This window comes from Amblyraja radiata, chromosome 6 (assembly GCF_010909765.2).
Source record: "Amblyraja radiata isolate CabotCenter1 chromosome 6, sAmbRad1.1.pri, whole genome shotgun sequence".
NCBI classification, from domain to species: domain Eukaryota; kingdom Metazoa; phylum Chordata; class Chondrichthyes; order Rajiformes; family Rajidae; genus Amblyraja; species Amblyraja radiata.
The window spans coordinates 97,408,424-97,534,658 of NC_045961.1; the positions used below are offsets into that span (position 1 = coordinate 97,408,424).

Consider the following 126,235-nt stretch of genomic DNA (forward strand, 5'->3'; position numbering starts at 1 on the left):
GACAGACTCCTACGATGGCCGTATAGAATTGGACCATCATTGCCTGTGGCAGATTGTGCTTCCTCAGCTGCCACAGGAAGTACATCCTCTGTTGTGCCTTTTTGACTGTGGAGTCAATGGTAGCCCCCCATTTAAGGTCCTTGGAGATGATGGTTCCAAGGAACTTAAAAGACTCCACAGATGTGACTGCGGTGTTGTTGATGGTGAGTGGGGGGGAGGGAAGGGGGAGCTCTCCTAAGGTCTACTATCAATTCCACCGTCTTAAGAGCATTGAGCTCCAGGTTATTGTGATGGCACCAGGACACCAGCTGTGACACTTTCTGACTAGGCAGATTCCTCCCTATCCTGGATCAATCCAATCAGGGTTGTGTCGTCCGCAAACTTGAAAAGCTTGACAGAGGAGTCTGTGGAGGTGCAGTCATTGGTGTAGAGAGAGTAAAGGAGAGAAGAGAGTACGGAGCCTTATGGGGTGCTCCTATGCTGAGGGTCTGCGGGTCCTAGATGTGCTTTCCCAGCCTCACATGCATGCTGTCAGGAATTTGGTGATCTACTGACGGATTTAGGCTCAGTCATCTTGGAGTTTGGTGTGTAGTAGCTCTGGCACAATGGTGTTGAATGCAGAGCTAAAATCAACAAACAAAATCCTTGTATAGGTCCCCTGGCAGTCTAGATGCTGGAGGAGTCATCCACAAAAACTCATGTCAGGCTGTTATTCATTGACTGCAGCTCGTTAGTTAATACCATCATCCCCTCCAAGCTGGTTATCAATCTCTCAGATCTGGGTCTCTGTGCATCCCTCTGCAATTGGATCCTAGATTTCCTCATCCATAAACCCCAGTCTGTCCGTATTGGTGGAAATGTGTCATCCTCGATAACAATCAGCATGGGAGCACCTCAAGGCTGTGTGCTCAGCCCGCTGCTTGGAGGTTGCAGGTGGTTGCCGGAGGTTGCAGGTAGTGGAAGCAGGTAGGGAGACTGACAAAAACCTCCGGGAACTTCTGGGAGCCGCACGGAAACCTTGGATGGGGCACAAAGTCTCCAGAGGTTTCCGTTCAGGTTTCCTAAGTGGGACAGGGGCATAACACATACATACACACAAGATGAGACTTTTAATAAGTAATATAGATATAGGTAGATATATATAGATGGGCCAAATGCAGGTAGGTGAGACTAGTATATATCAGCACCTTGGTTAGCATAGGCAAATTGAGCTGAAGAGCCTGTTTCCATGCTGTCGGTATGCTCCCCCTTCACGACATGATTGTGATGAGAAGGGAATTAAAAAAAAAAAGTATCCTGACCAATGTTTTTTTTCCAGCAATCAGCATCACTTAAACAGAATCAAAAAATGAAACTTAGCTGGTCAAGAAGCATGTGAGGACAGAGAATCCAGACACGGATCTTTCCCCAATTCTTCTTATTTTGTATCAGATACCAGCATTTACAGTTTTATTTATTTTCCTGTTCTGAGGACAGGACACTGACCCGCAACCTCAACTGGTTTCTCTTTCCACAGATGCTGCTGGACAGGTTGGATTGTTGCTGCATTTCTGTTTCAGATTCCAACATCTGCAGTTTCATTTGTTCTCCGTCACTTAAACAGTGTATCTGGCAATTATTTTTCTTGTGGTAAATGGTTGCTTCGTTCAAATTAGTTACTCTATTTATTATAACTGAAATTACAAGAAAATACTTTGGAATGTCCTTGAAATACTATACCACTGGAATGTCTGTGTTTTGCACCAAAATGTTTCTTTGTCAAGTAACTTATTTATTTCTGGAAGGTAGATAAAAATGCTGGAGGAACTCAGGGAGGCAGCATCTATGGGGCGAAGGAATAGGTGACGTTTCGGGTCGAGACCCTTCTTCAGACTTCGCTCCACTAGATGCTGCCTCACCCGCTGAGTTTCTCCAGCATTTTTATCTACCTTCGATTTTTTCCAGCATCCGCAGTTCCTTCTTAAAATATTTATTTCTGGAAATGGCCTTGCTTTTTTAACAAGTGGTTGCAGATCTTTTTTTTTTTTGCATTGTAGCTGCAGACGTTATTGCACCAGAGGGCGGCAGAGTGACAGAAATAACATTCTCAGTACAATCTCTTGGTAGCTACAAGCAAGGCCATCAGATGGCAGTGTGCATCCGTCGTTTTGCAGCGGAGAAGGTGAACCGGACATTGAACAAACAGAGAACGTTTCCTGAAAAACAGAGAAGGTTTCCAAACGGTACTGAATGTAACTTTTTTTGTTTGTTTGCGTGTTACTGAGTCGCGATTACATTGTTGCAACTTGTGTGCAACGCTGCATTCATTACTGCGGCAGAGTCTCTCTTCCTGATGGACTTTCTGGGCGTGTGTATTGTGTACTCGTAGGGCCGCACGCCTCCTGTGTGTCCACTATAGGATCTTTGGACAGGAGGGGGTAGGTTGAAGCAAAACCTGCTGGTCTGATAGACAGGAGCTCGGAGCAGTCAGGGAACGATGACAATGGGAAGGAAAAGGTTTTAGGCCAATGAAGGGTTGGAGGCTTTCTGCTGGCCATTTTTCTTAGTAGTAGTAGAAGTAGCTCTTTCTTCCCTAAAACCCTTTCTGGCTTAAGTCCTCCTTCCACCACCTCCAGTTTAAATTCCATTTGGAATATTTTGGAGGACCAAGAAACCAAGAACAAGACTAGAGTACTAACTTCCCCCTTATTGAGATCTGCCCCATTGCAGGAAGGTGGTGGAGACTTTTGAAACGGTGCAGATGAGGTTTACCCTGCGTGGATTGAGGAATCAGGGGTACCAGCTAGAGGAGAGGTTGTACAAACTTGGATTGCTTTCTCTAAAATGCTCGATGGAGCTTCAGGGGAGACCTGATAGAAGTGTATAAAATGATATAGAACTTTTTATTTCCAGGTTGGAAATGTCACAAACAGGAGGTCAAATGTAAGGGGAAAATATACAATTAATTGCATGATTCATAACACCATTGATGTACAGGGGGATATTGGGGTCCAAGTCCATAACTCTGTGAAAGTGGCAACACAAGTAGATAGAGTGGCAAAGAAGGCATATGGTATGTTTGCCTTGATGGTAGACACAAAATGCTGAAGTAACTGGAGTAAATGCTGAGTATAGAAGTTGGGATGTAATGTTAAAATTGTACAAGGCATTGGTGAGGTCAATTCTGGAGCATGGGGTACAATTTTGGTCGCCAAATCATAGGAAAGATGTCAACAAAATAGAGAGTACAGAGGAGATTTACTAGAATGTTGCCTGGGTTTCAGCAACTAAGTTACAGAGAAAGGTTGAACAAGTTAGGTCTTTATTCTTTGGAGCGCATATGGTAAAGGGGGGACTTGATAGAGATCTTTAAAATTATGAGAGGGATAGACAGAGTTGACGTGGATAAGCTTTTCCCACTGAGAGTAGGGAAGATTCAAACGAGAGAACATGATTTGAGAATTAAGGGACAAAAGTTTAGGGGTAGCATGAGGGGGAACTTCTTTACTCAGAGAGTGGTAGCTGTGTGGAATGAGCTTCCAGTGGAAGTGGTGGAGGCAGGTTCGATTTTATCATTTAAAAATAAATTGGATAGGTATATGGACGGGAAAGGAATGGAGGGTTATGGTCTGAGTGCAGGTAGATGGGACTAGGTGAGAGTAAGTGTTCAGCACGGACTAGAAGGGCCGAGATGGCCTGTTTCCGTGCTGTAATTGTTATATGGTTATATGGTAACTCAGTGGAACAGGCAGCATCTCTGGAGAGAAGGAACGGGCGATGCCTTGGGTTGAGACCATTCTTCAGACTGATTTCATTCATTGGTTGGGACATTGCGTACACTGTAAGAGTTAGGGAATCATGATGCAGCTTTATAGGACTTTGCTTAGGTGTGTTTGGAGTATTGCATGCAGTTCCAGCTAACCATTACAGGAAGGATGTGGCTGGGGGCTTTGGAACAGGTGCAGAGGAGGTTCACCAGAATTCTGCCTGGATTTTGGGGGTGTTAGCTACAAGGAAAGTAGTTTTGAGTATAGAAGTTGGGAGGTCATGTTGCAGTTGTATAAGACATTAGTGAGACCGCATTTAGAATATTGTGTTCAGTTCTGGGCACCATCTTATAATAATAATAATAATAATAATAATAATATATTTTATTGTCATTGCACATAAGTGCAACGAGATTTGTTATGCAGCTTCCATCCGATGTCATAACTTAAATAACTAATAAAATTTAGATGTAGATACCCCGAGAACATGGTTTGTAAAAAGAACATTACAACAGTAAAATAGTCAAAACAGTTCAACAGACTAAAGTGCAGATGTGTCTGTGCGACGTGACCATCCGAGGGAGACAGTCCAGGGGGGGCGGGGGGCACTCAGCAGGGCCGGTTCAGAGCCGCTATAGCTCTGGGAATGAAGCTGTTCCTGAGTCCTGATTGGCATTTCCTGAGGAAAGATTGAAAGGGTTCAGAGAAGATTTGCAAGGATGTTGCCAGGACTAGAGGCTCTGAGCTGTAGGGAGAGGTTGAGTAGGCTGGGTCTCTATTCGTTGGAGCGCAGGAGGGCGCTGGGTGATCTTATAGAGGTGTATAAAATCATGAGAGGAATAGATCGGGTAGATGCACAGAGTCTCTTGCCCAGAGTAGGGGAATTGAGGACATAGGTTCAAGGTGAAGGGGAAAAGATTTGATAGGTATCTGAGGGGTAACTTTTTCACACAAAGGGTGGTGGGTGTATGGAACAAGCTGCCAGATGAGGTAGTTGAGGCTGGGACTATCCCAACGTTTTAGAAACAGTTAGACATGGATGGATAGGACAGGTTTGGAGGGATATGGACCAAGGTGCATGGATAGGACCGGTTTGGAGGGATATGGACCCAGCGCAGGCAGGTTGGACTAGTGTAGCTGGGACATATTGGCTGGTGTTGGCAAGTTGGGCCAAAGGGCCTGTTTCCACACTGTATCACTATTTGACTCTATGAAAGGCTGGAGAAACTTGAATTGTTTTCTTTAGAACGTTGGAGGTTGTGAGGGGACCAGATAGAAGTCTGGTTCCCTCACATAAATCAGATCATAAGTCATAGGAGCAGTATTAGGCCATTTGGCCCATCAAGTCTACTTCGCCATTTAATCATGGCTGATCTATCTCTACCTCCTGCGTTCTCCCCATAACCTTTGACACCCAAAATTATGAAAGACATAGGTAGAATAGACAGTCAGAACCTCTTCACCAAGGTGGAACTATCAACGTCTAGAGTGCATAGCTTTTGAGATGAGAGGGTCAAAATTTAATGGAGAAGTGTGGGGTGGAGTTGTGGGTGCCTGGAACTTGCTGCTAGGAGGCAGATATGATTGTGGCATTTCAGAGGATTTTAGATAGTCACATGCATATTCAGGGGAATAGAGGAATATGGATCACATACTAGCAGATGAGAGTAGGTTACTGGCATCATGTTTGGCACAGACATTGCGGGCCAAAAGGCCTGTTCAATGCACATTAGATTGCACTTAATATTGATATTGATCAACAAACCTGCTTCATATGGTAGTGGTGGTGGGACCCTTGAACGTGAATGTAGAAGATATGATTAATACATTTACAGATGACATGAACATTTATGGTAATGTGGATAACGTGGAAGATTGTTTAAGGCTACGGCAGCATATAGATTAGATGGAAACGTAGATGATGTCTTGGTGGATGCAATTCAATCCCGACAGATACGGGCTGATGCATTTTGGAAGGCTATTAAGGGTAGGACATTACAGTTAACGGTAAGGTGCTAAGGAATGTTGATGAACAGAGAGACCTTGGGTTTAAGTCCATAGTTCCCTGAAAGTGGCAACATGGAAATATATGCATGGAATTTAAAAGTTAGGATATAATATGGCAAGTTTACAAAATATTGGTTAGAGTGCACTTGGAGTTTTTTGGCGCAGTTTTAGTCACCACACTATGAGAAGAATGTGGTTGAACTGGAGAGAGTGCAAGAGAGATATAAATGACTGTTGCCTCAATTGCCTTACTTATGCGGCGGGATTGGATAGGATGGCCTGCTTTCTCCAGAGCAATGAAATGCCTCAATAGACAACAGATAATAGGTGCAGGAGTAGGCCATTTGGTCCTTCGAGCCAGCACTGCCATTCAATGTGATCATGGCTGACCATCCACAATCTGTACCCCGTTCCTGCCTTCTCCCCATATCCCCTGATTCCGTCCGCGAAGAGCCCTATCTAGCTCTCTCTTGAAAGTATCCAGAGAACCGGCCTCCACCGTCTTCATAGGCAGAGAATTCCGCAGACTCACAACTTTCTGTGTGAAAAAGTGTTTCCTCATCTCCGTTCTGAATGCCTTATCCCTTATTCTTAAACTATGGCCCCTGGTTCTGGACTCCCCAAGATCGGGAACATGTTTCCTGCCTCTAGCGTGTCCAAACCCTTAATAACCTTATATGTTTCAATAAGATATCCTCTCATCCTTCTAAATTCCAGAGTATACAAGCCCAGTTGCTCCATTCTCTCAGTATATGACATTCTCGCCATCCCGGGAATTAACCTTGTGAACCTACGCTGCCCTCCCTCCCTGTAATTTTATATACCTAATAGAGGTATATCAGATAATAAAAGGTATAGACAGGATAGATAGATTTTTTTCCTCATAGTAAGGTTATTAGAGACAAGAGGGCAGTGGTTTAAGGTGAGATGAAGAAGCCTTAAAGCGGATTTGAAGGGGTACGTTTTTTTAACAGAGTGTTAGATATCTGGAAAGAGTTGCCAGAAGAGTTGGTGGAATGAGACACAATCACTAAACTTAACAGATATTTAAACAGACACTTAAACAGGCACAGCATTGAATCATGTGGAGGTACACAAAAAAGCTGGAGAAACTCAGCGGGTGCAGCAGCATCTATGGAGCGAAGGAAATAGGCAACGTTTCGGGCCGAAATCCTTCTTCAGACTGATGGGTGGTGGTGGGGGGGCGGGGAGAAGAAAGGAAAAGCGAGGAGGAGCCCGAAGGCTGGGGGATGGGAGGAGACAGCAGGAGGGCTGAGGAAGGGGAGGAGACAGCAAGGACTAACAAAATTGGGAGAATTCAATGTTCATGCCCCCAGGATGCAGACTCCCCAAGCGGAATATGAGGTGCTGTTCCTCCAATTTCCGGTGTTGCTCGCTCTGGCCGTGGAGGAGACCCAGGACAGAGAGGTCGGATACGGAGTGGGAGGGGGAGTCGAAGTGCTGAGCCACCGGGAGGTCAGGTTGGTTATTGCGGACCGAGCGGAGGTGTTCGGCGAAACGATCGCCCAGCCTCCGCTTGGTCTCACCGATATAGATCTGCTGACATCTAGAGCAGCGGATGCAATAGATGAGGTTGGAGCAGATGCAGGAGATCCAACTACCATTGAATCATGTGATACTGATGTGAGCAAATGCGTTTAGAATTGACGTGCAAATAGATTGACATGGACGTGATGGGCAGAAGGGCCTGTTTCTGTGCTGTTTGACTCGGTTCAGAAATCCTGATGGGGTTGGCTCACCAGGTGCTGATACCAACGCTCCCTTTCACACACCAGGGCCCTGATCACAATAGACCCTAATTGTCTTAATTGGAAGGCATTCATAAACCAGTGATGACTGCGGCACGCTCATTCGGAGTGAATAAACTTGGTCTTGAACATGTTCCAGTTCACTGACTTAAGGCCATCTTGAAGTAGTCCCTCAGACAACTGCTGTATTGCTATCTTCGACCTGTACCTGTAAACTGGTAGGTGAAGCAACGACTGATGGTCAGAGTGGCTGAAATTAAGACAAGGGATGGAGGGAAAGGTATACTTGATGTTGGTCTTGAGCATTTACATCCTTTATGAGGCAGGAGACATGCTGGTGGTATTTTGGAGAGTTTATGCCCTGTCCCACTGTACGAGTTCATTCAAGAGCTCTCCCGAGTTTAAAAAAAAATCAAACTCGTGGTAAGCACGTAGAATGAACGTAGCGGGTACGTCGGAGCTCGGGAAAGTCCCTTAGAGGCTCGTAACGCTAACGGCAGGTAGTCGGGAAACGCGGTAAGCTCAGGAAGACGCGTGAATATTTCTCAACATGTTGAAAAATGTCCACGAGAGCCCCGAGTACCTACGAGCGGCCATTACCGTAAATCCCCGAGTTCGAATCAGGGGAAACTCTTGAATTACCTCGTACAGTGGGACAGGGCTTTTTGTTTCTGAAGTTTGCTTGATTGAAGTCACTAGCAATAATGAATAGGTCATCAGAGTTTGCTGTCCCAAGAAAGATCCTGACCAAGTATAATTCATTCAGTGCCATCTTGCCATTGGGATGATATGCACACAGTCAACAAGATTGTACTGATGAATTCCTTCGATAGAAACAAAAGAGACATATTTAGGTTAATTGTTGTCATGTGTACAATTTTGCATGATATCCAAACAGATCAGATATACTAAATACAATCAAGTCAAACTCAAGTACAATAGATAAAGTAAGTTTGAATATAATTCACAGCATTGTAATGAATCGGTTCCACAGACAAAGGTCCACAATGTGGTAGAGGTGAATTTGACTGTACCCCAGCTTATGGAAGGACTGTTCAGAAGCCTGATAACAAAGGGGCAGAAGCTGTTCCTTGAGTCCGATGCTGCCACCTTCAAGCTTCTATACCTTCTGCCAGATGGGAGCAGGGAGAAGAAGGAAAGATCAGGGTGGGACGTCTTTCATTAAGTTGGGTGCTTTTTCGAGGAAGCGTGAGGGTAGATGAAGTCAACGGTGGGATGTCTGGTTTGTGTGGTGGACTGGGCTATATCTACAACTCTCTGTAATATCTTGCGGTCGAGGGCAGAGATGTTTGATGCAATCCGACAGTATGCTTTCTATGGTGCACCTGTAGGCGTTTATAAGTATAATAATTGGAGACATGCCCCATTTCCTCAGGAAGTAGAGATGTTGGTGTGCATTATCTTGGTTGGTCCACAGATCATTGGTTATATTAATGCAAAAAAAAAATCCTTGCATTATCATCTGCAAACTTACTAATCATGCTTTTTACATTCTCATGCAAATCATTGATGTAGATGACTAACAGCAATTTACCCAGCATCGATCCTTGAGGCACACCATTAGTCACAGGGCTCCAGTCTGAAAAGCAATCTTCTCCCTCCTTCCTTCCTGGCTAATACTTAAACTAGATCTTGCAGCACCATTTTGAGAAAGTGATGGGATATTCCCTGCACCAATATTTTTCCCTTCATCACAATCACAGACTATTTGGTCACTAATACATTGTTGATTTTGGGAGCTTGCTGTGCATATATTCAATGCTGTGTTTCCTTCAGAGTGACTGCACTTCATAGGTTGTTCGTTAGCTGTAGGATGCTTCGCCACAACTGAAAATGAACTTCAGATGCAGTGCATAAATCCAAATAATTTTATATCTGCATAAATGATTTCATAGCAAAAGGATTTGAGTATAGGAGGTTCTACTGCAGTTGTACAGGGTCTTGGTGAGACCACACCTGGAGTATTGTGTACAGTTTTGGTCTCCTAATCTGAGGAAGGACATTCTTGCCATAGAGGGAGTACAGAGAAGGTTCAGCAGACTGATTCCTGGGATGTCAGGACTTTCATATGAAGAAAGACTGGATAGACTCGGCTTGTACTCGCTAGAATTTAGAAGATTGAGGGGGGATCTTATAGAAACTTACAAAATTCTTAAGGGGTTGGACAGGCTAGATGCAGGAAGATTGTTCCCGATGTTGGGGAAGTCCAGAACAAGGGGTCACAGTTTAAGGATAAAGAGGAAATCTTTTAGGACCGAGATGAGAAAAACATTTTTCACACAGAGAGTGGTGAATCTCTGGAATTCTCTGCCACAGACGGTAGTTGAGGCCAGTTCATTGGCTATATTTAAGAGGGAGTTAGATGTGGCCCTTGTGGCTAAAGGGATCAGGGGGTATGGAGAGAAGGCAGGTACAGGATACTGAGTTGGATGATTAGCCATGATCATATTGAATGGCGGTGCAGGCTCGAAGGGCCGAATGGCCTACTCCTGCACCTATTTTCTATGTTTCTATGCTCCCATTAATCCTTCATCTGGATTACCTAATTTACAATTTATCTCTATGGCAACTTTGGCCTCACCTGATCGGAGATTTTCTCTTTACCCTGTCCCACATTTTCAACTTAAAACCAACTTGTTTACTTTCCATTTCTGACGAAGAGCTTTTGACCCAGAATGTTAACTCTGTTTCTGTAGATGCCCCATCTACACTAGTCCCACCTGCCTGCGTTTGGTTCATATCCCCCTAGACCTATCCTATCCATGTACCTATCTAAATGTTTTTTAAATATTGTGATGGTACCTGCCTCAACTACCTCCTCCGGCAGCTCATTCCATACACCTACCACCATTTGTGTATAAAAAAAAAGTTGTCCCTCGGGTTCCTATCAAACCTCTCCCCGCCCTCCCTCACCTTAAACCTATGTCCTCTGGTTCTCTATTCCACTACTCTGTGTAAAAGACTGTGCATTTATCCTATCTGATTGTGTATACCTCTGTAAGATCGCCCCTCACCCTCCTGTGCTCCAAGGAATAAAATCCTAGCCTACTCAACCTCTCCCTATATCTCAGGCCCTCGAGACCTGGTAACATCCTCGTAAATCTTTTCTGCACCTTTTCAGCCCAACAATATCTTTCTCATAACAGGGTGACCAAAACTGAAGACAATACTCTCAATATGGCCTCACCAAAACTCTGACTGATGAATGCCTTCTTGACCAATGTATCTACTTGTGACGCTACTGTTAAAGAACTGTGTTTGTACCCTCCTGGATCCCTCAGTTCTACAACACTCCCCAGAGCCCAGTCATTCACTGTGGAGGTCTTGCCCTGGTTTGGCTCCCCAAAAATGCAATGCCTTGCACTTCCCTGTATTAAACTCCATTAATAATTCCTCAGCCCAGAGTCAAATTCCTGCTGGGATTTTTGACAATCATCTGTGCTATCTACAATACTACCCACGTTAATGTCATCTGCAAACATCCTGTAAAATTAATACAAAATATCGACAGAAAATGTCAGTGTTGGATTGAAGTAGGTTTCTCTAATTTGCACCATGGAACTTCATCCCACATCTGGTGCTGTCAGTGTGGAGTTTGCATGTTCTCCGACTGTGTGGTTTTTCTCTGGGTGGTCCGATTTTCTCCCACATCCCAAAGACGTGGGGGTTTGTAGGTTAATTGGCCTCTGTAAATTGCTCGAGTGTGTAGGGAATGGATGAGAATATGGGATAACATAGAACTAGTGTGAACGGGTGATTGATGGGCAGCATGGACTCAATGGGCTGAAGGGACTGTCTCCATGCGACATCCCTCTAAAACTCTAACTCTAAGAACAAGTTAGTTTATAGATACAGCGTGGAAATAGGCCCTTTGGCCCTGTGGAAGAAATTAACTTGGAGGGAAATTAAAGGAAAATGAAAAGCAGAGACTTTGCAGATTTGCTTCGAGATTTTATTGCATGATATCATGGAGAGATCGCTGCAGTGCCCACCGGTTCTCTGACTTCACAGCAGAATTAGCCGACTGTTATACTGTGCAGTAAACAACTTTTGTTTGTTGTTCGATTCAGATATACAAAAATATACTATCTCCTACAATTATTCCATTAGTCACAACATACTTTTTGCTTATGTAAATCTTATTCACCAACAGATGGGTAATACAAGTCAAATACAATACACGGGCATCTTGACATTATTCTATCTCACCGTTTAGGCGGACTGCACCACCATCCCCTCTCCAAGCCAATCATAAGCCCCCCCATTTACAGAAACTATGTTGCTAGCAGTAGGGGGCGCGGGTGGTCTACTCTAACTCCTCACAGAAGGGAAACCAAGCTTTGTTTCATGTTTACATTTACCATCCATCCTTCAACACATTCCCAGACAAGAGGTAATACGCCTAATCTTACTTTGCCGATTCCCACAAACCTCTTCTGCACCTGGGTCAAGCGAGAGCTGCCAATTGTCACATCCAAAACACCCTTTCGTTACCTTATTCAATTCCAATGAAAATTAAGTAAGGAAGGATATTAATTCTTCCACAGGCCCACCAAGTCTACGCCGACCAATGATCACCCATTCACAATAGATCTATCCTACATGTTGGGGACAATTTACAGAGGCCAATTAACCTACAAACCTGCGCCAGAGAACCCGGAGCAAGCACACACGGCTACGGGGAGAACGTGCAAACTCCGTCCAGATAGCACCCATAGTCAGAATCAAACCCTGGTCCCTCGCGCTGTAAGGCAGGCAGCAACTCTACCGTTGTGCCACTGTGCCACCCAAGTTATATAGCTCTGTATAACAGGGCACTTCTGAGGCAATATTTCATGTTGTTTTTCTGTTATCGCTCTCTTTCACTTTTATGGGAAATTAACAAAGAGCATTGTTACATTTGTGAAGTTTTTGTGGTCTGAACATCTGATGTTTGAAGACATTGACCTAAATGCTAAAGCTGCAAACGTAGATTCTGAGAAAGGATCACTGCATTCATTTCTACTTTCTGCAGATGCTGCGTAACTGGCCGAGTTCTCTCATCTTTTCTGTTTTTAACCTGAAATATGAACTCTGTTTCTCTCTCTACAGATGCTGCCCAAACCTCTAAGTGTTTACATTTTTGTGCTTTTGTTTCAGATTTCCAACATCTGGACTATTTAACTTTTTTGGTGTCCGGTTACAGTAACTTTTATATATAACACTCTACTCGTAACATTATAGTTTCTCTGTTCAAACTGCATACTTTCAGAGGTTAACCTTCAAAAAGCACCATTCAATATTTATAAACAAGTGTGGGAGAAAAACTCACGGATCTCGATGGTTAAAATGTCTTTTCTTTGGTACACAACAAATCAGAGATAATTCCAGCAGCATTTCTGGCAATAAGCGGTTGGCTTGAAATATGAACCCCATTTTCCTCTCCTCAGATGTGGCCTGACCTGCTGAGTATTTCCAGAATTTCCTCTTTTCACTCATGCAGCCATTTTGGTCGGCCCTGTGAACTTGCCGGTGATTTCTGTTGCAATTGTCTTGCCGAATTTTCAATGCAGAGTCTCGATTTACGTAGATGTCGTTCAGAGCAGGTTGGGATCAAGCTGGCCTTGTTTTACTGCAACAAGCTCCGAGGACAGCCAAAAGTAGACTATCAATGTTGTATTGTTAAAGCGAAATTATGTTTCCAGGTTTGTTGTAGCATGTTGCATCATCCTCCCTTGTGGAATACTGTCATAATTATTCCCAGTGGAATGGGTCTCTCAGCAATAAGAATGGGATGACTGACTGCCTGACTGAACATGAACACAACATTAAAATTTCCCCCTGGTTGCATGCACACTCTTGCAAGACCATATACACTGGATCAAAGAAGATTTATGCCCCGTCCCACTTAGGAAACCTGAACGGAAACCTCTGGAGACTTTGCGCCCCACCCAAGGTGCGGTTCCCGGAGGTTTTTGTCAGTCTCCCTAATGGTCCAAAGTGGTTTCCGCTTCTTCTATGTTCCGGCGATTGTCTCAAAAAATTCAAAACCGGCCACGACTTAAAAATAGGTTGCCATTTTAAAAATCGGTAAAATCAGGTACCTGCAACCTCCGGCAACCACCTGCAACCTCTGGCAACCACCTTCAACTAGCATCGCAACCGGCTTCGACTAAAAAATTACCGATTTTAAAAACGGCAACCTATTTCAGGTCACGGCCTGTTTTGAATTTTTTTGCGGATAGTTGCCGGGGAGTCGCCTTCACGGTTGTGAGGAGTTCCCGCATTCTGGGAACTAGTCGCGGCCTCATTATGGTCGCCACGAATTTTTCAACATGTTGAAAAATTAGCGGCGACTAGATTGAAACCGCCTTGGAGAGTAGCGAGAATTCTCGTGCCGTAGGTGGGTCGCCAGGAGGTCCTAATGATTTGCCAGGAGGTCGAAGGTTCTCAGTGGTTATCGTAGGTTGTAGCCGGTGCGGACCGGTGAATTTTATTGGCTCATTGGGGAAAAAAAAACGTAAGCAGTAGTTTTCAGAACCAAGGATAACCGACCGGTAATGTTTAAATGTCCGCCGAGCTTCACAGCCGTGTATCTCTGGCTTCTTAAAAGTTGTCTCCACTCCTTCTCCCCCATTCTCCCCCCTCCTCTCTTTTAAAGGACTTACCGTACACTGTGCTTTAACCATCTTAATTACAGCGCAAACCTTCCTGTTCATCGCGGTGTGTGTCTGTTTCACCTTGGCTTTGCACCATGTTAATTTTTTAGACAACGCTCCTCCCGCTTGTCCTGTCCCCTGCCTGCATAACGGGCTGGTGAAGGAAGCAATGTGTTTGTGTGTGTGTGTTCCACTCTGACAGTCGCCGTTCCAGTTGCCGGTTGTTCAGGCGACTGCCGGCAACTTGACAGTCGCTGGCAGTCCGCTGAAAAATCACCCAAATGGGACAGGCCCATTATTAGCCTCTTTTTAAAGGGCCTGTCCCACTTAGACGACTTTTTAGGCAAGTGCAGGAGACTCTGCGTTCGTCTCATGATCGTCACATGGTCGCCACATGTTCGCTGGCGGTCTCAGGTGAGTCTCCTTCATGGTGGCGATGAGTTCCCGCATTCTGGAAACTAGTCGCGGCTCAGTATGGTTGCCACAAATTTTTCAACATGTCCCGGTTTTTCAGCGAGTGCCGTGAACTTGACAGTTGCCTGCAGTCCGTTAAAAAGTCGACCAAGTGGGACAGGCCCTTTAGTTGTTCGAAAGTTCTCAAGTGATAGGAGCAGAATTTGACCATTTGGCCCATCATGTCTACTCCGCCATTCTATCATGGCTGATCTGTCTTTCCATCTTAACCCCATTCTCCTGCCTTCTCCCCATAACCCCTGACAAACGTGATAATCAAGAATCTATCTATCGCTGCCTTAAAAGTGTCCATTGACTTGGCCTCCACAGCCTTCTGCGGCAATGAATTCCACAGACTCACCACCCTCTGACTAAAGAAATTCCTCCTCATCTCCTTCCTAAAGGAACGGCCTTTAATTCTGAGGCTCTGACCTCTGAATATGACTCTCCCACCAGTGTAGAATACAAAGTGTTCGTCAACTCTTTCTCCTTCATCAAAATGACTAAATGGCATTGTACAAAAGCAGTTTGCATGTTATAAATCGTTATCCTGTACGCATTGACAGATGTATTTTTAATAGTGTTGCAATGGAACATAGAACACTACAGCACAGAAACAGGCCCTTCAGCCCACAATGTCCGTGCTGACCTTGTTAAACTAATCTCTTCCTGTACGTGACGCTTGGCTCTCCAGTCCCTGTATATCCATGTGCCTATCTAAAAGCCCCTTAAATGCCCCTATTATATTTGCCTCTCACCCTAATAAAAAGAGACTGAAAAATAAATGAAGAATTTTAAAATCAAAATTGCAGCATAACCAGTAGAGAAATTAGTACAAGAATTTCGTATTACAATTATGAGGTCAAATTTTACTCCCAAGCCACTTTTATGAATTAAATGCACAACGGATTTCATAGAGATAACTATATTGTGATGGATATTTTTTAGTTTAGTTTAGAGAAACAGCGTGGATGCAGGCCCTTCGGCCCACTGTGTCCATGCCGACCACCGATCCCCGTATTCTAGCACTATCCTACACAGTAGGGACAATTTTACAATTTTACCGAAGCTAACTAACCTACAAACCTGTACGTCTTTGGAATGTGGTTGGAAACCAGAGCACCTGAGAAAACCCACAAGGCCACGGGGAGAACGTAAAAACCCCGTGCAGGCAGCACCCGTCGTCAGGATCGAACCCGGGTCTCTGATGCTGCAAGGCAGCAATTCTACCGCTGCACCACCGTGCCACCCATCCATTAATGGCATGTGAATAGAGGATGCTGCTTAGTTGCGCATTCACAATTAGTAAAGAGGGTTGGTTAATGGAGAGTTTTGCAAATGTTAGAGGTGCAGAACATCATCTGAAAGCTGAACAGTCATAAATCCTACTGGTAGTATGCTTATATCATTGTTGTCAGTGAAGGTAGACACAAAATGCTGGAGTAACTCAGCGGGTCAGGCAGCATCTCTAGACTCCCTAGATCTAGGTCCTAGACTCCCCCACTAGTGGAAACGCACTCTCCACATCCACTCTATCCAAGCCTTTCACTATTCGGTAAGTTTCAATGAGGTCTCTCCCCTCATCCTTCTAAACTCATGCGAGTCTATGTAGACAACGTCCACAGCCTTGCCCTCACAGTTTCTTGTTTACTTCTTCAAAAAACAAGCAAAAGTTATTAATCAACGATAATGAGACCCGAGAAAAGATTCCTTGTGATTGCCATTTTCATAACCTGCCATTCAAGAGGGAGATGCCGAGAACTTAATTCCCGGTAATTAGTGTAAACAATTGATTCTGAGAATCCAGCTATAATAAACATGGTTTATTACTGATTATATGCCTTGTTATCACCTTCCCCTCAGCTAACAATGCATCTGCTTCTTGCATATGGCGGTCACAGCCTAAACTTGTAGGTCAGCTTGTTCTATTTGATCTTGTTTGTGCACGTCGGGTTGATTGCATTAGTCGAAACTGGGTGAACCACATGAAGGTTTCCGGAAGTGGCGGCACTGTTGACAGCTGCGGCTCGCCTGCAGTCCGTCTGTTTGTACTTTTGTTGTTGTTTTCATTTGTCTTGTTTTAGTTAAATTTTAGTTTATTAGGTTGTGTATATGTGTGGGGGGGGGTCGGGTGAAACATGTTCCTTCGGGGGAATGCGACTCTTTTTGTCATATCCCCCTTCTCAGCCTCCGTCAGCGTTGAGGCCTAATGGCGGAGCTGGCGGCCTCCAACTGCGACCGACCTTGAGGCTCCGGAGGCAGAGCCAGCCAGGACTTACCAATACGAGGCTGGCCGAATTCGGAGCTGTGGCGGCGATCCGGTGGCGATGGCCCGGCTTTGGGGCTGAGGTGGCGTCGACCTGAATTCGGGGCTCGGCCGCGGCCCAGTGGACGACATTGTCGTGAGCTCGCAGGTCACAGGTTGGTGACCTGTTCTCCGGAGCTCCCGCAACTACAGCTGCGTCCGCTGGACTGGAGGGCGGCATCTTCGGCAGCTTTGACCACCCCGGGCCACGGAGCTTGAACCGGCCCGTTCGCGGAGCTCGGTTGAGCCACGGGACTTACTTACCGTCACCCGGCGGGGTCACAACAACGGAAGCCTGGATCGCCTCAGCGCAGAGGGAGAACAAGGAGGGAAGAGACAGAGACTTTAAGACTTTTGCCTCCATCACAGTGAGGAGCTGCCTGGTGAACTCACTGTGGTGGATGTTAATTTGTGTTTATTGTATGTTTCGTTATTTATTATTATATGTATGACTGCAGGCAATGAAATTTTGTTCAGACCGAAAGGTCTGAATGACAATAAAGGAATCCAATCCAATCCAAGGTTGCAATCTCCCATCCCAACAATGTATCATTCTACATTTCCTTGATCATCGTCTCCTTTGACCTGTGTTTTCACACCTTATCTATATGCCACCCTATCCCCTGACTGTCAGTCTGAAAAAGGGTCTCGACCCGAAACATCACCCATTCCTTCTCTCCAAAAAAATGCTCCCTGTCCTGATGAGTTATTCCAGCATTTTGTGTATATCTTTGGTGTAAACCAGCATCTGCAGTTCCTTCCCACACAATATTAAACCTGGATTCAAATAATCCCACATTGCACATACATTGAGACTCACTGTTCTTGATCCAGATAGCTCCACTAACACAATTCTGTGTTTGGTGAATTAATTCATAAGGGTGAGAGATGGGATTGTTGGAACGCAGTCGCCTCTGGTCACAAGTGATGAGGCATGCAGCATGATGCCTGATCTCGATCTCACCTCCTCACACATTAGAACAATTCAGAAGTGTCAGCCTAGATTTTGTCGTGAATTCCTCGAATGAACCCTTATCTTGCATCTTTCTCCGAGTTACACATATACTAACTCCTGCAGAAATGTGGTGATGCTGTGAAGACTCCTCACTGGGAGTAAAACACAAAGTGCTGGAGTTACTCAGCAGGTCAGGCAGCATCCGTGGAGGGAATGGATAATGTGAGTCTGAAGAAGAGTCCCAATCTGAAACGTTGCCTATCCATTCCCTCCCTAGATACCACCTGACACGCTGAGTTACTCCAGAACTTTGTGTTTTACTCCCGGTAAGGTAGTTTTTACAGCATCATCAAATTTCTACAGAGGTTACTTTAGTTTAGTTAGTGTATGGGTAACTCAGAAAGATGAGAGATAAGGGTTCATTCAAGGATTTCATGACAAAATCTAGGCTAACACTTCTGAAATTCTCTATCATGTTAGGAACTAGTGGAATCAAGGGATATGGGGAGAAGGCAGGCACGGGTTATTGATTGGGGACGATCAGCCATGATCACAATGAATGGCGGTGCTGACTTGAGGGGCCAAATGGCCTCCTCCTGCACATATTTTCTATGATTCTATGTTTCTATGTGAGGAGGCGAGATTGAGATAAGCATTATACTGCATGACTCACCACTTGCCATAGAGGGAGTACAGAGAATGTTCACCAGACTGATTCCTGGGATGGCAGGACTTTCATATGAAGAAAGACTGGATAGACTCGGCTTGTACTCGCTAGAATTTAGAAGATTGAGGGGGGATCTTATAGAAACTTACAAAATTCTTAAGGGGTTGGACAGGCTGGATGCAGGAAGATTGTTCCCGATGTTGGGGAAGTCCAGAACAAGGGGTCACAGTTTAAGGATAAGGGGAAAATCTTTTAGGACCGAGATGAGAAAAACATTTTTCACGCGGAGAGTGGTGAATCTGTGGCATTCTCTGCCACAGAAGGTAGTTGAGGCCAGTTCATTGGCTATATTTAAGAGGGAGTTAGATGTGGCCCTTGTGGCTAAAGGGATCAGGGGGTATGGAGAGAAGGCAGGTACAGGATACTGAGTTGGATGATCAGCCATGATCATATTGAATGGTGGTGCAGGCTCGAAGGGCCGAATGGCCTACTGCACCTAATTTCTATGTTTCTATGTTTCTATGTGAGATTCCACCATCTGCAGTTCCTTGAGGAGTAGATGTTGCCTCTTGCCGTTTACTCCCTGCTGACAGTCTTGCCCAGGGAATTACACAGATACAGTCTAATTAATCTCTTATTTCCTTGATTCCAGTTTTTCTGGTCAATATAATTTTGTTTTATGTCAAATTTCTCCCTGTCATTTCGCAAAAATTAAAATCTGAGTTTGAGAAACTCATGGAAATCTCAAGTGACCAGCCACCCTGAGCACGTCCAACCAAGATGGAAGATGTTTACCAGATTAACAATACTGGGCCACACAGTGGCACACCCGTAGAGTTGCTGCCTTACAGCGCCAGAGACCTGGGTTCGATCCTGACTAAGGGTGCTGTCTTTACGGAGTTTGTATATTCTTCCTGTGATGGTGTGGGTTTCCTCACACACTCCAAAGACGTACAGGTTTGTAGGATTATTGGCTTTAAATTGTCCTGAGCGTGTAGCTTAGAACTAGCGTATGGGTGATCACTGGTCGGCGTGGACTTGGTGGGCTGAAGGGCCTGTTTCCACACTGTATCTCTAAACTAAACTAAAAATACTACCCTTACAAAATGCCCTACCTTGAATACTTCCTGACAATGTCGTATTATAGTAGAACTATAACAAATTATAGAATAAATATTTATGGAAGGGAAGAAGGCCCATCTACCTTGGCTGAAAAAGAATGAAAAAAATGATCCCATTTTTCTAGTCAGTATGAGACTTGCAGGTTATAGCAATTGGAAACATAGAAACATAGAAAATAGGTGCAGGAGGAGGCCATTCGGCCCTTCAAGCCAGCACCTCCATTCATTGTGATCATGGCTGATCGTCCCCAATAATTAACCCGTGCCTGCCTTCTCCCCATATCCCTTGATTCCACTAGCCCCTAGAGCTCTATCTAACTCTCTCTTAAATCCATCCGGTGATTTGGTCTCCACTGCCCTCTGTGGCAGGGAATTCCACAAATTCACAACTCTCTGGGTGAAAACTTTTTTTTTCTCACCTCAGTCTTAAAAGGCCTCCCCTTTATTCTAAGAGCCTCCCCTTTATTCTAAGAATAAAAAAATAAAAAATAAATAAAAATTGATCTGTTTTTTTTATTAGTGCTTATCCATGGCGTCTCAACTACCACTTCAAAGAAGGGTCTCGACCCGAAACGTCACCCATTCCTTCTCTCCAGAGATGTTGCTTGCCCAGAGTTACTCCAGCTTTTTGTGTCTATCTTCGGTTGACACCAGCCGCTGCAGTTCCTTCCTGTACCAAATAAAAACTCTAATGGTTCAATTATTTTTTTACACGCAGTCCAATAAAGTATTGCCAAACCCAAACACATCCTCGATTAGCAAACTACAAAAATAATCTAATGAGCCCGCATGTAAGAGGCGCCATGTTTTGACGCCATTTTCAAACTCCATTCTGCGTTCTAGTTCTTATGAGCGGTGCCCGTTCCAAGCCAGCTCCAGGCTGCTGCAGGCCTCCAGGCATCGCCTTCCTTGGACGCGACATCCCTCTCCTCGCCCGTCCACCTTTGTGCCCTGGGGGCACCTCCCGTAGCCGACCTTGAGGGAGCGGTAGTCCAGACCCTGGTTTCCTCTCCTACCTGCCTTGATCCTCCCGGTGATAGACACAAATAGCTGGAGCAACTCAATTGGTCAGATAGAAACTCTGGAGAAAAGGAATAGGTGACATTTCGGGTCGAGACCCTTGTTCAGACTGGGGAAGTGGGAGGAACTGAAGGAGACATTGTTAGTAGGAGGAGGAGAGTGTTAGTTGAGGGAAATTGGCTGGTTCTGCAATCTGAAGAAGGGACTCGACCTGAAACGTCACCTACTCCTTTTCTTCAGAGATGCTGCCTGACCTGCTGAGTTTCTCCAGCTTTTTTGTGTCTATCTTCGGTTAAAATCAGCATCTGCAGTTCCCTACACATGGTCATTGGGGGACGAGTTGGGGGCGGCTCGGCGACATCCCCCCTGTCTGCCGCGGTCCACCTTACGTTCTGCCGCGGTCCACCTTGCGTTCGGCCGCAGGGAACGAGCACGGGTCGACTCGGTATATTTCTCCTCCAGACCACGGTTCGCCGGGTCTTGCGTTCGTCTGCAGTTCTCCCCTCCAGACCGCGATCCTGGCGGCTCAGCGGCTCTCCCCCTTCAGTCACCCTTCACCCTTGACTCAAGGACGAGTCGCACCCTGGCCACTCCTTCTCCCCTCTGGAAATACGTATAGAAGTGAGAGAATGCACACCTCCAGATTCAGGGACAGTTTCTTCACAGCGATTATCCGGCCACTGCACCATCCTATCAACAACTAGAGAGCAGTCCTGAACTACTATCTACCTCTTTGGTGACCCTCGGACTATCTTTGATCGGACGTTACTAGCTTTATCTTGCACTAAACCTTATTCACGTTATTCCCTTTATCATGTGTCTGTACACTGTGGACGGCTCAATTGTAATCATGTGTTGTCTTTCCGCTGACTGGTTAGCACGCAGCAAAAGCTTTTCACTGTACCTCGGTACACGTGACAATAAACTAAACTCAAACACAAAGATAATGTGAATCGGGCAATCAGTGTCCAATATTCGTATTTCCCGACATTTGTCTGTTAACTTCCAAGGATAACATTAACCTGACAAATGCATCATAAAACTAGCTGTGCAAATGCATGGGAGGTAAAGCTGGTATAATTATAATCAGATTTGAAGGCATGGACTGCCCAGACCTCTTGTTCGATTTGAGGAGATAGAACAAAGCACGTGGGTTCTGATAAAGCATGAACTAACCATGGTCTAATTGCACGTCAGAATTATGCTGAAGAGGCTGAACAACCCAACCTGCCATCACATCGCATCGAGCTAAATGTTAACGCATATTACTTCCTTAAAAGCCGATCATTTTGCACTGCCTGCTTTTTGTGCTTCTCTCTTTGATCGTGTGGGTGTTGATCTAGCTGGGGCTTGCTGTACAAGGTGTTGCTAAACATCCCCTTTTATTAAACGGTTGGAAGAAATTGTTTCAAAGTGTTGAGCTACAAATCACTAACCCGCGATCCGAGATTAGTTCCCCTCAGTGGAAAGTCCCATTTCCTACCGTTCATCTATCAACATAAAATTTCATATGCACAAAACCTCTCCCGTTATTGTACCATTTTTCACTCTCTAATTCTAGTGATTGTAACCGCATTGCCTGAATTTCAAAGAAAGAATGCTTTACGCTCCTCTGCTGACAGCTGTCTTGGTGTAACTGATGTATGTACAGCTCCACTTGCATAGATACATATGCATTAGCTGTGTAGGCATCTCTCGGTGGCGGGGAGCGAAAACCCTGGCCCTTGGATATCTGCAATTGGATGAAATTATCGTGTTGAAAAATGCCACAATAAATGGTGGGCCTGCAGTCCTGTAAAAATATTAAAGTTTGTCTCGTTCTGGAAATAAGCAAGAAGGCAGCCTGCCTCTCACCACATAAATCCACCTGTGACAGTGCATAGAGCTGAGGATTATCAGTTGACTGCTTTTAGATTTCATGTTGAGGTATGCAGATAGAATTATTATATTTCTCAGACTGTATACCTTGTTGCAATAAAACGCTGTGTTGTGGATAATTTTCCCATTTTGTAGAAGTGTTGCAGGGAATGACCGGCCCCATCTTTCGATAGCAGTAGAAAATGACCTCCCTGCTTTCTGTGGCGTTATCTCTTATACGTGTGGCTCAATTGGTATCTCTGACCCAGCAACCTGTGGGTTTATGTCCCACTCCTTGGGTTCCTGAGTCTTCTCTCCCGAGGAGGTATTGAGGCAGGTACTATAACATATTATTCACATTATTGCCTTTATCTCTTCTTCTCACGTATGGCGTGCACAGCCTAAAGTTGTAGGACGACTTTCTAGTTCTATTTTAAAGTTGTTCTATTTTATTGTGCCCGCTGGGTTGATTGCAATCCTCGAAACAGGGCGGACCACGTGAATGTTGCAATCTCGCACCCTATTGCCTTTATCATGTATGTGTACACTGTGGATGACTGGACTGTAACCATGTATTGTCTTTCCGCTGACTGGTTAGCACGCAACAAAAAGCTTTTCACTGTACCTCGTTACACATGTCAATAAACTAAACTCAACTCAACTAAACTCAAGTCAACAGCATTTAAAAGTCTGGGCCTGCGGAAGGGTCTCGACCCGAAATGCCGCCTTTTCCTTTTTTTCCAGAGATGCTGCCTGACCCACTGAGTTACTCCGGCATTTTGTGTCTATCTCCAGCATTGAAAAGATGCCTGGACCGATACATGGATAGGAAATGTTTAGGATATATGGGCTAAAAGCGGGGAAATGGGACAAGCTGAGATGGGGCATCATTGTCCTTATGGACAAGTTGGGCCGATGGGTCCGTTTCCATGCTGTATGCCTCTAAGACTTCTTCTTCTCCTTGCGTATGGCGTGCACTGCCTATAGTTGTAGGACTACTTGTTCTATTTGATTGTGAACGCCAGGTTGATTGCATTCGTCGAAACAGGGAAGGTTGCAATCTTCCGCCCCTCTAAGACTCTGTGACTTCAGTTCTAAGATTTGATACCAACAATCTGGAGGGAGGGTTGCACCGTCAGAGTTGCAGTCTTTCGTGTTGGACGTGGAAAGGATGGTTCCACCAGTGGGAGAGTCTAGGACCTGAGGGCACAGCTTCAGAATAAAAGGACGTACCTTCAAAACGAGGAGGAATTTCTGTAGCCAGAGGGTGGTGAATATGTGGAATTCATTGTGACAGTCGGCCCTGGAGGCCAAGTCATTATACTTTAAAGACCGAGATTGATAGATCGTTTCTTGATTAGGAAGGGCGTCAAAGATTATGGGAAGAAGGCAATTTAGACCATAGTGCAGTGCAGCACAAGAACAGGTCTTTGGCCCACAATGTCAGTGCTGGACATGATACCAAGATCATCTCTTATCTGCCTGTGCATTATCTTATAGAAACTTACAAAATTCTTAAGGGGTTGGACAGGCTAGATGCAGGAAGATTGTTCCCGATGTTGGGGAAGTCCAGAACAAGGGGTCACAGCTTAAGGATAAGGGGGAAATCTTTTAGTACCGAGATGGGAAAAACATTTTTCACACAGAGAGTGGTGAATCTGTGGAATTCTCTGCCACAGAAGGTAGTTGAGGCCAGTTCATTGGCTATATTTAAGAGAGAGTTAGATGTGGCCCTTGTGGCTAAAGGGATCAGGGGGTATGGAGAGAAGTCAGGTACAGGATACTGAGTTGGATGATCAGCCATGATCATATTGAATGGCGGTGCAGGCTCGAAGGGCCGAATGGCCTACTCCTAAACATAAACATCCCCCACACAGCGGAAGCATTCCCCACGCAGAAGGTTATGGGGGGACTTGATAGAGGTCTTTAAAATGATGAGAGGGATAGACAGAGTTGACGTGGATAAGCTTTTTCCATTGAGAGTAGGGAAGATTCAAACACGAGGACATGATTTGAGAATTAAGGGACAGAAGTTTAGGGGCAACATAGAAACATAGAAACTAGGTGCAGGAGTAGGCCATTCGGCCCAAGCCTGCACCGCCATTCGATATGATCATGGCTGATCATCCAACTCAGTATCCTGTACCTGCCTTCTCTCCATACCCCCTGATCCCCAAGACAACTCCTATCTCACCAGGGACTAACTTTACTGAACCACTCTACTGCTTTTTTTAAATTGCTGTTTTTTTCCCCTTTTTCCTTCCGCCCACAATATGTAATATGTAAAAGAATATGTGATTCTGTTTCATTCTGTTTGCCGTTTGTTTGTTTGTTTGTTTGTTTGTTTTTTGCACGAGCCGCGAGCATTGCCATTTTTCATTTCACTGCACATCTCGTGTGTGTATGTGACGAATAAACTTGACTTGACCGTCACACACCCATTTACACCTTAATCCCACCTAACCCCATTCTTTATTCTTTCCTACTTGCCATCTACCACTCACCTCCACACTCGAGGTGATTCCACAACTCAATTTGCAGAGGCCAATTAACTAACTAACCAACATGTCTTTGGGACGTGGGAAGAAACAAGAGCACCCAGAAGAAACTAATGCAATGATAGGGAGAACATGCAAACTCCACAAAAGAGCACCCAAGGCTAGGATTGAATCTAGGTCTCTGGCACTGTGATGCAGCAGCTCATCTAGTGCCTCGCCACCCAAAAAACAATTTAAAAAAGTATCAAGGTGACAGTGACCTTGAAAATTGCTCTTTAAATACACATATTTTTTAATTTACCTTGATTCCAACCCAGGTTGTAGAGTCATGCAACGTGGAAATTGGCCCTTCGGCCCATCTTGTCCACACTGACCAACATTGAATCACTGCCCTGTGTGGTGCCAGGTTCTGGTGTAGTTTGGATATTTGAAGTCTGCATTGTTTGGAGGAAGCGTCCAGACCTGAAACATCACCCATTCCTTCCATCCAGAGATGCTGCCTGCCCCGCTGAGTTACTCCAGCATGTTGTGTCTATCATTGTTTTCTAACGCTGGTCTCCACCTCAATACAGAAGTGAATTTAGATCCACAAAGTCTCTTGCCCAGAGTAGGGGAATCGAGGACCAGAGGACATAGGTTCAAGGTGAAGAGGACATAGGTTCAAGGTCCACATCTCTGAGGATATGACATGGACATCACACGCCGCAGCACTCGTGAGTAAGGCAAGGCAGCGCCTTTACCACCTCAGGCAATTGAGGAAATTCAGAGTGTCTCCGAGGATCCTCCAGTGCTTCTACGCAGCGGCTGTGGAAAGCATCTTGTCTGGTAACATTACCATCTGCTTTGGGAATTGCTCTGCCCAGGACAAGAAGGCTCTACAGAGACTAGTGCGTCCGGCCGAATGCACTATGGGAACTTCACTCGCCCCCCTGCAGGAACTATACAACAGGAGGTGCAACTCCAGGGCCAATAAAATCATGGGAGACCCCTTCCACCCCTGCAACGAACTGTTGCAGCTGCTACGGTCAGGCAAACGCCTGCGTTGCCATGCTGTGAGAACGGAGAGGTTGAGAAGGAGTTTCTTCCCAGAGGCCATTCGGACTGTAAATCTCACCAGGGACTAACTTTACTGAACGTTTTTCCTTCCAATATTTAATATGTAAAAGAATATGTGTGTGTTTATGAGTGTGTTTATAGTTTGTTTGTCGTTTTGCACAAAGTCCGCGAGCATTGCCACTTTTCATTTCACTGCACATCTCGTATGTGTATGTGACGAATAGACTTGACTTGACTTGACTTGAAGGGGAAAAGATTTAATAGGAATCTGAGGGGCAACTTTTTCACACAGGGGGTGGGTGTATGGAACAGGCAGCCAGATGAGGTAGTGGAGGCTGGGACTATCCCAACATTTAAGAAACAGTTAGACAGGTACATGAATCGGACAGGTTTGGAGGGATATGGATCAAGCGCAGGCAGGTGGGGGTAGTGTAGCTGGGGCATGTTGGCCAGTGTGGGCAAGTTGGGCTAAAGGGCTACGACTCTATGACTCTAATTCACACACTGAGCCCTGTGGTGCTTTCCTTGTGTTTCTACAGCTCTGCAACACAACGTGAGAGTGGGGAAACCTGCTGCTCGGCTCGAGAAGGTGCTGCAGGAGGAAGCTATAAGATGGCTGTCGATGCAAGTGGGTCGCCCCGTTAGAATTGTGGCTGAACTTTGGAACAGCGATGATAGCAGACGCGGAGATGCCCGGCAGAGATTCTGGCCAAAAGTAAGGGCCTGTTTGATTGTATCTTAGAAGGGTTCACCCGATTTATTTTTGGTTTGCGTAGGCTGCAAAAGGATCAGCACACAGTCAAACTCACAACTACTCGGTCCTTGATTAAAGCACAAAGCACTGGAGGAACTCAGTGGAGTCAGGCAGCATCTGTGGAGGGAAGAAGAAGGGTCTCGACCCGAAAGGTCAGCCGCTCCTTCTCTCCAGAGATGCTGCCTGTCCCGCTGAGTTACTCCAGCATTTTGTGCCTAACTTCAATTTTCTTGGCCCCGCTCTGGGAGTAGAAGTGGGGGCGGATCCGGACCGCAACGGCCGTGAGCCCCAGGCTGAGCTCGGCGATCGTTTGTCTGCTTCTGCTGCTGTTGGAGGTGAGACGTTGCGTCGTGCCAGGGTCTTGGGCCTGTCCCACCTTGGCCGTCAGTTACGCGACAGGCCGGTGGCGCGTGAAGATTTAATTCGCTACAAAAGTTCGGAGGGCCGCGCGATATCGCGCACAACTACATACCCCTCCGCGCTTCTCAGTGGGACCGGCCCCGCGAGGCCACACGATGCCCGTACGCCTCAACGGACGATGAGGTCGCGTAATTTGCGTGCCAAGGACACGTATGTGGGACAGGGCCTGCAGCCTGAACAGTGATGCCCTCACGGAGTTCATGTTGAAGGGACCGTAACATTTGTCGAAGACAGCACCGGATATTGCAACAAACTGCAGCGGGTGGAGGCAACAACTGTGGTCATCTCTGTCGGGTGACTTTGCAGCATTAGTTACCACACAGAGCAGCGATGGTGGCAAATGGCAGAAAGGAAGGCTAATGGAAAGGAAGTGAGTTGGGAACCAGCCCCTTTTCTTCCTCTTAACGTTTGGAAAAGGTTGGCAGGGAAGGAAATCCATCAGCAGTTCCAGAGTAAGAAGGGAATAGAAATTAAAGCAGAGACGGGAGTGGCTGTGGCCCTTGTTGCTGGCACATCCCTCACATATCACATCCTAATTGGAGCCTGGCTGTCTAATGTCAGCTTCATCCCCATCGTGTTAAAAGCTCATATGTTCTAAGAGCAGAATTAGGCCAGTCGCCCCATCTAGTCTACTCCGCCATTCAACCATGGTTGATCTATCTTTCCCTCTCAACCCCATTCTCCTGCCTTCTCCCCATAACCCCTGACACCCGTACTAATCAAATATTCTTCTTCAAACAGAATTCCTATCTCCAATCTTTAGGGCGGCATAATGGCGCAGCGGTAGAGTTGCTGCCTTTCAGCGCCAGGGACCCGGGTTTGATCCTGACCACGGCTGCTGTTTGCAGGGATCTATTTTGCTCTCCCTGTGACCACATGGGAACGGGAGAGCATGTACGGAAACTGAATTATTTCTTCTAAGCACTTCGGTTTCAACGCAAGTTGATTTAAATTGCTATATAAATAAAATTTACTTACTTACTTACTTACTTACTTACATGAGGTTCCTCCCACATTCCAAAGACATGCAGGTGTGTAGATTAAATTGTGGCTTGGGTAAATTGGGTAAAGATAGAACTAGAATATGGGTGATCGCTGGTCATCGCAGACACGGTGGACTGAAGGGATTTGTCTCCAAGCTGTGTCTCTAAACTAAACTAAACTAAACTAAGCTAAAACACCTGAATGTATAACTGAAGGTGAACAGAATTGAGTTAATTTGGCTGACTAAGTCTTATTATAGGGACTGTCAGCCAGAATATATTGGATAGATCATGGTTCTCCACTCCCCAACCAAAATTGGGAAACTTTATCTCTGCTGTGTCTATATTCTTCTTCAAAATAGAATTCATATTTTCAAAAACGCCTGAATCTATCATTGCAGATTAACAGAATGTAATTAATTTTGTTTAGTCTAATTATAAACACAGCCAGGCAGAATATAATGGTTGGATTATGGCTTCTCCACCCCCCCAACCTAAATTTTGACATGTCATAGGAGCAGAATGGTAGGGAATTGAAGAATGCAGGTGAACAGAGGGATCTGGGAATAACTGCACAGTTCCCTGAAAGTGGAATCTCATGTAGATAGGGTGGTAAAGAAAGCTTTTGGTGTACTGGCCTTTATAAATCAGAGCATTGAGTATAGAAGTTGGGATGTAATGTTAAAATTGTACAAGGCATTGGTGAGACCAAATCTGGAGCATGGTGTACAATTTTGGTCGCCTAATTATAGGAAGGATGTCAACAAAATAGAGAGAGTACAGAGGAGATTTACTAGAATGTTGCCTGGGTTTCAGCAACTAAGTTACAGAGAAAGGTTGAACAAGTTAGGGCTTTATTCTTTGGAGCGCAGAAGGTTAAGGGGGGACTTGATAGAGGTCTTTAAAATGATGAGAGGGATAGACAGAGTTGATGTGGAAAAGCTTTTCCCACTGAGAGTAGGGAAGATTCAAACAAGGGGACATGACTTGAGAATTAAGGGACAGAAGTTTAGGGGTAACATGAGGGGGAACTTCTTTACTCAGAGAGTGGTGGCTGTGTGGAATGAGCTTCCAGGGAAGGTGGTGGAGGCAGGTTCGTTTTTATCATTTAAAAATAAATTGGATAGTTATATGGTCGGGAAAGGAATGGAGGGTTATGGTCTGAGCGCAGGTATATGGGACTAGGGGAGAATACGTGTTCGGCACGGACTAGAAGGGTCGAGATGGCATGTTTCCGTGCTGTAATTGTTATATGGTTATATTATATGGTTAATTAGCCCATCGAGTCTATTCCGCCATTCAGTCATGGCTGATCTGTCTTTCCCTCTCAACCCCATTCTCCAACCTTCAACAGCATCATGCAATGCAATCCTCAAGTTTTGTTCGCCATGACGTGAACAATTACACCAATTACTTGTAATGTTTAAAAAAATATTTAGACAGGTACATGGATGGTGCCCGGACGTGGCGCCGACGGACGAGAAGCCGAAGCAAAGAAGTGGAGGCCAAATAACCGAATGGAAACAAAGCCGAAACGCCAAATAACCGAATGGAAACAAAGCTGAAATGCCAACTAACGGAAAGGGTGGGACGCCTAAATGCAAACTAACAGAAAGGGCACACAAGCCATAAGTTTCTGGGCATTCTGAACCCAAGCACTAAGTTGTAAGCGGCCGAAGGTGCGCATCCCTCGGGACAGCCCCCACTCTCCCAAGGCCACCCTCCGCGGGCTGTGGATCGGGTGGAGCGGAGTTGTGGGACAATGCTCATCCCTCCACAGTGATGTGATGGACGTGGGGGTCTGAACCAATCGCTGACAAGTCCCGCCCCCCCGGCAACGTCCTGTCCGTTATTTGACTTTTCTGTTGAGCGGCATTCGGTTCGTTGGCCTGTAGGCGACGCAGCTTTTCGGGTAGGTGGCGTTTCGGCAGAGCGGCCATTTGGTGAGTTTGCTTTTAGGCGACGCAGCCTTTTGGTTAGTTGGCTTTTAGGCGTCCCGCCCTATCGGTTAGTTTGCATTTAGACGTCCCACCCTTTCGGTTAGTTGGCGTTTCGGTTTTGTTTCCATTCGGTTATTTGGCTTCCACTTCTTTGTTTCGGCTTCACGTCCGCACACGACATGGATAGGACAGGTTTAGATGGATATGGGCCAAATGCAGGCAGGTGGGACTAATGGAGATGGGACATGTTGGCCAGTGTGGGCAAGTTAGGCCGAAGGGCCTCGTTCCACGCTGTAAGACTCTGTATGACCTCTGAGATTTGATGTGTTTTATGTTTGTTGCAGGGAGAATGAAAGTCACCCTGAGTCTGACAACGACCTGGAGAATCAGAGGAGGAGAAGTCAAAGCACCACTGCTGTGAGTACCAGGCATTCTCCGCTCTCACTCCACAACTGGTCACTCCAGTCACACAAGCTCCAGGTTCACTTGTTCAATGGTTCAATGCATTGTCACATGTACTGAAGGACAGTGAAATTCATGTTCGTATACAGTTCAGTACAAGTGTTACTATAGTGGAAATATGTTTAGTTTTGTTTGGTTTAGAGATACAGTGCGGAAACAGGCCCTTTGGCCCACTAAGTCCATGCCGACCAGCGACCCCCGCACATTAACACTGCCCCACACACACTAGGGACAATTTACAATTATACCAAGCCAATTAACCTACTAACCTGTACGTCTTAAGAGGGTGGGAAGAAACTGAGGATCCCAGAGAAAACCCACGCAGGTCGATACATACGCCATACAAACTCCATACAGACAGCACCCGTAGTCAGGATCGATCCCCTGTCTCTGGTGCTGTAAGGCAGCAACTCTACTGCTGCTCCACCATGCCACAGAGATGGAGTCTGTGTGGGTTTTCCCCGAGATCTTCGGTTTCCTCCCACACACCAGAGACATACAGGTTTGTATGTTAATTGACTTGGTATGAATGTAAATTGTCCCTAGTGTGCTTAGGATAATGTTAATGTGCGGGGATCGTTGGTCGGTGTGGACTCGGTGGGCCGAAGGGCCTGTTTCCGCGCTGTATGTCTAAACTAACCTAAACTAAAGATGCAGGATTGGAGTTTATTCTTAGTTAAACATTATTTAATTTGTTATGAAAAAATAATGCCAAGTCAAGTATTTGGGATCCCAGAGCTTTGGACAAGTGTTAACAGCCTTTCGTTCACTGCCACCTGCAAATTAGATTTGGAAGGTACACAAAATTGCTGGGAAACTCAGCGGGTGCAGCAGCATCTATGGAGCGAAGGAAATAGGCGACGTTTCGGGCCGAAACCCTTTGGGTTTCGGCCCGAAACGTCGCCTATTTCCTTATGGGTTTCGGCCCGAAACGTCGCCTATTTCCTTCGCTCCATAGATGCTGCTGCACCCGCTGAGTTTCCCCAGCAATTTTGTGTACCTTCGATATTCCAGCATCTGCAGTTACCTTTTGAACGATTAGATTTGGAAGTTGGGTTTTAACACAATCTTTTTCCTGCCGTTTCCAGTCATGGAAGAGACGGAGGGACCAGCCTGAGAAAAGCCGGCGGAGATCATCAACCACAAGAAGTCGTCGCAAGATTCGATCAAATGGACACCAACAGCAAGATGAGGTTGAGGCCGTCACACTGTTTGAGGTGGTCAGGATGGGCAAGAGCGCGATGCAGGTAACTGGCAGGATGATGTTGGAACAAGCTGCCAGAGGAGGTCGTTGAGGCAGGGACCATCCCAACGTTTAAGAAACAGTTAGACAGGCACATGGTTTGGAAGGATATGGGCCAAACGCAAGCAGGTGGGACTAGTGTAGCTGGGACATGATGGCCGGTGTGGGCAGGTTGGGGTGAAGGGCCTATTCCCACGGTGTATCACTCTGTGACTCTATGACTCTATGAAACTTCAATGATCTGCTTACAACCTAGTGGTATGAATATTGATTTCTCTAACTTCACATAGTCACTCGACTAGGAAAGGACTTGAAGGATGCGGAGTTACTCTGGGCAGATGATATTAGCACTTCTTGAAGTGGGCTGGAAAGGCCCGTTTCTGTGCCTCGGGTTTCTATAATTCTCGTCCAAAATAACATAGAAACATAGAAAATAGGTGCAGCAGTAGGCCATTCGGCCACTCGAGCCTGCACCGCCATTCAATATGATCATGGCTGATCATCCAACTCAGTTTCCTGTACCTGCCTTCTCTCCATACCCCCTGATCCCTTTAGCCACAAGGGCCACATCTAACTCCCTCTTAAATACAGCCAATGAGCTGGCCTCAACTACCTTCTGTGGCAGAGAATTCCACAGATTCACCACTCTCTGTGTGAATTTTTTTTTCTCTTCTCGGTCCTAAAAGATTTCCCCCTTATCCTTAAACTGTGACCCATTGCTCTGGACTTCCCCAACATCGGGAACAATCTTCCTGCATCTAGCCTGTCCAACCCCTTAAGAATTTTGTACGTTTCTATAAGATCCCCCCCTCAATCTTCTAAATTCTAGCGAGTACAAGCCGAGTCCCCTACGACCTCCTTTAGTGGGTACTACTGCGTGTGACGAAAAGTTGGCGTTGTGAAGAGTTACTCTGGATTACACATGGAGATTACGCCCATAAATCATTGAGAAGAATCCAATAACCTCTCTCTAGTTTGCAGGGTTGTGTGTATCTTTTTTTGTGTGACGCTACATTCGATTGTGTGATGTTTGCCTCCTCTCTTTGCAGTCTGTAGTTGATGACTGGATTGAAGAGTATAAACAAGACAGAAATGCCGCCCTCCTGGATCTCATCCTTTTTTTTATCCAGTGTTCAGGATGCAGAGGTGAGCCACTCTGATTTGTCATTACTGTGCCCTGTCTTTTCGATGATGAATGACCCTGTTTTTTGCTAAATGCTCCTGAATACATCGGGACAATTTAATATTTTCTAGACTTTTCATTCCTCACTGCTATGATGGAATCTGGGCTTACATTCTAAGATGTGTCCATTAGGAATAATTGCCGGATTTATTTAAAAAAATATTTATTTGTAATGATAATCTCCTTATCCTCCCCACTTTCCGATTACTTCTCAATGCTGAAATTATGATAGTGACCGATTTAGATCTCAGAGACACAGTGCGGAAACAGGTCCTTCGCCCCACTGAGTCTGCACCGACCAGCGATCACCCCGTACACTAGCACTACCAACAGACATTAGACAACAGGTGCAGGAGTAGGCCATTCGGCCCTTCGAGTCAGCACCGCCATTCAATGTGATCATATAACCATATAACATATAACCATATAACAATTACAGCACGGAAACAGGCCATCTCAGCCCTTCTAGTCCGTGCCGAACACGTATTCTCCCCTAGTCCCATCTACCTGCACTCAGACCATAACCCTCCATTCCTTTCCCGTCCATATAACTATCCAATTTATTTTTAAATGATAAAATCATGGCTGATCATCCCCAATCAGTACCCCGTTCTTGCCTTCTCCCCATATCCCCTGACACCGCTATCTTTAAGAGCTAAACCCTACACACTAGGGACAATTTGCAATTTTACCAAAGCCAATTAACCGAGAAACCTTTGCAGAAAGAAACTGCAGGTGCCGGTTTGTACCGAAGATAGACACAAAGTGCTGGAGTAACTCAGTGGGTCAGGCAGCATCTCTGGAGAAAAAGGATGGGCGACGTTTTGGGACGGAACCTAGAAACATGTACTTCTGCGGAATGTGGGAGGAGTCCTGAGCAGCAGGAGAAAACCCACGCAATCGCAGGGAGAACGTACAAACTCCATCCAGGCAGGATTGAACCTGGGTCTCTGGTGTTGTACGACAGCAACTCCAGTGCTGCACCACTGTGCCGCCCCTAATAGAAATATTTATTTACAATGATAATCTCCATTTTCTCATCACTTCTCGTTGCTGACTTTACAATAGTGACCGATTCTTAAATGTAATCCATAGGTTGTAAATTTATTTTGAATTTCTGAAGAGGTGGTAAAGGATTCGATGATGAGAAACTATTTCCCTGAGCGGCAGGTCCAATATATGAGGTGTTTAGTAGGGAAATCAGTGTGTACTGGAGTTGCTTCAGCATGTTGTGTCTATCTTCGGCAAAAACCAGCACCTGCAGTTCCTTCCTACACACGGTTAGAAACATAGAACCATAGAAACATAGAAACATAGAAAATAGGTGCAGGACGACGCCATTCGGCCCGAGCCAGCACCGCCATTCATTGTGGTCATGGCTGATCGTCCCCTATCAATAACCCCTGCCTGCCTTCTCCCCATATCCCTTGACTCCACTAGCCCCTAGAGCTCTATCTAACTCTCTCTTAAATCCATCCAGTGACTTGGCCTCCACTGCCCTCTGTGGCAGGGAATTCCATAAATTCACAACTCTCTGGGTGAAAATGTTTTTTCTCACCTCAGTCTTAAATGACCTACCCTTTATTCTAAGACTGTGGTTTTGGACTCGCCCAACATTGGGAACATTTTTCCTGCATCTAGCTTGTATAATTTTACTAGACCAAGTGCAGACCCATTGGGTCTGTTCCCCCAACGTGCGGTTGTGGGGGCGGAGTCACACACACTAACTATCCCCCCCCCCCCGCACTCACGCTAATTACCCCCCTTAATATTATATTATATTAATATTATTAATTTGCTCCTTTTACCCCATAACCACCCTATCTACTGACGCATAGCCCCCAACTCGCAGTCACATCTAGAGAGGGGGGCGGGGTTAGAGAGTGAGGGCAGAGAGAGAAGGGGCAGAGACAGAGAGAGAGTTGCAAGAGGGAGAGGGCGGTGGAGGGGAGGAGAAGAGGGAGGGTGGGTGAGGGCAGAGAAGGAGGGGAGGGGAGGAGAGAGGGGGTGAGAGTGAGGGGGAGAGAGAGGGGGTGCTGAGAGGGGGTGCTGAGAGGGGGGTGAGGGGATGGGGAGAGGTGGGGAGCAGGGAGGGGGAGGGAGGGTGGAGGGAAGGGGGTATGGGGGTGTGGAGGAGAGGAGGGTTTAGGGGAGGGAGGGTGGGGGAGGGGATGTAGGGGAGGAGGTGGAGAAAAAGAGGGGAGAGAGAGAGGGGGGGAGAGAGGGGAGGGGAGAGGGGGGGGGGGAGAGAGAGAGAGAGAGAGTGCCTTTTTACTTCAACCCAAACCCCCCAAACAACCATTTGCAGGCAGTGCCTTTTAACTTCAAACCAACCATATTTTCAAACCACATTAAGGGCACTCACAGTTGAGTAGACATGTGTTCAGTGTTATTCAGAGCTCAGAGAGACGTGACCTCCATCTTGCAGAGACTGAGTGAGGCACACCACTTCCTGGTTTTATAGTCCCTCTCCCTCCCTCCCTCCAGCAGGGGCAGCAGAGAGAATGGTGAATTAAAAAAAAACATTAATATCTCTCTGATTCTTCATCGATGGGAAAAATCCTCTGGTCCAGGAAGGCAGACGTGGGCTCTGAGCAAGGTGGCCAAAAATGACGGTCGTAGGTGGCGGCGTTCTCTTGGAAATCGCAGCACAGTGGGCCAAAAGCGGTCAATATCAGGCTTTTAGTAATATAGATATGTTTCTATCAGATTCCCCCTCATCCTTCTAAACTCCAGTGAATACAAGCCTAGTCTTTTCAATCTTTCCTCATATGACAGTCCCGCCATCCCAGGGATCAATCTCGAGAACCTACGCTGCACCGCCTCAATCACAAGGATGTCCTTCCTCAAATTAGGAGACCAAAACTGTACACAATACTCCAGATACGATCTCACTATAAACCGGAGGAGGCGCTGTCCTGAACGGCTGCCTGTCCTGTAGCTGTCCGTTTTTTCCCCTTCTTTTTTATTATTTTTAGTTCGTTAAATGTACAGTCAGGGGGTCTAAATCTTTTATGTGTGGGGGGTGGTGGGGGGGAAGGGGGAAACTGCTTTTCTAAGTCCCTACCTGGTCGGAGGGGTTGCCTTCCTCCGAGCAGCGTCTTCGACCTGTCCTCGCGGCCTACCAGCGGGTCCGGGAGCGACGTTTCCCTGAGGGGACCTGGCCAGAACATCGGCTTTGGCGGCGGCGCAGAACGTCGGCGTTGGCCGCAGTGCAGCGCTGGAGCGCTATTGCGGAGCGGGCGATGCCTTTCCTGGGTCGCCGCGCTGGGACTCCAGTATGCTGGGACCGCCGAGGAAAACATCGTGGAGCCGCGGGTCTGCGGAGCGGCCAGCTGCGACGTTTGAACTTTTTTTGAACTTACATCTCGCCGAGATCACCAGTGTGCGGAGCTCCGTCTGGCGTGGTCTGGTGGCTTGGAAGCCGCAGGCTCCGGTGGGAAGGCGGCCGTTCCTGGCACCCCAAGCTGCTGGGGGTTCTCCCGACGCCGGAGTACCATCACCCGGCGAGAACATCGGGCGCCGTGGCGGCGACTGTGGAGGCCTCAATAGGCCCGACTATGGGTGGACAAGAGGATGGGGACTGGACTTTGTGCCTTCCCCCACAGTGGGAATCACTGTGGGGGGATGTTTTGGTGTTGAATTCCTTTATGAATACTGTGTTGTATTTTTTATTAGTGTGCTGCATGGACGTCAGAATTTCCCCTGAATAAGGGGATTAATAAAGTATTTATCTATCTATCTATCTATCTATCTATCACTAGAGCCCTATACAACTGCAGAAGAACCTCTCTACTCCTATACTGAATCCTCTTGTTATGAAGGCCAACATTCCATTAGCTTTCTTCACTGCCTGCTGTACCGTTATTAATTAATTCTCTCTTATTACATAGTCAGTTGCTGAGCATACTAATAATCATAACATAGTCAGATCCTAGTCAGTTACTGAACATACTAATGCATCTTGTGTACATTCAATAACCCATCCTCTGCATTGTTGGTACTAGTCTAAATGCAGGTTAAAGTTTTTGATGACTATTGTATAAATTCTGTTACATTCACCTGTAAAAGAGAGAAAATGTTCCCCTTTTTTCTCTTTTTCGCTCCATCTTATTCCCACCGAAGGACTTTGCACTGAAACGTAAACTCAATTTCGCTTTCCACAGATGCTGCCTGACCTGCTAAGTATTCCCAGCACTTTCTGATTTTGTTTCAGATTTCCAGCATCTGCACTTTACTGGATTTTCCCTCAATATCTCTTCAATGTCTTCTAGCTCTCTTCTGAACTAATATTATCTTGACCCTGTTGTTGGATCGTATCATATTTTACTATCCAATAACCAGTTTTGAATTTGTGGGCTAATTTGTTGAATTAGATTCTATTTGATGTTGCCATATTTGGTCCAAAACAGAAGCTAGAACATCGGTTCAAAATGGTCACAATGTCCCAAAATGTTGGCCGTTCTGTAGAGATTCTTTCCATCGCTCCATTTGACGTCTCAAACCAGGCATTATATTCTCTCGATCCTCTTCAGATGTGCTACAGAAAGTATATGTCAGCCATGATCACAATGAACGGCGGTGCTGGCTCGAAGTGCCAAATGGTCTACTCCTGCGCCTATTGTCTATTGTCTATTGTCTATAATGCCAGGATGCATCTCGAATGCTCAGAAAAGTTGAAAATGTCAGTTGGAGGGACCACATCACCAACGCCCTGCTCTATAGGGAGATTCCACCTCTGACCGAGAAGATCAGGCGTGGAAGGGTGAGGCTCGCTGGTCACTGCCACCGTCGCCCAGAAATGACCAGCAAACAAAAGATTGTGCTGTGGGAAACCACCCATGGAAGACGTGACCCGGGAACGGCCAAGCAAGATGATGCTGAAGACGTTGACGGAAGATGCATGTGTTGAGACAAAAGAGGAGCTCGCCAGCTGCATGGAGGACAGAGATGTGTGGTGCGTCCGTCAACGTGCCCGTCGGAAACCAGCACCACTGCGTCGCTAATGTTTTCAAGGATTTAATAATAAAATTAAAATAATGCATCTCAGCCTGGTAGGGCAGCTGCTATTCTTTTGATTGCCGTAACCTACAGAGAGTGGTGAACACAGCCCAGTCCATCACAGGCTTGTCATCTTTCCTTCCACGCCCTCCACAGTGTGTTGCACCAGGAAGGGTTGAAGTATTGTCAAGGATGCCAGTCACACTGACTATTTCCTCTTCTCTTTAGTCCAGAGATACAGCGTGGAAACAGGCCGGCCAAGCCCACACCGACAAACAATCACCCCATACACTAGCTCTATCCTACACTCTAGGCACAATTTACAGAAGCCAATTAACCTACAAACCTGGACGTCTTAGGAATGTCTGGGAGGAACCCAGAGCACCCGGAGAAAACTCCGTCAGTCACAGGGAGAACGTGCAAACCCTGTACAGGCAGCAACCGTAGCTAGGATCAAATCTGGCTCTCTGGCACTATAAGGCAGCATCTGTACCGCTGCACCACTGTGTTGCATCTCTCCTACCTTCTGGGAGAAGATGGAAGATCTTGAGCCCTCGGATGTCTAGACTTCAGAATTGTTTGTTTCTCACAGCTATCATACCCCTGAATCCATCACCTCTTTCACATTCCCTTCCCCGGTGGTGCTGCCACGCAAGGGCCTGTCCCACTTACGCGACCTTGGCTCGCAAATTACGCGACCTCGTGGCCGCTTGAGGCGTACGGGCACCGTATGGCCGCGCGGGGCCGGTCCCACTTAGAAGCGCGGAGTTGTGCGGGGCTGGTCCCGACATCGCGCGGCGCTCCGAAAAACTTGCAGTGGCCGAAATCTTCGCGCGCCAACGGCCTGTTGGCACGCAGGCGCATTGCGGTCGTCCGGAGTGTCTTGACGTCGTACGCAGCGTCTTGATGGCGTACGCCTAGCGCATGGCGTTGCATGATGACGTCACCGCCCGACGCCGTGCAACGCCCAAATTCAGTCGGCTCGCCTCCTGCCCAGCTGATTGGTAAGCATGATATAAATGACGTCACGCGCGAACTTAGCGTGAACTTAGCACGTACTTAGCGCGAACATCGTGTGAACTCCACTTCCGGTTGGTCACGCCAAACGCACGCAATCGCATGCAAGTGGGACAGGCCCTTTACTCTTACTCTTAACGAGATCTCATTCAGATATTCGTCACTGTACTTCAATTAAGTTTTTATGATCTTGCATCATTTTGCTGTTTTACACTCACTGTTTGAGTTCAGGCGTATTATTGTTACATGTACAGTAAAAAGCTTTGTCTTGCATGCTACCCAAACAGATTTGATATACCATGCGTAGATACAATTGGTTCAAACTCAAGGGTGGAAATATCCAAAACTATAAGGTGAGAGGGGGAAAGTTTTAATGGAGGTGTGCAGGGCAAGTTTTTTTTTACACAGAGATTAGTGGGGGCCTGGAACGCACTGCCAGGGGTGGTGGTGGAAGAGGATACGATAGTGGCGTTTAAAGAGGCTTTTGGATGGGCACATGGAAGTGCCGGCTACAGAGGGATATGAACCAGTTTAACTTGGCATCATGTTTGGCACCAACAATAGTGGTGTACTCTTTTATGTTCTATGTAATATGTACAATAGTTGGATGATCAGCCATGATCATATTGAATGGCGGTGCAGGCTCGAAGGGCCGAATGGCCTACTCCTGCACCTATTTTCTATGTTTCTATGTTTCTATAGTGTAGATGGGACATGTTGGTTGGTGTGGGAAAGTTGGGCCAAAGGGCCTGTTTCCAGACTCTATGACTGTGACTCTGTGTGAGACTCTGTGTGAGACTCTGTGACTCCATGAGCAATGAGGAAGATGCAAGATTGCAGAATATAGTTCTCAGCATTGTAGTGCATCAGTTTTGTATTTATTGTTGCATTCATCATTACAGCAGGTGTACTGTTCCGGTGTGAGCTTCATGTGAACAAGGAACTTTGTTGCAGCCCAGTGTCCGTGACAATAGACTGACATGATTCTGAATGTGAGACAGGGCAGTGGCCCAATGCCACGATTGTTAGCCCAAATCTGGATGGGTTGCACAATAGAAAGTTCCCTAGAATTGGAGGCAAAAGCCTTTCACTGTACCTCGGTACATGTGAGAAATAGAGTAAACTGGAACTGGAGTCTCTGATGCAGAATGTGTCAATGTGACAGCTCTCTGGGGCAGGCACAATGGGTTAATCTGGTTACTTTGGATTCCTGTCCACTGGTCGGTCTGTGAGCGGGCAATCTATTATTTATACATTCTGCTTTATGAGAACATTTCGTTTTTCAAAATGTAATGTATTTCATGCATGAATATTTTGAAGTAATGTATTTTATTCTAAGTGTTTTTTTTCCCCCTGTTGTCGCAGGAATGGTTACAGCTGAGGTTTTTCAAAATATGCATAGTCCTGACATTAGGAGAAAAATGACTGAGGAATTTGATGAGGTGAGATAAGGTTTTGGAGATTGATTTTAAAACACGGTTTTCATTCCTGAGCTGTATATTCAATCCTCTCCCCCACACACGACGTGGGAGCGAATGCTGGATCAGCATCAGTTTCCCATCAGAACTGACACTTCGGACAGCTTGCTTGGACAAATGTCACGGCTGGCCATGCAGCAGTGGAGCTACACTGGTGTCGCAAAGGGAATGCATCTTCTTGCATTTGCAGGGACTATCGCAACGTTTACGAAACATTTGGACAAGTACATGGATAAGATTTAGAAGGATGTGGGCCAAACGCCTGCCTCTGACCACATCTATGTCAGACACAGTTACCTGCATTTGACCCATATCCCTCTAATCCTTTCCTATCCATGTACCTGTCCAAATGTCTTCTAAATGTTGTTATCGAACCTGCCTCAACTACTTCCCCTTGTTAGCTCCTTCCATTTACTCATCGCCCTCTGTGTGGAAAACCTGCCCCTTGAACTCCTTTCCCCTCTCACCTTAAACTTATGCCCTCTAGTTTTTGATACCCCTTATCTGCAAGAGATGTCATGCATTCACCATATCTATGTTTGAAGTGACTAAATCATTTTGATGTGTCTAAGAATGTGGGACCTATATTCTTCTGTTGTATCAGCCACAAACCAGGTGGCATGGTGGCGCAGCGGTAGAGTTGCTGCCTTACAGCGCTGGAGACCCGGGTTCTATCCTGACTATGGGCGCTGTCTGTATGGAGTTTGTACGTTCTCCCTGTGACCCCATGGGTTTTCTCCGAGATCTCCAGTTTCCTCCCACACTCCAAAGACGTGCAGGTTTAGAAACATAGAAACATAGAAAATAGGTGCAGGAGGAGGCCATTCGGCCTTTCGAGCCAGCACCGCCATTCGTTGTGATCATGGCTGATCGTCCCTTATTAATAACCCGTGCCTGCCTTCTCCCCATATCCCTTGATTCCACTAGCCCCTAGAGCTCTATCTAACTCTCTCTTAAATCCATCCAGTGACTTGGCCTCCACTGCCCTCTGTGCCAGGGAATTCCATAAATTCACAACTCTCTGGGTGAAAAAGTTTTTTCTCATCTCAGTCTTAAATGACTTCCCCTTTATTCTAAGACTGTGGCCCCTGGTTCTGGACTCGCCCAACATTGGGAACATTTTTCCTGCATTTAGCTTATCCAGTCCTTTTATAATTTTATATGCTTCTATAAGATGCCCCCTCATCCTTCTAAACTCCAGTGAATACAAGCCTAGTCTTTTCAGTCCTCTGTTGGTGTAAATGTAAATTGTCCCTTGTGTGTGTACGATAGTGTTAATGTATGGGAATCGCTGGTCGGTGCAAACTGGGTTGGGCCAAAGGTCCTGTTTCTGTATCTCTAAAATTAAAAAAAACTAAAAGCTAAAAACCCTTAAAGAACTTGAAAAGTATTTATTGAAAATTAGACTCTTAAGGGCCTGTCCCACTGTGCGAGGTAATTCAAGAGCTCTCCCAAGTTTAAAAAAAATCAAACTTGTGGTAAGTACGTCGAATGTACGTAGCGGCTACGTCGGAGCTCGTGGATGTCTCCTAGCGGCTCGTAACGCTAACGGCAGGTACTCGGGAAATGCGGTAACTCGTGATGTTTTTTCAGCACGGTGAAAAATGTCCCTGAGAGCCCCGAGTACCTACGAACGAACGGCTATTACCGTAATTCTAGGAGTTCGAATCGGGGAAACTCTTGAATTACCTCGTACAGTGGGACAGGCCCTTTAGATAAAACTGACATAGCATTGTTTTTGAAATTCCCCCTAACCTTTATTTCTTTCCACAGGAGACTGGGTTACAGTACAAGAAATTCATGGTGTATCCCTGGATATTGAATGTCACATGGCCACTTGAAATGGTATCAGGACAATGTCTGAATTTTACTCGTTCTCTTGTTTTTCGACCTCTGTTTTTATTTCCCCCGTGGGGAAGCGTTTATTCCCATTTTCTGTTTAGCGAAGTGATCTGTGATTTAAATGGAAGCAAATATTGCTCGGCAGGTCAGTCAACACCAGAGGAAAGTGCAGAGGAAAGTTGAGATTCGATGAGCTTTTACCAGAACTAGATGTTTTAAAGACACAAAATGTTTTCAGGGCAGCTGGAATGTTGCATCCCGTTTTTATCACCGGGATCTAGGAAGGTCGTGGGTTTTCTCCGTGTGCTCCAGTTTCCTCCCACACTCCAAAGACGTACAGATTTGTAAGTTAATTGGCTTTGGTGAAATTGTAAATTGTCTTTAGTGTGTGCTGGGTAGTATTAGTATACGGGGATCACTGGCCGACGCAGACTCGGTGGGCCGAAGGGCCTGTTGCCGCACTGTATCTCTAAACTAAGATTGAACCAAAGTTCCTGGAGATGGTAAAGAAACGGTTTACAGAATGGGAGGCAAAAATATTCTGGAGTAACTCAGCAGAACAGGCAGCATCTCTGAATAGAAGGAATGGGTGACGTTTCGGACGAGACCCTTCTTCTGGAGACCTTCACGAGACCCGAAGTGTCACCCATTCCTTCCATCCAAAGATGCTGCCTGTTCCGCTGAGTTACTCCAACATTTTGGTCTATCTTCGGTGTAAACCAGCATCTGCAGTTCCATCCCACACATTTTGTTTACAGAATGGACCCAAGGATGAATGATAAAGGGCCTGTCCCACGAGCATGCGACTCCATGCGGCAAGCGTGACCTAACGTGGTCGCTTGAGCCGTACGTCCTCGCGGGGCCGGTCCCACTTCGATCGCCGGAGCCATATGGAGTTGTACGGAGCTGGTCCCGACATCGCGCGGGGCTCCAAAAAAGTGACCGTGTTAAAAAATTCCGCGCGGCAACGGCCTGCCGGCCCGCAGCCGCCTCGACGCCGTACCTCACGCGCGAACTTCCCGCGGACTTCGCTCGAACTTCATGTCACTCACGAAACCTCCGCGCAGCCCCCGCTTCTGGTTTGGTCGCGCTTGCCGCATGCAGTCGCATGCTCGTGGCACAGGCCCTTTAGTTTACATTGGGGAAGCTGAGGTTGTTCAACTTGGAGGGAGGAAGGTGAAGAGATGGTTTGGGAGAGCTGTACTAAAGCATAGGCAGGAGTAGGATTTGGTGGGACTACTGTAGGATCAGTATAAATGGGAGTATGTGGGAGGTTAGGATCACACTCTACTTAATGAGAGGATGGTTCGGTTGCCTGGTAACAGCTGAGAAGAAACTGTCCCTGAATCTGGAAACAGCTGGAAGAAACAGTCCCAGAATCTGGACAGTTACCCAATAGGTTCCACACCCAAACCACTCCCTGAACAGAAAAGTTTCATTTTATACTCCTCTTCCTTGTATCCTTTGTGGTAACCGTTGTCCAAATGCTAAATTTGCATCCAATAATTTGGTAATTGAACCGTCTGTGAATGGGGCCAACTTCTTTAGAGTTTAGACAATAGACAATAGGTGCAGGAGGAGGCCATTCGGCCCTTCAAGCCAGCACCGCCATTCAATGTGATCATGGCTGATCAATCCACAGTTTGACTTTGTCCGCACCAGCCATTGTCTTGTACACCTCTGAGAAAAACGTCCCCTCAAACTTATTTCTTGCTGAGGAGAACATGTGGTGGCACGGCGGCACAGCGGTAGAGTTGCTGCCTTACAGCGCCAGAGACCCGGGTTCGATCCTGACCACGGGTGGTGTCTGAATGGAGTTTGTACGTTTGCCTGCGTGGGTTTACACCAGGATCACCGGTTTCCACCCACTCTCCAAAAACGTACAGGTTTGTAGGCTAATTGGCTTGGTGTAATTGTAAATTGTCCCGAGGACAATCTCTCGACACTAAGATAGTGTTAGTGTGCGGGGATCGGACTCGATGGGTCGAAGGGCCTGACTCCGCACTGTGTGCCCAAACTAAACTAAACCCTCCAGTGTGTCCTAACTGTTGAGATGTCACTTCATCCTCTGCATTAGCTGATCCTTGTTATCTCCTGTTTTCTCGACAGGACAGTGGGGATTATCCACTGACAATGACGGGACCCTATTGGAGGAAGTTCAAGCCCAACTTCTGTGAATTTATCTCTGTGTTGATTCAGCACTGTCAGTACACCATCATACACGATGAATATCTGATGGACACAGTCATCTCCCTGCTTGCCGGCCTCTCCGATTCTCAATTGCGGGCATTCCGACATACAAGTACGCTCGCAGGTGAGAGTATTTCAAGTTGTCTTGAAGTAAATAAGTAAGTAAGTTTATTGGCCAAGTATTCACATACAAGGAATTTGCCTTGGCGCTCCGCCCACAAGTAACAACATGACATACAGTGACAGTTACGAATGACTCAGAAAGCACTAAACATTCATAATAATAAAACATTGATGATAAAACACCATTGATCAAGCATTTCATAGCAAAAGGATTTGAGTATAGGAGCAGGGAGGTTCTACTGCAGTTGTACAGGGCCTTGGTGAGACCACACCTGGAGTATTGCGTACAGTTTTGGTCTCCTAATCTGGGGAAAGACATTCTTGCCATAGAGGGAGTACAGAGAAGGTTCACCAGACTGATTCCTGGGATGTCAGGACTTTCATATGAAGAAAGACTGGATAGGCTCGGCTTGTACTCGCTAGAATTTAGAAGATTGAGGGGGGATCTTATAGAAACTTACAAAATTCTTAAGGGGTTGGACAGGCTAGATGCAGGAAGATTGTTCCCGATGTTGGGGGAAGTCCAGAACAAGGGGTCACAGTTTAAGGATAAGGGGGAAATCTTTTAGGACCGAGATGAGAAAAACATTTTTCACACAGAGAGTGGTGAATCTCTGGAATTCTCTGCCACAGAAGGTAGTTGAGGCCAGTTCATTGGCTATATTTAAGAGGGAGTTAGATGTGGCCCTTGTGGCTAAAGGGATCAGGGGGTATGGAGAGAAGGCATGTACAGGATACTGAGTTGGATGATCAGCCATGATCATATTGAATGGCGGTACAGGCTCGAAGGGCCGAATGGCCTACTCCTGCACCTATTTTCTATGTTTCTATCTATGTTTCTATGTGAACCAACAAAATACCAGATCAAAGGGAGCCTACAGTTTTTTGGCTGTTGAGTAGAGCAACTACTCGTGGATAAAAACTGTTTTTATGTCTGGCAGCTTTGACAGTCCGGAGTCGCCTTCCAGAGGGACGTGATTCAAAGAGTTTGTGGCCAGGGTGAGAGGGGTCAGAGATGATCTTGCCCGCTCACTTCCTGAAGTCAGGAAGCATCCAGGGACGCCTGAGACAAAACAGGAAGAAGTAAAGAACGCACACCGTAAACTTCCCACCATAAGGGTGGGAGAATCGGTGGGTGGGCACGGCGGAGCAGCGGTAGAGTTGCGGCCTCTCAGCGCCAGAGACCCGGGTTCGATCCTGACCATGGGTGCTGTCTATACGACTTGTACGGCTGATTGAATTTACCCCCCTGCGGCCAAGCCTCTGGAACTCCGGCCAGCCAGAGCCGGCAGATCCGTTTCCAAAGCCGGCTTCTTAGGCTGACTTAGTAGGCCGGTATCTCGGCTCCCCGGCGGCCTAGGCCGACCGTTCCAGTACCGTTGGACTCCTCTCGGAGGCCACGACCTCTGTTGTTCCGGCGAAACGAATAATCCAGAAAGGCTCTGGAACCAAGGATGCCGGATAATCGGTGGTGGACCCGTACGTGACTGGACCATGATATCTCAAGGCCATTTTGTACAGAGTCTGGTGGTTAGGTCCTTGATGTTGCGTCTGCATCTACCAAGCTCATTTTAATTGGGGATTTCCCGTTCTTTCTAGCTATGAAATTAATGACGGCATTAATCAACGTGTCTCTGAGTCTGAGGGTACAGCTACACAATGCCCAACGGCAGTGTGAAGTGGAGAAGAGTAACAGAAGCCACAACCGTGGACTGGAAGCATTGGTGCGGAAGAAGGGAGAGGTGGGAAGATTTCTTATTTTCCCTTTTCCTTGTGGAAATGTAATTTGGTGTTCCCCTCCTGCGCCTTAAACAAAACCACTTGACTAAAAAACAAAAGTGTTGGAGGAGACACAAGGAACTGCAGATGCTGGAATCTTGGGCAAAACACAAAGTGCTGGAGGAACTCAGCGGGTCTGGGGCGGCACGGTGGCGCAGCGGTAGAGTTGCTGCCTAGCAGCGCCAGAGACCCAGGTTCGATCCTGAATGGCCAGTGCCGACTGTACGGAGTTTGTACGTTTTCCCTGTGACCGTGTGGGTTCTCTCCGGGTGCTATGGTTTCCTCCCACACTCCAAAGACGTACGGGTTTGTAGGTTAATTGGCTTCAGTAAAATTGAAAATTATCCCTAGTGTACAGGGATCGCTGATCGGCGAAGTCTTGTTGGGCCGAAGGGCGTGTTACCACTCTGTATCAATAGTCTAAGGACTAATTTTTGGAGGGAAATGGACAGATAATGTTTTGTGTCGAAATCCTACATCAGTCTGAACGTTTCGATCCTGACTACGGGGGCTGTCTGTATGGAGTTTGTGCTTTCTCCCTGTGACCACGTGGGTTTTCTCCGGATGCTCCGATTTCCTCCCACACTCAAAGACGTGAAGGTTTGTAGGTTAATTGGCTTCTGTGAATTGGATAGAACTAGGGTAAGCGTGGTCAGGGTGGACTCGGTGGGCTGAAGGGCCTGTTTCCAGGCTGTATCTCTAAACTAAAACTAGACTGAATGAAAACCAAGTGATAATCTTAAAAACTGGCGGTTCTCTCAGGAAGTAGACCAGGTGTCCTTGCGTTGCGGGTCGAGACCCTTCTTCAGACTCGACCCGAACCGTTGCCCATTCCTTCTCTCCAGAGATGCTGCCTCATCCGCTGAGTTACTCCAGCATTTTGTGTCTACCTTCGATTTTACCAGCATCTGCAGTTCTTTCTTACACATTTGGCTTGTTGGTGTCTTTACACTCACACTGCTTTAGTTGACTCTCAGCTAATGTCAGAAAGCATTACTTGCAATGGGGTCAAGAAGAAAATGACATCTGACAACGTCCCAACTGAGACAGTACAATGAACGCTACTTTCTCCCAACATCCACCGTCAAAGAATGAATGTAAATACAAAAGGCCATCATTATGTATCAGGCAGCATTTGATGGGACGCCTTCTCAGGTTGAATGGCCACTTGGCTATTATCTGTTCATGGGATATGGACTTCCCAGGCATGGACAGCATTCATTGTTGATCCCTCATTTGCTTTGAACAGTGTTTTCCTGGACACTTCAGAGAGAGTGTAGAGTCAACCACATTGCTATCTGTAGCAGATACAATGGTGATTTTTAAAAGATTGGTTAGAGTTTAGAGGGCTCTGGGCCAAAACAGGCAAATGGGACTAGCGCAGAATGCCATCTGGGTCAACATGGACAATGTGGGCGGGAGGGCTTGATTCCGAACTGTACAAACTCTGCGGCCATTGGTTCTTGGTCTGGAAGTCACACATGATCCAGACCAGGTAACGATGGGAGATTTCCTTCCATGAAGGACATTGGGGAACCCATGAGTTTTTTGATGACACCAATGGTCGCAATGACTCGTATAACCATATAACCATATAACAATTACAGCACGGAAACAGGCCATCTCGGCCCTTCTAGTCCGTGCCGAACACTTATTCTCACCAAGTCCCATCTACCTGCACTCAAACCATAACCCTCCATTCCTCTCCCGTCCATATACCTATCCAATATATTTTTAAATGATAAAATCGAACCTGCCTCCACCACTTCCATTGGAAGCTCATTCCACACAGCTACCACTCTCTGAGTAAAGAAGTTCCCCCTAATGTTCCCCCTAAACTTCTGTCCCTTATTTCTCAAACTCAAAAATCCTCAGACTCAAAGCGTTTCTTTTAATTCCAAGTTTAGTTACATTTTATTTGCATTTCCCACCGTCCATTTTCATGGGATTTGAACTCACATAATGGTCCAAGCCCTTGGATCCGTTATAAAGGGAGATGAGGAAATGGAAGAAAGGTGCAATAGGTTGGGAAATCTGACCAGAGGTAGGAACCTCAGGTGCAGAGATGTTCCTGGGTTCTGCCTTGCAGGATCCTCCACTGCTCAGGCACCCACTGCGTGGAAATACAAGAGCCAAGTGTTTTATTTTATTGCAAGGTCACGCGGTGAATGTGAGCTGAGATTCTTTTCCTTTCTCAGGGTCTAATGAATATTTAGTCCCGCTGCCTCGGCAAGGTCAGCAGCATATTCAATGCCAATCTGCATCCCGGGCACTCCCTCTTCTCCCCTCACCCATCGGGCACAAGGTATAGAAGTGTGAAAACGCACACCTCCAGATTTAGGGACAGCTTCTTCCCAGCTGTTATCAGGCAACTGAATTATCCTACCACAACCAGAGAGCAGTCCTGAACCACTATCTACCTCGGACTATCTTTGATCAGATTTTGCTGACATTACCATGCACAAAACGTTATTCCCTTACCATGTATCTATGCACTGTAAATGGCTCGATTGTAATCATGTATTGACTTTTCGCTGACTGGTTAGCACGCAACCAATTGCTTTAACACTGTACGATACGATAGAACTTTATTTATCCCAGGGGGGAAATTGATCTGCCATCCTTCATTAAAAAGACAACATACATGAATTTTCACCTCTGTTCCCGTGACAATAAAAATAAATTGAACTGAACAGACTACTTTTATTCTTGCAGATTTTAGAGAAGCAGGAGAATATTGAAAACCTGATGGATGCCATTTTTAAAGGAATCTTTGTCCATCGATATCGGTAAGTTTGCACGGCTTGGAGGGAATCTCCACTCTCTGGGAGCAAGGATTTTTGTACCTTCGGTACCCAAGCTCACTGAAACAATGCAGGAAAAAATAACATTAAAATAAATGTATAAGCGATGAAGCATGTTTAGTTCTATATGTGAGGGAATTGTATGGAACAGGAAGATGTTCCTCTCTCTAGAATGGCCTTGACCTTGACGTGCTTGTATCTGGAGCCTCGAACTCCATCACTGTCGAGGAGATTCCCTGGGGAACACACACTGAAGAAGTCTCTGCAGTCTCTCTCCAGGGAAATATGTTGGGCCGGATATTGTGGCGGAGAATTGTTGCAGCCACGGACGTGGTCTAATCCTTGGAGCTCGGGGGGGGGGGTGGGGGGGGGGGGGGGGGGGGGGAGGATGGGGGGTGGAGAATTTCCATCACAAGGAAGAATGATGTTTTTGAAACATTCTAACCAAGGACCATACCCGGCGTAGAGAACAAAATAAATAATTCCAATCACTATAAATTTCAAGCTGCCATTCACAATGTAGCAGGGAACCAAACCTGCATGTGTCTATGGGTGCAGTTAGACTGTATCCACTTTACATAGATTCTCTCCAGCCTGTGGAATTTGGCCCATTAATCATCCTTCATGAAGGGTCCAAGGTGGTGGACTTGTCACGACTCCACGACTGCACGAGGAGCTGAAATTAAATCTTCCCTTAGTACCGTAGTATTGTAAGGTGGCACGGTGGCGCAGCGGTAGAGTTGCTGCCTTACAACACCAGAGACCTGGGTTCCATCGTGACTGCCTGTACGCAGTTTGTACGTTCTCCCCGTGACCTGCGTGGGTTTTCTCCGGGTGTCCTCCGTTTTCCTCCCACATTCCAAAGTGCAGGTTTGTAGGTTAATTGGCTTCGGTGAAATTGTAAATTGTCCCTAGATTGTAGGATCGTGCTAGTGTATGTGGGTGACTGGTCAGTGTGGATTCGGTGGGCTGAATGGCCTGTTTCCGTGCTGTATCTTTGAAGTAAAAAGTAAAGTAAAGGCCCTGTCCTACTTTCCCCGAGTTACGAACACTCCCGAGTTTTCCCCCTGATTTGAACTCGGGGAATGTCGGGTAATGTCGGTAGCGAGTTCGTAGGAGACCCTAGATGTTTCGTAGCGGCTCGTAATGCCAGCCGTAGGAACTAGTGCATCAGGACGTTTTTTCAACGTTGAAAATATCCACGAGTTAAAAAAAATAGCCCCGAGTACCTACGAATGGCTATTACCGTAATTCTCCGCATTCGAATGAAGAGGAAAACTCGGGAAAGTTCGTGAGTAACTTGGGAAAGTGGGACAGGGCCTTAAGGATGTGCAAGGGGCCGCAGAAAAGGGTTGTCAGAAATGGACACTGCTGTCAGTTTTATTCTCCTCACCCCAACACCCTCTTCCTCGCTAATTCCACGTTGGTACGTGGCAGCCCGTTTAAAGTGAAGTTAATGACCAACGTAAAGTTCAGAGTTCACTGATCGGAGACCCAAAGGAACCGCAGATGCTGGTTTACAAAATAAGACAAAGAGTGCTGGAGTAACGCAGCAGCATCTCTGGAGAACACGGACGGGTGATGTTTCGGGTCGGGACCCTGGTTTATAACAATAATAATAATAATAATGGATGGGATTTATATAGCGCCTTTCTAATACTCAAGGCGCTTTACATCGCATTATTCATTCACTCCTCAGTCACACTCGGTGGTGGTAAGCTACTTCTGTAGCCACAGCTGCCCTGGGGCAGACTGACGGAAGCGTGGCTGCCAATCTGCGCCTACGGCCCCTCCGACCACCACCAATCACTCACACACATTCACACACAACATTGTCCTGCCCCCACCCTTCTTTCAGATTTCTTCCCCCCCTCCCCCCCATTCCCTCATCCCCCTGCGCCCCCCCCCCTCCACCTTAACCTCAATCAGTCTGAAGAAGGGTCCCGACTCGAAATGTCACCTATCCATGTTCTCCGGGTATGCTGCCTGACCCGCTGAGTTACTCCAGCATTTTGGGTCTGATCATTCATCAGATCCTGGAGAGCAACAGGTGATAGAACATGGAGCCATAGAGGGACAGAAAGTGCTGGAGTAACTCAGCAGGTCAGACAGCATCTCTGGAGAACATGGATAGGTGACGTTTTGGTCTGAAGAAGAGTGGCGCTTCAGTCTGGAGAAGGGTCTTGAACCAAAACGTCGCATACCCACATTCTCCAGAGATGCTGTCTGACCTTTTGAGTTAGTCCAGCACTTTGTGCCCCTTTGAGTGACAATCAGCATCTTTGTTATTTCCACATAGAACAGTAAACTCACTTGAACTTGAACTTGAGATCACAAGGACAGACCCTTCGGCCTATGATGTCCGAGCTGAACATGATGCCAAGATAAACTAATATCACCCGCTCGCGATCAATATCCCTCCATTCCCTGCACATCCATGTGCCGATCTAATAGCCTCTTAAACGCCACTATCGTATATTTGCCTCCACCACCCCTCGCAGCTTGTCCCAGGCACCCACCTCCCCCTGTGTGAAAAAAAAAACTTGCCCCTGCAATCAAAACAAGACTTGTTTGAAGATTTTTTAAGGCTTGGCCCAACTCTGAAGTGTTTGTATCGATGAGGGTTGACTGTACATCTGCCGAGCTATCTGTCTTTGCATCCGTCTCTCCATAACATGTAATATACATATATATTAAATTTTGGACTGTCGCATTTAAGCGACACGCAAGCACGGTGCAGTCATTCATCGTGAATATGATTCCCATTTACCCGCAGTGATGCATTGTTTGAAATCAGAGCCATTTGTATCGAGGAAATAGGTATCTGGATGAAGACCAGCAGCGATCGCTTCCTGACTGACAGCTACTTGAAATATGTGGGGTGGACTTTGCATGACAAAGTGAGTCAATCTATAATATTCACCGGTCCTTTGCCCGGTCCTTGCCTGGACACTGATTCATTCTCCCGTCCAACATGGCTCCTTCTCGCAGCCCTCTTTGAATGCTGTTAGATTTTCCGGGGGGGGGGGGGTTTATGCAAAAGCGTTTTTTTGTTACAATGGGATAGATAGGCTCAAAGTAGACGGCTGAAGTGGCGTCCTGCTGTTTGGGTAGTTCCGGTTTGTGGTCATCGAGAGAGGTGAAGGGCAGATTGTTGGACAAGGCCAGAGATGGAGAGGGTATAAGGTTGGCAATTGTTAAACTCGGTGGTAGAAAAGTTTTTGGGGCAGCATGATGGCGCAGCGGTTGAGGCGCTGCCTTACAGCGCCAGAGACCCGGGTTTGATCCTGACTACGGGCGCTGTCTGAGTGGAGTTTGTACGTTCTCCCCGTGACCACGTGGGTTTTCCACAGGAGCTCTGGCTTACTCCCACATTCCAAAGACGTACATAGGTTTATAGGTTAATTTTGCCTCGGTGAAATTGTTAATTGTCCCTGGTGTGTACTTTGTCCCTAGATAATGTGCGGGGATCAGCGCGGACTCGGTGGGCCGAAGGGCCTTTTTCCGTGCTGTATGTCTAAACTAAACTAAACTTAACAGGAAGGGCATTCTTGCTATTGAGGGAGTGCAGCGTAGGTTTACAAGGTTAATTCCCGGGATGGCAGGACTGTCATATGCTGAGAGATTGGAGCGGCTGGGCTTGTAGACTCTGGAGTTTAGAAGGATGAGAAGGGATCTTATTGAAACATATACGATTGTAAAGGGTTTGGACACGCTAGAGGCAGGAAACATGTTCCCGATGTTGGGGGAGTCCAGAACCAGGGGCCACAGTTTAAGAATAAGGGGTAAGCCATTTAGAATTGAGATGAGAAAACACTTTTTCTCACAGAGAGTGGTGAGTCTGTGGAATTCTCTGCCTCAGAGGGCGGTGGAGGCCGGTTCTCTGGATGCTTTCAAGAGAGAGCAGGATACGGCTCTTAAAGATAGCGGAGTCAGGGGATATGGGGAGAAGGCAGGAACGGGGTATAACACCCCCCTCCAGTGGTCACCTATTTCCGACCTTCCGACAAAGCTCTGTCCTGCCCCTCCTCTCTTTCTCAGCCATCTTTCCCGTCCCCCGACAATGAGTCTGGAGGAATGTTCCGACGCGAAACGTCGCCTATCCACGTTCTCCAGGGATGCTGCCTGGACCCGCTGAGCTACTCCAGAAATGGAGTGAAATGTGAGGCTGGAAGGACATCGTTGACATTCAGGTTATCAAATCTACTTTGAAGGCAAAATGCTCCCTGACTACTTTCCTCCTAACATTGACGTTATCATTCTTTTCAAGCAAAGTGACGTGAGATTGAAATGCCTGATTGGATTGGTGAACCTGTACTCTGACAAGGAGTGTTGTACAAAGATGGATCTCTTCACCTGTCGCTTCAAGGTGAGTCCGTATAGATTCCCTCCTTTATCAACGAGCAGCCCTACCTTCTCCCTGGTTATCCTCTTATTTATAACGTACATATAAAATCATTACTCCAATACTTTTCTGTCTTTTCCGATATCGGGAGGCCTGGACTGATCTAGGCCCCCCCGATATAGAAAAAAACACAACCTTCGTCACCACCCTGTCTTCCTGTGATGTCGCTGTTGATCGCGCCTGTTGGGCAGGCCACGTTGGTCGTACCAGTCTCCAGAGAAAGACACCCTTTTCCGAGCTCTCGAAGAGATTGCAGATAGACAGAGGTAAAAGTTCATACCTCTGCTCCAAGAAGTGCAACATCCCCATTGACCCCAACAATCTCTAGCCCATGACTGCTTAAAGTGGAGAAGGAGCATTCGGGATGGCATTGAGACATTACAGTTGAGGCGTTGCAGTAGGAACATGCAGAGGCACAGCAGAAATAGCGGATGGAGCAGACTATTGCACAAACTTCCCAATCATCACTTTACCCCCCCACCCCCCCACCCACCACCACCCCCTCACCTCTCCTGTGGAATAATCTGTGATTCTCCTATTGACCTCACCAACCATCTCAGAACCCACAAAACCAGAGTGGAACTAAGTCATACTTGATTTACTTTACTATAGAGAGATACAGCGTGGAAATAGGCTCTTCGGCCCACATAGTCCGCGTCGACCAGCAACCGCCACCGTACACTAGCACTACCCCACACACTAGGGACAATTTCCAATTTTTACTGAAGGCAATTAACCTACAAACCCGTACGTCATTGGAATGTGGGAGGAAACCGGAGCACCCGGAGAAAAGCCACGCGGCCAAAGGGAGAACGTACAAACTCCGTACAGACAGCGCCCATAGTCAGGATTGAACCTGGGTGCTTGCCGCTGTAAGGCACCAACTCTACCACCGTGCCGCCCTGTGTGATCCTGAGGGATCTCTGAGAATAATTCTCCCTTCATCCCTGGAACTCTCCTAGTTACTTCCAAATTAATGGCACCACAGTTGGGTCCCAGTCTTCAGCTACCTTGACCCTTAGCTCTGGATCTCCCCCCATGTCCCCCCTTCTCCTTTCGGATGCTCTGTTAAGCCACAACCCTTTGACCGATCCACCACCAAAATATCCTTATGTGGTTCAGATAACATTTCTGTGAAGGGATATTTTCCTGTGGTAAAAGTAATATTGAGATGAAGGTTGACATCTTCTTCATCCTATCGCTCCATCAATGTGTTCAGTCCTAAGTAGTGGACTATCCACATGGTAGATCCTCGTATGTTAGCGTGCAGGAAGGAACTGAGGATGTTGGTTTATACCGAAGATAGCTACAAAATGCTGGAGTAACTCAGCGGGACAGGTTTCACCTCTGGGGAAAAGGAACAGGTGATGTTATGGGTCGGAACCCTTCTTCAGACTGGAAGGGTTCAGTCTGAAGAAGGGTTCTGACCCGTAACATCACCTGTTCCTTTTCTCCAGAGGTGCTGCCCGACCTGCTGAGTTACTCCAGCCTTTTGAGCCTATCTCGTGTGTTAGTGCGTACCATTAATTAATCTGTGCATGAGCTGCAAATGAAAAAGTGTATTTTAGAAATAATCATTAATGATTCGATGATACTTTATTGTCACATGAATCTAGGTACAGTGAAATGCTTTGTTTTGGGTCCAAACCGGTAAAATCATGTCGTATTACCTAGGTTTACTTGTGTGCTGCCTCACCTAGGCAGTACGCAAGTGTCACACAAGTGTCACACAAGTGTCACACAAGTGTCGCCAAGTTTTGGCACTGACAAAGTTACAAAAATTACCTTATTAATGTATGTTCAATCATTGGATTATTATTTGAACACTAAATGACAATTTATGTAATCACGACAGTGGAGACCTATTCACTGATGTTTTTAGGAAGGGGGTTTTTAGATCAACTATTGAAAACCTGTTAGTTATACCTTGTCACATTCCTGTTCTATAGGATAGGATCAAGTCAATGATATTGGACAAAGAAAGTGAAGTGGCCGTACAAGCAATTAAGGTGTTGACTCTCATGATGCAGTGAGTAATTACCTCTTTATTATTGTCTGACAAAATGGGGATTATCCCAATTGAGTTTTAATTGTAATCGGTCACGGTGGCGAACCCTTACAGCGAATGCAGCGCCGGAGACCCGGGTTCGATCCCGACTACGTACAGCTGTCTGTACAGAGTTTTACGTTCTCCCCGTGACCTGTGTGGGTTTTCTCCGAGATCTTCGGTTTCCTCCCACACTCCAAAGTGGGAGGAAATTATCTTGTTTGTAGGTTTGTAGGTTAATTGGCTTGGTAAATGTAAAAATTGTCCCTAGTGGGTGTAGGATCGTGTTAATGTGCGTGGATCGCTGGGGGGCACGGACCCGGTGGGCCGATGGGCCTGTTTCCGTGCTGTATCTCTAAATTAAACTGCAGCATGGAAACAGGCCCTTTGGCCCACCGGCTCCACGCCGAGCATCAATTTCACACTCGTTCTATGTTAACCCACTTTTGCATCCACTCCCGACATACAAGCGGCAATTCACAGAGGGCCAATTAGCCTACAAACCCGCACGTTCTAGGGATGGGGGAGGAATCCCACGAGGTCACAGGGTGAACTTGCAAACTCCACACAAGCAGCAGCCGAGGTCAGAATCGGTCACGGGTTAAATAAAACCAGAGACCTGTACATTTTCCATGATGTGCAACACTTTGTAGACTTCAGAGATACAGCACAGAAACAGGCCCTTCGGCCCACCGACACCAGCGATCTCCTCATACACTAACACCATCTTGCACATGAAGGACAATTTACAATTTTATCAAAGCCAATTAACCTACAAACATGCATGTCTTTGGAGTGTGGAAGGATACCTGAGCACCTGGAGAAAACCCATGCAGGTCAGGGGGGGAACGTACAAACTCCATACAGACAGCACCCGTAGTCAGGATCGAACCTGGGTCTCTGACACTGTAAGGCAGCAACTCTGCACCACCGTGCCGCCCCCTGATTGTAATTGTTTTTAATTTCAAATATAATAATAGACCAGCCATTGACTGTCGACACAATCTCACATGTTCTTGCTCATGCTCGGAGCATATTTCTTCAATATAGTTTCTATTCCCTTCTGCCCTGTGGAAAACCAGTTGACCAAGTTACTCACCATTCAGTCTGAATAAGGGTCTCGACCCGAAACGTCACCCATTCCTCTCTCCAGAGATGCTGCCTGTCCCGCTGAGTTACTGCAGCATTTTGTGTCTATCTTCGGTTTAAGCCAGCATCTGCAGTTCCTTCCTATACACTCCTCACCATCCAATTTTACCCGAGAGACTTTAGAGGGTGAGGGCACTTACATACCATTGACAATGACAATGATACTTTATTGACACATGTACCTAAGTACAGTGAAATTCTTTGTTTTGCATACAGTCCGGTAAAATCATATTATAGATAAGCACAATCATAGGTAGGTACAAAAATGCAACAATTTTTGTGATAGAATAGCAGACTTCACCCAGGCAGTACACAAAGAGTTGTCACGTTTCTGGCCCTCCAAGTTTCAAAGTTCTTCAGAGTACAGAGTCTTGTCTTGGTTTGAATGGCCCGTTACCCTGGAGGTGGCACTGGGTCGGAGTTGCAAGGGTTGGCCTGGCCTGGCGATGCTGTTGGCCTGGCCTGGCGATGCCCTCCACCACCGCTCCAGGCCGTTGCCATTGCTTGCCGCTGCAAGCAGCGTCCGATCCAAACGCTCATCCGACCTCTGTGGAGCCTCCAGCAGCGCCCGGACCACACGATTCCCCCCGACTGCTGCAGGCCTCCAGCGACCCACCTCTCTAACACCTCGACCCGCACACCTAGCTGTAGGTAGCAATTTAATTCCCGTGCACATTGTAATGGCTACAGAAGGTTACAAGGACTTAACCAAAAGTGCTAATTACCAAAGATCCTATAGCAAGATAGATCACTCGACGAAAAAAACATAGTACAGTCATGGGCAGATTCATGGGTAATTTTCAGCCCCATTTCCGTAACCGGATTCCGTCTCCGCACCAAAGATCCCATAGCGGAGCAAAGATACTAGTGCGGAGACGGAAGCCGGTTACGGAAACATCCTCGTAAAAGTAAAAGTTATTTGGTAAAAATCTTCTAATTTTCAGAATTTTAATTTATTAACACAAACTGTTCCCCCGCAACGTTGATTACACTGCGGGCCGGGCTGGGTTATGGAAATGGCTGAAAAAAAGGCCCACGTTCCGTTCCGTTGCGTACTACACGTCAGCCCATTGCATTTAGCAGGAGTTCACTCGCCCCCCTGCAGGAACTATACATCAGGAGGTGCAACTCCAGAGCCAATAAAATCATGAGAGACCTGCAACGGGCTGTTCCAGCTGCTACGGTCAGGCAAACGCCTGCGTTGCCATGCGGTGAGAACGGAGAGGTTGAGAAGGAGTTTCTTCCCAGAGGCCATTCGGACTGTAAACTCCTATCTCACCAGGGACTAACTTTACTGAACGTTTTTCCTTCCGCCCACAATATTTAATATGTAAAAGAATATGTGATTCTGTTTGTAGTTTGTTTGGTTGTTTGTTTGTTTGTCTTTTTGCACAAAGTCCGCGAGCATTGCCACTTTCCATTTCACTGCACGTCTCATATGTGTATGTGACGAATAAACTTGACTTGACTTGACTGATCTATCTTGTTCCGCTATAGGATATTTGCTAATTACAACACAGACTTGGCCTAATCATGCCTGTACCTTGTTTTGCTGCAGGAACTGTGACGAAGCCTTGTCATCAGAAGACTGCAAACAGTTGTACCATTTTGTTTACTCCGCGCACAGACCTGTTGCCTTGGCAGCTGCAGAGTTCTTGCATTGGAAGTAAGTAAGAATGTTCTCAACTAGTCCAGCGAAGGGCCAGAAGATCCTATTTCAGTTACATCCACCGCTCGTGATTCACAAAAGAGGAGAGGCGACAGACAAGGAACTGACCATGGGGATTGCAGGCTTCAGAGTCATGTTCAAACACCAGGGGATGCCTGGAAACTACTTGGACATTATGAGGGGAAAATAAACCCGCAAAGTGCTGGAGTTACTCAGAGGGTCAGGCAGCATCTCTGGAGAACATGGATAGCTGACGTTTCAGGTCGCCAAACCCCAGTCTGAAGAAGGGTCCCAATCCGAAATGTCACCTATCCATATTCTCCAGAGAACTGCCTGACGTGCTAAGTTACTCTAGCACTTTGTGTCATTTTTTGTAAACCACCATCTGCAGTTCCTTGTTTCTACATTAGGACATTATTGAGTTGAGTTTAAGTTTCAGTTTCGTTTAATGGCAGGTGTATCAAATACAGGGAGAAGCTTTCGTTGAGTGCTATCCAGTCAGCAGAAAAACAATAAATGGATTTAAGAGAGTTAGATAGAGCTCTAGGGGCTAGTGGAGTCAAGGGATATGGGGAGAAGGCAGGCACAGGTTCTTGATAGGGGACGATCAGCCATGATCACAATGAATGGCGGCGCTGGCTCGAAGGGCCGAATGGCCTCCTGCACCTATTTTCTATGTTTCTATTACAATCGAACTATCCATACTGTACAGATAAATGATGAAGGGAATAATGTGAATAGCGTTTAGTGGAAGATAAAGTCCAGTAAAGTTAGATCAAATATAGTCCGAGGGTCTCGAATGAGGTAGATAGTACCTCATGACCTCTAATGAGGTAGGTCAGGCAACTGAATCATCCTACCACAACCAGAGAGCAGTCCTGAACTATTATCTACCTCTTTGGCGACCCTCCGACTATCTTTGATCAGACTTTGCTGGCTTTACCTTGCACTAAATGTTATTCCCTTATAATTTATCTATAGACTGTAAATGGCTCGATTGTAATCATGTATTGTCTTTCTGCTGACTGCTTTGCACGCAACAAAAGCTTTTCACTGTACCTCGGTACATTTGACAATAAACTAAACTGTAAACTGTAGTTGATCAGGACATCTCTTTAGTTGATGGGAGGATAGTTCAGTTGCCTGATAACAGCAGTAATTTTTATGTTTGTGGAACAATGAAAACTAATCCATTAAGGTGGCTGTTGTGAACTATTTCTTTAAAGAGGGATAGTGGTGTTCCATATCCTCCCAAAAAGGGGACTGAGTTATTTATTATGATTAAACATAGAAAGATAGAAAATAGGTGCAGGAGTAGGCCATTCTGCCCTTCCAGCCAGCACCGCCATTCAATATGATCACGGCTGATCATCCAAAATCAGTACCCCGTTCCTGCTTTCTTCCCATATCTCTTGATTCCGTTAGCCCTAAGAGCTAAATCTAACTCTCTCTTGAAAACATCCGATGAATTGGCCTCCACTGCCTTCTGTGGCAGAGAATTCCACAGATTCACAACTGTCTGCGTGAAAAAGTTTTTCCGCATCTCAGTCCTAAATGGCCTACCCCTTATTCTTAAACTGTGACCCCTGGTTCTGGACTCCCCCAACATCGGCAACATGTTTCCTGTTTGTAATAGTTCATTTGTAAAATAGGAAATGAATAGGAATTGTCCTGAGCAATTTTCACCTGAAGGTGTCTGATGGATGCAAGCAATGCTTTTCAGCTACTTTATGACTTCCAGCACAGTTTACTCGGAGGGTGGTGAATCTGTGGAATTCAATGCCACAGAAGGCTGTGGCCAAGTCAATTGATATTTTTAAGGTGGAGATTGATGTGTTCTTGATTAGTACGGGGGTCAAGGGTCATGGGGAGAAGGCATGAGAATGGGGTTCGGAGGGAGAGATCGATCAGCCATGATTGAATGGCGGAGTAGACTTGATGGGCCGAATGGCCTAATTCTACTCCTGCAACATGAATCCTTGGGAACATATCAGTATTTGTGATGGTCCCTGCAGGGGTATGAAAGTTTGTGGGAATCACTGGGACAATGCTAGTATTAGCAAGTGAATGAGCATGAGATAGAAAAGAAGAGGTGTGACTTTTCAATCCCTTTCTCATTGCATGAGAAGGTGGTTGACAGCCAGTGAGATAGTTTGGGTCAACGTTACAATGTAGGCTACAAGGCAGCCAATTCCCACACATGTAGCTACAGGAACAGTAATGCAAGAAGGACCAGATTAGTTCCTTCTGAAGACACAAGGAACTGCAGCTGTTGGAACCTTGACTAAAACACAAAGTGCTGAATAGGGCTCTTTAGAGCTAGATAGGGCTCTTAAAGATAGCGGAGGCAGGGGATATGGGGAGAAGGCAGGAATGGGTACTGATTGGGATCACATTGAATGGCAGTGCTGGCTCGAAGGGCCGAATGGCCTACTCCTGCACCTATTGTCTATTGCTGGAGGAACTCTGTGAGTCAGGCAGCATCTGTGGAGGGATGCCAGGTGACGTTTTGGGTCAGGACCATGTTCATCCTCTTTCTGAAATTTGGTTTGAGGTGGGGTGGAACAGTGGCGTAGCGGTAGAGTTGCTACCTTACAGCGCCCGAGACCCAAGTTTGATCCTGACTACGTTCTACCTGTAACCTTGTGGGCTTTCACCGGGTGCTCCGGTTTCCTCCCACACACCAAAGACATACAGGCTTGTAGGTGAATTGGCTTCTGTAAATTGTAAATTGTCCCTGGATTGTGGGATAGTGCTAGTGTACAGTGTGATCACTGGGCTGCGTGGGCTCGGTGGGCCGAAGGGCCTGTTTTTACACTGAATCCCTAAAGTCTAAAGACCAAAGAGTAATTATTGGCCAAAACTACATGAATGCTATTTTTCAGAATGTTCGATCTCAGATCTTTTACATATACCATCCATGACACACTGGTCAAGCTGAGCACCTTCAACATCAGACTGGATCCACCAAGATGCAGCACAGAATGCCACAGGAGATCCTTCTTCCCTGTGGCTATCAAACTGTATAACTCCTCCCCCTTCTGTTGTGGGGTACACTGACTCCCCAACCCCCCCCCCCCCCCCCTTTGGACACCCCCAATCCTGAAGTTTCAACTCCTCACTTTAATTTCATGTTTCATGTATTTTGTGTTTTATGACTTGTTGGCAGATCAATTTCCCTCCTGGGAAATGTAAAGTTCTCTCGTATCGTATCGTGTTGTATATACCCGAGAGGGAAGATAAACCATTAATTCAATAACCAAAAATGTCAGGAACCAGACCAGCCCGTGTACTCCCAAGCCTGCTCCATCTTTCAGTAAGACCAAGACCTTGTATCTCTCCCATCGCACTTCTCATCCCCTTCCCCTCGATTCCAAGAATCCATGACCATAAACACTGGCTTATTTGACAAAGTAATACAAGACCATCTAATCATTGCAAAACCTTTGTCCTTTAGGTTGTTTTGCAGTCAGGACTCTGAAGTGCCAGATGAAGTGCAAGAGAGAAAGGATACGCACCACATCAGCCACTTGAAGACTCTGGTGAACTTCTATCTGAAGAGCGAGGTGGGATTTACAGTCTGGATATATTATGGTATTAAATATCAGATTGACCTTACTGTTCATACTGGCGAAGCACAGGCAAGTGGGACTAGAGTAGATGGGACATCTTGGTCGGCAAGGGCAAGTTGGGCCAAAGAACCTGTTTCTGTGCTGAGTGAAGGGCCTGTCCCACCAGCATGCGATAGCATGCGTCTAGCGCGACCAAACGTGGTCGCTTGAGGCGTATATGGCCTCGCGGGGCCGGTCCCACTTCGATCGGCGGAGGCGTATGAAGTTGTGCGGGGCTGGTCCCGACATCACGCGTGGCTCCAAAAATCTTGCGCTGTTCAAAAATCCCGCACGACAACGGCCTATCGGCCCGCAGCCGCATTGAGGCTCGACGCCGTACGCAGCTTCTTGAAGGCGTACGCCTAGCGCGATGACGTCACCGCCCGGCGTACAGTTGCACGATGACGTAACCACCGGACGCCGTTCGACGTCCAAATTCAGTCGGCCCGCCTCCTGCCCAGCTGATTGGTGAGTATGATGTCGGGACCAGCCCCGCACAACGCCATACGCCTCCGCGGTTGGAAGTGGGACCGGCCCCACGAGGCCGTACACCTCAAGCCACCACGTTTGGTCGTGCTAGGACGCATGCAGTCGCATGCTGGTGGGACAGGCCCTTGAGACACATAGCAGGGTGCATCAGGAACAGAGGATGACCACGGAATGTGGAAATTAATCACAATAGATACTGAGCAACCTACAGAAGGAGATAGGTTTAGGGACTGTGTCACATAAACAAAGGGAGTTAGAAGAGGGACGTCACTGAGAAAGGGGTGGGAGAGTGTGGGCAATGGCCACCGAGTGATGGAATGAGATGTGTTGTCCGTAGATGGGGGTCTGACCACCATCCGTCACCTCTCCTCACCCCTACAACAACCCAGCCACTTTAAGGTGGTGTTTCCCATGTGAATATCAGACCCACATATTATTTCTTGCCACTTGTACTCTTCAGGGATGTACACATTCAGCCTACCTCGTTGACAGCCTCTGGGACTCTTCGGCAGTTCTACTGAAGGATTGGGAGTCCATGACGGCTCTACTGCTGCAAGATGGCGGCCCAGAGGAGGAAGGTAAGGAAGTTGTTCGAGTGCACAGGTCTGGAGTTCCTGCAGTTGCTTCGAAAGCTTTGCATTCGTGAGGTCCGATTATAGAACGTAAAACAGTGGCGCAGGCGGTAGAGTGCTGCCTCACAGTGCCGGTGATCCTGACTACGGGCGCTGTCTGTGCGCCACTTTGTATGTTCTCCCTGTGACCACATTGGGTTTCTCCGGGTGTTCCATTTCTCCCCACATTTCAAAGACGTACAGGTTTGTAGGTAATTAGCTGCTGTAAATCTTCTTCCATGTGGCGTGCACAGCCTAAAGTTGTTGGACAACTTGTTCTATTTGATCTTCCGTTTGTGCACATCGAGTTGATTGCATTAGTAGTCGAAACAGGGCGGACCACGTGAAGGTTGCAATCTTCCACCTCCCAGCTGCTGTAAATTGGCGAGTAGGGTGCAAAAGTGGGATAACATGGAACTAATGTGCGGGTGAATCAATGTTCGGCACGGACTCGGTGGGCCAAAGGGCCTGTTTCCATGCTGTAACTCAAAGACTAAAACTAAAAACATAGAACAGACCAGGACAAAAACAGGCCCTTTAGCCCATAATGTCTGTGCCAAACTTGATGTCAAGAACTTCTCTTATCTGTCCGCGCCAAATCCATATCCCTCCATTCCCCTCCACATCCAAGTGCCTATCCAAAAGCCTCTTAGGCGTCACCATCGTAACTGCCTCAACCACCACCCACACGGCAGTGAGTTCCAGACACTCGCCGCCCTCTGTGTAAAGTAAAATCTTTGTTAAACCTTGCACCTCTCACCTGAAAGCAATACCTTCTAGTCTTTAATTTTTTCATCCTGGGGAAAATAGGTTCTGACTGTTTTTTAGAGATACGGAGCCCAATCAGGCCCTTCGGCCCATCGAGTCCACGCCAATCAGCGATCATCCCGTACACTAGCTCTATCTTGCACACATTGGACAAGAAGCCAATTAACCTACAAACCTGTGGGTCTTTGGAATGTGGGAGGAAACCGGAGCACCCGGAGGAAACCCCCGCGGTCACGGGTAGAACGTAAAAACAATATCCGTACAGACAATATCCGTACGCAGGATCCAACCCGGGGTTCTGGCTCTGTGAGGCGGCAATTCTACCGCTGCACCACTGCGCGACTGTCTGTGTTTCTCACGGATTTATATACAATGATTATTATTTTCCAGCTTTCACTGATTTGCAGAAGGCAGCATTGGTTGAAGTCATGCTGAGCTCAATACGCCAGGCAGCTGAGGGTCTCCCGCCTGGAGGCAGGTGCTTAGGAAAGAAGGTTAGTGTCAATTAATATATAAGTGAAGCCACACGCAGACTGGAAGGACCGCACCTCATATTCCACTCGGATAGCTTCCAACCCAATGGTATCAACATTGAGTTCTCTAGTTTTAGGCATCAAACCGCCCACTTTCCCCCCCCCCCCCCCCCTTCGCTTCCCTGTACACCACCCGCCCGTCGCCACTTTGTCCTTCCCCCCCGTCCCCTTCCGCATGTATCTATTCTCATATAGGGGCGGCACAGTGGCCTAGAGGTAGAGTTGCTGCCTTGCAGCGCCAGTGACCTGGGTTCGATCCTGACCACGGGTGCTGTCGGTATGGAGTTTGCACGCTGTCCCTGTGACTGCGTGGGTTTTCTCCGGGTGCTCCGGTTTCCTCCAACACTCTTTCAAACGACTTTCAGGTTTGTCGGTTAATGGGCTTCCATAAATTGGGAATTGTCCCTAGTGTAGTGTTATTCTACTGGGTGATCGCTGGTCGGTGGGCCAAAGGGCCTGTTTCCACACTGTATCCCTGAAGTCCATTCCTCTGCCCTCATGTCTCACTTTTCTCCTTCTATTACAGCATTTTGTCTCATTTTTATTTACAGCCTTTGTCCACCCATCTGCCAATCGAAATCCCTCTCATCTATATCCACCTATCACTTGCCGGGCGTTATTCCACCCCACCACTTTTCCAGCTTTCTCTCCCCTCGTATAATCAGTCTGAAGAACGGTCCTGACCCCGAAACGTCACTTATCCATGTTCTCCAAAGATGCTGCCTGACCCGCTGGGTTACTCCAGCACCCTGTGTGTACCTCCCTATCTCTACACAATGTGCCTTATGCTTTTTAATTATTTGCTGCACTTATATGCTAACTTTTTTCCTGGTGTCTCATTCGGAAGAACACGTGATCTCTGAAGAAGGGTCTTGACCCGAAACGTCACCTATTCCTTTTCTCCAGTGATGCTGCCTGACCCACTGAGTTACTCCATCGTCTATTTCCAATGTAAACCAGCATCTGCAGTTCCTTTGTACGCACTAGATCTCCACTCATCTGCAGTCTTTCTCCATTCTGCTGGTGACCATGCTTAATGTGGATCTGTGTTGTCTTCTGACCTGTATTTTAGGTTCAGATGGGAAAGGAGAGAAAGTCACATCTCGACGATCGGGCGAAGCTGACTGAACATTTCATCGTGGCACTTCCACAGCTGCTGGCCAAGGTTTGTTGTGGGACTCTGAACCTTAGTTTGTGTGTCGAGGTATAGATAAGAATTATTGGGGGGGGGGGATGCTCATGGTTTGGTTTGGTTTAGTTTGGTTTGGTTTACTTTAGAGAGACAACATGGAAACAGGCCTTTCGGCCCACCTAGTCCAGGCTGAGCAGCAATCACCCCTACGCTACTTCTACCCTACACATTAGGGACAATTTACTGAAGCCAATTAATTTACAAGCCTGCACATCTTTGTAATGTGGGAGGGAACCAGAGCTCCCAGAGAAAATGCACGCACGTCACGGGGAGAATGTACAAACTCCGTACAGACAAGCAGCCGTAGTCAGGATTAAACACGGGTCTCTGGCCCTGGTAAGCTGCAACGTGACCACTGCACCACCGTGCCACCCCAGGTTGTGTCATAGTAGGGGAGAATGATCATGACGAATAATGCCCCTGTCCCACTTAGGAATCCTGAACGGAAACCTCTGGAGACTTTGCGCCCCACCCAAGGTTTCCGTGCGGTGCCCGGAGGTTTTTGTCAGTCTCCCTACCTGCTTCCACTACCTGCAACCTCCGGCAACCACCTGCAACCTCCGGGAACCGCACGGAAACCTTGGGTGGGGCGCAAAGTCTCCAGAGGTTTCCGTTCAGGTTTCCTAAGTGGGACAGAGGTATTAGTCAACTGCCGTCAAAAAATGCCGACAGCAGTTTAGTTTAGTTTAGAGATTCAGCATGGAAACAGGCCCTTCCACCGAGTCCATGCCGACCAGCCATCATCCATTCACCCATTAAACATCTGAATGATGTTTTTGTATGGGGGCATTTTCTTAAGACGATCTGCAGAGATCCCCGAAGCAGATCGTGAGTCAAAACGCAGACCTCGTAATGTCTTATTAGTAGGGAAGATTCAAACAAGAGGACATGATTTGAGAATTAAGGGACAAAAATTTACGGGCAACATGAGGGGGAACTTCTTTACTCAGAGAGTGGTAGCTGTGTGGAATGAGCTTCCAGTGGAAGTGGTGGAGGCAGGTTCGATTTTATCATTTAAAAATAAATTGGATAAGTATATGGACGGGAAAGGAATGGAGGGTTATGGTCTGAGTACAGGTAGATGGGACTAGGTGAGAGTAAGTGTTCGGCATGGACTAGAAGGGCCGAGATGGCCTGTTTCTGTGCTGTAATTGTATATGGTTATTCCATTCCTGTTGCGGCCCCATGCTGGCTTGGGGAGGTCAAGCTTGTAGCCTGCAGGCATCCGCTACTTCCTTGTAGGTCCAGAGAGGAGAATCGATCTTTGAGCTCTGCGTGTTCAGGAAGTGGGGAAGTGGGGATTGCAGAAGTGGAAACAAATTATCCGGAAAGAATGAAAGAAGAATGCAACCTCAGACCTATGGAGAAACCAGAGGCTGCGGGTGCTGGAATCTTGAGCAACACACAAAGTGCTAGAGGAAGGAGGGTCACAGCGGGGCATAGAGTCTATCTGCATGGAAACAGGCCCTTCGGCCTAATTTGCCCAGACCAACATGCTCCATCTGCACTAGTCAGTCCCACCTGCCCGTGCTTGGCCCATAACCCTCAAAATCTATCCTATCCATGTACCTGCCTAAGTGTCTCTTAAACGATATGACCTGCCTCAGCGACCTCCTCCGGCAGCTCGTTCCACACACCCACCAATGGTTCAATGGCCCTTTATTTGTCACATGTGCAGCTGCACGGTGAGATTCAAAGTCCAAAATCTGGTCGGGCCACTCCCTTGACGTTCTGAAGCAGTTTCTGCGAACCGACGTCCCTCTCCTCTCCTGTCCAAGTGTCTTCCAAATGTTGGTAGAATAGAGTCCACCCTTGGTGTGTAAAAAAAAAAGTTACACTTCAGGTTCCAATTCGTGTTTGGATGACTGCAGAAACCAAATTTCGTTTGAACCTCAATCAGGTTCAAATGCACAGTGTCTCTTGCCCAGAGTAGGGGAATCGAGAACCAGAGGACATACGTTTAAGGTGAGGGGGGGATACATTTAATTGATACAATTGATATTGATACAATTTATTTGTTGTCATTTGAACCTCAATGAGGTTCTTGATTCCCTACTCTGGGCAAGAGACACTGTGCATTTACCCAGTCAGGCAGTATCTGTGGAGGGAAATGGAATGACATTTTGGGTCAAGACCCGTCTTCAGATACGCGGAGTTGTTTCAGTCAGCTCGTTGCCAACTCGAACCTGATTATGTGTATCTTAATTTTGCAGTTTTCCACCCATGGGGAGAAAGTAATTAAATTAAACCTTCTACAAATACCACAGTATTTTGATCTGGAGGTTTACAGCACTTTGCAACTGGAAAAGGTGAGCCAAAGCCAGACTGCACAGAAATAGTTCCTTTGGTCCCATTGAGTCCCCATCGACCTGAATGCAACCATTTACACCAATCCCACACTAATCCATTTCATTATAAACTCATAGAGTCATTCAGCATGAAAATAGGCTCTTGGGCCCACTGAATCCACACTGGCCATCAAACTATCATTCTTGTCAATCCTACACTACTTCCATTTTATTCTCTGCATTCCCATCAATTTACCCTAAAGGGCCTGTCCCACGAGCATGCGACTGCAGGCGGCGAGCGCGACCTAACGTGGTCGCTTGAGCCGTACCACCTCGCAGGGCCGGTCCCACTTTGATCGCCAGAGTTGTGCGGGGCTGGTCCCGACATCGCGCAGGGCTCCGAAAAACTGACACTGTCCAAAAATCCCCCGCGGCAACGGCCTGTCGGCCCGCAGCCGCATTGAGGCCGTACGCAGCACCTCGACGGGCGTACGCAGCATACTGACGGCGTACGCAGCGTCTTGACGGCGTACGCCTAGCGTGTGGCGTTGCGCGATGACGTCACCGCCCGACGTGCCGTTGCGTGATGACGTAACCACCGTGCGATGTCCAAATTCAGTCGGCCCGCCTCCTGCCCAGCTGATTGGTGAGTATGATGTCAGGACCAGCCCCGCACAACTCCAGACGGCTCCGCGGTTGGAAGTGGGACCGGCCCTGCGAGGCCGTACGCCTCAAGCCACCACGTTTGGTCGCGCTAGACGCATGCAATCGCATGCTGGTGGGACAGGCCCTTAAATGATACCATTCACCTACATACTCGGGCCGATTTATACCGTGGCTAATTAGCCCAACCTATCTGCATATCTAACGGATGCGGGAGGAAACTATACCACCTACTGACAGAAAACCACACGGCCATAGGCAGTACATGCAGACTCCACACAGACAGCACCGGCAGTTTGGGTTGAATCCAGGTTGCCAGAGCTGTGAGGCAGCAGCTCTACCAGCTTACTACTGCATTGGCGTTTAGTTTCGTTTAGAGATACAGTGTTGAAATAGGCCCTTCGGCCCACCGAGTCCATGCCGACCACCAACGGCCCATACACCAGTTCTATCCTACACACTGGGGACATTTTAAAGAAACTAATGAACCTACTTTGGAATGTGGGAGGAAACCGGAGCACCCGGAGAAATTCCACGCGGTCACGGGGAGAGCGTGCAAACATTGCACAGACAGCAGCCGAGGTCAGAACCGCATCCGGGTCTCTGGTGCTGTCAGGCAGCAGCTCCACCACTGTGCCACTGTGCCTATCCCCTAGTGTCCACTGGCCATTTGCAGGTGTAGGAAAACTTGGGTTTGGATGGCTAAAATCTTACAGCGATTCACAATTCATAGCAATCCTTGTCACCTTGCGGGATCATTTATACATTCATAATGGCAAGTACTATTTAACTTACTGTCAGTGTGGGAAGTTCATTTGGGCCAAGGGAACATGTGTAATTGGTTGTGGAAACAAAGAACTGAGATGTTGGTTAACACAAAAGGACACAAAGTGCTAGAGTAACTCCAGGCTTTGATAGAGTGGATGTGGAGAGGATTTTTCCACTAGTGGGATAGTCCAGGACTAGAGGTCATAGCCTCAGAATTAGGAAGGAGATGAGGAGGAATTTCTTTAGTCAGAGGGTGGTGAACCTGTGGGTTTTTTTGCCACAGAAGTCATTGGATATATTTTAAGGCTTGGATAGATAGATTCTTGATTAGTATGAATGTCAATCTTAGAATAAAGGGGAGGTCAATTTAAGACTGAGGTGAGAAAAAACCTTTTTCACCCAGAGAGTTGTGAATTTGTGGAATTCCCTGCCACAGAGGGCAGTGGAGGCCAATGGATGGATTTAAGAGAGAGTTAGATAGAGCTCTAGGGGGCTAGTGGAGTCAAGGGTTATTGATAGGGGATGATCAGCCATGATCACAATGAGTGGCGGTGCTGGCTCGAAGGGCCGAATGGCGGCCTCCTGCACCTATTTTCTATGTTTCTATGTCAGGGGTTATAGGGAGAAGGCAGGAGAATGGGGTTAGGAGGGAGAGATAGAACAGCCTTGAATGAATGGCGGAGTAGACGATGGGCTGAATGGCTTAATTCTGCTCTTATCTCTTATGATCTTATGAGCTCAGCAGGCAGCATCCCTAGAGAACATCCCATAGAGATCCCTAGAGAACATTATGGGCGGAGCACCAAGGCAAATTCCTTGTATGTGAATACTTGGCCAATAAACTTATTCATTCATTCATGGATAGGTGACGTTTCGTGTCAGACTGAAGACTGAAACATCATCTATCCATGTTCTCCAGGGATGTAGCCTGACCTGCTGCGTTACTCCAGCACTTTGTGTCCTTTAGTGCATGTGGGTTGTTGGTATTTCACTGAACCTTTGTCCTTTGGGAAACGGCAGCATTTGGACACCCTACTGAAGCAGATAAAGGAGATAGTGGAGCAGGAGGTGGGCTCTGAGGTTTTGGAGTTCTGTTCGAAGGCATATCTGTTCCTCAGTAAGGAAGAGCTGGCTGCTCATGAACAAGTAGAACTTGCAAAAAGCCAACTGTTCGACCAGCTCGTGGGAAAGTTCAACCTGCTGCTGAAAGACTTTCTTCACAAGGTATGGCCTTTATATTTTCTCTCTTTTTTACTAAATAGCGATATGCATTTATTTATCATCTAATGAAACAGTTATTTCAATGGAGACTGATTTGGGAAACATGGTTGAGGGTTGCCTACTGGTCGAGAGCTTTAAGGGCCTGTCTCTCTTTTATGACCTAATTCACGACCTTTTTTACTCGTGGACATTTTTCATCATGCTAGAAAAACGCCCCGACCTACTTGATGCCACGAGTACCTACGACTAGCTCACACCCTACCTATGACCTCCTACGACTTCCTACGACCTCATGACGACCATGCTGCGAGTATGAGTCAAAGGCAAACTCGGCAGAGGTCACGAATTAGGTCGTGAAAGTGGGACAGGCCCTTTAGTTTTGAGATACAGCGTGGAAACAGGCCCTTCGGCCCATCGAGTCTGTGAACCCCGGACGGTAACACTATCCTACACACACACAAGGGATAATTTACAATTATACCAAGCCCATTAACCTGTGTGGCTTTGGAGTGTGAGAGGAAAATGGAGAAAACCCACGCAGGTTACATAGAAACATAGAAGACAAGGACGCCCAGGTCTCGCTGTAACTCCCCCTTACCTAACCTAACCCCATTGAGATAATAATCTGCCCCCTTGTTTTTGCCGCCAAAGTGGATAACCTCACATTTATCTATATTATACTGCATCTGCCACGCATCTGCCCACTCACTCAACCTGTCCAGGTCACCCTGCAACCTCCTAACATCCTCTTCACAGTTCACACTGCCACCCAGCTTTGTGTCATCCGCAAACTTGCTAGTGTTGCTACTAATTCCCTCTTCCAAATCATTCATATATATGGTAAACAGTTGCGGCCCCAACACCGAGCCTTGCGGCACTCCACTCGCCACTGCCTGCCATTCTGAAAAGGACCCGTTCACTCCTACTCTTTGCTTCCTGTCTGCCAACCAATTTTCTATCCATGTCAACACCCTACCTCCAATACCATGTGCTCTAATTTTAGTCACCAGTCACCAGTTATGGGGAGAACATATAAACTCTGTATACACAGCCCCTGTAGTCAGGATTGAACCTGGTCAGGTGCTGTAAGGCAGCGACTCGACCGCTATGCCACTATACCGGCCCGAACAAAAACTAGGTATTGGGATGTTTCAACTTTATTGTTGTGACATTAGGGTGCTGACCACAGAAGCTGATCTGCAATCTCATATTACAATCGCCCCACACTTTTAAATCTCTACTCCTACAGCACCTTTTCTTAATCTGTACACCGTGAATGGCTCGATTGTAAATATGTATTGTCTTTCCGCTGACCGGCTAGCACACAATAAAAGCTTTTCACTGTACCTCGGTACACGTGACAATAAACTGAAATCAAACACAAATGCTGGATTAACGCAGCAGGTCAGGCAGCATCTGTGGGGGACATGGATAGTGGACATTTTGGGTTGGAACCTTTCTTCTGACTGATTGGAGTAAGGGACGACAGATGGCACAATGGGCTAAGTGTTCGGCTGGCAACCGTAAGGTAGCCGGTTCGAATCCCGCTTGGAGTGCATACTGTCGTTGTGTCCTTGGGCAAGACACTTCACCCACCTTTGCCTGTGTGTGAATGTGTGTGAATGTGTGTGAGTGATTGGTGGTGGTCGGAGGGGCCGTAGGCGCAGATTGGCAGCCACGCTTCCGTCAGTCTGCCCCAGGGCAGCTGTGGCTACAGAAGTAGCTTACCACCACCGAGTGTGACTGAGGAGTGAATGAATAATGCGATGTAAAGCGGCTTGAGTATTAGAAAGGCGCTATATAAATCCCATCCATTATTATTATTATTAAGGGGGAAAGAAAGCTGGAAAAACATTGGGGGGGGGGGGTGGGGGAGGTGGAACAACACCTGGCAAGCGATAGGTGGATACAGGTGAGGGGTTGGTGGTGAGGGGGGGGGGGGGCGATTGGCAAATGGGTGAACAAACGCTAGAGATAAAAAGAAGACAAAAGGGTAAAGAGAGGAGTAATATGTAAAGAGAGCGGCTGGGAAGGTGGATGTTACCTAAAATATGGAGAATTGGGTGTTCCTACCAATGGGTTTGGAAGCAATCTACCAAAGTGGAATATTAGTCAACGGTTCATGAATGATTGGTCATGCCTACTGAAAATCTGGAGTGCACAACTGAAGGTATAATTTTATATTCTCTAGCTCTTGCATAACTGAGAAATTATTTACATTATTAGACATAGAACGTAGAGAAACATACAATACAATACAATATGGTTTTATTCGTCACATTGCACATGAAGTGCAAGTGAAATGAATTTGAAAAATAAGAATAAGAAAAATAAGAAATGAATAGAAAAATAAGTGCAGGAGGAGGCCATTCGGCCCTTCGAGCCAGCACCGCCATTCAATATGATCACGGCTGATCATCTATAATCAGTAGCCCGTTCCTGCCTTCTCCCCATATCTCTTGATTCCTTTATTGTTCATTGTACATGTATTTGAGGTGTTATTGTGTTAATGTGCCTGTAAATCTGCAGCAAGTAGGAGTTTCACTGTTCTGTTCCCAGTGATTATGACAATCAAACTCTCCTGTGACTCATTATTCGTGGATTTTGTTGTGCCGTAGGGTGACCGGTTTGACGAGGATGAATCTTACCAAATGTGGTCCACGCTGAAGAGAATAACTACCTTCCATAAGTAAGTGAGACCATTGTTCCCCGCCTAATAGGAACATGATACTGAAGCTCCCACTGGCGAAACAGTGGCGCAGCTGGTCCATCTACTACCTCAGTTCAGAACTGGGTGAGGGGTGTGGAAAGATATGACGTAGGTATATTCCTTTTTTTTTTCTCTTCTGTTTTTTTATTTTCTGTTTTTTTATTTTTTTTTCTATTTTCTTTTTTACATCTTTATGGGTTCTTTCTCTCTATCCTTCCACAAACTATCAACTGTTAACACATCACTACTTTCCTTACTTTCTTTTCTCTCTTTTTCTTGCTTCTGTTATTTCTCTATTGTTAAATTTAAAGCAAGAAGTTGTACACGAAATGTATTATGTTATATGCCACGGTTTATACGACTGTACATTGCTTCTAATAAAAATATTTTAAAAATAAATAAATATAAAATAAATCTACTAGACCGGATTCAATCTGCCCTTCTCCAGAAGAACCTCTCCTCAAACTTCCGACCTGAATCCTATTCCTTTTCTCCAGAAATGCTGCTTGACCCGCTGAGTTTAGTTTTTAGATACAGCGCGGCCACAGGCTCTTCGGCCCACCGAGTCCCCATCACCGATAGCGATCCCTGCACGCTTGCACTATCCTACACACACTGGGGACAATTTACATTTATACATCAGTGGAGTGCGGGAGGAAGCTGAAGATCTCGGAGAAAACCCAGCGGGTCACGGGGAGAACGTACAAATTCCGTGCAAACAGCACCCGTAGTCGGGGTCGACTCCGGGTCTCCGGCGCTGCAAGGCAGCAACTCTACTGCTACGCCACCGTGCGGCCCGTAAGTTAAGGGCCTGTCCCGCGAGCATGCGACTGCGTGCGGCAAGCGCGACCAAACCGGAGGCGGGGGCTGGGCGGAGGTTGAGTGATCCCCGTACAGGGCCTGTCCCACCAGCATGTGGCTGCATGCGATGAGCGCGCGGAGGTCGAGTGATCCCGTACGAGTTGACGTGAAGTTCGAGCGAAGTCCGCGGGAAGTTCGCGCGTGACGTACGCCGTCAAGACGCTGCGTACGGAGTCGAGACACTGCGCACGCCTGTCAAGACGGTGCGTACGGCCTCAATGCGGCTGCGGGCCGGCAGGCCGTTGCCGCGCGGAATATTTGAACACTGTCAGTTTTTCGGATCCAGCGCGATGTCGGGACCAGCTCCGCACAACTCCATACGGCTCCGGTGATCGAAATGGGACCGGCCCTGCGAGGCCGTACGGCTCAAGCGATCAGGTTAGGTCGGGCTTGCTGCATGCAGTCGCATGCTCGTGGGACAGGTCCTTTACTCCAGCATTTTGTGTCCATCTGCATTTCTTTCCTACACATTTTGTATGCTGCATTTCTAATCAGACAATGCTCTTGAAAGAGCAGAAAGACACACAGCGTAGAAATAAGTCCTTCGGTCCATTGAGTCTACACTGAGCGTAAAGCACCCACTTGCACTAATCCCATTTTATTGTCTGGACTTTCCAACCAACTCCTGCCCAGAGTCCACCACTCAGCTACACGTTTACAGTGACCCGTGCCCAGGCCCTGGGGATGTGGGAGGAAACCAGTGCCACCAGAGGAAAACAGCACCCTCAGAGGGAGAACTTGCAAACTCCACACAGACAGCACCAGAGGCGGCACGATGGCTCACAATTGTAGGGTTGCTGCCTCACAGCGCCAGTGACCCTGGTTCGACCCTGACCTCGGATGCTCTCTGGGTGGAGTTTGCACGTTCTCCGTGTGTGACTGTGTGTGTTTCCTGCAGGTGCTCCGGTTTCCTCCCACATCCCAAAGATGTGCAGGTTCGTAGGTTAATTGACCTCAGTAAATTGTCCCCTAGTCGTGTGTAGGGAATGGAATAACATCACCTAGTGTGAATGGGTGATTTACGGTCAGCGTGGTGGGCCGAAGGACCTGTTTACATGCTATATCTATAAACTAAACCAGAGGTCAGGATTGAACTTGTGTCGAAGGAGTGTGAGTTAGCAGCTCCAGCTACACCACTGCGCTGTCCAAACTCTCCCTTCAGTTTAATTTAGACATACAGTGCGGAAACAGGCCCTTCGGCCCCACCAGGTCCACGCCGACCAGCGATCCCCGCACATTAACACGATCCTACACCCACTCGGGACAATTTTTACATTCACCAAGCCGATTAATCTACAAACCTGCACGTCTTTGGGGTGTGGGAGGAAACCGAAGATTTCGGAGAAAACCCACGCAGATCACGGGGAGAACGTACAAACTCCGTACAGAAAGCACCCGTAGTCGGGATCGAACCCGGGTCTCCGGTGCTGCATTCGCTGTAAGGCAGCAACTCTACCGCTGCGCCATCGTGACCGCCCTACATTCAGTCTCTCATGAGTAAATCTTAACCCCACTGGTGTTTCGCACACACGAGCAGCTGTCCCCCTCAGGTCTCTGGGCACCAACGCTGCCAACCCTCAGCATTGCCTGGCATGTGATTCTGAGTTTTGTAAAAACAAAGGCAGGAAATGCTGGCGATACCCAGGAGGTCAGGCAGCATCTGCGGGAAGAGAAACAGAGCATCAGAGACTTCCTCTTCCCACAGATGCGACCCAGCATAGAAACATAGAAAATAGGTGCAGGAGTAGGCCATTCGGCCCTTCGAGCCTGCACCGACATTCAATATGATCATGGCTGATCATCCAACTCAGTATCCTGTACCTGCCTTCTCTCCATACCCCCTGATCCCTTTAGCCACAAGGACCAACTCTAACTCCCTCTTAAATATAGCCAATGAACTGGCCTCAACTACCTTCTGTGGCAGAGAATTCCACAGATTCACCACTCTCTGTGTGAAAAATGTTCTCATCTCAGTCCTAAAAGATTTCCCCCTTATCCTTAAACTGTGACCCCTTGTTCTGGACTTCCCCAACATCGGGAACAATCTTCCTGCATCTAGTCTGTCCAACCCCTTAAGAATTTTGTAAGTTTCTATAAGATCCCCCCTCAATCTTCTAAATTCTAGCGAGTACAAGCCGAGTCTATCCAGTCTTTCTTCATATGAAAGTCCTGACATCCCAGGAATCAGTCTGGTGAACCTTCTCTGTACACCCTCTATGGCAAGAATGTCTTTCCTCAGATTAGGAGACCAAAACTGTACGCAATACTCCAGGTGTGGTCTCACCAAGACCCTGTACAACTGCAGTAGAACCTCCCTGCTCCTATACTCAAATCCTTTTGCTATGAATGCTAACATACCATTCACTTTCTTCACTGCCTGCTGCACCTGCATGCCTACTTTCAATGACTGGTGTACCATGACACCCAGGTCTCGTTGCATCTCCCCTTTTCCTAATCGGCCAACCTTCTGAATATGTCCCACATTTTTTGTTTTTAATTTAATTTATATGTCTAGCAACTGCAGTTCTTAAAAACATAGCACATAGAACATTAACCAGTACAGCACTGGAACTGGCCCTTCGGAATCAGACTTTACTGGACTTTATCTTGCACCAAACGTTATTCCCTTTATCATGTACCTGTACATTGTGGGGATGGCTCATTTGTAATGTAGAGTCTTTCCACTGACTGGTTATCTGTGCTTGATTCTGATCTCATATGCCTGTACATGATCCATATCCCTCTGTTCCTCGCACTTCCACATCTACCTCCACCACCACCCCTAGCAGTGCGTTCCAGGCACCCGTTCATAAAAACTTGCCCCGCTCATCTCCGTTAAACTTTCCCCCTCTCACCTTGTGGCCATGCCCTCTAGTGTTGGCCGTATCCTTGTTTTTTGTTTTCCTCTCCCCTGACTCTCAGTCTGAAGAAGGGTCTCGATCCGAAACGTCGTCCATTCCTTCTCTCCAGAGATGCTGCCTGTCCCGCTGAGTTACTCCAGCATTTTGTGTCTGTCTTTGTGGTTTCGCCTTCCTGACCCGAATTCTCTCGCTTCTGTTCCTGTCTGTTGCAGTGCTCATGATATAACTCGATGGAACCTGCTGAATAGCACCTGTAAGCTGCTGAAGAGCGGGTTGGAGGATGGCAATGTCACCGAGCCGGTGAGTCCCCCCCCGCCTGTTTGAATCATCGCCCCTCATAGAATATACAGATCTCTTCTATGAACGAACAATAACTCCTGAGATGCTGCCTGTCCCGCTGAGTTACTCCAGCTTTTTGTGTCTATCTTCAGACAATAACTTGTAATGGTTCATAGGTTCATGTTCCAGGAGCAGAATAAGGCCATTCGGCCCATCAAGTCTACTCCGCCATTCAATCACGGCTGATCTATTAACCTGCAGACATTCCTTCTTATCTTATAGATTTGTGTCTGTCTTTGATTTTCGAAGTGGTTTCGCCTTATAGATCTTATAGAAACTTACAAAATTCTTAAGGGGTTGAACAGGCTAGATGCAGGAAGATTGTTCCCGATGTTGGGGAAGTCCAGAACAAGGGGTCACAGTTTAAGGATAAGAGGGAAGTCTTTTAGGACCGAGATGAGAAATTCATTTTTCACACAGAGAGTGGTGAATCTGTGGAATTCTCTGCCACAGAAGGTAGTTGAGGCCAGTTCATTGGCTATATTTAAGAGGGAGTTAGATGTGGCCCTTGTGGCTAAAGGGATCAGGGGGTATGGAGAGAAGGCAGGGATGGGATACTGAGTTGGACGATCAGCCATGATTATATTGAATGGCGATGCAGGCTCGAAGGGCCGAATGGCCTACTCCTGCACCTATTTTCTATGTCTATGTTTCTATGTGCCTTTAAACATTTCTCAGTGTGAAGGAGGGGTCTTGACCAGAAATTTCACCTATGCATTTTCTCCAGAGATGCTGCCTGACCCGCTGAGTTACTCCAGCATTTTGTGTCCATCTAACTTTTCTCAACAATTCTACGCACCAATGTGAACCCATTTCAGCTCGAAATTAATATCCAATGAGAGTTGCGGGGGGAGTTTGTAGGTTAGTTGGCCTCTGTAAACTGTCCCTAATTTGTTGGCAGCGGGTGCGAAAGTGGGATAACACAGAAAAAGACAGAAAGTGCTGGAGTGACTCAGCGGGTCAGACAGCATCTCTGGAGAACATGGATGGGTGGCGTTTCGGGTAGGGACCGTTCTTCAGACTGGTCAGCACAAAATAGGAAAGGATGTGGTTCCACCAGCAGGAAGGCAGAATAAATATATCGGGATGTTTAAGAAAGAACTGCAGATGCTGGAAAAATCGAAGGTAGACAAAAAAGCTGGAGAAACTCAGCGGGTGAGGCAGCATCTACGGAGCGAATGAATATGCGACGTTTCGGGTCCTTGTTGCCTGAAATGGAGGGTTTAGGTACAAGGAGAGATTGGATAGGGCAGATTGGTCTCACTGGCATTCAGGTGACTGAGGGGTGACCTTATAGAAACATAGAAACATAGAAATTAGGTGCAGGAGTAGGCCATTCGGCCCTTCGAGCCTGCACCGCCATTCAATATGATCTTGGCTGATCATCCAACTCAGTATCCCGTACCTGCCTTCTCTCCATACTCTCTGATCCCCTTAGCCACAAGGGCCACATCTAACTCCCTCTTAAATATAGCCAATGAACTGGCCTCGACTACCCTCTGTGGCAGGGAGTTCCAGAGATTCACCACTCTCTGTGTGAAAAAAGTTCTTCTCATCTCGGTTTTAAAGGATTTCCCCCTTATCCTTAAGCTGTGACCCCTTGTCCTGGACTTCCCCAACATCGGGAGCAATCTTCCTGCATCTAGCCTGTCCAACCCCTTAAGAATTTTGTAAATTTCTATAAGATCCCCTCTCAATCTCCTAAATTCTAGAGAGTATAAACCAAGTCTATCCAGTCTTTCTTCATAAGACAGTCCTGACATCCCAGGAATCAGTCTGGTGAACCTTCTCTGCACTCCCTGTATGGCAATAATGTCCTTCCTCAGATTTGGAGACCAAAACTGTACTGTTTATAGAGATTTATAAAATGACTAGACTAAGTGGGACCCGTTGGGTCCCAGCTTCACACAGGTGGGCTGGCCCCCCAACACAATATTCCACCTCTCCACCAATTCCAAGATTGCTGGCCAGTGTGGGGGGGGGGGGGGGGGCTTTCTGGAGTGCTAGCATGGGTGTTGTGGGCCGAAGGAACTGGTTTCCAGAGGGCTAGTATGGACATTGTGGGCCGAATGGATACTTGTGCTGGCAGCTCAGTCACGCAGGCCTGGCAGCTCAGTAACTCAAGCCTGGCAGGCTGGCAGCTCAGAAACTGCTAGAAATTCTGCCGGAAACAGGTGAGAGACTGTGAGGGAGAAGGGGGAGGGGGTGGACAATCAATTTTAGACATTTTCATTGTTTTTACAGTTGCAAAAGGCACACAGCTGCAATAGGCACACATTCCAATAGCCACACAGTTGCAAAAGGCACAGTTTAAAAACACATTAAGGGCACTCACAGGTCAGTATTCTCACTTCTGTAGGTTTCCAGCTCAGACTGAGAGTCGTGACGCTCTCACTCCCCCATCTTGCAGAGACGGAGCCACGCCCACACTTCCGAGTTTTATAGCTCCTCCTCCCACCAGAAGTGGCGTGGCCTTCATGGCGTGATTGACGGGAGAGAGAATCTCAACATTTTTTAAACATTAATAAGTCTTTTATTTTTCATCGATGGGAAAAATCCTCTGGCCCTGACAGCTGGAGGGGGACTCTGAGTAAGGTGGCCAAAAACCACAGCCATAAGTGGTCGCATTTTCTCTAACATCAATATACAGTGCAAACAGGAAGTGGTCAAGTTTAGACTTTTAATTATATAGATGTAGGATTGAGTTTGGATAGATCAGGTGGTTAGGATAGTGTCCCAGTGATGAACCAGTTTCCTCCACCACCATATTGCAATGCGTTTTCCAGATCACGGCAGCCTGATCACATCTCAATGACCAACTCGGTACTGAACTAGTTTTCTGAACATAGGACAAGGTTTGAGGTGAAGGGGGAACGAACTTATAGGAATCTGAGAGGTAACTTTTTTCACAAAAAAGGTGGTGGGTGTATGGAACGAGCTGCCAGAGATAGTTGAGGCGTGGACAATTGTAACATTTAAGATAGAATAAGACAGATACGTGGATACTACAGGTTTAGAGGGATATGGGCCAAGCACAGGCAGGTGGGACTATTGGAGATGGGACATGTTGGTGTGGGCAAGTTGGGCATGTTTCCACGCTGTATGACTATGACTATATGTGCCTTTTCTTGCCGTACAGCAAATCTTCTTGTGTATGGCGCGCACAGCCTAAAGTTGCAGGTCAACTTGTTCTATTTGATCTATTTGTTTGTGCACGTCGGGTTGGTTGCATTAGACGAAACTGGGTGGACCACGTGAAGGTTGCAATCTCCCACCCCTGTACAGCGAATGAACACCCATGACAAAGCCCTGATTATCTATAACACTTGATACAAAGTTTACAAATGTTATTATTTCTTATTTGCAGATCATTATTCAAGCCATAAAGTGCAGCTACTTTGACATCATGTGGCAACTCTCCAAAGTATCTGAAGGCATTTCCCCTCAGGTACAGTATATGGGCTTCCTGCCATTCTTAAGTTATGGGAGCAGAATTAGGCTATTCAGCCCATCTAGTCTACTCCGCCCATCAAATCTACTCCGCCATTCAATCATGGCTGATCTATCTTTCTCTCTCAACCTCATTCTCCTGCCTTCTCCCCTTGGGACGACAGATGGCACAATGGGCTAAGTGTTCGGCTGGCAACCGGAAGGTAGCCGGTTCGAATCCCGCTTGGAGTGCATACTGTCGTTGTGTCCTTGGGCAAGACACTTCACCCACCTTTGCCTGTGTGTGAATGTGTGTGAGTGATTGGTGGTGGTCGGAGGGGCCGTAGGCGCAGATTGGCAGCCACGCTTCCGTCAGTCTGCCCCAGGGCAGCTGTGGCTACAGAAGTAGCTTACCACCACCGAGTGTGACTGAGGAGTGAATGAATAATGCGATGTAAAGTGCCTTGAGTATTAGAAAGGCGCTATATAAATCCCATCCATATAAATCCCATCCATTATAACCCCTGACACCCGTACTGATCAAGAATCTGTCGATCCCCGCCTTAAATATATCCATTGACTTGGCCCCCACAGCTGCCTGCGGCAATGAATTCCAAGATTCACCACCCTCTGACTCAGAGGGTGAGGGTGGGCCATCTCCTTTCTGAAGAAGGGTTTCGGCCCGAAACGTTGCCCATTTCCTTCCCTCCATAGATGCTGCTGCACCCGCTGAGTTTCTCCAGCATTTTTGTGTACCTTCCTTTCCAAAGGTACGTCCTTTTATGCTATGGCTATGGACTCTGGTTCTAGACTCTCCCACCAGTGGAAACATCCTCTCCACATTCACTCTATCCAGGCCTTTCACTATTTGTTAAGTTTCAAAGAGGTCCCTCCTCTCATCCTTCTAAACTCCAGTGAGACCAGGCCCAGTGCCTTCAAACGATGATCATTTGTTAACCCACTCGTTCCTGAGATCATTCTCGTAAACCACCTCTTGACTCTCTTCAATGCCAGCGCATCTTTTCTCAGATACGGGGCCCAATACTGCACGCAATACTTCAATTGCCGAATGACAAGTGCCTTATAAAGCCTCATTGTTTCCTGAATTCTCCCAGAATTATTATCCTGTTTAAATTCAGGACCAACATCTCATAACTTCAATCCTTTTCTGCCCACAGCAGAGAATGAGGCCGTTCAGTCCAGTATACCTGTATTAGCTCTTTGAAAGTGTTCAATTGGTTCCATGACTCAGGCTCCACAAATTCCATGGATTCATAGATGATTTCCAAAATTGGAGGCCATTTGGCCCATTGCTTCTATGCTCCACCTGTCCATGGAATCAAAGAAAACCTCCAGCACATTTGTACCAATCTCCTGTGTTAAAATTGAACCTGTTCTTTGGGCTCACTTCCCAATTTCCCTGTAGAAACATGCAACTGCAGATGCTGGTTTACAACAAAAAGATTAAAATTGCTGGAGTAACTCAGCGGATCAGGCAGCATCTCTGGACAATATGGATAGGTGACGTTTCGGGTCAGGACCCTTCTTCGGATTTGACCCAAAACCTCACCTATTCATGTTTTCCTGAAATGGTGCCAGACTCGCTGAGTTACTCCAGCACTATGTGTCCCGTTTTCCTTCATTGTCTTGTGAAGATGAGAGGATGTTATATTTGGGGGGTAACATGGAGAAAAAAGGAACTGCAGACAGACACAGAGTGCTGGACTAACTGAGCGAGTCAGGCAGCATCTCTGGAGAAAGGAATAGGCGACGTTTCGGGTGGGAACCCTTCTTCAGACTGGAAGTCTTAATCCATTTCTCCAGAGATGCTGCCTGACCCGCTGAGTTGCTTCAGCATCTTGTGTCTATCATTGTTGTAAACCAACATCTGCCGTTCCTTCTTACACAAGGAAGTGCTGATCCAGGTTTACAACTTTTGGGGTAATTTCACTTCCCGTGATGGAGTGGTTTAATAGCAACCAGTGGCTTCTCAAAGTCGTTCCTGATTCCTGCGATCAATCAATATTGGTGATACCATTATTGGAAATTCACTCCCTTTGTTGAGGTGTAATCACTCTCCTTGCCTATACTTCTTCAACATCATAGTGGACGTTCACAGACCATTTACTCCAGTATTCCTTGCCTGCTGAACAAGATAACAATTATTTTATTTTATTGTCACATGTACCGAGGTGCAGTGAAAAGCTTGTGCTGCGTGCTAACCAGTTAGAGGAAAGACAATACATGATTACAGTCGAGCTATCCACGGTGTATAGATACATGATAAAGTGGATAATGTTTAGTGCAAGATGTACTGTAGCCAGTAAAGTCTGATCAAAGTTAGTAGTTCGAGAGTCTCCTATGAGGGATGCCATTGATGCTCTGTACGTAACACATAGATATAGATTATTATGGTAGGTTCAAACACTCTTGGCTTCACTGATTAAGAAAACTCGGCAATACCACTAAGGAAAGGTTTAACCATATAACCATATAACAATTACAGCACGGAAACAGGCCATCTCGGCCCTTCTAGTCCGTGCCGAACACTTACTCTCACCTAGTCCCATCTACCTGCACTCAGACCATAACCCTCCATTCCTTTCCCGTCCATATACCTATCCAATTTATTTTTAAAAGATAAAATCGAACCTGCCTCCACCACTTCCACTGGAAGCTCATTCCACACAGCTACCACTCTCTGAGTAAAGAAGTTCCCCCTCATGTTACCCCTAAACCTCTGTCCCTTAATTCTCAATGGTTATGAACCAAATGCAGGCAAATGGGACCAGTTTAGTTGGGGCATCCTGGTTGACATGGACGTTGAACTGAAGGGTCTGTTTCTATGACTCTCTGACTAACTAACCTTTGCCTTTGGAGTCTAAAACCTCTCTTTGTTCTTGCTCAGAGCATGCAAGTGCTGGTGGGGAAGCAGATGAGGGGATTCTGTTACATTTGCAGACGGTACCTGACCAATGTCAGCAACGTGGTCAGAGAGCAGGTCAGTATGGACTACAGCAGAGTTAGTTTCTGTAGCACTTTGGACTGGAGCCCCTGGTACTTCACACAAGTGTTATCACACCAACGCCGACTGATTTCCCCCCCCTCCCCTCCCCCCCCCCCCCCCCCTCCCAAAGAGAGATCATGGGGAAGAAGATCGACCAATATTCACCACCCCACAAACAGTGGCGCCAACCATCATCTATTGCTCATTCATCATTCACTGCTCACCAATGATCTGAAGGGGCTGCTCCTTGCTTTCTGGCTCCATTTCAGTCCCACCATCCTGATCTTTGGGCATCCAGTGCCTAAGGGAGTGTGTGGAGCAGAGGAAGTCCTGGTTGGGTTGCTGGTTGCTCCTGGGCCTGGCCAAGCTGGCCATTGGTGGGCCACGGCACCAGGCAGAAGTGGGCTCTACCCGAGCCGGCTGCCTGCCCCTTTCCCGGGGTTACGTCCGTGCCGGTGGTGTCCCTAAAAAGGAACATGCGGTGTCCGCGGGCACCATGGGGGGATTTTCGGGACCGTTGTATCCTGGATCAAGATTATAATATGGTTATTTAATCTTTACCATCAAGATTATTTGGTGATTTTTATATTTGGTGGTGGGCGTGTTGGCATTGTTTTGTAAATATTATTATTGTAAATAATTGAATACATCGTTTTTGTAAAAAAGTATTCGCCCATCGATGGTAATCTCCTAAGCATTTCCTTCCATCGCCCACTAAACCACCTCTCAACATCTCCCCTCCGCCAACCATCTTCCACCTTCGACTGACCACCTTCCACCAACCGTTGGTACCATCACGTACCACGTTGGTACCAACCATTACCCATTAACCATCGTCGAAAGCCCACTCCCATCTCACACTAACCATACCCCACTCGTGCTTGCTCAGTCATTATCGCCCATGATTAACCACTAACCAGTACCCGATAACCACTAACCATCATCTACTAACCATTGCCGAATCCCATTGCCCTTAAGCACGACCCACTCAGTAATGCTTACCAGCAATGCCGATAGCCATCAGTCATTACCGTAGCCTACTTGAACCACTGACGCCAAATCATGAGATGGCGTCAGAGTGTGGTGACTCCTCGTGTGCTAGTCTCATAAGAGGATGTACTATCATCCATTAGAAATGTCTCGATAGTCATCTATAGGAATCCAATCATTGTTAGACACAAAGCGCTGGAGTAACTCAGCGGATCAGGCAGCATCTCTGGGGAAGAAAGATGGGTGACGTTTCGGGTCAGCACCCTTCTGGAAAAGTAGGGGGCAATGAACTGGAGCAGTGAGAGAGGGTATCACAGAACTCCTGTTGGAGGGAGGAGGAGAACTTCTCCAAAGTAGGCAAACGTGGAGGAGATTTTGCAGTGGAGCAGACAAAATGTGTGGAAAGGAACTGCAGATACAGGTTTATACAGAAGATAGACAAAAAGTGCTGGAGTAACTCCGCAGTTGATGGGTGACATATCGGGTGTAGATAGTAAACTTGACTGATGCAAGACATTGTTTAGTTCCTGAGTCTTTTGGGAGTTAGTCCAAGGCTTCTTCAGAAAAGGTTGAGGAATTGATGAACTTTGGGTTCAATCCTGTTTAAATTCGGGACCAACGTCTCATACCTTCAATCCTTTTCTGCCTACAGCAGAGAATGAGGCCATTCAGTCCAGTATACCTGTATTAGCTCTTTGAAAATATTCAATTGGTTCCAGGACTCGGGCTCTACAAATTCCATGGAATCATAGATAATTTCCAAAATTGGAGGCCATTTGGCCCATTGCTTCTATGCTATACCTGCCCATGGAATTAAAGAAAACCTTGTGAGGAATTAAACAGTTTGGTGAACTTACCAACTCTGTTGCACTTGTTCCTGTAGGTTTCATCACCTTTTTCCCCCCCCCTTCCTTTCCCCTGCATCCATTTTTCATATTGAACCAATTTTCAAATAAACATAGAAACATAGAAAATAGGTGCAGGAGGAGGTCATTCAGCCCTTCGAGCCAGCACCGCCATTCATTGTGATCACGGCTGATCATCCACAATCAGTAACCCGTGCCTGCCTTCTCCCCATATCCCCTGATTCCGCTAGCCCCTAGAGCTCTATTCATTGCATCCACAAATTTCACTGTCCCAATTGGTGCATGTGACAATAAATGTCTCTTGTCTTGTCTCTTTTAAATCCATCCAGTGAATTGGCCTCCACTGCCCTATGTGACAGAGAATTCCACAAATTCACAACTCTCTGGGTGAAAAACGTTTTTTCTCATCGCAGTTTTAAATGGCCACCCCTTTATTCTTAGACTGTGGCCCCTGGTTCTGGACTCCCCCAACGTTGGGAACATTTTTCCTGCATCGAACTTGTCCAGTCCTTTTATAATTTTATATGTTTCTATAAGACCCCCCCCCTCATCCTAAATTCCAGTGAATACAAGCCCAGTCTTTCCAACCTTTCCTCATATGACAGTCCCGCCATCCCGGGGATTAACCTTATGAACCAACGCTGCACTGCCTCAATAGCAAGATGTCCTTCCTCAAATGAGGCGACCAAAACTGCACACAACTGCAGATTTATTTATTTAGCGAATGCAAAGTCCTTTAGCCAAGCAGTTGCCTCTTGATCTGCTGTATGAAGGGTGACAAGTCCTCCTTTGAGTCTTTGCAGAACTGCAGAAGGACTTCTTTACTCCTATACTCAAATCCTCCAGTTATGAAGGCCAACATGCCAATAGACAATAGGTGCAGGAGTAGGCCATTCGGCCCTTTGAGCCAGCATAGCCATTCTCTGTGATCATGGCTGATCATCCACAATCAGTACCCCGTTCCTGCCTTCTCCCCATATCCCTTGACTCTGCTATCATTAAGAGCTCTATCTAACTCTCTCTTGAAAGTATCCAGAGAATTGGCCTCCACTGCCTTGAGGCAAAGAATTCCACAGATTCACAACTCTCTGGGTGAACAAGTTTTTCCTCATCTCCGTTCTAAATGGCCTACCCCTTTTTCTTAAACTGTGGCCCCTGGTTCTGGACTCCCCCAACATCGGGAACATGTTTCCTGCCTCTGCCGTGTCCAATCCCTTAATAATCCCTTAATAATCTTATATGTTTCAATAAGATTCCCTCTCATCCTTCTAAATTCCAGTGTGTACAGGCCCAGTCGCTCCATTCTTTCAACATGACAGTCCCACCATCCCGGGAATTAACCTTGTGAAATACGCTGCACTCTCTCAATAGCAAGAATGTCCTTCCTCAAATGCCATTAGCTTTCTTCACTGCCTGCTGTACCTGCATATTTACTTTCAGTGGCTGGGGTACAAGGACACCCAGGTCTCGTTGCGCTTCCGTTTTTCCTAATCTGACACCATTGAAATAATAATCAGCGTCCTTGTTCTTGCTGCCAAAGTAGATAACCGCACGTTTATCTACATTATGCTATATAACCATATAACAATTACAGCACGGAAACAGGCCACCTCGGCCCTTCTAGTCCGTGCCGAACACTTACTCTCACCTAGTCCCATCTACCTGCACTCAGACCATAACCCTCCATTCCTTTCCCGTCCATATACCTATCCAATATATTTTAAAATGATAAAATCGAACCTGCCTCCACCACTTCCACTGGAAGCTCATTCCACACAGCTACCACTCTCTGAGTAAAGAGGTTCCCCCTCATGTTACCCCCAAACTTTTGTCCCTTAATTCTCAAATCATGTCCTCTTGTTTGAATCTTCTCTACTCTCAATGGAAAAAGCTTATCCACGTCAACTCTGTCTATCCCTCTCATAATTTTAAAGACCTCTATCAAGTCCCCTTAACCTTCTGCGCTCCAAAGAATAAAGACCTAACTTGTTCAACCTTTCTCTGTAACTTAGTTGCTGAAACCCAGGCAACATTCTAGTAAAGCATATACTGCATCTGCCATGCATCTGCCCACTCACTCAACCTGTCCAAGTCATCCTGCAACCATCTAGCATCCTCCTCGCAGTTCACACTGCCACCCAGTTTTACGTCATCTACAAATTTAATAGTTTGTTACTTTTAATCCCATCATCTGAATCATTAATAAATATTGTGAACAGTTGCGGCCCCAGCACTGAGCCATGCGGCACTCCACTCGCCACTGCCTGCCATTCTGACAGGGACCAGTTTATTCCCACTCTTTGTTTTCTGTCTGCCAACCTTATCAAAGGCTTTCTGAAAGTCCAGATACACTACATCCACTGGCTCTCCTTCATCCATTTTACTAGTCACATCCTCAAAAACTTCCAGAAGATTAATGAAGCAGGATTTCCCCTTCATAAATCCATGCTGACTGCTATCCAAATACGCCGTTATTACTTCTTTAATAATTGACTCCAGCATCTTCCCCACCACCGATGTCAGGCTAACTGGTCTACAATTCCTCGTTTTCTCTCTCCCTCCTTTCTTGAAAAGTGTGATAACATTAGCTACCCTCCAATCCACAGGAACTGATCCTGAATCTATAGAACATTGGAAAATGATCACCAACGCGTCCACGATTTCTAGAGCCACTTCCTAGAGTACCCTGGGATGCAGACCATCAGGCCCTGGGGCTTTATCAGCCTTCAGTCCCATCAGTCTACCCAATACTATTTCTCGCCTAATGCAAATTTCTTTCAGTTCCTCTGTCTCCCTGGATCCTCTGTCCTCTAGTACATCTGGGAGATTGTTTGTGTCTTCCTTAGTGAAGACAGAACCAAAGCACCTGTTCAACTCTTCTGCCATTTTCTTATTCCCCATAATAATTTCACCTGTTACTGCCTTCAAGAGACCCACATTTGTCTTTACTAATCTTTTTCTCTTAACATTCCTAATGAAGCTTTTATTATCCTTCTTTATATTCGTGGCCAGCTTACCCTCGTACTTCATCTTTTCACCCCGTATTGCCCTTTTTGCTACCTTCTGTTGTCCTTTGAAAGTTTCCCAATCCTCTGGCTTCAGGCTGCTCTTTGCTGTGTTATACCCCTTTTCCATCCCTAACTTCTCTTGTCAGCCACGGTCGCCTCTTACTTCCCTTAGAATCTTTCCTCCTCTTTGGAATGAAATGATCCTGCCTCTTCTGGATTATTCTCAGAAATTCCTGCCATTGCTGTTCCACTGTCATTCCTGCTAGGATCCATTTCCAGTCAAGTCAATTTTATTTCTATAGCACATTTAAAAACAATTCTTGTTGACCAAAGTGCTTTATATTACAGTCGACCTGGGCCAGCTCCTCTCTCATGCCTTCATAGTCCCCTTTGTTCAATTGCAACATTGACACTCCTGATTTAACCTTCTCCCTCTCAAATTGCAGATTCAAACATCATATTATGCCCGCTACCTCCTAGCAGTTCCTTTACCTTGAGTTCCCTTATTAAATCTGGTTCATTGGACAACACTAAATCCAGAACTGCCTTCTCTTTGGTCGGCTCCATAACAAGCTGCTCTAAGAATCCATCTCGGAGGCATTCTACAAACTCTCTTTCTTGGGGTCCAGAACCAACCTGATTTTGCCCAGTGTACCTGCATATTGAAATCTCCCATAACCACAGTGGCATTACCTTTGTTACATGCCAATTTTAACTCCTGCTGCAACTTGCACCCTATATCCAGGCTACTGTTTGGGGGCTTGTAGATAACTCCCATTAATGTCTTCTTACCTTTACAATTCCTCAATTCTACCCACAGTGACTCTACATCATCATTCCCTATGTCACCCCTTGCAAGGGACTGAATCTTATCCCTCACCAACAGAGCTACCCCCCCTCCTCTGCCCACCTGCCTGTCCTTTCTATAGGATGTATAACCCTGAATATTCTGTTCCCAGCCCCGATCCTCCTGTAGCCATGTCTCTGTAATCCCCACAATGTCATATCTACCAATCTCTAACTGAACCTCAAGCTCATCCACTTTACTTCTTATACTTTGCGCATTCATATATAATACTTTTAATCCATTACCCATCTCACCTTTCACATCGATCCCTATTTCACTTGGCCTTACTCTCCTATCCCTTTGTGAGCTTTCTGTCCCGTTAATACTGGTGTCTTTCTTAACTTTTCTTATACTCTCTTTCCTTTTTTCTCCATCCATGTATTTCCAATTTGTCTCCCCCCCCCCCACACTATTTAGTTTAAACCCACCCGGGTAGCAGTGGCAAACCTGCCTGCCAGAATGCTGGTCCCCCGCCTGCTATGGTGCAATCGGTCCCTTTTGTACAATTCACCCTTATCCCAAAACAGATCCCAGTGGTCTAAGAACCTAAATCCCTGCCCCCTGCACCAGTTCCTCAGCCACACATTCAGATCCCCCATCTCCCTGTTCCTGCCCTCGCCAGCACGAGGAACTGGAAGCAAACTGGAGATAACCACCCTGGAGGTCCTGCTTTTCAGCCTTCTTCCGATCTCTGTAAAGTCACACTGCAGAATCTCTTTCCTCTTCTTCCCGACGTCATTTGTGCCGACATGCACTACCACTTCCGGCTGTTCACGTTCAACCTTGAGGATGCTCTGCGATCGGTCTGGATCCTGGCAACAGGGAGGCAACACACCATCCTTGAATCCCGCCTGTTGCTGCAGAAACCCCTGTCTGTACCTCTTATGATGGAAACATAGAAACATAGAAAATAGGTGCAGGAGTAGGCCATTCGGCCCTTTGAGCCTGCACCGCCATTCAATATGATCATGGCTGATCATCCAACTCAGTATCCCATCCCTGCCTTCTCTCCATGCACCCTGATCCCTTTAGCCACAAGGGCCACATCTAACTCCCTCTTAAATATAGCCAATGAACTGGCCTCAACTAACTTCTGTGGCAGAGAATTCCACAGATTCACCACTCTGTGTGAAAAATGTTTTTCTCATCTTGGTCCTAAAAGATTTCCCCCTTATCCTTAAACTGTGACCTCTTATTCTGGACTTCCCCAACATCGGGAACAATCTTCCTGCATCTAGCCTGTCCAACCCCTTAAGAATTTTGTAAGTTTCTATAAGATCCGCCCTCAATCTTCTAGACTCATGCCTGATGTCTGTCTCTTCGGCTTTGCTTCAGCGTCACGTTCTGCCACGCAGACCTGCCCGCCACTCAGACTGGCAGAGTCTTCCGTCCCGACAGCATCGAAGAGGGTGAACCTGTTTTCGAGATGTACATCCCCCGGGGTCTCCTGTACTCCAAGCTTCCTTCCCTTCCTCATCGTCACCCACATTCTCTCTTCCAGTATCTTCCGCGTAACAATCTCGCTGTAGGTCCTGTCCAGGAAACTCTCATTGTCCCGGATGCTCCTGAGGTCATCCCGTTGACTCTCCAGTGCCCCAACACGGCCCCTCTGGAGTTGAACCTGGACACACTTCCCACAGTTGTAGCAGCCAGAGGCACCAGCGGTGTCCCTGACCTCCCACACCCTGCAAGCATCACACTGAATCAGCTTACCTGTCATGTCTACACTGCGTCTCTCCCTCTCCAACTTTTAGCGTAACCTCCTCCCTCAGCCTCCTTGCCGAAGACTCTCGAGTCAGAGACTCGCACTTTTCTCACAAGGCACTTCCGTCGACAAAGCCGCTCCCCGATAGGTAGCTCCCCGAGAGCAAACATTGCTGAGACATTGACTAATTCACTAATTAGCTAACTTACCGATTTGCAAATTAAATTCTTCAGCCAATCCCCGCACTCAATCCTTCACCTGCCGCTCCTCTGCCGACCTAGAAGTAAAATGGGAAATTAAAAATAAAATAATAATTTTCTTTCTTGCCCCCTATAAGTTTTCATAATATCAGTGCAGAAATGTTTGGGGATGAACTTTAACAATTAGAACGGCGGCGCTGGGCCAGTACTCGCTGGAGTTTAGAAGGATGAGGGGACCCCTGATTGAAACTTACCGAATAGTGAAAGGCTTAGACAGACTGGAGGTGGAGAGGATGTTTCCACTAGTGGGAGAGTCTAGGACTAGAGGTCATAGCCTCAGAATAAAAGGATGGTCCTTTAGGAAGGAGGCAGGGGGAATTTTTTTATCAGAGGGTGGTGAATCTGTGGAATTAATTGCCACAGAAGGCTGTGGAGGCCAAGTCAATGGATATTTTTAGGGCAGAGATAGATAGATTCTTGATTAGTATGGGTCTCAGGGGCTATGGGGAGAATGGGCTTGAGAGGGAGAGATAGATCAGATAGGATTGAATGGTGGAATCGATTTGATGGCCTAATTCTGTTCCTGAACTCATGAACTTATGAATTTCCTGGGCAAACCACAAAATTGGCCATCCTGTGTCACCGTGGGCATTGGATTCTGGCTCAGTAAATGTAATTAGCATGGCCGGTGTTGCTGGAAGAATTCTTGTGGTCTGTGCGTGTGTATCTCGACTAACGACGTGTGTATTTTCAATGCCAGGCCTTTGTGATCCTTTGTGACCTCCTGCTGGTCTTTAGCCACGAGGTGCTGTCCAGTGGCCACGAGAACATTGAGCCCTTTGCCTACGTCCCAGAGGCTTCCTTGCAGTCCGAGCTTGTGGCCTTCGTCATGGACCATGTCTTCATCCCTCAAGACAATGAGAATGTCAACAAAGGCAAGTGGTTTTGGAGAAATAGCTCTTTGAAGCAGCTAGCTGGAGAGAGTGGCCTTTATCTACTGCATTAGACTGTGATCCCAGGAAGTGCTCTTCAGAATCGTGCAACGTGGCTGTAGAAGGGAATTTTGTGCTATACCCGTACCCTGTATCTGGCTTTACTCTGACGGGCGCAGACACAAAATGAAACGGCTCATAGTTCAGTAGTGTGTCCATTGAACAAGTCGGGTTATTGAAGGCCTGAACAGCGTGCACTGTAAAACACTCTGAGAGAACCCAAAGTGTTTTCAAAGATTTTTGCAGCAATACATAGAGGTACTTACTAGAGAAGGGCGGTGCTGGACCTCCTGTTAGGAAATGAGACGGGACAGGTGGCGGAGGTATGTGTTGGGGAGCACTTCAGGACCAGTGATCACAATACCATTAGTTTCAATATAATTATGGAGAGGGTCAGAACTGGACCTAGGGTTGAGATTTTTGATTGGAGAAAGGCTAACTTTGATGAGATGCGAAAGGATTTAAAAGGAGTGAACTGGGACATTTTATTTTATGGCAAGAGAAATGGAGGACATTTAAGGTGAAATTTTAAGAGTACAGAATCTTTACCAGAGGAGGTAGTTGAGGCTGGGACTATCCCATCGTTTAAGGAACAGTTGGACAGGTACATGGATAGGACATGTTTGGAGGGTTATGGTCCAAGCGCAGGCAAGTGGGACGGGGGTAGCTGGAACATTGTTGGCCGGTGTGGGCGAGTTGGGCCGAAGGGCCTGTTTCCACACTGTATCACTCTGTGAATTGAATACATTTTATTAGCCAAGTATGCATACATAAAAGGAATCTGCCTTGTAGCTGTGCTCGCAAGTAACAACATGATATACAGTAAATAATTAAGAATAACACATTATAATTTAAACATGTGAAGAATTAAATATAATACCAGGGCAAAAAGAGGCTACAGACTTTCTCCAACTACTATGGGCCCAGTGGCAGCAACTCTACCAATGTGGTACTTTAACTCTTAAAGTTATTGAGAGTTGTCTGTGCTTCCTTCACCCAGGCATGCAGGGAATAGATTATCCAGCTTTGGACTTGTACATTCTCTTTACAACATTTACGCAAAAAAATGATTGTTATTTAAAAATGTCTGAAAAATGTTATATTAAAAAATAGAAATGGCTTTCTGTAATATGTTTGACACCCACTAGATGGCAGTCAGATCCCATCTTATATTCCCGTCTCTGCAAATTGCTTGGTTAAATCGATTTAGTTTGGTTTGTAAATACAGCATGGAAACATGCCCTCCGGTCCACCAAGTACATGCTGGTTCAATCATCCGTCTTTCTCTTTCCCATCCACTCCCTATACATTAGGGGTAGTTTTTATACACAGCCAAATTAACCAACAAACCTACACCTGGCCTTGCAATGTGGGAGGAACCCGGAACAAATCCACACGTGCAAACTCCACACAGACATCGCCCAAAGTCAAGATCAACCCAAAGTCGGTGGCGCTGTGAGGCAGCAGGTCTACTAGCTGCGAAACTGTGCCGCCCTGATTCTGCAGCTCCACAGGAGGGAGAGATTTGTACTTTCTCCAAATACTATGGTCCATTGGAAGAACTGCATCTCCATAATGACTGGCCTTATCAAGGATAAGAATTAGGACGGCAGTAATTTAACAAATTGCTGCCTGCTTTGGTATTTTTGAGTAATCCCAGGCACAGTCCAATTTTAATAAGGCAACCTCCCCTCCCCCCAGTCTGACTGTTTTTAACTGTGGATCCTTACGAAACTACAGGGGCAGTACAGTGGTAGAGTTGCTGCCTTACAGTGCCGGAGTTCAGGGTTTGATCCTGGCTGCTGGTACTAGCCAGACTGATTCCTGGGATGTCAGGACTTTCATATGAAGAAAGACTGGATAGACTCGGCTTGTACTCGCTAGAATTTAGAAGATTGAGGGGGGATATTATAGAAACTTAAAAATTCTTAAGAGGTTGGACAGGCTAGATGCAGGAAGATTGTTCCCGATGTTGGGGAAGCCCAGAACAAGGGGGCACAGTTTGAGGATAAGGGGGAAGTCTTTTAGGACCGAGATGAGAATTGTTTTTTTCACACAGAGAGGGGTGAATCTCTGGAATTCTCGGCCACAGAGGGTAGTTGAGGCCAGTTCATTGGCTATATTTAAGAGGGAGTTAGATGTAGCCCTTGTGGCTAAAGGGATCAGCGGGTATGGAGAGAAGGCAGGTACTGGATACTGAGTTGGATGATCACCCATGATCATATTGAATGGTGGTGCAGGCTCGAAGGGCCGAATGGCCTACTCCTGCACCTATTTTCTATGTTTCTATGATACTATCTGTGTGGAGTTCGCACATTCTCTGGGTGCTCCGGTTTCCTCCTGCACGCCCAAGACATGTCGGTTTGTAGGTTAATTGGCCCTAGTGTGTAGCATAGAACTAGGGTACAGGTGATCGTTGGAAGGCATGGCCTCGGTGGGCCGAAGGGTCAGTTTCTACGTTGCATCTCTAAACTAAGCTAAACTCCAGGCTGGGTGAATTCCTGATTCCCCACCTCGTCACTAAAGCCGACCTCTTCGTCCACCCACTGCGCTTGACACTGAGTCCAGTGCTTACATTGAGCTGAAAGGCTGGATGCACTTCACCCCTGGCCCCTCAGCTGTAAGCCAGGCAAAGCCGGAGCATCAAACAAGGGCTCATCCACGGAAGATGCCAGAATTCCGACTTCAAAACAGAAAATGACATGAGGTGCTATAGAAAAGGGCCGTCCCACTTGGGCGACCTAATTGGCAAATTTAGAAACATAGAAACATAGAAATTAGGTGCAGGAGTAGGCCATTCGGCCCTTCGAGCCTGCACCGCCATTCAATATGATCATGGCTGATCATCCAACTCGGTATCCCGTACCTGCCTTCTCTCCATACCCTCTGATCCCCTTAGCCACAAGGGCCACATCTAACTCCCTCTTAAATATAGCCAATGAACTGGCCTTGACTACCCTCTGTGGCAGGGAGTTCCACAGATTCACCACTCTCTGTGTGAAAAAAGTTCTTCTCATCTCGGTTTTAAAGGATTTCCCCCTTATCCTTAAGCTGTGACCCCTTGTCCTGGACTTCCCCAACATCGGGAGCAATCTTCCTGCATCTAGCCTGTCCAACCCCTTAAGAATTTTGTAAGTTTCTATAAGATCCCCTCTCAATCTCAATCCCCTAGAAGAGTTTAGGAGAGATAAAATGTCATGTTGAAGACCTTCGACTATGTAGAAGATCTCCTTTGACTATGTTGAAGACTAGCTTCGACAAGCTATGACTAGCTATGACTAACTTCGGGAAAATTGGACACCGAATATTGGGGAGTGAAGACAACCTCCTTCGATCTCCTTCGACCTCCCTCCGACTATGATGAAGACTATCTACGACTACCTTCGAGTACCCTCGATTATCTATGACTAACATGCCGACTTACTACAACCTACTACGACTAGACCTACGAGTAAAAAAACTATCGATTTTTTCCATGGCGACCTTTTTTTACTCGCGGGGGCATTATTTAACATGTTGAAAAATACGCCGCGACCTAGCTGAGGCCTCGAGTACGTGGGGACTAAGGAGACTACCCTCAAGCATGAAGGAGAGTTACAAAGACCTCCTAGGACCTCGTGTCGACCATGCTGCGAGTATGAGTCGAGGACAAACTCGCCAGATCTCGCGGATTAGGTCGCCCACGTGGGACAGGCCCTTTAATCAGAAGGTATGGGGTTAGTACATCCACACCTCGGATTTACTTCCCTTTACTGTTATGCCAGTAGAATGCTAAATTGTGGTTGATCTAACACTGGTGACTAGCGGCAAAAATAAAAGTGATTCATTTTCTTTTGTGGTATGATGGTAATGGGCCTAACATGGGCACCATTGGCAAGGTTGGTGAGAATTAATAACACATGGAATTAGAGACTCGTACAGCGCAGAAGCAGGCTCTACTGCTCAACTCATCTATGCTAACCAATATTCCCATCAATGCTAATGTCATTTGCCCACGTTTGACCAACCTCCTTCTACACCTTTCCTATCCATCTACGTCCAAATGTCTTTTAAATGTTGTTCTAGTCCCTGCCTCAACATCTCCTCTGACACTTCGTTCCATATATATCCACCACCCTGTGTGAAAAAGCTGCCCCTCAGGTTCCTATCAAATCTTTCCCCCTTGACTTTAAACTTATGTCTTGGTTTAGTTTAACGATACAGTGTGGAAACAGGCCCTTCGGCCCACCGAGTCCGTGCCGACCAGCGATCTAACACTATCCTACACACACTAGTGACAGTTTACTACTTTAGCAAGCCAATTAACCTACAAACCTGCACATCTTTGGAGTGTGGGAGGAAACCGGCGATTTCGGAGAAAACCCACGCAGGTCACGGGGAGAAGGTACAAACTCCGTACAGACAGCGCCCGTAGTCAGGATCAAAGATCATAGAGCGGAGCTGTGATCTTTGGTCAGGATTGAACCTGGTGTTGAAGGCAGCAACTCTACCGCTGCACCACAGTGCCGCCTGAGTCTTGGTGAATTGGCGCAATGCCTTCTATATAGATGGTGCAAACTGTGTGTGGGTGCTGGAGTGAGTTGTGGTTGAGAATAATACAATATGGAGCAAGAGAGTGACGTGGAAGCTTGTGCGTGAGACTTGTCGAACGTCAAATGTGGTCTATTCAACTCATTCAGCCATTGGCGCTCTTTGTGCCCTTTTTTACCTCATTACAGATGAAGAATGCAAAGTGGGAATATTACACAACAGGAGGAACCTGCTTGCGGCCTTCTGTAAGCTGATCGTGTTCAGTGTGGTGGAGATGGACATCGCCGCTGATATCTTTAAACAATACATCAAGGTAAAGACTTGAGTCTGAGTTTAGTGTATTGTCACATTCACCGAGGTACAGTGAAAAGCTTTTGTTGCGCGCTAACCAGGCAGCGGAAAGTCAATACATGATTAAAAACGAGCCGTCCACAGTGTACAGATACGCGATGAAGGGAATTACGTGGATAACATTTAGTGCTAGATAAAGTCCAGTAAAGTCCAATCTTATAGAAACTTACAACATTCTTAAGCGGTTGGACAGGCTAGATGCAGGAAGATTGTTCCCGATGTTGGGGAAGTCCAGAACAAGGGGGGTCACAGTTTAAGGATAAGGGGGAAGTCTTTTAGGACCGAGATGAGGAAAACATTTTTCACACAGAGAGTGGTGAATCTGTGGAATTCTCTGCCACAGAAGGTAGTTGAGGCCAGTTCATTGGCTATATTTAAGAGGGAGTTAGATGTGGCCCTTGTGGCTAAAGGGATCAGGGGGTATGGAGAGAAGGCAGTTGGATGATCAGCCATGATCATATTGAATGGCAGTGCAGGCTCGAAGGGCCGAATGGCCTACTCCTGCACCTATTTTCTATGTTTCTAAAGTCCGATCAAAGATTGTCAAAGGGTCGCCAATGAGGTAGATAGTAGCTCAGGACTGCTCTCTAGTTGTTGTCAGGATGGATCAGTTCCCAATGCATATTTACTCACTTATATGACATGGGTGACACTAGCAAGGTTGATATTTATTGCCCAACCCTTATTGTACTTCAGTGGGTTGTGGTGAGCTTCTGCCATGAACTGCTGCAGTCTTTCTGGTGAAAGTTATATTTGGGAGGGAGTTCCAGGATTTACACCCAGTGACAATGAATGGGTGGTGATATATTTCCAGGATGGAATGGTATGACTTGGAGAGGAATCCACATCAAACTAGAATCCCATGTCTTTCACTCCCACTATGCAGAGTATTACAGCGTGAAAACAGGCCCATCGGCCCAACTTATCCACGGCGACCAACATGCCCCATCTACACTAGCCTACCTTCCAACGCATGGCCCATAACCCTCCAAACCTATCCTATCCATGTACCTGTCCAAATGTCTTAAATGTTATGATAATACCTGCCTCAATTACGTCCTCCGGCAGCTCATTCCGTATACCCACCACCCTTTGTGTGAAAAAAGCTACCCTCATTCCTATTAAGTCTTTCCCCCCTCTATGTCCTCTGGTTCTCGATTCCAAACTTTGGGGAACGGGTTGCGTTGGGGGACCAGGCCTCCCGTGTGACAGGGACCTAACGGGTCCCACTTGGTCTAGTTCCTATTAAATTCCCCCCCCCCCCCCTCACCTTAAAACTATGTCTTCTGGTTAAGAATAAGGGGTAAGCCATTTAGAACGGAGACGAGGAAACACTTTTTCTCACAGAGAGTGGTGAGTCTGTGGAATTCTCTGCCTCAGAGGGCGGTGGAGGCCGGTTCTCTGGATACTTTCAAGTGAGAGCTAGATAGGGCTCTTAAAGATGGCGGAGTCAGGGGATATGGGGAGAAGGCAGGAACGGGGTACTGATTGGGGATGATCAGCCATGATCACATTGAATGGTGGTGCTGGCTCGAAGGGCCGAATGGCCTACTCCTGCACCTTTTGTCTATTGTCTATTATTGGTTCTCGATTCCACAACTCTGAGCAAAAGGCTCTGTGCATTTACCCGATGTAAAAAACAAATTTTTAGGCTAGCTCATTTGAGCCCAGTGTAGTTAGATGCCAAATACAATGTCCTCTGTTCAGATCTACCTTGATCCTGAAGGCTATCTCCAGAAAAGGATTCCACACTCCACTGGAATGTCTTTTATCTGTGGTAGACAAGAATGCTGGAGAAACTCAGCGGGTGCAGCAGCATCTATGGAGCGAAGGAAATAGGCAACGTTTTGGGTTGAAACCCTTCTTCAGACTGATGTGAGGGTGGGGCGAAGTGTTGGGCGAAACGATCGCCAAGCCTACGCTTGGTCTCACCGATGTAGATCAGCTGACACCTAGAGCAGCGGATGCAATAGATGAGGTTGGAGGAGGTGCAGGTGAACCTCTGCCTCACCTGGAAAGACTGCTTGGGTCCTTGAATGGAGTCAAGGCGGGAGGTAAAGCGACAGGTGTAGCATTTCTTTTATCTGTGGCGTGTTAACCAATTTACAGTCAATTTAGCTGATTCTCCGATAATCTTTCATGGTGAAACCATTCACTCAGAGGCCAACTGATGTCGTCATAGAGTGATACGTTGTGGAAACAGGTCCTTCGGCCCAACTTGCCCACACCGGCCAACATGTCCCATCTACACTAGTCCCACCTACTTGCCTTTGGCCCATATCCCCCTAAACATGTCCTATCCATGTACCTGTCTGAATGTTTCTTAAACGTTGTGATCATAGAAACATAGAAAATAGGTGCAGGAGGAGGCCATTCGGCCCTTCGAGGCTGATCGTCCCCAATCAATAACCCGTGCCTGCCTTCTCCCCATATCCCTTCACACCACTAGCCCCTAGACCTCTATCTAACTCTCTCTTAAATCCATCGATTTGGCCTCCACTGCCCTCTGTGGCAGGGAATTCCACAAAATCACAACTCTCTGGGTGAAAAAGTTTTTTCTCACCTCTGTCTTAAATGGCCTCCCCTTTATTTAAAGACTGTGGCCCCTGGTTCTGGACTCGCCCAACATTGGGAACATTTTTCCTGCATCTAGCTTGTCCAGTCCTTTTATAATTTGATATGTTTCTATAAGATCCCCCTCATCCTTCTAAACTCCAGTGAATACAAGCCTAATCTTTTCAATCTTTCCTCATATGACAGTCCCGCCATCCCAGGGATCAATCTCGTGAACCTACGCTGCACTGCCTCACCTACCTCCTCCAGCAGCTCGTTCCGTACACCTACTACCTTTTGCATGAAAAAGTTACGCCTCAGGTTCCTATTAAATCTTTCCCCCCTCACCGTAAACCTATGTCCTCTGGTTCTTGAATCCCCTACTGTGGACAAGAGACTACCCGATCTAGTTCTCTCATGGTCCATAATTCTTTCACGTGCAACCTTGCAGTGAAGAGAGATGGGGCCGAATTCTATACAAATTCTAGTATACAAACTTAAAGCACACGGCATTGGGGGTTCAGTATTGATGTGGATAGAGAACTGGCTGGCAAACAGGAAGCAAAGAGTAGGAGTAAACGGGTCCTTTTCACAATGGCAGGCAGTGACTAGTGGGGTACCGCAAGGCTCAGTGCTGGGACCCCAGCTATTTACAATTTATATTAATGATCTGGATGAGGGAATTGAAGGCAACATCTCCAAGTTTGCGGATGACACTAAGCTGGGGGGCAGTGTTAGCTGTGAGGAGGATGCTAGGAGACTGCAAGGTGACTTGGATAGGCTGGGTGAGTGGGCAAATGTTTGGCAGATGCAGTATAATGTGGATAAATGTGAGGTTATCCACTTTGGTGGCAAAAACAGGAAAGCAGACTATTATCTAAATGGTGGCCGATTAGGAAAAGGGGAGATGCAGCGAGACCTGGGTGTCATGGTACACCAGTCATTGAAAGTAGGCATGCAGGTGCAGCAGGCAGTGAAGAAAGCGAATGGTATGTTAGCTTTCATAGCAAAAGGATTTGAGTATAGGAGCAGGGAGGTTCTACTGCAGTTGTACAGGGTCTTGGTGAGACCACACCTGGAGTATTGCGTACAGTTTTGGTCTCCAAATCTGAGGAAGGACATTATAGCCATAGAGGGAGTGCAGAGAAGGTTCACCAGACTGATTCCTGGGATGTCAGGACTTTCATATGAAGAAGGACTGGATAGACTTGGCTTATACTCGCTAGAATTTAGGAGATTGAGAGGGGATCTTATAGAAACGTACAAAATTCTTATGGGGTTGGACAGGCTAGATGCAGGAAGATTGTTCCCGATGTTGGGGAAGTCCAGGACAAGGGGTCACAGCTTAAGGATAAGGGGGAAATCCTTTAGGACCGAGATGAGAAGAAACTTTTTCACACAGAGTGGCGAATCTCTGGAACTCTCTGCCACAGAGGGTAGTTGAGGCCAGTTCATTGGCTATATTTAAGAGGGAGTTAGATGTGGCCCTTGTGGCTAAAGGGATCGGGGGTATGGAGAGAAGGCAGGTACGGGATACTGAGTTGGATGATCAGCCATGATCATATTGAATGGCGGTGCAGGCTCGAAGGGCCGAATGGCCTACTCCTGCACCTATTTTCTATGTATCTATAGTGGATTTTCATTTGTAATTACCTTCATATAAAGCGATAGAGTGATGTGTACACCACTCACAAAAAGTGTGTCTATTTCTCAATAGTATTACATCGACTATGGGGACATCATTAAGGAGACGCTCAGCAGGACCAGACAGATTGATAAAATCCAATGTGCAAAGACCTTGATTCAGAGCTTAAAGCAGGTGAGGATCTCTCATTGAAAGCATCGGGGATCACCTGACTCTGTTTGATGTCGAAAGAGGTACTGGTTCTTCCTCCAATTATTGTATAACTTAGATCTCAACCTTTGGAAGATAGCTTGACTTTTCTGATCAAGTCAAGTCAAGTTTATTCGTCACATACACATACGAGACGTGCAGTGAAATGAAAAGTGGCAATGCTCGCGGACTTTGTACAAAAAGACAAACAAACAACCTACAAACATAATGTAACAGAATCACATTTTCTTTTTCATATTGAATATTGTGGGTAGAAGGAAAAAGGGAAAAACAGACATTTAAAAAAAAAAGCAGTAGAGTGGTTCAGTAAAGTTAGTCCCTCGTGAGATAGGAGTTTACAGTCCTAATGGCCTCTGGGAAGAAACTCCTTCTCATCCTCTCCGTTCTCACAGCATGGCAACGGAGGCGTTTGCCTGACCGTAGCAGCTGGAACAGTCCGTTGCAGGGGTGGAAGGGGTCTCTCATGATTTTATTGGCTCTGGAGTTGCACCTCCTGATGTATAGTTCCTGCAGGGGGGCATTTTCCTTCCAGGTTCTGTGAACAACAGCTTATAAATTGAACAACACTAGAACCAAAAGGGAAACAAAGTTTATCTCTTGTACAGACAATCATAGGTTCATAAGTTATAGGAGCAGATTGTGCCCATCAAGTCTACTCCGCCATTCAATTATGGCTGATCTATCTTTCCTCTCAACCCCTTTCTCCTGCTTTCTCCTGCCTTCTCCACATAACCCGTCACCCATACTAATCAAGAATTTTTCAATCTCCGCCTAAAATATATCCTTTGACTTGGCTTCCACGGCCTTCATTGTTATCTGGTGGGCCTCAAAGTTACACAGCATTCAGTGCTACTTCAGTGCTCCAGGTTCCATCCTGGTTTCAGGGGCTGTCTGTATGCACTTTGCATTCTCTCTGTGACATGCTGGTAAGTTAACTGGCTACTGCAGAATACCCCTTATTATAGGTTTGTAATACAGAGAATCAAAGGGGAGTTGCTGGGTATGTGAGAATGAGTTGCGGGAGCACCAGGAAATTCGGAAAGGGAAATGATACCAATGGGAATTCTGCCCCAGAGAGCTAACATGAATCTAAAGGACCAATAAGGTTCTTCATATAATTAGATTTTTATTAGACCAGATATAGGTCATGGTGACGCGTGGTAGAGTCGCTGCCTTACAGCGCCAGAGACCCAGGTTCGATTCTGACTACGGGCGCTTGTCTGTACGGAGTTTGTACGTTCTCCCAGTGACCTGCGTGGGTTTTCTCCAGGATCTCCAGTTCCCTCCCACACTCCAAAGACGTGCAGGTTTGTAGGCTAATTGGCTTGGTATAATTGCAAAATTGTCCCTCAAATGTGTAGGATAGTGTTAGTGTGGGGGGTGATCGCTGCTCAGCGTGGGTTCATTGGGCCTGTTTCCACGCTGAATCTCTAAACTCAACTAAGATATTGGGAACTGACACACCTATATATCGGATAGTAAAAAGGGAAGGGGTCTACACCAGCTGGGGCTGATTGGCCTCACTAAGACTCGGTCTGAAGAAGGGTCCAGCCCCTGAAACCTCACCTGTCCACTCACTCCCAAGATGCTGCCTGAACCACTGATTTCCACTAGCACGCATTGGTTTGTTGAGGAAGATTTGATGATTCAATTTCCACAACTGGGTTACAGTCCACACCAAGAGTGGGATAAATCTCTAAAGGCATAAATGTATGCAGTGCCCGCAGTTTTATTTAATCACTTGTGGAGACATGAGCATCAGTGAACGAGCCCCTTGTCTTTCTCCTTCAGCCACCCTTGAGAAGGTGGCGTTGGCTGCTCTGGAACCCCAACAGTCCGTCTAGTGAAGGAACTCACATTAATTTAGCCCATTTCTGACGAGATATTCCAATCCTTGCATTTTCTTTTATCATTTGTCTAATTAAAAAAAAAAGGATAGCATTGGTTGAGAGGGATATGGACCAAACACTGGCAGGTGGGACTAGTGTAGATGGGACATGTTGGGCCGTAGGGCCTGTTTCCACGCTGTAATTGTAATTAATTTCTTAGCCAAGTATGCAAACATACAAGGAATTTGATTTACCAACAGTCATACAAAAAACAACAAGATACATGACCACATCAAATTAAACATAGACTTAAACAGCCAGCATAACGGCGTGTGAGAATCCCCAGGGCACACAGCATAAGTGGAGACCCACAGCCATCAGTTCAATGTCCGGGCCACACACACACGCTCCTTCACTGTGATGTGACCAGAGCTGTACCGACCGCTGTCACTCGCTCTGCAGTCCCCGTCCGCCCAAACAGTCAGAAAACCATCCACACTCGCACCAGACTCCGGGAAGTCCTCATGGTGTCACGTCCCCGCTAACACAGAGATCACTGCACTCACGGCACTGCCTCCGGGACCTCACCATTGCAGGCAGCACGTCCATCTTGTTTTTTTTCAGTGAGCTCACATTCCCCACTGTGATGGAAGGCAAACAACATACCTTCATATGAAGAAAGACTGGATAGACTCGGCTTGTACTCGCTAGAATTTAGAAGATTGAGGGGGGATCTTATAGAAACTTACAAAATTCTTAAGGGGTTGGACAGGCTAGATGCAGGAAGATTGTTCCCGATGTTAGGGAAGTCCAGAACAAGGGGTCACAGTTTAAGGATAAGGGGGAAATCTTTTAGCACCGAGATGAGAAAAACATTTTTCACACAGAGAGTGGTGAATCTGTGGAACTCTCTGCCACAGAAGGTAGTTGAGGCCAGTTCATTGGCTATATTTAAGAGGGAGTTAGATGTGGCCCTTGTGGCTAAAGGGATCAGGGTGTATGGAGAGAAGGCATGTACAGGATACTGAGTTGGATGATCAGCCATGATCATATTGAATGGCGGTGCAGGCTCGAAGGGCCGAATGGCCTACTCCTGCACCTATTTTCTCTGTTTTTTATGTTTTCTCCCGCGGTCGGGGCAATCGAAGTTCCCGTATTGGGGAGGTCGAAGCTCCTGCGGTCGATCCCTATCAAAGGGACCGCCAGCTCCACGATGTTAAAGTCGCAGCGCAGACAGAGAAACGATGAAAACACCCCCCCCCAATACTAAAACAAAAGATACACTAAAACATACAAGTAACACAATAACAAAAGAAGAGACAAACGAGACAAGCTGTCGGCACAGCAGCCATTTACGGAACCTGCTCTCTCCAACTGTAAGACTCCATGACCCTAAAACAAAAACCAGGACTCACAGTCATAGTCTTTTTCTAAAGGTGGAAATGTTAAAAAGGGCACAGATTTAAGGGGAAAGTTTAAAGTGAATTTGCAAGGCAGGATTTTTTACACAGAAAGTGGTAGGCACCTGGAATATACAGTTACGAGTGAGAGTTGGTGTAGGTATGGATAGGATAGCAATATTTAAGTAGCATTTAGACAGACAGACACGTGAACTGGTTGGAAAGAGAGATTTACTTAGCAGGAATAGGAAGGATTGGACCAGAGCAGGCAGATGGGGTTAAAGTCACAAAGCTACGGTGAGCCGAAGGGCTGGTTACCCTGTGCTGCTCCGTTCTCTAAATGGTGTCTGTTTTAGCTGTGGTCCACATACTTGGTTGCATGCATTTGTGCGTACTTGTTCGTGAATATATCCTTGCTCGATGCATATCTTTAAAACTCAACCAGTGTTAGCAATATTTAATTTTATCTTTTATTTGAGTTTTAATTTGAGTTGTAGATTCTCATAAAGCGCAGCTTGATAATTGTTTTTCTCACTATACTTAAAAGTATTTGTTGTTAGTGTCTCTATACAGAAGAGCCCATCAGAATTACAATTTTCTAATTCAATCATTTGGCCGTTGTGTAATTTTGAGGTTTAGGTTTATTATTAACATGTGTAATCTAAGACATCTTAAACCTATGTCTTCTGCTCCTCGATTACCCTACTCTGGGCAAGAGACTGTGTGCATCTAGGTATATATCCCTCCAAACCTCTCCTATCCATGTACCTGTCTTGTACGTGAGTGTGTGTGTATATATATATATGTGTGTATATATATATATATATATATATATATACACACGGTTCTTTATTTTCTCCCTTGTTTATCATATTGTTTACAGTGTACTATGTTTGCATGTTCTGTTGTGCTACAGCAAGTAAGAATTTCATTGTTCTATCTGGGACATATGACAATACAACTCGACTCTTTTATATAGCTATTAGGGCTAACGGAATCAAGGGATATGGGAAGAAGGCAGGAACGGGGTACTGATTTTGGATGATCAGCCATGATCACATTGAATGGCAGTGCTGGCTCGAAGGGCCGAATGGCCTACTCCGGCACCTATTTTCTATGTCTATGTCTATGTGTACTGAGGTATAGTGAAAAGCTTTGTTTTGCATGCTATCCAGTTAGATACATACAATCAAATGATACTCAAGTATAATAGATAGAGCAAAGGGGAAGCTGCGGAGTGCAGAATATAGTTCTCAGCGAGTCATGTAACATTTGGGGAGGGAATGAACAGATGATGTTTCGGGTCAGGACCCTTCTTCAGACTGAGTTGAATGTTGAGGTGGAAAGTTTGACTTGATGATTTTCTTACTGTGTTCATTGTTACAGCTGTTCAGTGAACTGGTGGAAGCTCAAGGCTCCAACGCAACCAGATGGTCTCAACCCTTCATCAGCATCAAGGACTTGGCCAGGCGCTTCTCACTGACCTTTGGCTTGGACCAGTTGAAAGCCAGGGAAGCGATGAGCATGTTGCACAAGTACAGCTCTTTCTATCCCATCTGTGTTATTAATGAATGTTCATTCACGCTCTCCATTTTACTATCTTTTCCGCCTCGCCCACCGATTTCACATCTTCTCTTTTGACAGAAATGGCATTGAATTTGCCTTCAGAGATGTCAATGCAAAGGGCACCAATCAGCCTCCGTCTAATCTCGCCTTCCTGGACATCTTGAGCGAATTTTCCCCAAAGCTGCTGAAAACAGACAAGAGAACAGTGTAAGTACAGTAATTATTCAGAGTTTCTAAATGGACAACAATTACCTTCTTCTCTGTTTTTAGAATAATATAGTCATCTATTCATAGAAACATAGAAAATAGGTGCAGGAGTAGGCCATTCGGCCCTTCGAGCCTGCACCGCCATTCAATATGATCATGGCTGATCATCCAACTCAGTATCCTGTACCTGCTTTCTCTCCATACCCCCTGATCCCTTTAGCCACAAGGGCCACATCTAACTCCCTCTATTCGCCATGTAGAATTCACTGCACAGAAACTGACCATGCTCCACTCCAGCCAATGTACACTATGGACATTTCCATTCCTTTAACTACCCACATCTTTTCCTTGGTGATTTTTTAAAGATGAGTTGTTTGCAGCATATTTTGGTTATTTATGCCTCCAAGATATACAGTATGCTTCCGATGAACGATTCTATTGGCGATCAGTGATCAACTGTACACTAGCTCTCTCCTACACACAATTAAAATTTACAATTTTACCAAATCGAATTAACCTGCAAACCTGTACGTCAATGGACTGTGGGAGGAAACTGGAGCACCTGGAGAAAACCCACGCGGGTCACAGGGAGAACGTACAAACTCCGTACAGACAGCACCCTTGGTCAGGACAAACCCGGGACCCTGGCGCTGTAAGGCAGCAACTCTACTGCTGTGCCACTGTGCCACCCTTGGTTGGATCATTCAAAGAGATGGCATATGAGTAATGGCCTCTTATGTAAATCTGACTTGAATTCAAATGTTTTGTTCATGTGTTGGTTCTGCCAATGATTTAGTGAGTTGACTTGCTTCAGAGCAGTGGGATCACACTTCCTTTTTCAACCAGTGCCAGGCCCAGCCCGCCTGAGCAAATTGTAACATACTACACCAAATTACTGTCATCTACCTCCTGCATTGACCTTGTGGGCTGAAGGGTCTGTCCCTGTTCGATGTACCGCTGCTCTCTAAATGTGATTTCTTCATGAGCAAATCTGTCAAACTGATCTCCTGGTGGCCAAACACTCTAACTTCCCTTCCCATTCCTATTCTGCCCTGGGCCTCCTCCATTGTCAGAATGAGGCCAAATGTAAATTGGAGGAACAGCATCTCATATTTTACTTGGGCAACTTACAGCCTAGAAACATAGAAACATAGAAAATAGGTGCAGGAGTAGGCCATTCGGCCCTTCGAGCCTGCACCGCCATTCATGACTGATCATCCAACTCAATATCCTGTACCTGCCTTCTCTCCATACCCCCTGATACCTTTAGCCACAAGGGCCACATCTAACTCCCTTTTAAATATAGCCAATGAACTGGCCTCAACTACCTTCTGTGACAGATAATTCCACAGATTCACCACTCTCTGTGTGAAAAGTGTTTTTCTCATCTCGGTCCTAAAAGATTTCCCCCTTATCCTTAAACTGTGACCCCTTGTTCTGGACTTCCCCAACATCGGGAACAATCTTCCTGCATCTAGCCTGTCCAACCTCTTAAGAATTTTGTACATTTCTATAAGATCCCCCCTTAATCTTCTAAATTCTAGCCTGACGGTATGAATATTGATTTTTCTAACTGCAAATAACCCTTGCATCCCTCACCCTCCATCCCTCACCCACCATAGTCGTCGTACTAGTTTTACTGTTGTCCCATTGAATTCCTCTAACTGTATAGTTGTTATCATCTATCCCACGGCCAACAATGGCCTATTGTGTGCTCTTTGATGCAGTGATGTTTCTGTACTTGAGAGAAGAGTGTTTGTTCCATTAATTAGGACAGATGTCACTTAAAGCCCTGTCCCACGGTACGAGTTCATTCCAAGAGCCCTCCCGAGTTTAAAAAAAAATCAAACTCGTGGTAAGCACGTAGAATGAACGTAGCGGGTACGTCGTAGTTCGGGGACGTCTCTTAACGCTAACAGCAGGTACTCGGGAAGACTCGCTAACGGCAGGTAAGCACGGGAAGACTTGTGAAGATTTTTCAACATGATGAAAAATGTCCACGAGAGCCCCGAGTACCGACGAGTGGCCATTACCGTAAATCTCCGAGTTCGAATCCGGGCAAACTCGGGAGAACTCTTGGAATGAACTCGTACCGTGGGACAGGGCTTTTATGGTCCCCTCAGAGTAAGTACAAGCTGTGTCACCACTAAGTATAAACTGAAGATGGGTTAAGCTCCGAAATGCCACCTACTCCTTTTCTTCAGAGATGCTGCCTGACCTGCGGAGTTACTCCAGCATTTTGTGTCTATCACCAAGAAGAGTCAGATTCGAGGCTGCACATCAACTATGCTCTGTTGGAGACATGAGGAACTGCAGATGCTGGAATCTTGAGAAAAACACAAAGTGCTGGAGTATCTCAGCTGGTCAGACAGCATCTGTGGAGGGAATGAATAGTGGACGTTTTGGGTCAGGATCCTTCTCCACACTTCTTCATGCACTGTTAATTGTCAATTGTACCGAGGGATCCCATGGGTTTACAGACACAATCTCTGTGCCATGTTAGGGGTGCTTTCCTTAATGTTTTATGTAATGGCTTCCAACACCCATTGTAATCTCAGATTCTATTGCCTGGAGAGATTCATTACAGACCAGATGGCCGTAGAGAGTGGAGAGGAGTGGCTGCCACTGGCTGCATACAGAAGGTCCTTGCTGGACACCAGGGATGATGATACCACTTCTACAAGCAGTGGAGATAGGAGTCCTTCCTCCCCAGTGCAACACAGCTCCAAAGCAGCATCTCTGAAAAGAAGACACCAAACAGGTGAGTTAGAATCACACGTTGAGAAACGAGCTTAAGCATTCACGTATTTGGTTTTTTAATTTATTTTATTCTAGTACAGAGATACAGCGCGGGAAGTGGCCCTTCGGCCCAATGAGTCCGCACCCAACAGCGATCCTCAAACGCCAGCACAATCGCACTGTGGACAATTTACAATCTTTACCGAAGCCAATTAACCTATAAACCTGTGGGTCTTTGGAATGTGGGAGGAAACCGGAGCTCCCAGAGAAAATCCACGCAGTCACAGGGAGAACGTATAAACTCCATACAGACAGCACCCATAGTCAGGATTGAACATGGGTCTCCGGCACTGTAAGGCAGCAACTCTACCGCTGTACCACTAGGTCGCCCTGGTTTGGGTGATTTAATGATACAGCATTGAAATAGGCCCTTCGGCCCACCATGTCCATGCTGACCATCGATCACCCATTCACACTCATTTTATGATATCCCAGTTTCTCATCCACTCCCAATAGACAATAGGTGCAGGAGTAGGCCATTCGGCCCTTCGAGCCTGCACCGCAATACATCAGGCAATTTCCAGAGGCAATTAACCTACAAACCTGCACATCTTTGGCATGTGGGCGGAAACTGTAGCACCCAGCGGCAGAAACCCGCGTGGTCATGAGAAGAACTTGCAAACTTCACACAGCCAGCACCCGGGGTCAGGATCGAACCAGAGTCTCGGCCGCTGTGAGGCAGCAGCTCTACTGGTTGCACCACAGTGTCTCAGTCATCTCTGCAAAGATGATGTCAGCAATCCCATGTCCTGTGAATGAACACATAATAATGAGGCTCTCACTAGTGTCTCCTCGATATCCCGCAGCTCCGCTCTTATTCCCCCACTTGTAACAAGGACAGAGTCACAGAGTCCCCCCTGTCCTCACCTTCCACCCCATCAGCCGTCGCATACAGCATATAACCCTCCAACATTTTTGCCACCTCCAACGGGATCCCACTACTGGCCACATCTTCCCATCTTCATCCCTTTCTGCTTTCCGCAGAGACCGTCCCCTCCGTAACTCCCTGGTCAACTCGTCCCTTCCCACCCAAACCACCCCCTCCCCAGGTACATTCCCCTGCAACCGCCGGAGATGCAACACCTGTCCCTTTACCTCCCCCCTCGACTCCATCCAAGGACCGAAACAGTCTTTCCATGTGAGGCAGAGGTTCACTTGCACCTCCTCCAACCTCATCTGCTGTTCCAGGTGTCAACTTCTCTACATCGGCGAGACCAAGCGCAGGCTCGGCGATCGTTTCGCTGAACACCTCCGCTCAGTCCGTCAACCAATCTGAACCGGTGGCCCAGCACTTCAACTCCCCCTCCCATTCCCAATCCGACCTTTCTGTCCTGGGCCTCCTCCATTGTCAGAGAGAGGCCCAGCGCAAATTGGAGGAGCAGCACCTCATACTTCACTGGGGTAGTTTACACACCAGCGGTATGAACATTGACTTCTCTAACTTCATATAGCCCTTGCTTTCTCTCTCCATCCCCTCCCCCGTTCTCCCACTAGTCTCACTGTCTCGAACTACATTCTTTATTTGTCCCGCCCCCTCCCGACATCAGTCTGAAGACGGGTCTCGACCAGAAACGTCGCCAATTCCTTCACTCCATAGATGCTGCCTCACCCACTAAGTTTCACTGGCATTTTGTGTCCACCGGTACCTATCATAATTAAAATATACATTCTATCGCTCCAGGACTCAATTTGATCAGCTTCACAATTATTGACATGGGATCAATGCTGTGCAGCGTTTGATGTTGCTGGAACCTTTGATTCTATGATTAGGCCCACTTCAGAGTCATGGTACAATATCACTTTGATGGTGGTGGTGTCTGTACATTAGTGAGCTACTCTGAGTTTCCCTAGGGGATAGAAACATAGAAAATAGGTGCAGGAGTAGGCCATTCGGCCCTTCGAGCCTGCACCACCACTCAATATGATCATGGCTGATCATCCAACTCAGTATCCTGTACCTGCCTTCTCTCCATACCCCCTGATACCTTTAGCCACAAGGGCCACATCTAACTCCCTCTTAAATATAGCCAATGAACTGGCCTCAACTACCTTCTGCGGCAGAGAATTCCACAGATTCACCACTTTCTGTGTGAAAAATATTTTTTTCATCTCGGTCCTAAAAGACTTTCCCCTTATCCTTAAACTGTGACCCCTTGTTCTGGACTTCCCCAACATCGGGAACAATCTTCCTGCATCTAGCCTGTCCAACCACTTAAGAATTTTGTAAGTTTCAATAAGATCCCCCTTCAATCTTCTAAATTCTAGCGAGTACAAGCCGAGTCTATCCAGTCTTTCTTCATATGAAAGTCCTGACATCCCAGGAATCAGTCTGGTGAACCTTCACTGTACTCCCTCTATGGCAAGAATGTCTTTCCTCAGATTAGGAGACCGAAACTGTACGCAATACTCCAGGTGTGGTCTCACCAAGACCCTGTACAACTGCTTTGTTTTTCACCAATGTGTGTTTACACATGAAACCGTATAGCTTTGCCATTTTATCTTTCAGAAGACAGCGTTAGTAATGAGGAGCAGAAAGGGAAGAGCTTACCTAGTTGCCTGATGTCTCCGCTGACTTCGACAGAACACAGAGATCATGAGAGGCACGCGCATCAGGGGAGAAGTTACACGAAGGAGACTGCGATGGATCAGGATGGGCTGCAGTCACTTTGCAGGTAGATTCATGTTTATAATTTGGTTTCTTATCCTCTTAATTCATTTCCTCTTTTGCTGTCTCCCTTCTGGAGGGTGGGATGCAGTTGCAGGAGCTTAATTTGGCCACGGTACTTGGATGGCACCATAGGCAGTACACAGAAACAGCGCTGCTTCGTGACATCAAAGTAATAGGGGAGAAGTAGACCATTCAACATCATGCCAATGAAGAGGCATCAGTCTAGTCTAAAACCCCTGTCCCACGGTACGAGTTCATTCCAAGAGTTCTCCCGAGTTTGCCCTGATTCGAATTTACGGTAATGGCCACTCGTCGGTACTCGGGGCTCTCGTGGACATTTTTCAACGTGTTGAAAAATCTTCACGAGTCTTCCCGTGCTTACCTGCCGTTCGCGAGTCTTCCCAAATACCTGCCGTTAGCGCTAAGAGACGACCCCGAGCTCCGATGTACCTGCTACGTTCATTCTCCGTGCTTACCACGAGTTTGATTTTTTTTAAACTCGGGAGAGCTCTTGGGATGAACTCGAACTGTGGGACAGGACTATAACACTCTAATTCATATCCAGCCACTAACTGGAGACGGTGAGCATTTCTTCCTTCACCATTCTTTCAGGTAAAAGGTCTAGACACAAAATGTCACCTATTTCTTTTCAGAGATGCTGCCATGTTTATTGTCATGTCCCCTATTTGGGACATGACAATAAACTCTCTTGACTTGACTCTCTTGACTTGACTTGACTCTCTTGACTTGACTTGACTCTCTTGACTTGACCTGCCTGATCCGCTAAGCTACTCCAGGATTTTGTTCTATCTTTGCTGTAAACAGACATTTGCAGTTCCTTCTGACACAAAAAGATTCCCTTGTCCATTGCACTTCATCTTTATACTTTGTTTATCTTGCACTAAATGTTATACCTATTATCCGGCATCTGTACACTGTGGACGGCTTGACTGTAATTGTTATTTTACTTCAACTTCTCCCATACCACCTAACCAAAAATATGCCTCTTAGGAGAAGGGTCCCCCCCCCCCCCGCAAAACATCACCTATCCATGTTCTCCAGAAAAGCTGCTTGACCCGCTGAGTTATTCCAGCACTTTGTGTCCTTTTATGCCTCTTGGGTTTTGACTTCTTAGTCAAGGGATTCAGATCCTTCCTGTTAACCCTGTCTAACCTCCTCATCATTTTATACTCCTCCGTCAAACTTTCCCCTCTCCATACAAGCACACCAGACTCTGCACAGAAATTCTCCCATCCTGGACATATCCCGGGAAGATTACTCTGTGCCCTCTCTGATGCCTTCACATCCTTCCTCTGGTGCGGAGACCAGGATTGCACACAGTTCTCACAGTATCCACAGACTAGCTGGTATTTTATTTGGTTCTAGTATGACCACTATTTTGTACTTGGCCAATAAAACCTCCTATCCCGTATACCTTTTAAATAAAATTGCATCTGACCTTGAAACGATTAAAATGCAAGAAATTGCAGAGTTGTGGACCTAGCCCAGACCATCACAATAACCAACCTCCCTTCCACAGGCTCCATCTACACTTCACGCTGCCTCAGCAAGGCCACCAACATAATCTAGGTCCAGTCTCACCCTGGTCACTCCTTCTTCTCCCTTGTCCCATCAAGCAAGAGATACAGAAATTTGAAAATGCATACCTCCAGATTTGGGGACCATCCTCTCCAGCGAGATTGTGGTCTTGACCTCCCATCCACCTCATTGGAGATTTTTGAACTATCTTTAATCAGACTTTATCTTTCACTAAATGTTACACCCTTTATCCTGTATCTGTACACTCTGGACAGCTTGACTGTAATCATGTATAGTCTTTTCTTTGACTGGATAGCATGCAATAAAAAAAGCCTTTCACTGTACGGTGACAATGATAAACTAAACTAAAACAAAACAATAGGCTATTTGGATGCCAATACAACAGTGCGTAATCGGACACAAAGTCTAGGCTCAAAACATCATCTATTCATATTCTCCAGAGATACTGCCTGACCTGCTGAGTTACTGCAGCACTTTGTGTCCTTGTGCATTAAGCAGCATCTGCAGTTCCTTATTTTCTACAACAATGCATAATGTTGCATCCATGGAGCTGGAACATCCACTGGAAGCCAGATTCCAAAGTTCCAAAGCCTTTTAGATTAAGAGAGTTAAAGTTGATGCAGCATTGATGTTATTTTATTAACACCCAACAATACACTGTGGCTTGGATACAAGGAACTGCAGCTGCTGGTTTACAAATAAAGACACAAAGTGGAGTAACTCAGCGGGTCAGGCAGCATCTCTGGAGAACATGGATTGGTGACGTTTCGGGTCAGGACCCTTCTTCAGACTAATTGTGAGGAGGAAGGAGAAAGCTGGAAGAGAGGCAGGGCAGGACAAAGCCTAGGAAGCAAAGGGTGAAAGAGGTGAGGGTTTTTTTTTTTGATAGGCAGATGGTGGACAAAGGGCAGAGATGAATAGACAGGTGTGAGACAAAAGGATCGAAGGGTTGCAAATAGTGAAGCTAGAGGAAGGAATGGTGATGAATGGGAACACAAGGGCTTTGATGAAGTAATCTGGGTGATGGGTTAGTGAGGACATTTAGAGAGAGATTGAACAAAACAAAGGAACATGCAGAGATAAAGAGAATGCTAAGTAGGACAGTTCATACCAGTAAGAAAGAAAATAAGCTTGAGCCAATATTACAGATGGATGACAAACAGAAAAACTGACTAGTTCCGATGAGGAAAGCGAGTTACCTGAAGCTGGTGAATTTGTGATCGAGTCCAGAAGACTGCAACATGCCCCACTGTTTGATGAGGTACTGTTCCTCAAGCTTGCACTGGGTCTCATTGTAACAATGCAGGAAGCCACAAACAGTGAGGTCAGAATTGGGTGAATTGAAGTGGTGGACAATAGGAAGCTCAGGGTTATTGCTGCAGACTGAAGGTAGGTTCTCGGCAAAGCAATCTGCTTTTGGTTTCTCCCATGTGGAGGAGACCCACATTGTGAACATCACATGCAATGCACTAAACTGCAAGAAGTGCAGTTGAATTGCTGCTTCACCTGAAATGACTGCTTGGGTAGCTGGATAGTGGGATGGGTTAAGGTAAAAGGACAGGTGGTGCATCTTTTGTAGTTGCATTGTAAAATGCCATAAGAAAGCTATGGGTTGGTGGAACTTGAAGGGCAGGCCAGGGAGTTATGACGGGAAAGATCACATCAGAATGGCGAAGAGGGAAGAGGGAACGATAAGATTTTCCACTGACGTGCCTCTTAGCATCTTTCATCTTCCTGAACTGTTGCTTTCCCTCAGTATTATGAGATTTAGGAGGACAGAGGAAGGCTTTGCATTGAGAGGAATACTTAAGTTTCTAAGCACATGGGCAAACTGTTGCCTCACAATGCCAGATTCCCAGGTTCGATCCTGACCTCGAGTGTTACTGGTGAGGACTTTAGCAGGTTCTCTCTATGATTGCTTGGGTTTTTTCCGGGTGCTCCGGTTTCTACCCACATCCCAAAGTAGCGCAGGTTTGTAGGTTATTTTGCCTTTGTAAATTGAGCATAAAGTATAGGGAGTGGATGGCAAAGTGGGAATACATAGAACCAGGGGGAATGGGCGGCGTGAACTCAGTGGTCCACAGGGCCTGTCTCCATGCTATATCTTTCAATCAATAAAGGGCCTGTCCCACTTTCATGACCTAATTAACGACCTCTGCCGAGTTTGCCCTTGACAGCATGGTCGTCACGAGGTCGTAGCAGGTTGTGATGCTAGTCGTAGGTACTCGTGGCATCAAGTAGGTCGGGGCGTTTTTCTAGCATGATGAAAAATGTCCACGAGTAAAAAAGGTCATGAATTAGGTCGTGAAAGTGTGGCGGACAACATTGATCACTTACTCTCGACATAAAATCCAGACCGTTGTGTATCCATTTTTTTGAAAGTAAACTGAAAAGTTCACAGACATGTTAGTGAAATAATAATAATAATAATGGATGGGATTTATATAGCGCCTTTCTAATACTCAAGGCGCTTTACATCGCATTATTCATTCACTCCTCAGTCACACTCGGTGGTGGTAAGCTACTTCTGTAGCCACAGCTGCCCTGGGGCAGACTGACGGAAGCGTGGCTGCCAATCTGCGCCTACGGCCCCTCCGACCACCACCAATCACTCACACACATTCACACACAGGCAAAGGTGGGTGAAGTGTCTTGCCCAAGGACACAACGACAGTATGCACTCCAAGCGGGATTTGAACCGGCTACCTTCCGGTTGCCAGCCGAACACTTAGCCCATTGTGCCATCTGTCGTCCCTTAATATGACCTTACCATTCTTTCCTTTCTTTTCTTACCATGGTTTTCTTTTCTTTAGTGAGTATAATAATCCCACAATAATGGGAAACAACGAGAGAACAGCAACAGAAGAGGCAGCTGAATCACCCGGCAGTGATTTTGACGATTTGAATGAAGTATTGGATATTGACAATGACTGATGTGGACTTGGTGAGTTCATCTTGCATTAACTATTTCTCCTTGAAGCATTGGAAATGCTGAGTCAAAAGATACTGCAAATATTCGGAAGTAAAATTAATTACTTAGGTAATAAAATTACAGTGTATGTTGCAATGATTAGAAAAATATGATTGAAATATCTCCTGCTATTATAGCTTTAAATAATTGTTTGATTATTGCTGCCAGATTGATATCTAAAATATATATATTTTTTAACGTTTCACTGTTCATCTTTGAACACAAAGATTAAAAGGGTCTTTGGTGAACCTAGGGCAGCACAGTGGCAGAGTTGATGCCTCAACACTCCGATGACCAAGGTTCAATCCTGAATTTCAGTGTTTTTCATATGGAGTTTCCATGTTCCTGCTGTGACAGTGTGGGCTCCCAACAACTCCCCCCCCCACACCACAACATCACAAAGGTGCGTTGGCCGGTAGTAGTACTGGCTGGTAGCCAGTAGATCGGTGGTGGAACCTGTGGGGAGATGATGGGAATGTGGGGGATATAACATTGGATCACTAAAGAATCAGTATGAATAGGTGCATGATGGCCATATTGGATGGTGAGCCGAAGGAGAGTCATACAGCATGGAAACAGGCCCTTCAGCCCAACTTGCCCAGGCTGACTAAGATCTACTCTACCTCATCTACTTTAGTTCCTCCCTCCCATGTTTGACCCACACCCCTCTAAACTTTCCTCTCTGTGTTATGGAAATCCATGACGTTCCAAATGGGAGTATGTCCCCATGAAATAAGGTTTTAATATTTTGCATGAGATATCAAAAGGGCCAAATCTACTCTTGCATGATGTTCTGGACAAAACCAAGTGTACAATGTTGAGGAGTACATTGTCCTACCCAATACCTATCCCTCAACCACAGAAAATGACAAAAAAAGGATCTCGGCTCAATATCAGGGGCCTGCTGTGTGGAAAATGGCTGCAAGTGTTTTGCCCACTTTCGAACAGTAACCATCCTTTAAGGCCATTCTATGTAATATTTTGAGATGACACAACTTGAAAGGCATCGATAGCAACATCAGTTTAAGGTGAGAGGGGAAAGATTTAATTGGAACTCCAGGAGCAACTTGCTCCATACAAAGGGTGGTGGGTACATTGAATGAGCTGGCAGACAAAGTAGTTGATTCAGGTCCAATGACAACATTTAAAAGACACTTGGATGGGAAAGGTTTCGAGGAATATGGGCTAGGTACACGAGCAAAATAGGACAAGCTTGGTTAGTTGCTCCAAACACCCGTCTCTGTGCTGTATGACTAACAGATTGCTTTCTGGAAAATAAAATACAACATTCTTAGTTTCAAAGGGTTGCATTGTAGAAAAGATCAAGGAGATTTGAATAGTATTTCAATGTCAGTAAAATGGTGTACTTTTGTTATTTTCATAGATGCCAGTGGCAGGAATAACTCAAGGCACCATCTCCATCAACATTTCAATTGTGCGCAGTCAAAGGCTCCGAACTCTTCAAAAAGAATTTAAAATATAAACATTTTGAGAACTAGAGGACAATGTAAAACGGTTGGTGGTAATGTTGCAGTACCGAGAAACGAAGCACAATTACCTCACAGATAACCTTCTGCAGAAGTATATCCCCCTTGGGTGGGATCATTCTTTGAAGGACATTTGTTTTCTGCAGCTCACACTAAAACATTTTATTTCATCCTTTCAAAAATGTTTGAAAACGGTTCCCTGTACATGTCACATAGAAAATAAGTGCAGGAGTAGGCCATTCGGCATCGGGCCAGCACCCCCAGTTAATATGATCATGGCTGATCATCCACAATCAGTATCCCGTTCAGGCTTTTACCACCCAATATCCCTCGATTCCCTTAGCTCTGTGCTAAATCTAACTTGCTCCAGTTGTACAATATGTGGAATATTATGTTAACATTCCCAATCTGCACTTACTAATGAAGAATGGTCATTTGGGTAAAGAAATAGGGAGATGCTAATGTCAATAAAATCACATTTGGCATAACAGCAGAAAAAGGTGACAAAATGAGCAAAATATATGTCTTTGCATTTAATAATGTATCAAAACTAACTGTTTTATTATGTATTTACAAATCATGAACTGAGTGCCAAGTAATATATAGGACAATTTTATCAAAGGATGCCAGAACTGTAATTTTAATAGTTAATGCACGTGAAGATGCATCAGAATCTGTTAGTCATGAATTATTAACCAAGTGTTAGAAAGACCAGCTCCTGTTGGGGGTTAAGTCTGTAATTGGCTGATGATCTAGGCAAGAGCTGCTAGTGGAGGCAAGTTAGATGGTCAGATTAAACTGAGATATTTAAAATTCAGTGAAGCTAGGTTATTATCCAAATTAGGTCCAAGCTTGCTTGATAAAGGAGAATGTAAAGGGGATAGTTGACAAAAGCAATGGTTAGTAGATAAAAGCAAATGTTGATTTACCAAAAAAACTCCACAGTGCTGGAGTAACTCAGCCGGTTGGGCTGAAAAAGGGTCCCAATCTGAAACATTGCCTGTCCATCTCCTTCAGAGTTGTTGAGTTACTCCAACACTTTTTTTTCAACAATTGTCAAGTCAAGAGTCAAGAGAGATTATTGTCATGTCCCAGGTAGGACAATGAAATTCTTGCTTGCTGCAGCACAACAGAATATTGTAGGCATAAATACAGAACAGATCAGTGTGTCTATATACCGTATATTTTTCATATTTAAACATTTTTCACACAGAGAGTGGTGAATCTCTGGAACTCTCTGCCACAGAAGGTAGTTGAGGCCAGTTCATTGGCTATATTTAAGAGGGAGTTAGATGTGGCCCTTGTGGCTAAAGGGATCAGGGGGTATGGAGAGAAGGCAGGTCAGGATACCGAGTTGGATGATCAGCCATGATCATATTGAATGGCGGTGCAGGCTCGAAGGGCCGAATGGCCTACTCCTGCACCTATTTTCTATGTTTCTATAATATATATACGCATAAATAAACAGATAAAGTGCAAAAGGCTGTTATAGTTCAGAGTTTGTTTGAAGTTGTGTTTAATAGTCTGATGTCTATGGGGAAACAGCTGTTCCTGAACCTGGATGTTGCAGATTTCAGGCTCCTGTTCCTTCTACCTGATGGCAACGGAGAGATGAGTGGGTGGCCAGGATGGTGTGGGTCCTTGATGATATTGGCAGCCTTTTTGATTCCTAATAGATTATAAATTCTGATTCAACTGTCTAGTGGGTGTAGTCTTGGTCCAGCAAGTCCAAAGTTATTTCAAATTCTCCATAGCCAATTGAATTTAATATAACTGGTACAGTATTTGCAAAAAAACACGAAAATGTCCATAAAAACCTAAACAGGCGTGTCAACACCCCCTAGGTTACAGTCTGGCAATTAATGCAAGGTCGATCCTTAACTTTAAATTGAGATTGCAACTTTGGTTATCAGAAATAATAAAGGCAGTTTGGGGGAAACTTGTTGATGTAAAATTAGAGCAAGGATTTGCATTGGTTTTATTAAATGGTGGTGGGGAGTGGGGGGTGGGTCCATGGGGAAATCAGGCTGAAGAGACTAAATGTTCCAATATCAAGAAAACCATCTGTAAAGCAGCCTTGCAAGGGAATAGTTGTCATATCTGTCAGTAACAACCCAAGCAGCCAACTAACAGTGTACTCAATACAGAAAACTCCACCATTGTAACTGCTGGAAACAGTGTATATGTTGGCAGAACTATCGCACAGCCTAGTCAAGCAACAGCCTGATGTGGTTTAGATCTGTCGACCAGCCAGAATCTTACATTTCAGTTTCCATCCATGGGTATAACTGGCTCCCAGGGCTAATGTGGTAAATAATCATATAAATTTAGCTCTGGGAGTCTTCAATATTGGTCGTTGAACCATTAGTTTCAAGTCAATATATATACGCCTCACCCACCCTCTTCCTGCCCATTCCACAAATTGCTAAATATCAAATTTGTCCCAGTAAACATTTGACTGAAAAATGTGAGGTTATCCACTTTGGCGGCAAAAACAAGGGAGCAGATTATTATCTCAATGGGGTTAGGTTAGGTAAGGTACAGAGAGACCTGGGTGTCCTTGTACACCAGTCACTGAAAGTTGTCGTGCAGGTACAGCAGGCAGTGAAGAAAGCTAATGGAATGTTGGCCTTCATAACACGAGGATTTCAGTATAGGAGTAAAGAAGCTCTTCTGCAGTTGTATAGGGCTCTAGTGAGACCACATCTGGAGTATTGTGTACAGTTTTGGTCTCCTAATTTGAGGAAGGACATCCTTGTGATTGAGGCAGTGCAGCGTAGGTTCACGAGATTGATCCCTGGGATTGCAGGACTGTCATATGAGGAAAGATTGAAAAGACTAGGCTTGTATTCACTGGAGTTTAGAAGGATGAGGAGGAATCTTATAGAAACATATAAAATTATAAAAGGACTGGACAAGCTAGATGCAGGTAAAATGTTCCCAATGTTGGGCGAGTCCAGAACCAGGGGCCACAGTCTTAGAATAAAGGGGAGGCCATTTAAGACTGAGGTGAGAAAAAAAACTTTTTCACCCAGAGAATATTGAATTTGTGGAATTTCCTGCCACAGAGGGCAGTGGAGGCCAAATCACTGGATGGATTTAAGAGAGAGTTAGATAGAGCTCTAGGGGCTAGTGGAATCAAGGGATATGGGGAGAAGGCAGGCACGGGTTATTCGAAAATAGGTGCAGGAAGAGGCCATTCGGCCCTTCGATTGGGGACGATCAGCCATGATCACAATGAATGGCGGTGCTGGCTCGAAGGGCCGAATGGCCTCCTCCTGCACCTATTTTCTATGTTTCTACAGAAACTACAGATGCTGGAATCATGAGCAAGAACACAAAGTGCTAGAGAAACTCAGCAAGTCCTGAAGGGAACAAAGACATTTGGGGTTGGGACTCTTCTTCAGATGGTAATGGAAATAATGCAAGGACATTAAATTTAAGCTCCATTCCACTTCTCCTCTTGGTTCAAGTGAATATATCTATGGCATGTTTTGAAGATTAGTAAGATTATTTCTCCCCTCTTACTCCACCGAAATCAATTAATAATAAATCACATTGCTGTGAACAAGATATTTTGTACAACAAATGGCTACCCTATAGGTCTACATAAGCAGCAGCCTTTAAAGAAAAACCTTGAGTGATTGAATGTTCAGCCAGGGCTTTGCAAAGACATTTTCAACTTTGAATTTATTTTTGTTTTACACAAAGCACTTTGGACTGTCATCCATTTCAGTAATGTCTCCAATGTACAAATACCAGTTTTATAACCTGGAGACTCAAGTAGCCCTTTAGATGACTTTTTGGAGGTTGACCTCACACAGAGCAGGAAAACTATGAAAGCTTCAACCAGGTTACAAGGGAAAGGTTTTTGTTTTAAATCTATAGGAAGAGGAGACCGTACCTTTCTTTGTTTTCAATTAAAGAAGTCATGGCTATATGCCGGTCGAATACCTCTCCAAGGTGTAATGTGTGACATGGGCCCGAGGCTATTGTGCCCCATAAATTACAGTGAAATGGCCATATCACCGCCTCAAGCAGTGCATTAAATATCTCCCCTGCCTCCTCATTAAGAGCACAATTGCAGGCCTCGATGATGGAAACTGAGGGGGGAGTGGGCTGCATTTGACACATTATTTGCATACTGCATTGACGTGTGGAAATGCACAGGCCTAAGAATCATTGCCAAAATAACGTTATTCTATATTTGGGCCCCTTTACGTGGGATTAAATGAACTATTAAAAAAAATTCAAAAAAATAATTTAAGTGGTCGAAACCAAAACAAATCTTCATAACTGCTTCATAAAGGAGGAAGCTGAAGATAAATTGATTCATCGCACATTTAAACAAAGGGAAAGGTAATTGAAGAAAGACAGTTTAGATTAAATTACATTTCAGAATGAGAGTGCCCATGCTTTGGGAGAGGTTGTGTCAGCAAATTCAAGGTGGCTACATTTAGTTAAAGACAATGATTGATGTATTATAAGACACCGAATGGCTTGTTGGAAGAATTTCAAGTAATGATTCTTTCCCAGACTCCAGCATTTGCCCAGTGGGTCCTTCACCCTGGCCACTGTTAATCATATTGTTCAACAGCTTGGGTATTTAAATATCATTGTATTTTGATTTACTGGAAGGAACTGCATCTCAGTCCTCAAAAGAACATACAGTTTGAAACACTGAATGATCAGTTGATTTGTGTGATAAGCAGACCTTCTGTGGGAAATTAAATTTAAACTAAACAAGTGCACCAGAATGAGATTCTCCTAAACATCTGTGTTCGACAAATCTAATAGCTTAATAAATTTTACCCAAGTTTTGAGATTCAATAAGCATCTTGCGTCTCAAAGTCCATCCATTTCCATTGTAAATTCAAGGAATAGATGAGCAACTTGGTGTATACTTTGACGAAAGTAGAGAAAAATCTTCATGAGAAAATAAAATGTACCTGGAATTATTTTGTTTTCAATAATCATTAACTGGGTTGTGTATTCAAATTGAGCCTAGAATTTGGATCCACCAGTGTGTGTTTTTCAGAAGCAAATTGGATGTAAAAGCGATTTTACCTGGGGCAGATTGAGCTAGTGATCATTTCTGGGGGAATTCATGCTCCTTGGGAAATTAGCTTGGCTATTTCCATGTGCAATTTGCCTTTGTGTCTCCGACGTTTTCCCAACTTTGTTTACACAACAGAAGTTGTGCACATTTTCTCTCCTGCAGGCATAAATAACCTGCAAGATGGTGCCAGTGCTTGGTGACTGTGTCCTCTTACCAAAGAAGGATCTACTAGCATTTAATACAATCAGTCTACTTACTCTTTTTAAATAGCTTTTATCTATTGTACTCGAGTTTGATGCGATTGTATATAGATTATCTGATCTGATTGGATAGCATGTAAAAGTAAGCATTTCACAGCACCTCTGTACTTGTAACAATAATAAATCTCAATCTTTAAATTGGATAGTTTGGATACAAACTTGCAAAAATATAACTATTGCATTGTTGTATTTGCATCTGCTCAGCGGGATGCCTCTTTAGGCAACTGGGAGACCTGACTGGGCAACTATGGAACTCACTGCAGGCTCTTTAAACACCTTCCAAAGTTCAGCACATGCATAAACTAAGAGGGATTGCTTTATTTAGCTTTAAGCTGCTGACATGCTCATTCCAAGGGTGCCTTGGTCATGACACCATCACCAACAGTGCATTTACAACCTTTCTAGCTGAGCGTGGCATGGTTTGCAGGAATGCCAACAGCTGCCACGACAGCGTCAACGCTCAATGATGGATGTGCCCTTAAATATGGACGGATTTCAACAGTAGCCACATATTCAGAATAGCTTATGACAGTGAAAATAAAATGAACATTTTCTGCAACAGAAAACAATCTTTTCAGTATAATACCTATGCACAGGTTTTGGGTGCCCAGCATTACATCACACCAGCTCTGTGATTGCATGATTTTTTGTTGCTTTACCCTTAACCTTGAAGTACCTAACGAGATTATAACATTCTTCTGCACGGGCATAATTTTGGAAGAATTCTTATTATTGGCAAGAGCCTGTGGCTATCTCCTACCATAGTGTTTGAATGATATCTTTAGTTTTAGTTTTTTTTAAAAAAGTTTTAGAGATACAGCACGGAAACAGGCCCTTCAGTCCACTGAATCCGTGCGGACCAGCGATCCCTGCACACCCGCACTATCCTACACACACCAGGGACAATTTACATGTATACCAAGTCAATTAACCCACAAACCTGTACTTCTTTGGAGTGTGGGAGGAAACCGGAGCACCTGGAGAAAACCCACACAGGTCACAGGGAGAATGTATCAACTCCGTACATGATCGAACCTGGGTTTCTGCCGCCGTAAGGCAGCAACTCTACTCCTGCATCACCGTGCTGCCCTGGTGGGTCTCCTCCCATCAATGTCACACTGCACCACACTCCTTACATTCCTGTCACCATGACTTCAATTGTGATACGCTCTCCCCTTTTCCAAAGCAGCCACAATGTATTGCATGGCTGCCATAGAGTGTGCGACTCAAACTGACGCCCTACTCTTATTGGTGTGCATTCAATAGTTCCAGATCTTTTAAAAATTTGGACCAACGTGATATTCAAATTTTAAATTGATTTGGCACTGCTTTCAGGATTAAAAGAGCTCTTCTGTTGAAATTAAGGACCAGCTAAACCTCTGGAGAATCATCATCTTAGATTCCAAATAACTATGCTTAATTAGGCTAATATAGCAATAAAAAGCTTAGGGACTACCATTACTGAAATGTTAAATTTTAAATCATTTTCTTCTAATCTGTGTATTTCATCCAATTAAGTTCAAATTGCAGGACACTCACCTTGCATATATGTTAAGTGACTGTAATTGTGTACATCAATAATGAAATATGTGATTTTTCACTACAAAACAAATGTTATGTTTTAGAAAATGTAAATGACATTTAAGAAGTCAGAGGGTCCTTGGCACAGTATAACTATACTTGAAGATGGCATTTCAGATAGATGGTTATACATATAAAATTATAAAAGGACTGGACAAGCTAGATGCAGGAAAAATGGTCTCAATGTTGGGCGAGTCCAGAACCAGGGGCCACAGGCTTAGAATAAAGGGGAGGTCATTTAAGACTGAGGTGAGAAAAAACGTTTTCTACCCTAGAGTTGTGAATTTATGGAATTCCCTGCCACAGAGGGTAGTGGAGGCCAAATCACTGGATGGATTTAAGAGAGAGTTAGATAGAGCTCTAGGGGCTAGTGGAGTCAAGGGATATGGGGAGCAGGCAGGCACGGGTTATTGATAGGGGACGATCAGCCATGATCACAATGAATGGCGGTGCTGGCTCGAAGGGCTGAATGGCCTCCTCCTGCACCTATTCTCTATGTTAGGAAGGCATGTGGGATATTGGCTGCCTTTAGTTGGGGCTTTGATTCAAAGAGCTGAAAGGTTATGCTCCAACTTTACAAAACATCAGTCAGACCTCATATGGATTACCAGTGTTGGTCATCAGGAGAAAGTGGAGGGGCTAGTCCCCCTCCTCCCCGGTATGGAGGAGGTAAAGAGAACACACAAGCCATCTTGGGGAGCAGCTGCTAACCAGCAGCCGTCCGTTTACTTCGCTTTTTAAAAAAGTTTTTAGTAAGTCCTGTGTTTCGTCCGTTGGAGAAATGGACTTTTTAATGTGGGGGGTAGGGGGCAATTTTACTTCTAGGTCCCTACCTGGTCGGTGAGGCAGCTTTTTCTCCGGGCTGCCCGTCGACCCATCCTCGTGGCCTACCAGCGGGCTTGGAGCGCCGTTTCCTGGTGGGGACCGCCCAGCACCTCGGCCTCGGTGGCGGGACAGCGCTGGGGCGCTGTCGCAGAGATGAGCGGGCGATGCCTTGC

At 46.1% G+C, this 126,235-nt stretch overlaps 1 protein-coding gene across 1 annotated transcript; it reads left to right on the forward strand.

The window, feature by feature from the left end:
• The first annotated feature begins 2,106 nt into the window (after window positions 1-2,106).
• On the forward strand, window positions 2,107-119,386 carry LOC116974627 (cohesin subunit SA-2-like). The gene is made up of 33 exons (XM_033023305.1): window positions 2,107-2,222; window positions 26,653-26,828; window positions 30,555-30,627; window positions 31,761-31,919; window positions 32,965-33,061; window positions 40,482-40,558; window positions 42,368-42,439; window positions 44,546-44,750; window positions 46,349-46,491; window positions 49,244-49,317; window positions 52,109-52,232; window positions 53,603-53,701; window positions 55,687-55,766; window positions 58,492-58,599; window positions 62,060-62,168; window positions 63,163-63,280; window positions 64,472-64,575; window positions 65,687-65,779; window positions 68,020-68,115; window positions 70,546-70,749; window positions 73,365-73,435; window positions 77,391-77,478; window positions 80,885-80,965; window positions 83,855-83,947; window positions 92,330-92,504; window positions 97,280-97,404; window positions 101,713-101,814; window positions 106,466-106,614; window positions 106,724-106,852; window positions 109,411-109,613; window positions 112,158-112,323; window positions 116,693-116,823; window positions 118,235-119,386. The coding sequence occupies exons 2-32, from the start codon at window positions 26,785-26,787 to the stop codon at window positions 116,811-116,813; spliced, it is 3,582 nt and encodes a 1,193-aa protein (XP_032879196.1). The 5' UTR covers window positions 2,107-2,222; window positions 26,653-26,784; the 3' UTR covers window positions 116,814-116,823; window positions 118,235-119,386.
• The last annotated feature ends 6,849 nt before the right edge of the window (window positions 119,387-126,235 follow it).

Bases quoted from the DNA above. Each gene is read 5' to 3' on its own strand.
- LOC116974627 (XM_033023305.1), top strand. From the start codon at position 26,785: ATGATAGCAGACGCGGAGATGCCCGGCAGAGATTCTGGCCAAAA. The intron at 49,318-52,108 runs GTAAGTTTGCAC...ATTTACCCGCAG, and splicing joins ATCTTTGTCCATCGATATCG to TGATGCATTGTTTGAAATCA. The intron at 106,615-106,723 runs GTACAGCTCTTT...CTCTTTTGACAG, and splicing joins GCGATGAGCATGTTGCACAA to AAATGGCATTGAATTTGCCT.